This window comes from Ranitomeya variabilis, chromosome 1, assembly GCF_051348905.1.
Source record: "Ranitomeya variabilis isolate aRanVar5 chromosome 1, aRanVar5.hap1, whole genome shotgun sequence".
NCBI lineage: Eukaryota > Metazoa > Chordata > Amphibia > Anura > Dendrobatidae > Ranitomeya > Ranitomeya variabilis.
Genome location: NC_135232.1, coordinates 751,744,434 through 751,866,329, shown reverse-complemented (window position 1 = coordinate 751,866,329; position 121,896 = coordinate 751,744,434). Strand labels below are relative to the sequence as shown.

At 43.7% G+C, this 121,896-nt stretch overlaps 2 protein-coding genes across 3 annotated transcripts; one reads left to right on the top strand and one right to left on the bottom strand.

Annotated features, from left to right (window-relative positions):
• Nucleotides 1–208: 208 nt before the first annotated feature.
• Nucleotides 209–86,080, bottom strand: HSD11B1L (hydroxysteroid 11-beta dehydrogenase 1 like). Of its 2 annotated transcripts, none has more exons than XM_077270634.1 (7): nt 85,965–86,080; nt 77,346–77,476; nt 73,626–73,737; nt 64,900–64,991; nt 36,487–36,580; nt 29,465–29,630; nt 209–447 (listed from the first exon to the last, which is right to left on the bottom strand). In XM_077270634.1, the coding sequence occupies exons 1-7, from the start codon at nt 86,038–86,040 to the stop codon at nt 243–245; spliced, it is 876 nt and encodes a 291-aa protein (XP_077126749.1). In that variant the 5' UTR covers nt 86,041–86,080; the 3' UTR covers nt 209–242. The 2 variants fall into 2 exon arrangements, with proteins under 2 accessions (XP_077126749.1, XP_077126740.1); XM_077270625.1 differs by lacking the exon at nt 85,965–86,080 and adding an exon at nt 85,623–85,775.
• MICOS13 (mitochondrial contact site and cristae organizing system subunit 13) lies at nt 85,936–91,698 on the top strand. Its single transcript, XM_077270647.1, has 4 exons — nt 85,936–86,067; nt 86,252–86,408; nt 89,049–89,100; nt 91,563–91,698. The coding sequence occupies exons 1-4, from the start codon at nt 86,039–86,041 to the stop codon at nt 91,658–91,660; spliced, it is 336 nt and encodes a 111-aa protein (XP_077126762.1). The 5' UTR covers nt 85,936–86,038; the 3' UTR covers nt 91,661–91,698.
• The last annotated feature ends 30,198 nt before the right edge of the window (nt 91,699–121,896 follow it).

The window sequence follows — 121,896 nt, the reverse complement described above, 5'->3', positions numbered from 1 at the left end:
GTTCCTGAATTGGAGCAGGAATGAGAGTGTTGGGTCATTTTAGTACAAGTGCTGGAAACTCTCTGTACAACTCATTATAGGCACTGTTGTGAAACCACGGTCATTATTTCCGCAGGACTTCAATTATTCCAAGCAAGCTAATCTATCAAAGCTCTACACACCATGCAATATATGTGTATATGCATTGCAGAAAAATTCACAAATTAGACCAGATCCAAACATTCTTTATTAAAGTGCTGCTATCAGGAAGGTACCAATGTCTCTTCTGGGGTGTACTGATATGTCTTCTGCATTAACCAGGCTCTACTTTGTGGGAACCAATCTCTGATGAAGCAGAGTGGTCTGACGTACCAGGGATAGTACATCTCCTCGACTCGACTTGTTCCAGCGGACACCACAGCCAGAGCTGCGTCATGGGCAGGATAGGCAGGCATGGCAATCTTATCTCTGGAGAAAAACAAAACAGGAATAAGTAAAGTGTCCAGAGGCACTCTGCTCATGACGTGTGAAAGACAGGCATAATATAGCATTTTTTACAAGGTTGGTCCAGGAGAGCCATTTGTTATCCTACCATTAGGATACCTATGTTACACAAGCCACATGAAGCTGACACCTACGAAGACTGGACATAAATGTGATTGACAAAAATAATAAGAAACTGGTATATGTCATAAAAAAGGCCATGTGTGTACTGTATGGCAAAAAGGTGGCATGCTATTTATTTGGGGACTTTATGACACTAAATTTTGATGCTGTATGGTATTATATGGGCACTATGGCAATTTTAGATATAATATGTACTATTTTTCATAGTATAGCACTGTATTTGTGAACACTGTATGGCACTATTTATGTAGATCCAGCACTATATGTATTATTATTTTTTTTGTATCCATAAAATGAGGGAGAGAGGGAAAAAGGAAAGTCAGGTCACCAGTATGCTGTGCACCTTGTTAGTGGAACTCCTTCGCACGGCTCCGCCCCAGTCCAGAGCATAATCAGAATAGCAAAGACGAATAGGGGATGTCTCAATCAATGAATGACTCCACTTGTCAGATAAAAACGTAACTTTTAATCGAATCCACTAAAACATGTAATCAGTGTAGGTAATCCCAGATATTCCACGCATACGCAAAAAAACCAACGCGTTTCAGCATCTAGCCTTAATCATGGTGTGATTAAGGCTAGATGCTGAAACGCGCTGGTTTTTTTTACACATTTGTGGAATATCTGGCATTACCTACACTGATTACATGTTTTAGTGGATTCGATTAAAAGTTACGTTTTTATCAGACAAGAGGAGTCATTCATTGCTTGAGACATTCCCTATTATTCTTTCCTAATTTTTTTGTATGGGACAATAATCAGGAACAAGCATTATTCCAAAATCGACTCATGTAAATGAGCTTAAAATGTTAATGGCTTAAAGCACCACTCCAGTGGTTTTTTTTTTCAGTGCTGGAGTTGTGTTAGGCTGGGGTCACACATGCGTGTTTTACGTACGTAAGAGCGCAAAAACTACGTACGTAAAACTCGCATTACATACGGCACAATGCTTCTCAATGGGGCTGCTCCTATTAGCCGTATATTACGGTTCAGTATTATACGGCGTTCTACGGCCGTACAAAATCGCAGCATGCTGCGTTTGTCAGCGTATTGCGCAAATAATACGCCAATGAAAGTCTATGGGGGCGAGAAAAATACGGATTCCACACGGACCAGCAGTGTGACTTGCGAGAAATACGCAGCGCTGTTAGTGAAAAGTCGGTAATTCAATTGCCGGCTTTTCATTTCTCCTGCACAAACCCGACAGGATATGAGACATGGTTTACATACAGTAAACCATCTCATATCCCCTTTTTTTTTGCATATTCCACACTACTAATGTTAGTAGTGTGTATGTGCAAAATTTGAGCGCTGTAGCTGCTGAAATAAAGGGTTAAATGGCGGAAAAAATTGGCGTGGGCTCCCGCGCAATTTTCTCCGCCAGAGCGGTAAAGCCAGTGACTGAGGGCAGATATTAATAGCCAGGAGAGGGTCCATGGTTATTGGCCCCCCCGTGGCTAAAAACATCTGCCCCCAGCCACCCCAGAAAAGGCACATCTGGAAGATGCGCCTATTCTGGCACTTGGCCACTCTCTTCCCACTCCCTGTACCTTGCTATTGGAAGGTGACATTAAGCCAGATTAATGATGGAGAGGCGTCAATTATGACACCTATCCATTATTAATCCAATTGTAGGAAAGGGTTAAAAAACACACACACACATGATTGAAAAGTATTTTAATGAAATAAACACAGCGGTTGTTGTAATAATTTATTGTTCTCTCAAATCCATTTGCAGTCCCTCGCTTGGCAACATAATAAACGCACAAGATACATACCTTCTGATGTACTGTCAGGTCCAACGATGTAATCCATCTGAAGGGGTTAACTAATATTACAGGCAGGAGCCCTGCTAATGCAGCTGTGCTCCGTGCCTGTAATCCCCGGCGAATGAATGAAATGTAGGTCATTGACCTACATTTCATTCATTCGCGGTGATGCGCCCCCTGGTGGATGTCCTCATATGACCTGGAGCGTGGGAAAAAGTTCCCAGGCTGCAGTTCATGAGAACATCCACCAGAGGGCGCCTCACCGCGAATGAATGAAATGTAGGTCAATGACCTACATTTCATTCATTCGCCGGGGATTACAGGCACGGAGCACAGCTGCATTAGCAGGGCTCCTGCCTGTAATATTAGTTAACCCCTTCAGATGGATTACATCGTTGGACCTGACAGTACATCAGAAGGTATGTATCTTGTGCGTTTATTATGTTGCCAAGCGAGGGACTGCAAATGGATTTGAGAGAACAATAAATTATTACAACAACCGCTGTGTTTATTTCATTAAAATACTTTTCAATCATGTGTGTGTGTTTTTTAACCCTTTCCTACAATTGGATTAATAATGGAGAGGTGTCATAATTGACGCCTCTCCATTATTAATCTGGCTTAATGTCACCTTTCAATAGCAAGGTGGCATTAACCCTTCATTACCCCATATCCCACCGCTACAGGGAGTGGGAAGAGAGTGGCCAAGTGCCAGAATAGGCGCATCTTCCAGATGTGCCTTTTCTGGGGTGGCTGGGGGCAGATGTTTTTAGCCACGGGGGGGCCAATAACCATGGACCCTCTCCTGGCTATTAATATCTGCCCTCAGTCACTGGCTTTACCGCTCTGGCGGAGAAAATTGCGCGGGAGCCCACGCCAATTTTTTCCGCCATTTAACCCTTTATTTTAGCAGCTACAGCGCAGAAATTTTGCACATACACACTACTAACATTAGTAGTGTGGAATATGCAAAAAAAAGGGGGATATGAGATGGTTTACTGTATGTAAACCATGTGTCATATCATGTCGGGTTTGTGCAGGAGAAATGAAAAGCCGGCAATTGAATTACCAGCTGTTCATAGATATCGCGCTGATTGAAATCTAAATACAGAATATATATATATGTGTCACAATGACATATATATATATATATACTGTATATATGTTTTCCCCGAACATTTGAGCACATAAATCCATTAGATGTCGGTTTTGCAAGCCTGCGCGAAAATCTCGCAGTACGGATGCCATACGGATTACATACGGAGGATGCCATGCGCAAAATACGCTGACACACCCTGACTACGGATCACTATTTTGGGAACATTTCTCCGTATTACGGCCGTAGTACGGACGTATAATACGTGGCGTATTGTCTTACGCCATGTGTGACCCCAGCCTTACTAAACTAAGTTCCCTGATGATAGTCTTATACTCTGCAGCCACCATCTTCAGCTATTCCTAATGCCGCTCCAGTCACGGCAGCCATCTTGTGACTGGAACTTCTGAACAACCAGAAGTCAGAGGTAATGGTCACAAGCTCTCAGTGTAAGTCTATGAGAATCTTGTTCTGTCTCTCACAGACTTACATTGAGCAGTGACTTCTGGATTGCAATGCAAATACTGGAGTTATTCGGCAGGTCACAACCTGCTGGAGATCGACCGGAATGTTGCCGATAACAGATGAAGAAGGCGTCTGGTAAGTACATTTCTAGGGGCAGGGAACTTAGATTAGTAGCACCACTCCAATGCAAAAATAATAATAATTAAAAAAAAAACAACAAAAAACACTAGAGTGGTGCTTCAACCCGGTCCCGAAATATATTTTACTATTAGGTAATTTGTCCTGAAGCAAGCTCAGAAGACGATCTTGCATTATTATCGGCAGATAATGACTGTGTTATTCAGCCATCATCTAGCTCTAACAGCAGCGGGTGGAGCTAAGGTCTGCCTGCTTCTGTTAACTCCTTAAATTCCGCTGTCAATCTCTGACTCAGCAGTATCAAAGGCCTGCCATACCACATCATCCCCCCTTCACTCTGTGACACAAACGAGTGGTGCCGATGGGTAGCTATGGGCAGCTGGGTGTCTACTGAAGACCTCAATGCCTGCCATGTCCGTGCTCCTATGAAAACCAGCCTGTGGCTAGCATTCCTAGGAAACTACAAAAGAAAAAAAAAAAAGCTTTAAAAAATATTACCAAAAAATCTAAAAAAAAAAAAACTTGAAATCACTGCCTATTTTCCTCATTAAAAATAAAGACATACAAAAAGAAATATAAATGCATCCATAAAAGTCTGATTTATGAACTCTGAAAAGGAAGCGATTAACATGTATCTACCTCAATATATTATCCATAAAAATTTCAAGTCAGTCTTTAAACAACAGACCCTCACAAAGCTTCATCAACAGAGAAATGAAAACTTTATGAGTTAAGATGGGCAGACCCCTTGACGTTCAGACCCAAACCTGGACCCCATTCACTCGAATGGGGTTCCCGAACATCCAGTGTTTGCCATTGTGTCATGTGCATGACAGCGCGGCAAACACTGCTTTTGATTGGCAGTAAGATCATTACCGCAGGTCAGAGAGCCGGGTTCCTACTCTGTGATCGGAAGTATAAAAGTTTACCTCCGGTCGCTGGCATTGGCTGATGAGACTACTGCTTCCATCAGCCGACACCTGCTGCTGCTATTAACAGTGAGAGCAGGCGGCGGCCGATGGAAGTACTCATCAACCAACACCTGCACTTTAAATAAATAATAAAAAAAAAACGCACTGTGGGTTCCGTGTATTTTTGATAACCAGTCAAGCAAAACTGACAACTAGTGTGTTAGGGGTCGAGTTCCCACCTCTGCACAGGGGGAATCTCGGGCCATCTCCGCTGCGGTCCCCCATTCTTGTCCTGCCGCAGTGGAGCCTGCTCAGCGGAGACGTCGGTCCCAGCGTCTCGCTCAGTCTGACTCTGTACAAAGAGTTACTGCTGCCTTTCCTGCTTCTGCCATTGAAGTCAGTGCTGGGCAGCAGCGAGCAGACGCTTCTGGGACTAAGTCCTGCTTTTCTCGTTCTGAGCATGCCCAGAGTAGGATCTCTCAGTGGAGATCGAGGGTCACATGATCAGATACTGCAGCTAAGGCCATTGGTCCTTCAGAAAAGTCCTGTAGGTGCTCACGCTCTGTGGCAGCCTCTCATTGGTCCTTCTAGGAAGGTCCTGTACGTGCTGCAACTATTTAAGGTTCGCATGGCCCCACGGCCATGCGCTAGCATTGTTCTTTGTTATGTGCTTTGCGCCAGTGTGGTCACGTGAGAGTGTGTTCAGGGACCCTGCTGAAATAAGCCCCTAGAATGCTGGCACCTCCGGCGAGGAGTTTGTGTTTGTATGTATTCAGGGACCTGGCTGAAATAAGCCCCTAGAATGCTGGCACCTCCGGCGAGGAGTTTTGTGTGCATGCGTGACCACTGACTGCTCTCTGTTTGGGCAGTTAGCCTGTGCCTCTGTGAAGTCTAACAGGGCACAGTGCTTTGCTTTCACGGCTACTCGGTGAATTAACTAAGTTAGTCCATACCGCCATATAGTGCCGCCGTTTGCTAGCAGCAGGTACTCCTGCACGGTGGACCCCGGGCTGCGAACGCACCAATATCAATAAAAACATCTCTATTTACTCGGTGCGTTCCGCTAGCCCTAACAGAATACTAGCGCCAGGGTCTGGCTAGTAAATGGCGGACATTCAGCAATCCTTGCAGTATATCCAGAAGCTGGAGGGTAGGTTGGCGGCTCTCGAGAGCTCAACCTCAGCTGTGGATGTTACCGCAGTTGCTGTACAGGCTGCTAGCGTGGCTGCAGCAACCTTGTCCACTGCCACCCCTGTTCCGACATTATCTCGCCTCCCGCTGCCAGAAAAATTTTCTGGAGATAGCAAATCTTGTAGGGGATTCGTGAGTCAGTGCTCTATTCACCTCGAGCTCCTGGCTGCATGTTTTCCCACTGAGCGGGCTAAGATGGGATTTATTCTGTCTCTCTTGTCGGACAGGGCGTTGGAATGGGCTACGCCGCTGTGGGAGCGTGGCGATCATGTGGTGCAGAGTGCTCCACTGTTCCTGAGCACTCTGAAACAGGTCTTTTTAGGACCTCAAGTCACCCATGACACGGCGCTCCAACTGCTGGCATTAACTCAGGGTGAGTCCTTGGTCAGCCATTTTGCCGTCCGCTTTCGTACTTTAGCTTCTGAGCTGGAGTGGTCGGATAAAGCCCTTATCCCCATATTTTGGAGGGGCCTGGCTGATCACGTTAAGGACGCTCTGGCCACTAGGGAGATTCCTGCCACACTGGAGGAGTTAATAACTGTCTCTACTCGAATTGACCTCCGTCTTAACGAGCGGAGGTTAGAGCGAGCCCAGTGTAGGCAGAGGTTTCAGCTGGCTCCCACCTTCGCCAAACCTCTGGAATCTCCGGTCCTGGTTCCTGAGTCACATGAGGCCATGGAAGTGTCACGAGTGGGATCTAAGTCCCGGACCGCTTGTGCACTCAAGGTCTGTCATGTTTGCCAGCAGTCAGGACATCTTGCCACCAGATGTCCCCAGCGGTCGACCTTTAAGGGGACAATTATTATAGGCTCATCCTCCCACTTGGTAGAGCTCTGGGTGGATTCTGGGGCGGAGGGCAATTTTATGTCTTCTGCCTTCGCCCAACGTCACGCAATACCCCTGGTTATGCTAGCTCAACCAGTAACGGTATGAGTGGTGAATGGGTCGACACTGCCCTCACAGATAACACACCAGACCATCCCTCTTACTCTGTCCATGTCGCCATCCCATCAGGAGATTATATCTCTGCTCGTCATTCCTGAGGGAATTGATGAGGTCCTGTTGGGGATACCTTGGCTACGGTACCACTCTCCTCATATCGAGTGGTCCTCAGGCAGAATTCTGGGATGGGGTGAATCTTGTGGGGGTAGGTGTCAGAGGGAGTGCGTTCAGGTTGCGACTACAGAGGTACCTGCAGATCTATCCTCTCTCCCCAAGCAATATTGGTCTTATGCAGACATGTTCTCCAAAAAGGCGGTGGAGACCCTTCCGCCCCATCGCCCCTATGACTGTCCTATTGATCTCTTGCCTGGTGCTGAGCCTCCCCGGGGTCGAGTTTATCCGTTATCTCTCCCGGAGACGGAGGCAATGTCTCAGTACATTCAAGAATATCTGGCAAGAGGGTTCATCAGGAAGTCAGTGTCACCTGCTGGGGCTGGGTTCTTCTTCGTGCAGAAGAAGAATGGGGAACTGCGTCCATGTATAGACTACAGGGGTCTTAACGCCATAACCGTTAAGAATAAGTATCCTTTGCCCTTGATATCTGAGCTCTTCGATAGGCTTCGGGGAGCAAGGGTGTTTACTAAACTAGATCTGCGGGGTGCTTACAACCTGATTCGCATCCGTGAGGGGGACGAATGGAAGACGGCTTTTAACACCAGGGATGAGCACTATGAATATCTGGTGATACCCTTCGGGCTCTGTAATGCCCCAGCCGTCTTCCAAGACTTTGTGAACGACATCTTCCGGGATATGCTCACCACCTCGGTCGTAGTCTATCTGGATGATATTCTCATCTACTCTCCAGATATTGACTCCCACCAGAGAGATGTTTGCAAAGTCTTCGACCTCCTACGGGCAAACTCCCTCTATGCCAAGTTGGAGAAGTGTATGTTCGAGCAGGAGTCTTTACCTTTCCTAGGCTATATCATCTCCGCCCAGGGATTGGCTATGGATCCTGCCAAACTACAGGCTGTGATGGAGTGGCAGGAACCCCATTCTCTTAAAGCGGTGCAGCGCTTTATGGGGTTCATTAATTATTATCGCCAGTTCACTCCGCACTTCTCAACTTTGGTAGCTCCCTTGGTTGCCCTCACCAAGAAGGGGGCAAATCCCAATTTGTGGTCTGAGGAGGTCTCCAAGGTCTTTAACTCCATAAAGTCACACTTCGCTAGCGCTCCCATCCTACATCGCCCCGATGTAGATAAGCCATTTATCATGGAGGTGGATGTCTCATCTGTTGGTGCTGGAGCAGTCCTCTTCCAAAAGGATGCTCAAGGTCGGAAGCATCCTTGCTTTTTCTTTTCTAAGACCTTCTCACCAGCAGAGAGGAATTATTCCATCGGGGACAGGGAGTTGCTAGCCATGAAGTTGGCGTTCTCGGAGTGGAGACATCTCTTGGAAGGAGCTCATTTTCCCTTCCAAGTCTTTACAGATCATAAAAATTTGGTGTACCTGCAGACAGCCCAGCGGTTAAATTCTCGCCAGGCCAGATGGTCCTTGCTCTTCTCCCAGTTTCAAGAGGAAGAGGAGCCTCGGCTTATTGTCCCCACCGAGAGTCTGAGAACTGTGGCCCCGGTTTCGCTAGAGTCTGTGCCTCCGGGCAAGACTTTTGTACCATCCAGTTTGCGACCGGAGGTTCTCTCTTGGGCACACTCGTCCAGGGTGGGTGGACATTTTGGTTCCAAAAGGACATCTGAGTTACTGGCGAGGACATACTGGTGGCCGCATATGGCTCGTGATGTCGCAGACTATGTTCGGGCATGTGTCTCTTGCGCCAAGAACAAGTCCCCTCGGCAACGGCCAGCTGGGTTGCTTTACCCTCTGCCGGTGGCGGACAGGCCCTGGGAGATGGTCGGGATGGACTTTGTGGTGGGCTTACCCAAGTCTCGTAGTTGCACCATTATCTGGGTGATCACCGACCATTTTTCCAAAATGGTTCATTTGGTGCCTCTTCCACGGCTACCTTCTGCACGGGCTCTGGCAGCCTTGTTCATCAAGCATATCTTTTGCTTACATGGTATGCCGGACAAGATTGTCAGTGACCGGGGTCCCCAGTTTGTGTCTCGATTCTGGAGGGAGCTTTGTCGTCTACTCAGTATTGAGTTAAATCTCTCCTCGGCTTATCATCCCGAGACGAATGGGTTGGTTGAGAGAGCCAATCAGACTCTGGTTACTTATTTACGAAATTTTGTTTCTGCCAGGCAGGATGACTGGGCATCCTTGTTACCGTGGGCAGAGTTTGCCCTTAACAACGCTGAATCCGACTCCACCGGTCAGACTCCTTTCCTCCTTAATTACGGCCAGCATCTGCGGGTTCCTGTGCCTATGTGTTGTGAATTCCGCTCTTGGGCTCCCTCCGGTGGCTGTAAGTGGCACTTTTGTGAGTTCTGCTCTTGGGCTCCCTCCGGTGGTTTTGAGTGGTATGGCTGCTTCTTGGATTTAGCATCAGCAGCTGCTTCCACTGATCGTCTTTCTGGCTCGGCTATTTTAGTCTGGCCTTATCCCTCAATCAATGCCAGTTGTCAATTGTTCCTGCTTGGAGTCACGGCTCTTTTGGATTTCCTTGACACTCTGACCTGTTCAGCAAAGATAAGTCCTTGCTTGTCCTTTTGCAGTCCACTTGTTGTGGACTTTATTGTTCAGCACATTCTATGTTTTTCTCATTTGTCCAGCTTATCAGTATGGATCTATTCAGCTAAGCTGGAAGCTCTGGGCAGCAGATTTTGCCCTCCACACCTTTAGTCAGGTGTGGAGATTTTTGCATTCTCTGCGGTGGACTTTTTCTAGTTTTTATTACTGACCGCACAGTGTTCTGTCCTATCTATCTAGCTAGAAGTGGCCTCCTTTGCTACATCTTGTTTCATTCTACGTATGTCATTTCCCTCTCCACTCACAGTCATTATTTGTAGGGGGCTGTCCTATCCTTTGGGGATTTTCTCTGAGGCAAGATAGCTTTCCTGTTTCTACCTTTAGGGGTAGTTAGCTCTTAGGCTGTGACGAGGTGTCTAGGGAGAGACAGGAACATCCTACGGCTACTTCTAGTGTTGTGTTAAGATCAGGAACTGCGGTCAGTATAGTTACCACCTGCTCAGAGCTAGTCGCATGTCGCTCCTAAATCACCAGTCCATAACACCTATGCCCGTGTCCTTTGCTGACTCCAGGGTGGCAGACTGGGCAGTGGAGGCACGAGACATTTGGGACCGCACTCAGGATGCCATATGCGGCCTCCAAGGAGAGAATGAGGTCCTCCACCGATGCACATCGGCGCCCTGCCCCGACCTTTGCTCCTGGGGACTTAGTGTGGCTCTCCGCTCATAACATCAGGCTGCGTGTTGAGTCCACTAAGTTTGCTCCTCGCTACTTGGGTCCCTTCAAGGTCCTCGAACAGGTTAATCCTGTGGTCTAACGTATAGCCCTTCCTCCACGCCTAGGTATCACCGACACCTTTCATGTGTCCCTCCTTAAGCCCGTATACATGTCCCGGTTTTCTGAGTCATCTGCCAGGACATCGGGTTTGTCTACGGACGATTACGAGGTGAACGCTATTTTGGGGTGCAAGGTGGTTCGTGGCAAAAAATTTTATTTGGTGGACTGGAAGGGTTACGGTCCTGAGGATAGGTCCTGGGAGCCTGCTGAGCACATTCGGGCTCCGCAGCTCATTGCTGCCTTCGAACGTAGCGAGGCCCAAGGAGGGGGGGTAATGTTAGGGGTCGGGTTCCCACCTCTGCACAGGGGGAATCTCGGGCCATCTCCGCTGCGGTCCCCCATTCTTCTCCTGCCGCAGTGGATCCTGCTCAGCGGAGACGTCGGTCCCAGCGTCTCGCTCAGTCTGACTCTGTACAAAGAGTTACTGCTGCCTTTCCTGCTTCTGCCATTGAAGTCAGTGCTGGGCAGCAGCGAGCAGACACTTCTGGGACTAAGTCCTGCTTTTCTCGTTCTGAGCATGCCCAGAGTAGGATTTCTCAGTGGAGATCGATGGTCACATGATCAGATACTGCAGCAAAGGCCATTGGTCCTTCAGGAAGGTCCTGTAGGTGCTCACGCTCTGTGGCAGCCTCTCATTGGTCCTTCTAGGAAGGTCCTGTACGTGCTGCAACTATTTAAGGTTCGCATGGCCGCACGGCCATGCGCTAGTATTGTTCTTTGTTATATGCTTTGTGCCAGTGTGGTCACGTGAGAGTGTGTTCAGGGACCCGGCTGAAATAAGCCCCTAGAATGCTGGCACCTCATGTGAGGAGTTTGTGTTTGTATGTATTCAGGGACCTGGCTGAAATAAGCCCCTAGAATGCTGGCACCTCCGGCGAGGAGTTTTGTGTGCATGCGTGACCACTGACTGCTCTCTGTTTGGGCAGTCAGCCTGTGCCTCTGTGAAGTCTAATAGGGCACAGTGCTTTGCTTTCACGGCTACTCGGTGAATTAACTGAGTTAGTCCATACCGCCATATAGTGCCGCCGTTTGCTAGCAGCAGGTACTCCTGCACGGTGGACCCCGGGCTGCGAACGCACCAATATCAATAAAAACATCTCTATTTACTCGGTGCGTTCCACTAGCCCTAACAGCTAGGGGCTGCAAACCTCAGCTGGCAGCGTTAGAAAGGCTGATTATCAAGAATAGAGGGGCCCCACACTTTTTAAGTGTGGGAACCGTGGCTCTCTGACCAACAGTAATGATTTTACCGCTGATCAGAAGCAGTGTTTGTTGCACTGTTATGCACATGACAGCACGACAAACACCCGATGTTCGAGGGGCCGAACCCAAACAGTAACGTGAACTTCCCGAACAGTAGGTATTGGGTACGGATACTGAACTTTACTGTTTGGGTTCGCCCATCTCTAGTTATGAGTCTCAGAATTTGCGACACAGTTGAATTTTTTTTTAGTAATTTTTTTTCACAATTAGAATAATAAAAAAGAAAATACAGTATACAAGTTTGGTATCACCATGTTCCTTCCGACCTAAAGAATCATGTTGACAGGTCATGTTACCACACACTGAACATTTGTAAAAATAAAATACAAAATACAATTGCAGATTTGTGTTTTCTTGCGCAATTTCGCTTGGATTTTTTTCCCCTGGTTTGTATTATATTGAATGGTAAAATTACTAGTATTACGGTAATCAAAACTACAACTTGTTCCAGCTCTCAAACAGCATGTGGAAAAAAGAGGGTTATAGGTCTTGGAATAAGGGTGGGAAAAATGATGCAAAAACAGAAAAATCTATTGTCCAGTTGGGAAGGGCTTACAGACAAGGGAGCTTATCAATTCTACTAAAATGACTTTCCTAGTACCCACTTGTTATTAGTTATACCTGTACACTTGTCTGCTAATGCACATCGCTAAGCAGCTAATTAAATAGAAGAAGATAGATGAAAAAAAGTACGATATCAAGTCAAGAAGGTCATGTTTATTGTTTAAATACTGCAAGGTAAAAAAGGAATCTGAAGGAAAAATATTGTGCATGCATAGGCTGCATTCACACACCACACGGATCAAAGAATGAGAGCAGCGAAGCTCGTAGCAGGTCATATTCTGATTCGATTTTGAGGTTCAGGATAGGACATACTGAATGAGTTTGTGCGCAGTCTGCTAAAAAAACAAAATTGCATTGCACCAAGGACATTTCACATGGATGTGTGATTGCAACCTTAGATGGAAAATGGAAAAGCACTGTGTAGAGTAGCTACATCTCATGTAGTAGTAAATGACTTTTCAAATTAGATACTAATGCTCGTATTATCGCTGGATCTGTGCTTAAACTGTACAATTTAGAAAAGATATTGCTATTTGAGTATCAGGATTGTTACAGCTAATGTTTTATTAGTATTGTATGTTCCCTTCAACAACAGAGCAAAATCATTGCTGGTCATGTCTGCATATATTTGGGACTGTAGAAACGTGCGTTGGGGCAGAGGGATGCTACAACCTGCACTTTCCTTAAAGTGATTGTTACTGTCCAGTAAAAGCTTTCATTTTACTTACAATGCTTGCTGTGGCAAATTAATTATTTGACAACTGTATATCCATCTTGTATATTCATTGTGTTTCGGTATACAGTTGTGGCCAAAAGTATTGACACCCCTGCTATTCTGTCAGATAATACTCAGTTTCTTCCTGAAAATGATTGCAAACACAAATTCTTTGGTATTATTATCTTCATTTAATTTGTCTTAAATGAAAAAACACAAAAGAGAATGAAGCAAAACATTGATCATTTCACACAAAACTCCAAAAATGGGCCAGACAAAAGTATTGGCACCCTCAGCCTAATACTTGGTTGCACAACCTTTAGCCAAAATAACTGCGACCAACCGCTTCCGGTAACCATCAATGAGTTTCTTACAATGCTCTGCTGGAATTTTAGACCATTCTTCTTTGGCAAACTGCTCCAGGTCCCTGATATTTGAAGGGTGCCTTCTCCAAACTGCCATATTTAGATCTCTCCACAGGTGTTCTATGGGATTCAGGTCTGGACTCATTGCTGGCCACCTTAGAAGTCTCCAGTGCTTTCTCTCAAACCATTTTCTAGTGCTTTTTGAAGTGTGTTTTGGGTCATTGTCCTGCTGGAAGACCCATGACCTCTGAGGGAGACCCAGCTTTCTCACACTGGGCCCTACATTATGCTGCAAAATTTGTTGGTAGTCTTCAGACTTCATAATGCCATGCACACGGTCAATCAGTCCAGTGCCAGAGGCAGCAAAGCAACCCCAAAACATCAGGGAACCTCCGCCATGTTTGACTGTAGGGACCGTGTTCTTTTCTTTGACTGCCTCTTTTTTTCTCCTGTAAACTCTATGTTGATGCCTTTGCCCAAAAAGCTCTACTTTTGTCTCATCTGACCAGAGAACATTCTTCCAAAACGTTTTAGGCTTTTTCAGGTAAGTTTTGGCAAACTCCAGCCTGGCTTTTTTATGCCTCTGGGTAAGAAGTGGGGTCTTCCTGGGTCTCCTACCATACAGTCCCTTTTCATTCAGAAGCCGACGGATAGTACGGGTTGACACTGTTGTACCCTCGGACTGCAGGGCAGCTTGAACTTGTTTGGATGTTAGTCGAGGTTCTTTATCCAATATCCGCACAATCTTGTGTTGAAATCTCTTGTCAATTTTTCTTTTCCGTCCACATCTAGGGAGGTTAGCCACAGTGCCATGGGCTTTAAACTTCTTGATAACACTGGGCACGGTAGACACAGGAACATTCAGGTCTTTGGAGATGGACTTGTAGCCTTGAGATTGCCAATGCTTCCTCACAATTTGGTTTCTCAAGTCCTCAGACAGTTCTTTGGTCTTCTTTCTTTTCTCCATGCTCAATGTGGTACACACAAGGACACAGGACATAGGTTGAGTCAACTTTAATCCATGTCAACTGGCTGCAAGTGTGATTTAGTTATTGCCAACACCTGTTAGGTGCCACAGGTAAGGTACAGGTGCTGTTAATTACACAAATTAGAGAAGCATCACATGATTTTTCGAACAGTGCCAATACTTTTGTCCACCCCCTTTTTTATGTTTGTCGTGGAATTATATCCAATTTGGCTTTAGGACAATTCTATTTGTGTTTTTTCATTTAAGACAAATTAAATGAAGATAATAATACCAAAGAATTTGTGTTTGCAATCATTTTCAGGAAGAAACTGAGTATTATCTGACAGAATTGCAGGGGTGTCAATACTTTTGGCCACAACTGTAGGAGATTTATTAAAGTTAATTCTGCCAGCAAATAGGCTTCAATAGCACCAAGCTCCAGTTACCATTTATTTACTCCCTCCCTCCCATGTTAGGCTGAAATTCCAGGATATTCCAAAGTAGACTAGGCATCTCCTAGTATGGAATAATAAGAAGCCAAAGGTGCGAAACGCACGTTGGGGTCTTTCATTCCACATCCAGGAGCAGGTTGGTCTAGCTTACCAGAACGGTTCCCTTCTACCATTGGGTCTCCTTCCTCGTATAGTGGGTCTAAATATTGACTGCTGTGGTCTCCTCCAAGTTTACAACTTTGTATGTTATATCACCATCATAATCTCTTTATTATATATCTTGCATTCTGCCATTTGGCAGCGCATATATATCTTAAAGAGGATTACCACAGCAGTGGGATTTTCTCTCTCTATATATATATATATTTGGTAATCATACCTTACTATACTTGGACTGAGTGCAGTGCATATGTTTATTACAGTTGCTAATGCGGTACCTACTTAGGTTTATTTAGTGCACTATTGGCACTTTAATATGGCATTTATTCCACCCATTGCACTATTGGCACTTTTTATTCTCCTTATATTTATTTGCATCAGTGGATATTAAAGGATCCGGTTGGCTATATTTTACCATCTAATTATATGTATTTTTTATCATGTACTCATACACCCTTAATTAGTATTGTCTTGAGATAATTTATCTATTTATTTATATATGAGATTTATAAGGTGTATTTAGTAATTTGCAATCCTGCTACCTCCTTGTTTCCTGCATGTGGTACTAGGTCGTTGTCCCTCTCTTTCTTTTTGCGTCATCACTATCTAGTTATTATTGTTGTCTTGTAACTATTACCGTATATACTCGAGTATAAGCCGACCCGAGAATAAGCCGACCCCCCTAATTTTGCCACAAAAAACTGGGAAAACTTATTGACTCGAGTATAAGCCTAGGGTGGAAAATGCAGCAGTTACCGGTGAATTTCAAAATTAAAAATAGATGCTCCATACTGTTCATTATAGCCCCATAGATGCTCCACATAAAGCTGTGCCACATATAATGCTCTGCACTGTTCATTATGGCCCCATAGATGCTCCATAGAAAGCTGTGCCATATACAATGCTCTGCACCTTTGATTATGGCCCCATAGATGCTCCATAGAAAGCTGTGCCATATACAATGCTCTGCACCTTTGATTATGGCCCCATAGATAGCTGTGCCATATACAATGCCCTGCACCTTTGATTATGGCCCCATAGATAGCTGTGCCATATACAATGCTCTGCACCTTTGATTATGGCCCCATAGATAGCTGTGCCATATACAATGCTCTGCACCTTTGATTATGGCCCCATAGATGCTCCATAGAAAGCTGTGCCATATAAAATGCTCTGCACCTTTGATTATGGCCCCATAGAAAGCTGTGCCATATACAATGCTCTGCACCTTTGATTATGGCCCCATAGATAGCTGTGCCATATACAATGCTCTGCACCTTTGATTATGGCCCCATAGATAGCTGTGCCATATACAATGCCCTGCACCTTTGATTATGGCCCCATAGATAGCTGTGCCATATACAATGCTCTGCACCTTTGATTATGGCCCCATAGAAAGCTGTGCCATATACAATGCTCTGCACCTTTGATTATGGCCCCATAGATAGCTGTGCCATATACAATGCTCTGCACCTTTGATTATGGCCCCATAGATAGCTGTGCCATATACAATGCCCTGCACCTTTGATTATGGCCCCATAGATAGCTGTGCCATATACAATGCTCTGCACCTTTGATTATGGCCCCATAGAAAGCTGTGCCATATACAATGCTCTGCACCTTTGATTATGGCCCCATAGATAGCTGTGCCATATACAATGCTCTGCACCTTTGATTATGGCCCCATAGATAGCTGTGCCATATACAATGCTCTGCACCTTTGATTATGGCCCCATAGATAGCTGTGCCATATACAATGCTCTGCACCTTTGATTATGGCCCCATAGATAGCTGTGCCATATACAATGCTCTGCACCTTTGATTATGGCCCCATAGATAGCTGTGCCATATACAATGCTCTGCACCTTTGATTATGGCCCCATAGATAGCTGTGCCATATACAATGCTCTGCACCTTTGACTATGGCCCCATAGATAGCTGTGCCATATACAATGCTCTGCACCTTTGATTATGGCCCCATAGATAGCTGTGCCATATACAATGCTCTGCACCTTTGACTATGGCCCCATAGATAGCTGTGCCATATACAATGCTCTGCACCTTTGATTATGGCCCCATAGATAGCTGTGCCATATACAATGCTCTGCACCTTTGATTATGGCCCCATAGATAGCTGTGCCATATACAATGCTCTGCACCTTTGATTATGGCCCCATAGATAGCTGTGCCATATACAATGCTCTGCACCTTTGATTATGGCCCCATAGATAGCTGTGCCATATACAATGCCCTGCACCTTTGATTATGGCCCCATAGATAGCTGTGCCATATACAATGCTCTGCACCTTTGATTATGGCCCCATAGAAAGCTGTGCCATATACAATGCTCTGCACCTTTGATTATGGCCCCATAGATAGCTGTGCCATATATAATGCTCTGCAGCTTTGATTATGGCCCCATAGATAGCTGTGCCATATACAATGCTCTGCACCTTTGATTATGGCCCCATAGATAGCTGTGCCATATACAATGCTCTGCAGCTTTGATTATGGCCCCATAGATAGCTGTGCCATATACAATGCCCTGCACCTTTGATTATGGCCCCATAGATAGCTGTGCCATATACAATGCCCTGCACCTTTGATTATGGCCCCATAGATAGCTGTGCCATATACAATGCTCTGCACCTTTGATTATGGCCCCATAGAAAGCTGTGCCATATACAATGCTCTGCACCTTTGATTATGGCCCCATAGATAGCTGTGCCATATATAATGCTCTGCAGCTTTGATTATGGCCCCATAGATAGCTGTGCCATATACAATGCTCTGCACCTTTGATTATGGCCCCATAGATAGCTGTGCCATATACAATGCTCTGCAGCTTTGATTATGGCCCCATAGATAGCTGTGCCATATACAATGCCCTGCACCTTTGATTATGGCCCCATAGATAGCTGTGCCATATACAATGCTCTGCACCTTTGATTATGGCTCCATAGATGCTCCACATAAAGCTGTGCCATATATATAATGCTCTGCACCGTTGCCCCATAGATACTCCACATAAATCTGTGCTATATACAATGCTGCTGCTGCTGCAATAAAAAAAAAAAACACATACTCTTCTCTTGCTTGCAGCTCCTCAGCGTCCCATCTCGGCGTCTCTCTGCACTGACTGTTCAGGCAGAGGGCGGCGCGCACACTATATGCGTCATCGCGCTCTCTGACCTGAACAGTCAGAACAAGAGGACGCGAAGACAGAGCGGCGCCCGGCGTGTGGAACGTGGACAGGTGAATATGTAATACTTACCTGCTCCCGGCGTCCCTGGCTCCTTCTCCCGGACAGCTGGTCTCCGGGTGCCGCAGCCTCTTCCTCTGTCAGCGGTCACCGTTACCGCTGATTAGAGGAATGAATTTGCGGCTCCACCCCTATGGGAGTGGAGTCCATATTCATTTCTCTAATGAGCGGTACCATGTGACCGCTGAACAGGGGACGAGCTGCGGCACCGAAGACCGTTGGGACGGGCAGGGGGAGCGCCGGGACTAGGTGAGTATGCGACACGCTCTCTCCCCCTCACCCGCCGACCGTGACTCGAGTATAAGCCGAGAGGGGCACTTTCAGCCCAACAATTTGGGCTGAAAATCTCGGCTTATACTCGAGTATATACGGTAATTATTTTAGAGTATTTCAATAAAATAATTTTTTTTATCTATTCTATCAGCTCTGGTGTCCATTCTCCTTTTGGGTTTTAGTGGTTTTTGTATGGCGGAGCTCATACAGTAATTGCCCTGTCTTTCGGTTCATCTCCTATTATGGGTTGTTATATACCCACTGAAAACTGCTCGTTTGCAAACTTTGGAAGATTTACATCTATAGTGAATGAAAACTTGTCTTTCTGGTATTAAATATTGAAATATAATATATATATATATAGTATATATATATATATATATATATATATATATATATATATATATATATATATATATATAGTGAAGGAAATAATTTTTGATCCCTTGCTGATTTTGTAAGTTTGCCCACTGACAAAGATCCGCAAAAAGGAGTGGACCAAAATTCCTCCTGACATGTGCGCAAACCCCATCATCAACTACAAAAAAGTCTTATTGCTGTGCTTGCCAACAAGGGTTTTGACACCAAGTATTAAGTCTTGCTTGCTAGAGGGATCAAATACTTATTTCTCACTAAAAAACACAAATAAATTTATATAATTTATACAATGTGATTTTCTGGATTTTATTTTTGATATTCTATCTCTCAATGTTAAAATTAACCTACCCTTAAAATTATAGACTGTTCATGTCCTTGTCAGTGGGCAAACTTACAAAATCAGCAAGGGATCAAATATTTATTTCCTTCACTATATATATATATATATATATATATATATATATATATATAAAGAAAAAATTTGAACAGCATCCAGTACTACCTCAATAGCGTGCAGAGCTTTCCCAACCAGCAGTGCAGTAGCCTCCAGTTATAGTATCAAAAAAAGAAAAGCAGCACAAAATAATAGAAAAAAAGTGGACTTTATTGCCTGAACGGCGTGGCAACGTTTCGGATACAAAAGCTTGAAAAAGGATTTTGTATCTGAAACTTTGCCACGCCATTCAGGCAATAAAGTCCACTTTTTTCTATTATTTTGTGCTGCTTTTCTTTTTTTGATTATATATATATATATATATATATATATATATATATATATATATATATATATATATATATATATACACACACACACATATACACAGTACAGGCCAAAGGTTTGGGCACATCCTCCCATTTAAAGATTTTTCTGTATTTTCATGACTGTGAAAATTGTACATTCACACTGACGGCATCAAAACTATGAATTAACACATGTGGAATAATATACTTAACAAAAAAGTGTGAAAAAACTGAAATTATGTCTTATATTCTAGGTTCTTCAAAGTAGCCACCTTTTGCTTTGATGACTGCTTTGCAAAGTCTTGGTATTCTCTTGATGAGCTTCAAGAGGTAGTCACCAGGAATGGTTTTCACTTCACGGGTGTGCCCTGCCAGGTTTAATAAGTGGGATTTCTTGCCTTATAAATGGGGTTGGGACCATCAGTTGTGTTGTGCAGAAGTCTGGTGGATACAAAGCTGATAGTCCTACTGAATAGACTGTTAGAATTTGTATTATGGCAAGAAAAAAGCAGCTAAGTAAAGAAAAACGAGTGGCCATCATTTCCTCAGTCAGTCCGAAAAATTGGGAAAACTTTGAAAGTGTCCCCAAGTGCAGTGGCAAAAACCATCAAGTGCTACAAAGAAACTGGATCACATGAGGACCGCCCCAGGAAAGGAAGACCAAGAGTCACCTCTGCTTCTGAGGATAAGTTTATCCGAGTCACCAGCCTCAGAAATCGCAGGTTAACAGCAGCTCAGATTAGAGACCAGGTCAATACCACACAGAGTTCTAGCAGTAGACAACAACTACAACAACTCTACAACAACTGTTAAGAGGAGACTTTGTGCAGCAGGTCTTCATGGTAAAATAGCTGCTAGGAAACCACTACTAAGGACAGGCAACAAGCAGAAGAGACTTGTTTGGGCTAAAGAACACAAGGAATGGACATTAGACCAGTGGAAATCTGTGCTTTGGTCTGATGAGTCCAAATTTGAGATCTTTGGTTCCAACCACGTCTTTGTGCGACGCAGAAAAGGTGAACGGATGGACTCTACATGCCTGCTTCCCACCGTGACGCATGGAGGAGGTGTGATGGTGTGGGGGTGCTTTGCTGGTGACACTGTTGGGCATTTATTCAAAATTGAAGGCATACTGAACCAGCATGGCTACCACAGCTTCTCGCAGCGGCATGCTATTCCATCCGGTTTGCGTTAAGTTGGACCATAATTTATTTTTCAACAGGACAATGACCCCAAACACACCTCCAGGCTGTGTAAGGGCTATTTGACCAAGAAGGAGAGTGATGGGGTGCTATGCCAGATGACCTGGCCTCAGGTATGGACTGGGGCTGAAATTCAGTCCTGGCATTTGAAATCACACAGGCCTATGTTGTCCTTGTCCCCATGAACCAGATGGAATATATTACTAATGGTGGAGGAAAGGAAGATTTTCTACAAGACCAATAATTCTAATGATACCCGTGGCCTGCTGGGGTAAGTGACGGAGTCAGCAACTTTGTGCTCCATCACAACTCTTAACAGTATGGGTATTGTGAGAACACCTATTCTGTTAACAACATAGCACACAAGGTTGCTACGCCAGATGACCTGGCCTCCACAGTCACCAGACCTGAACCCAATCGAGATGGTTTGGGTTGAGCTGGACCACAGAGTGAAGGAAAAAGGGCCAACAAGTGCTAAGCATCTCTGGGAACTCCTTCAAGATTGTTGGAAGACCATCCCCGGTGACTACCTCTTGAAGCTCATCAAGAGAATGCCAAGAGTGTGCAAAGCAGTCATCAAAGCAAAAGGTGGCTACTTTGAAGAACCTAGAATATAAGAGATAATTTCAGTTGTTTCACACTTGTTTGTTATGTATATAATTCCACATGTGTTAATTCATAGTTTTGATGCCTTCAGTGTGAATGTACAATTCTCAGTCATGAAAATACAGAAAAATCTTTAAATGAGAAGGTGTATCCAAACTTTTGGTCTGTACTGTATATATATACACTCACCGGCCACTTTATTAGGTACACCATGCTAGTAACGGGTTGGACCCCCTTTTGCCTTCAGAACTGCCTCAATTCTTCGTGGCATAGATTCAACAAGGTGCTGGAAGCATTCCTCAGAGATTTTGGTCCATATTGACATGATGGCATCACACAGTTGCCGCAGATTTGTCGGCTGCACATCCCAAAGATGCTCCATACAAGGCAGGATGGATCCATGCTTTCATGTTGTTTACGCCAAATTCTGACCCTACCATCCGAATGTCGCAGCAGAAATCGAGACTCATCAGACCAAGCAACGTTTTTCCAATCTTCTACTGTCCAATTTCGATGAGCTTGTACAAATTGTAGCCTCAGTTTCCTGTTCTTAGCTGAAAGGAGTGCTACCCGGTGTGGTCTTCTGCTGCTGTAGCCCATCTGCCTCAAAGTTCGACGCACTGTGCGTTCAGAGATGCTCTTAGGCCTACCTTGGTTGTAACGGGTGGCGATTTGAGTCACTGTTGCCTTTCTATCAGCTCGAACCAGTCTGCCCATTCTCCTCTGACCTCTGGCATCAACAAGGCATTTCCGCCCACAGAACTGCCGCTCACTGAATTTTTTTTCTTTTTCGGACCATTCTCTGTAAACCCTAGAGATGGTTGTGTGTGAAAATCCCAGTAGATCAGCAGTTTCTGAAATACTCAGACCAGCCCTTCTGGCACCAACAACCATGCCACGTTCAAAGGCACTCAAATCACCTTTCTTCCCCATACTGATGCTCGGTTTGAACTGCAGGAGATTGTCTTGACCATGTCTACATGCCTAAATGCACTGAGTTGCCGCCATGTGATTGGCTGATTAGAAATTAAGTGTTAACAAGAAGTTGGACAGGTGTACCTAATAAAGTGGCCAGTGAGTGTATATTATATATATATATATATATATATATACATACGTACACACACATACATACACACACACACACACACACACACACACACACACACAAGCCTTGCCTTAACAAGATCACAGTCTGATTGCCGTATGTGGGGTCGGGAAGGAATTTTTTTCCCCATGGTGGAGCTTACTCTTACCACATGGGTTTTTTTTGCCTTCCCCTGGATCAACATGTTAGGGCATGCTAGGCTATGGGTTGAACTAGATGGACTTAAAGTCTTCCTTCAACCTTAATAATAACTATAACTAATAACATGCACACTATTGGTTTGTGCCACTCCCTTTTCTTTTTTAGCACCCTACTCTTTTTAAATGTTTTTATAAGATTTAAAATAAAATGTAACATTTTATACTACATCACTTCTTTATTGCCATCATTGAATTTTCAAAAAAAAAAGGTAAACTTTTTATAAAAAAATATATTGGGGACTGTAGAAAGAGTCCAGAGCCAATATACCATATCCCCCCCCCAAAAAATAAGCCCTAACCTGATTTTAAGTATGCTTTGCCCAACTACGGGCAAAGCCGAAAAACAGAAGTGTCATGTGCCGACACACGTATTTCCGGCTCATGTATCGGGACTACGTTTGCTAGCACACGCGCACTTCTGTTTACCGGCTTTGCCTGCAGATGGGCAAAGCATACTGCACAGGTGCGAAACGCAATATTTCTGAGCAGGCGCGATGTGGATCGTTATCCATGTCAGGGGGACGGCGAGCAAAAGCCGGGAGGAGGGAGGGCAGAGGCCCGAAACCATGCCCATCGGACCGGAATGAGAAGATTACCATACCTCACAGAAAAAATGTAAAAGGTTTTTCGGGAGCATACAAGGAGAGTCAGGGGTTTATATAAGGATTTAGGGAATGCATAGCAGACGTTGAATAAGGTGATATTTTTAGCTGCTATGTCACAAAACTGGTGACAGGTTCCCTTTAACATAGAAACCTTACTCCAAAAATAAGCCCTATGTATTGATCCAGGTCGGGGTTTGCTTTTGGCTTTCCGACCTGGTCAGGCGGGGGTTAATCTTCTGTGCTTGACTTCTGACCTGCTCATCCATCTTCCGTTCCTGTTTTGGATTGATCTGTCTGGCTCTGACCTTTAGTGTGTTTCTGGCTGTGCTTTCATCTCGTCCTCTTGTTACCGTGCTACCGACCCGGCTTCTTGACCCTTGGCTTGCTGCAGACCTTGCTCCTGCCTACCCCTCTGTCACTGCGTTCCTGGCTGTTGCTGACTTAACTTGTCCGACCTCTTTCTACTGCCCCCTAGCGGTGTTTGCTCAGCTCTGCGGTTATTCACTTGAGGTGAGCTCCTGTTACCTCCCTTCCTCACCCTCTGGTGGTTGTCCCTGTATTGGGCGACACCCTAGTTGCGATTCAATAATAAAGTGTCCAGGCAGCTAAAAAAGTTAGAATACAGCAGGAAGTTTCATTAAAGGGAACGTGTCACCCCCAAAATAGAAGGTGAGCTAAGCCCACCAGCATCAGGGGCTTATCTACAGCATTCTGGAATGCTGTAGATAAGCCCCCGATGTATCCTAAAAGATGAGAAAAAGAGGTTAGATTATACTTACCCAGGGACGGTCCTGGTCCGGTCCGATGGGTGTCGCGGTCCGGTCCGGCGCCTCCTATCTTCATCAGATGACGTCCTCTTCTTGACGTCATGCTGTGGCTCCGGCGCACTTTGTCTGCCCTGTTGAGGGCAGAGCAAAGTACTGCAGTGTGCAGGCGCCGGGCCTCTCTGACCTTTCCTGGCGCAGACAACAGGGCAAAGTACGCCTGCGCCAGAGCCGCAGTGTGAAGACAAGAAGAGGACGTCATCGTAAGAAAATAGGAGGCCCCGGACCGGACCGCGACGCCCATCGTACTGGGACCGCCCCTGGGTGAGTATAATATAACCTCTTTTTCTCATCTTTCAGGATACATCGGGGCTTATCTACAGCATTCCAGAATGCTATAGATAAGCCCCTGATGCTGGTGGGCTTAGCTCACCTTTGATTTTGGGGGTGACAGGTTCCCTTTAAAGAAAGCACGCACCCCCGAAAGAATTGCATTCACCAGACCCCAAACAATTAGAGGTGTAAAGTGCTGATGGTGGATGGGCTCTCACAGAGAAGTCGGCATCGCTGTCAGGTCCCTCGCTGTTCCAGCTGCATTACACTGCAGCTCTCACACAGATTGGGTACCAGTATCACTCTGCTCCCCATCACCAGAGATACTCCTTCTGGTCATCAGGAGGAACCAACCGCTGTCAGAGGGACCTGACAATGACAGATTTCGGTGTGAGAGCTCATTCCCTTGCCAAATCTAATTGTTTGTGGTCTGGTGAGTGTAATTCTTTTGGGGGTGCCTGCTTTATTTTTGGGTAAACCCATATTAGCGATCAGTCCAAGTACATAGAAAATTATAATTGTAAATTTAAGTAGGTAATTTAAACCATTCTAAATACGGTATGTACCCACCACTATAGGACTGGTATATATGGTTTCTGCATGATGAGTAAAGCAGATCAGGTAAGAAAATGTGCATTTGAAGCAGTAATAAGATTAACACAAAATGTATTAACAAAATTTACATAAAATATTTCTTGAAATAATTTCTTGAAAAATGCAAATTAAAATACAAATATATCAATTAGACAGTAGATGGCACCACATAACTACGAAAAAAATAGGGAAAGCTATGAACATATAAATTACCATAGCAACCCTGAGTAGAGTATTCATTAAATGATAACACCTACAATTTCCAAAAGGAATTTTACTCAACATGTACTGTATATGACAAATAAATGCATACATTCCTTTTGGAAATTGTCTTGCCATTTGATGAATTATTTGATATGTGGTGCCAGCTACTGACTAACTGATATATTTACAGTGACATGAAAAAGTTTGGGCACCCCTGGTCAAAATTACTTTAAAATTACTGTTATTGTGAACAGTTAAGCAAGATGAACATGAAATGATCCATAAAGGACCTAAGGTTAAATATGACACATTTCCTTTGTATTTTAGGCAAAAAAAAAAAAAATCTTTTACATTTTAAAAATTACAAAAAGGAAAATGGGCCAATGTCAAAGTTTGGGCACCCTGCATGGTTAGTACTTAGTAACACTCCCTTTGAAAGTATCATAGCTTGTAAATGCTTTTTCTAGCCAGCCAATAGTCTTTCACTTCTTATTTGAGGCATTTTCATCCATTCTTCCTTAGAAAAGTCTTCCAATTCTGTGAGATTCTTGGGTCATCTTGCATACACCGCTATTTTGAGGTCTAACAACAGATTTTCAATGATGTTCAGATCAGGGGACTGTGAGGGCTATTGTAAAACCTTCAGCTTGAGCCTTTTGAGGTAGTCTATTGGGGATTTTGACTTGTGTTTAGGATCATTATCCATTTGTAGAAGCCATCTTCTTATCAGCTTCAAGAATTTGTTGAAATTTTATTGAATCAATTTTTTCCTCCACCTGTGAAATGTTCACCATGTCACTGACTGCAACACAACCACAAAGCATGATTGATCCACCCCCATGCTTAATGGTTAGCAAGATGTTCTTTACCTGAATTCTGTGCCCTTTTTTTCTCAACACATAGCTTTAATCATTGTGGCTGAAGAGTCCTATTTTAACCTCATCGGTCCACAGGATTTGTTTCCAAAATGCATCAGGCTTCTTTAGATGTTCTTTTGCATACTTCTGATGCTGAATTTTATGGTGAGGACGCAGGAGAGGTTTTCTTCTGATGACTCTTCCATGAAGGCCATATTTGTACAGGTGTCTCTGAACAGTAGAATATACCACAACTACAGACTCTGCTAAATCTTTCTGAAGGTCTTTTGAAGTCAAAAGGGGGTTCTAATTTGTCTCTCTAGCAATCCTACGAGCAGCCCCCACTGAAATTTTACTTGGTATTCCAGACCTTATCTTGATTTCTTGCCTTATAAATGGGGTTGGGACCATCAGTTGTGTTGTGCAGAAGTCTGGTGAACACACAGCTGATAGTCCTACTGAATAGACTGTTAGAATTTGTATTACGGCAAGAAAAAAGCAGCTAAGTAAAGAAAAACGAGTGGCCATCATTACTTCAGTCAGTTCGAAAAATTGGGAAAACTTTGAAAGTGTCCCCAAGTGCAGTGGCAAAAACCATCAAGCGCTACAAAGAAACTGGCTCACATGAGGACCGCCCCAGGAAAGGAAGACCAAGAGTCACCTCTGCTTCTGAGGATAAGTTTATCCGAGTCACCAGCCTCAGAAATCGCAGGTTAACAGCAGCTCAGATTAGAGACCAGGTCAATGTCACACAGAGTTCTAGCAGTAGACAACAACTACAACAACTCTACAACAACTGTTAGGCCGGGGACACACACAACGTATAAAAAAACGGTCCGTTTTTCACGGACGAGAATCGCACAAATGTTTCCAAAACAGTTATCCGTGTGCAGAGCGAGGATGCGATTTCCTCGCATCAAATGATCCCTTTGACATCCTTGTGACATCCGTATGGCATCCGTATGCCGAGATTTTCTCGCAGGCTTGCAAAACCGACATCTAATGGATTTATGTGCTCAAATGTTCGTTAAAACATATGTACATATATATATATATGTCATTGAGACACATATATATATATATTCTGTATTTATATTTAATTCAGCAGGAGATATGTTAAAAGCCGGTAATTCAATTGCCGGCTTTTCATTACTCCTGCCTAAACCCGACAGGATATGAGACATGGTTTACATACAGTAAACCATCTCATATCCCTTTTTTTTGCATATTCCACACTACTAATGTTAGTAGTGTGTATGTGCAAAATGTGGGCGCTGTAGCGTGTAAAATAAAGGGTTAAATCGCGGAAAAAATTGTTGTGGGCTCCCGCGCAATTTTCTCCGCCAGAGTGGTAAAGCCAGTGACTGAGGGCAGATATTAATAGCCAGGAGAGGGTCCATGGTTATTGGCCCCCCTGGCTACAAACATCTGCCCCCAGCCACCCCAGAAAAGGCACATCTGGAAGATGCGCCTATTCTGGCACTTGGCCACTCTCTTCCCACTCCCGTGTAGCGGTGGGATATGGGGTAATGAAGGGTTAATGCCACCTTGCTATTGTAAGGTGACATTAAGCCAGATTAATAATGGAGAGGCGTCAATTATGTCACCTATCCATTATTAATCCAATTGTCTGAATGGGTTAATAAACACACACACACACATTATTAAAAAGTATTTTAATGAAATAAACAAACAGGTTGTTTTAGTATTTTATTGTTCTCTCAATCCATCCGGAACACCCTCGCTTGGCAAAATAATAAACCCACAATATACATACCCTCTCTGATGAACTGTCAGGTCCCACGAGGTAATCCATCTGAAGGGGTTAATTATTTTACAGGCAGGAGCTGTGCTAAAGCACTCGCTCGTGCCTGTAACCCCCGGGGAATGAATGAAAGCTGAATGATCTTTACTTACATTGAGTTGCGGTGAGGCGCCCTCTGGTGGATGAACTCATATGAACTCGAGCGTGGGAACTTTTCCAAGGCTCCAGTTCATGAGAACATCCACCAGAGGGCGCATCACCGCAACTCAATGTGAGTACAGATCACCCAGCTTTCATTCATTCATACCACATACAAGGGACAAATATGGCCACACCATGGCCGTACCACATATTACAACCACATAGTGACCAAATAAACCAAAAGCACCATTATACACAGGAACTCTGTATATAATGTCAGTGTACAGAAAATACAGGGATCACCAGTGACATTATATATAGGAGCTCTGTATATAGTGTCACTGTACAGGTAATATACAGTGATCAGCAGTGACATTATACACAGGAAGCTCTGTATATAGTATCCGTGTACAGGTTATGCAGTGATCACCAGTGACATTATACACAGGAGCTCAGTATATAGTGTCAGTGTACAGGTAATATACAGTGATCACCAGTGACATTATGCACAGGAGCTCTGTATACAGTGTATAGTGTCAGTGTACAGGTAACACACTGAAGCTTTACAAAAAAAAAATTTTCTCCTTACCTGGCCGAGGTCCAGAGGTGTCCTCCCCTAAGATTCAGCTGAGGCGCGCAGCATCATTCCGGCGTATCACAGTGACGTCATACATCGGCGACATAAAGTCCTTTATTTGAAAAAATGACACAGACTCCTTTAATAATCTTAATTAAACCATACTTACCGAAAGCCTAATCCACCGAAGCCAACGTTTCCTGCAACAAAAATAAAATAATAAACCACAATATTCCTCACTTGTCCGCCAAGAAGGTAATCCATAATGTCCCACGACGATCCTGATCACTTTGAGAGCAGTCACTAATGTCCAGGTCCTGAAAATGTAAGTGCAGTAGCTACATTTCAGGCTGAGGAGGCGACTCTTGAGTTCCCAGCCACCTCTCTCCAGCCCATTAATTTGTACACAATAGGTAACTGCTCACCTCTCATCTCCTCCCTCTCACCTCATGAGCTGCTGTTATCAGGACTGCAAAATTACCACCCCCAGCATCATTAGTTTACAGAAAAGTTCTCCTTTTGGGTTAGGAGATTTACTTGTTCAAAAACACTGTTATCGCTATATGCAAATATAGTGACAACAGTCTAGACTTCAGAATAAGTGCACTGACAGACCATTAATGTGTCACTGTATCATTAACTCAACTCTCCCCAAATACAAGGAAGTAAAAAGACTGTTGAGCTGTTTGCTGCTTTAGACATAACTTGAGGATAACCCTTTAAGTAAATGGCATGCAAAATTGAACCATATAAAACACATCTTACTTCACTTTCTCCATGGCTGACTCAGTATCGATTAATCCCAAGATACACAATGTGATGGACACAGGAGTCCTTTTCATGGCAAGTTCATGTCGCAGTGAACTAAAGAAACCATCCAAGGCAAATTTTGATGCACCATATGAGGTGGTGAATGGGGTTGCAATTTTACCTAGATAGAGACACAGGTGTAAAAAAATGGTGAAGGGGGTTTGAAGGTGCATAAACCATAGAAATTAGTCTACAAGTTAGATTTCTTTTTAATAAACTACGGAGCACGTTTCCTAGTGTACTTTCATAGATGAGTACTACTAAATACATTAAGCACTACGTCACAAATATAAAAAGATATATACATTATTTTAAACAAATTACATGTAGAAGTGGTTTCTTTTGAAATAAAGGTTTTGTCACTGATTTGATATTTATGACCTAAATGAGGGATAGGTCCCCTTTGTCAGATTTCTGGGTATCAAACACATAGCACCACATTCATTTGTTAGAGGCCGGATGTAAAGCGTACGGAGAGGTCCAGCACATTTCTTTCCATGGTCACACTGAAGGCGACAAGAGCTGATCTGCAGTACCCGGCAGCAGAATTCTGCACTTATAAATTGCTCACAGCTGGCTGGAGGGGCTGCCCTAAAAATAGGTTGTCAATACAAAAGTAGTGGACAACTTCCATTTAAAGACTATGTACAGCTTGATGCAAGATGACAAATAAATCAACATTACAAATAGTCAGAATACAATTTATTTTTACAGCTCATGTGCAAACCTGGGTGTATTGATGACAACAGATATCAGATTATGATACTTCAGTCATATGGTTTTCTTCCTGCAGACTTTTTGCAAAATTATAGTTTGAGGCCACAGCTGCAGTATTGATCCTGTTGGCATTGAATGGCACCTACATTTTAATCTCTCGCCCAAGATTTATGCTGGACAGTAGAGTTGCCATGGAAACCCCACCACACCTGGAGAGCACGGATCCAATTAATTAGATTTGAACCCATGCACGACACTCTTCTCTCGGAGTTGCTGCGGCAACTGTATCTTCCCGCATCGCTCATCGCCTTCTGCCAGCAGGAGTGGGAGAATACAATTGTAGGTGAGGACTGCTGAAGCTTTACATGCTGCATGACCATTCCTTACACACTATTTTATGGTACTGCGGGTGCTATTACTACTACAATGGCCTTGGAGACTCTGCAGGCTATAATAACACATTTAGGCCACGAAGGCTGCTTACAGTAGCAGGAGCAACATGCGGCCTGGTGTTGTCGTGTTCAAAAACGGCTCCTGGAACATTTTGGAGAAATGGTTTTACAAATAATCCATTGTGTGCTTATGTAATTTGCCATCACTTACCAAGCTTAAGGCGTCAGTCAAAGTGTTCATCTAAACCATCAAAAAGCATTTGTACAACATTGGGCTGTGAGTCAGATGTTCAGCCACAGGCAAAATGTCATTATAAATAAGTTCCTAAATACAAGGGCGTACATAGAATTCATGGGGTCCCATAGCAGGACTCCTAATTTGGCTCCCCCACCCCTTACAAAAAAAAATATATATATTTGGGAAGGACAGAGAAGAGCATACCTCACAACTTTGCAGCCTTTAAAAAGTAATTTTACTTCTACTGAAGCTCCTTAGTGTTCCAATGTATACAGAAACCCCTTTCATAGAGCCCATAAAGTATGATGCCAACAAAAGTGCCCCCAAAACACAGTATGATACCCCCACACTTAGTTCCTCCATATCCAGTATGATGACCCAACAATACCACACGCTAAGTATGATACCCCCACATTGAACCCAACACAGTATCATGCCTCACAATCACCCCAAAACAGTATGATGGCCCCTATAGTGCCCCACAGACTGTAGGATGGCCCTGACACAGTCCTCCCACACAATAGGATGGCCCCCCACAAAGTATATACAGTATAATTACCTTCACATCTCTCGACACAGTATAATGACCCCCAGACAATTCTCCACAGTTTTATGGATCTCACAGCTCTCCACATTGTATAATTGCCCCCACTAGCCCTTCAAACGGTATAATGGCAAAATAGTATAATGTTCCCCAACATAGGCTTCTCAACAGTACAATGGCCTCCACAATGTACCCCAAAAACCAACACACACCTCTCCCCATTCCTTCAGTCTGAATCTCTCACAGCTGCACTGAGAAGTCAGAGTTCAGACTCACTGGAAGAATGATAAAGGAGGGAACTGATAGCTCCTTGATCCATCACTGCATTGCAGGAGGGCCTGATGTCGGCAGTGGGACCGAGCACAGTAATGTATACATACAGTGGGGAAAACAAGTATTTGATACACTGCTGATTTTGCAAGTTTCCCACCAACAAAGAATGGAGAAGTCTGTAATTTTTATCATAGGTACACTTCACCTGTGAGACAGAATCTAAAAATAAAAATCAGAAAATCATATTGTATGATGTTTAAATAATTAAATTGCCCTTTATTGCATGAAATAAGTATGTTTCACCTACCAGACCTGTTAGTTTTTCTTTAAGAAGCCATCCTAATCTGCACTCTTTACCTGTATTATTACACCTGTCCACACAATCAATCACACTCCAAAATCTCCACCATGGCCAAGACCAAAGAGCTGTCTAAGGACACCAGGGACGAAATTGTAGACCTGCACAATGCTGGGATGGGCTACAGGACAATAGACAAGCAGCTTGGTGAGAAGGCAACAACTGTTAGCAGAATTATTAGAAAATGGAAGAAACACAAGATGATTGTCAATCTTCCTTGGTCTGGGTCTCCATGCAAGATCTCGCCTCGTGGGGTACGGATGATTCTGAGAAAGGTCAGGAATCAGCCCAGAACTACAAGTTAGGACCTGGTCAATGATCTGAAGAGAGCTGAGACCACAGTCTTAAACATTACCGTTAGTAACAGACTACGCCGTCATGGATTAAAATCCTGTAGGGCACACAGGGTCCCCCTGCTCATGTCAGCACATGTCTAGGCCCATTTGAAGTTCACCAATGACCATCTGGATGATCCAGAAGAGGCATGGGAGAAGGTCATCTGGTCAGAGGAGACAAAATAAAACTTCTTGTTATCAACTGCACTCTCCGTGTTTGGAGGAAGAAAGAGGATGAGTACAACCCCAAGAACAACGTCTCAACCGTGAAGCATGCTGGGGGGAAAGATCATACTTTGGGAGAGTTTTTCAGCAAAGGGGACAGGACGACTACACCGTATTGAAGGGAGGCTCAATGGGGTCATGTATCGCAAGATTTTGGTCAATAACCTCCTTCACTCAGCAAGAGCAATGAAGATGAGTCATGACTGAGTCTTCCAGTATGACAATGACCCGAAACACACAGCCAGGACAACTAAGGAGTGGCTCCGTAAGAAGCATTTCAAAGTCCTGGAGTGGCCTAGTCAGTCTCAAGACCTGAGCCCAATAGAAAATCTTTGGAGGAAGCTGAAACTCAATGTCGCCCAATGACAGTCCCAAAACCTGAAAGATCTGGAGATCTGTATGGAGGAGGGGGCCAAAATCCATGTCGCAGTGTGTGAAAACTCGGTCAAGAACTACAGGAAACGTCTGACCTCTGTAATTGCAAACAAAGGTTTCTGTACCTAATATTACATTTGGTTTTTCTATTGTATCAAATACTTATTTCACGCAATAAAATGCAAATTCATAATGTAAAAACTATACAAAGTGATTTTCTGGATTTATTTATTTATTTTTAAGATCCTGCCTCTCACAGTTGAAGTGTACCTACGATAAAAATTGCAGACCTCTCCATTTTTTGTAGGTGGGAAAACTTGCAAAATCGGCAGAGTATCAAATACTTATTTTTACCACTGTACATTATATATATATATATATATATACACTCACCGGCCACTTTATTAGGTACACCATGCTAGTAATGGGTTGGACCCCCTATTGCCTTCAGAACTGCCTCAATTCTTCGTGGCATAGATTCAACAAGGTGCTGGAAGCATTCCTCAGAGATTTTGGTCCATATTGACATGATGGCATCACACAGTTGCCGCAGATTTGTCGGCTGCACATCCCAAAGATGCTCCATACAAGGCAGGATGGATCCATGCTTTCATGTTGTTTACGCCAAATTCTGACCCTACCATCCGAATGTCGCAGCAGAAATCGAGACTCATCAGACCAAGCAACGTTTTTCCAATCTTCTACTGTCCAATTTCGATGAGCTTGTACAAATTGTAGCCTCAGTTTCCTGTTCTTAGCTGAAAGGAGTGCTACCCGGTGTGGTCTTCTGCTGCTGTAGCCCATCTGCCTCAAAGTTCGACGCACTGTGCGTTCAGAGATGCTCTTAGGCCTACCTTGGTTGTAACGGGTGGCGATTTGAGTCACTGTTGCCTTTCTATCAGCTCGAACCAGTCTGCCCATTCTCCTCTGACCTCTGGTATCAACAAGGCATTTCCGCCCACAGAACTGCCGCTCACTGGATTTTTTTTCTTTTTCGGACCATTCTCTGTAAACCCTAGAGATGGTTGTGCGTGAAAATCCCAGTAGATCAGCAGTTTCTGAAATACTCAGACCAGCCCTTCTGGCACCAACAACCATGCCACGTTCAAAGGCACTCAAATCACCTTTCTTCCCCATACTGATGCTCGGTTTGAACTGCAGGAGATTGTCTTGACCATGTCTACATGCCTAAATGCACTGAGTTGCCGCCATGTGATTGGCTGATTAGAAATTAAGTGTTAACAAGAAGTTGGACAGGTGTACCTAATAAAGTGGCCAGTGAGTGTATATATATATATAAATGAACAAAATTATATTTCTTTGTAGATATGCATAAATCAGTTATACAAAGCTTAATTTAAAACTTCATTAAAGCACAGATACGTGCGCTCGCTGGATTGTACATACAGTATGTTTTGCGGCTTTATTTGTACAATATAAACACCTACAGATATTGCAAATCAAACGCAGGAAAATGTAAAATAAATATTTTAATACAAATTAAAAAAAGCCACATTAAAAAGAAAAATTTTTATGGTTGCTAGCTAATTTCGTACATATTTTGGGTGCTGCTCACTCCCTGCATTGGTCGTGTTGCATCTCATAGTTTGTATTTACCTTTGTGTACTACTTTCTATGCGTACATACTATTCAGTGTATATTTTGGGCATCTTTACACTGTCTGCTCTTTGCTGGATTTCACGTCACACTGCCCTATACCTATTATTGTCGATTATTTAGTTACTACGTATTACCACTTATCCATGTAGTTTGCAGCTCATTCTTGTGTGCCCTCAATATTATTCTGTTTCTCTAAGGTATGTTTTATACGTATTACAATAAAATTATTTATTTATACTTTTACCATCGTTCGGTGTGCAATATAGCTGTTTATCATTATAATATGGGTCTGAAGGAACAAGAACTGTCAGTTCTTCCTAATCTGTATACATCAGCACTGGCTCAGAGCTGTGTATACAGAGATCGAAAAGGTAAACATGGTAATGGAGCTTTAAAGGGAACCTGTCACCACGTTTTTGGAAGATGGGATAAAAATAGCGTTAAATAGGGGCAGAGGTGGGCATTACATTAGTGTGTTTGTTATGCGTTTATTACCCACCTAAGTTGCCGAAATACCTTTGCAAAGTCTCCGTTTTCGCCTGTCAATCAGGCTGGTCTGGTCAAAAGGGCGTTGTCTTCCCCCAGATTTTGCGTAGTTTTCCGTTGGTGGCGTAGTGGTGTGCGCATGCCCAAGGTCCCGAATCCTCTGCCAGGGGATTTAAAAGAGCGCGCTGTTCGTTTTCATTGGTGATCGGTGGGCGCGGCCATCTTCCTTTGGCCGCGCGTGCGCAGAAGCGGCGCTCTGCTGGCCGCGGCTTCAGGAAAATGGCCGCCGCGATATCCATCTGCGCACGCGCGGCATCCCGCGGCCATTTTCCTGAAGCCGCGGCCAGCAGAGCGCCGCTTCTGCGCACGCGCGGCCAAAGGAAGATGGCCGCGCCCACCGATCACCAATGAAAACGAACAGCGCGCTCTTTTAAATCCCATGGCAGAGGATTCAGGACTTTGGGCATGCGCACACCACTACGCCACCAACGGAAAACTACGCAAAATCTGGGGGAAGACAAGACGCCCTTTTGACCAGACCAGCCTGATTGACAGGCGAAAACGGAGACTTTGCAAAGGTATTTCGGCAACTTAGGTGGGTAATAAACGCATAACAAACACACTAATGTAATGCCCACCTCTGCCCCTATTTAACGCTATTTTTATCCCATCTTCCAAAAACGTGGTGACAGGTTCCCTTTAACAAAAAAGCAAAAGGAGTACTTTTAGACTAAAAACAGACACATTTTTATTAAAGATACACATGTAAACAATTTACATACCAGAGATAAATATTCAGAGTACATAGGATGAAAACCAGAGCACTTGCAACCTAGCAACTTATGGAAGCAAGATTATAGCAAGCAAAAGGCACATTGGGCCTCTTGCGCATCTCTGGTGCATGTAACTGCTGGATTTTTTTGTTGCTTATGGTAATAAATCTAGTATATCTTCTTTCTGGGAAGTCTGGCTGTGTCTGACCGCTGGTTCCTCACCCCTACAGCTTTACAACCATGTGCTAGTTGCTTACACAGCATTGACATTATAAAACGTCAGTGCAGGGTAAAGTGTGGACTGCCCCAGGAGTATAAAGTCTGTGAGCAGTAAATAAATAGTTAAACAAATCTGGACCCATCAGGTCATGGTTTCACTATTTAATACATACTAGGCATTGGTATATACATTGCCAGACAACACCATGCTTACTAATAAGCCTGATGGCATGATGTTAAGACTTTTCTCACAAAACTATATATCAATCTGCTCAGCTTCCCCTGCTCTATAACATGCAGGCTGCAGATTGCACCACATTTTCATGGTGGCAGGTTCCCTTTAAGATTACTCAGGTTGTCCTTATGTTACATGAAAAAATAATATTGTGATACATTTGCAGAATAGAAGAAATTAGGATTACCTGTGAGAGAAGACAACACAATAATAGAACCTCTTGATTCCGCAAGGTGAGGGAGAGCCTTGGCAGCAAGATGGATATAGCTGAGGAAGTTCACCTGAATGACATTTAAGACGTTTTGACTAAAGGCAATAAAATAGGTGCAAATCAAGCAAGTCACTGTGGGAATCAGAAGACTGGCTGTTATCGCTGACAGATGCTGCTATTGCACACATATTTCCCAGCAGGGGATATCCCTATCATACTGAAGAGCCACAATGTTGAGTTCTGAGTTAAAAAGTAACAAAATGAACCCCCTGCCTATCTATGGGATATGACGTGAAATGCCTTATATGTGATATATAAATACAGGGTCTAAAAATGATCAACGGCTCTATAGGGATGGAAGTACAGACGGGAGGGGATGATGAACATTCAATGTACAGGACACAACAGCTGTATAAAATAAATTGTTAGACACGTCCTGTATTCCAAAAGTTGCATACACTGTATTATTCCAATTCAGATAATGTAACCAAAGACACATTAATATGCTCTGCCACATATCTTTGATTGATAACACAAATGTCCGTAAACGTTAAAGTGCTTCAAAGCTTTACAGACCCTAACGGGTTGTGCAAATAAACTTACCGTACTTATCTTCCGAGAGTGATAAGCAATGAAACAAAGTCCATCAATAGTGAAGGAAATCGATTTGTGGAGAAAGCTCAAGCTGCATGCACAGGTGGGATTATGGGTTTATGGAAACAACGTTATAGCAGAGGATCATGTGTATGAACACACCTGCAATCTTTCGGGGACAAATCAGAGACTGAGCATGCCGAAGGGAAAACTGATGAAAATGCATGTTACAATACATATACCGGAATTATCAGATATACCGTAGTCTTATTTCTCAAGTACACACGGCACCACTTATTCTGTAAAACTACTTGAAAATAAAGTTACCGTTTAAATTGTCCTGATTTTGCAGTATGTTGTCCTTACTATGGTTATATGCAAGGAGACACGGGATGTCTACGGCTACGTTCACATTTGCGTTGCGTCGGGCGCAGGTTTGGCGACGCATAGCGACGCATGCGTCATGCGCCCCTATATTTAACATGGGGGCGCATGGACATGCGTTGTCTTGCGTTTTGTGACGCATGCGTCATTTTTGGCGCAAGCGTCAGGGTGCACAGGACGCTGCATGTTGCAGTTTTTTTGCCCCAAAAATCATGCCAAAAATGGACATATGCGTCACAAAACAATGCGTTTTGCATGCATTGTGCGTTGTGTCGCCGACGCAACACCCAACAACGCAAATGTGAACGTAGCCTAAGCTCAAATGTCTGCTGGTGTATCTGTAGAGAGAAAGGAAGGCTCCCATGCCTAGAACCCTCCAAGATTAGTTCATCAGCAATGTTAGCTGCCTACGCTTGGGTATGTTCACACAGAGTTTTCGATGATGATTTAGGGGCAGATCTACTTCAAAATGCACATCAATAACCGCTTCAAATACTTTTCCTATGCAAGTCAATGGGGAATTCATATTGGTGTTCATATGGCCTGTTTTTTTAGTGAATATTTCCAAACAAGATTTTGAAAGCCTCACCAAAGGAAATAATGTGATACATTAGTGATCCAGCAAATTTTCACCTTCCTGACCAGGACAATTTTTACAATTCTGACAAGTGTTACTTTATGAGGTAATAACTCTGGAACACTTCAATGGATCTCATGATTCTGAGATTGTTTTTTTCATGACATATTGTACTTAACGATAATGGTAAAATGTCTTCGATATGACTTGCGTTTATTTATGAAAAAGGTGGAAATTAGGCAAAAAATTTGAAAATTTAACCATTTTCAAACTTTTCAAGTACCCAAAAGTGACACCATTCTAAAAACTACACCCCACAAGAAGCTCAAAACCACATTCAAGAGATTTATTAACCCTTCAGGTGCTTCAGGAGAACTGAAGCAATGTGGAAAGAAAAAATTAACATTTAACTTTTTTCACAAAAAAATTTACTATAGACCCACAACTTTTTTTATTTTCACAAGGTGAACAAGAGAAAATGGACCATAAAATTTGTTGCACAATTTCTCCAGAGTATGCAGATACCCCATATGTGGGGAATACTACTATTTGGGCGAATGGCAGGGCTCAGAAGGGAAGGAGTCCCATTTGACTTTTTGAACGCAAAATTTGATGGCATTGAGAGCAGACGCCATGTTGCGTTTGGAGAGCCCCTGATGTGCCTTATGGGAAATCCCCCATAAGTTACCCCATTTTGGAAACCACACCCCTCAAGGATTTTATCCAGGGGTATAGTGAGCATTTTGAACCCACAGGTACGACACAGAATTTGATAACATTACGTCGTCATATTGAATATGTCGTTATTACTGTAAACATATAAACATAAGGATGAATGACCTCGGGGAGATCAAAACATCCAACACCGTGGAGACACCATCACGTGTTTCTCAATGCAGTGATCCAGAACACTGCCCCCATCCCTTAAGGGAAATATGCAAATGCATGTAGAAAAGCCGCAGAGACACCATCACGTGTTTCTCAACACAAGCAATGAATTGAATAGCCAGGTCTTTCACCGGGAAGGAACAACCAGGGGAAGGGCAGCATCCAATAAAGGAAAACCACCTATGCCAAACATGGTATCCATCCACAGACAGCTGTTTCGGGGTATTTGCCCCTCATCAGTGTGGTGTAGGAAACTGGCTATTAGGAGCAGTGCCTAGTGAAAGTGTCATTACTGTAGTGTTGAGCGCAAGTGCTCGCTACTCTAGTTTGCATCGGGCGCTCGGTTATGCACCTAATATCGCGAGTGCTCGAGTGACATGCTCGAATCCCTACCCCATATCTTTTGTGGCTGTTAGACACTCCAAAAAAACATGCTGGTATAATAATAATAATAATAATCTTTATTTTTAAAAAGCGCTAACATATTCCGCAGCACCCAATGCAAACTCGAGTAGTGAGATCTTGCGCTCAACACTAGCTGTCATATTGTCATCACATTTATTTTTTGCTTTTGAAAAAACTCAATACTTATTCCGACCCTAACACAACCCTAACCCTATCCTAACCCCAACCCTAACACAACCTTAACCTCAACCCTAACACAACCCTAACTCCAACCCTAACACAACCTTAACCCTAACACAACTGTAACCTCAACACAACCGTAAACCCAACACAATTGTAACCCCAACACAACCGTAACCTCAACACAACCATAACTCCAACACAATACTAACCCTAACACAACCAACCCCAACACAACCCTAATCCTAACACTAACCCCAACCCTAACCCCAAAACAACCCCAACTTTACCAAAACCCTAACCCCAAACACAACCCTAACCACAGCCCTAATCCAATCCCTAACCACAAAGTATAGAAAAAAAAAAAAATTATAATTTTTATCTAAGGGGCTGACAAAGGGGGGTTTGATTTAGTATTTTTTTTATTTTGATCAGTGTGCTCGACCCTATTTCAGTGATCAAAATGAATGAATAAGAAATACAAAACCCTAACACAACCCTAAACGTAAACTCAACCCTAACCACAGCCCTAACCATAACTGCAAAGTATGGATTTTTTTTTTTTAAATGTATTTTATAATTTTTATCTAACTAAGGGGCTGACAAATGGGGGTTTGATTTACAATTTTTTTATGTTGATCAGTGTAATATGGTCTATCACAGTGATCAAAAATTTCCTATTGTTTACCGGCTGGCAGATCTTGGTGGGCGCACTGCGCATGCGCCCGCTATTTTCTTACAGGAAAAGGACGCGGAAGGCTGGGGGCCGGGGCAGAGGAGTTTGCGGATGGCGAAGGTTCCGTACGGCTCCCCATTTCTCTTTTCTTTGATATGCTAGAAGCTAGATCATAGAGGAGAGATAAATTAATTCTAAATCAGACTTTATTTTGTGATCACCGTTATTTGGTGAATAACAGCGATCACATGACAGGGATCTGTAAAAATCAGCCCGGACAATGTTTTCCAGGGTCCCCGGTAGCCGAGACATCAGAGATTTTCCAACGGTGGGGGGCGCTATACCTTATTTCTCAGCGCCATTAAAAAGCTGTGCTGAGCTGTAAGGCCTCTTAATTGGCTGTGCTGAGCTATAAGGCCTCTTAATTGTTAAAAGGCATATTGGTGGTCGTTAAGGGGTTAAATCCTCATGGCATCTGCTTGATACTGTCCAGTTAAAAAGCTTCAAAAATGGGGGAAAAAATGCTTAAAACATCATGAGGATTAACGATTTGCATAAGTCTTGAAAACTATGTCAAATTTAGACACCTCAAAAACAAATACTGTGTACATACCCTTAGGGTGCTTTCACACTGCGTTGAGAACACCCGCAGAAAGAGAACATATGCACAGACAGGGTCATAGACTATAATGGTGCAAACAGAGCGAATCTGTGCTCTGACATGTGTCATTTTCTGGTGTATATGCCTACTAGAGGCAGACACTCAGACGTCGTGGTTGTCCTTCTCCAGTAGGCACACACACCAGAAAATGATGCATATCAGAGCACACCATTACAGTCTATGGCCCCGACGGTGCATATGTCCGAATCCCGTTTTGTGAGGGGGTTTTGACATAAGCCCCGACGGGGCCATCAAATGGATGCCAGAACGCAAAGAGAAACCACCCAAAAGAACTCCTTGGGTAAAACAAACTGCAGTTACCTCTGGTGCTGAAATGTAGTCACACCGAGCTACAGATGTGGCCAAGTTTAACTATACAAAAAGCATGCCATCTTGATAACTTTCAATGCCAAGTTATCTCATTTAAGTGGATTAAGATAAATTATTATTTGAAAAATCATTGACCGGTCTCAAGTGTCAAGTTACACTTTTCTGATCTGTGTTCTTTTAACCATGGCTACATCTAAAGCAAACATTTTTTTCCAGAATAGTTTAGAATCTTATAAAATTTCCAACTCCTCACTGTCCTAATTCACCAGCAATACTATTTTTAACCCCTTCACTGCTGTAGACAACCAAAGATGCAGACATTTCCTCCCTCAGACAATAACCTATTTATGTCACTAAATGTGGCTGTGTTTGGAAACTATGTGAATGTGTACATAGAATCATAGAACGGTAGAACTCCTGGGTCATCTGGTCCAACCCCCCGTTAAATACAGGATTCACTAAATCATCCCAGACAGATGTCTGTCCAGCTTAAGAATGAAGGCTTCCATTGTAGGAGAACTCGCCACCTCTCGTGGCAGCCTGTTCCACTTATTGATCACCCTCTGTTATGATCCGGTGGTAGGATCTCAAAACTGACCTGACACATATGACCAGAATATAGGACAAGTTCTGGGGATGTGGAAGCTATACTGACCGCAATCCTGATCCTATCCACAAACACTAAAGGTAGCTGTGGAGCGTTCCTAACATCCTAGACGCCTCATTCACAGCCTGAGAAAATGACTACCCCTAGAGGGAAAGCAAAGACCTCAGTTGCCTCAGAGAAATAACCCCAAAGTTATAGTCAGCCCCCCACAAATAATAACGGTGAGTTAAGGGGAAAAGACAAACGTAGAAATGAAACAGGTTCAGCAAATGAGGCCCGCTAACACTAGATAGACTGAAAATAGATAGGAGTCTGTGCGGTCAGTACAAAAAACTATCAAAAATAAACCACGCAGAGAATACAAGAACCCCCACACCGACTCACGATGTGAGGGGCGCACTCTGCACCCCAGAACTAACCAGCAAGCGAAAAATCACATATAAGCAAGCTGGACTGAACTCATCATATACAGAGAAACGTTTTCAAGGAAATAATGAGCAAAATGAACAAACAAACTTAACTTCTCCAGCAGGAGACTGGTCACAAGGAATATTCAGGAGCTCTCAGAAACAGGACTGAATACACCGACAGCAGGCAACAAATGAAGGGCCAGGTGAATTAAATAGGCCCAGCATAGCAGGAAATGAATCAGCAGAGCCCAGCCAAGACCAGCCATATCGCTAAAGGCCACCAGAGGGAGCCCTAGAACAAACTCACACAGTACCGCTCATGACCACAGGAGGGAGCCCGAGAACAGAATTCACAACAGTACCCCCCCCCCTTGAGAAGGGGTCACCGAACCCTCACCAGAGCTCCCAGGCCGATCAGGACGAGCCGAATGAAAGGCACGAACCAAATCGGCCGCATGGACATCGGAGGCAACAACCCAGGAATTATCCTCCTGACCATAGCCCTTCCATTTAACCAAGTACTGAAGCTTCCGTCTCGAAACACGAGAATCCAAGATCTTCTCCACCACGTACTCCAACTCCCCCTCAACCAAGACCGGAGCAGGAGGATCAACAGAAGGGACCACAGGCACCACGTATCTCCGCAACAATGACCTATGGAACACATTATGAATGGCAAACGATGTAGGGAGGTCCAACCGAAATGACACAGGGTTGAGGATTTCCAAAATCTTATAAGGACCGATGAAACGAGGCTTGAACTTAGGAGAGGAAACCTTCATAGGAACAAAACGAGAAGACAACCATACCAAATCCCCCACGCGAAGTCGGGGACCCACACAGCGACGGCGGTTAGCAAAGCGCTGAGCCTTCTCCTGTGATAACGTCAAATTGTCCACTACGTGGTTCCAAATCTGCTGCAACCTATCCACCACAGAATCCACCCCAGGACAGTCAGAGGGCTCAACCTGACCCGAGGAAAACCGAGGATGAAAACCAGAATTGCAAAAGAACGGAGAAACCAAAGTAGCAGAACTAGCCCGATTATTGAGGGCGAACTCAGCCAATGGCAAAAAAGTCACCCAATCATCCTGATCAGCAGAAACAAAACATCTCAAATAAGTTTCCAAGGTCTGATTAGTTCGTTCGGTTTGGCCATTCGTCTGAGGATGGAAGGCCGACGAAAAAGACAATTCAATGCCCATCTTAGCACAAAAAAACCGCCAAAATCTGGACACAAACTGGGATCCTCTGTCAGACACAATGTTCTCCAGAATACCATGTAAACGAACCACATTCTGAAAAAACAGTGGCACCAAATCGGAAGAGGAAGGCAGCTTAGGCAAGGGTACCAAATGGACCATTTTAGAAAAACGATCACAAACCACCCAGATGACAGACATCCTCTGAGAGACAGGGAGATCCGAAATAAAATCCATGGAAATATGCGTCCAAGGCCTCTTAGGGACAGGCAAGGGCAAAAGCAATCCACTAGCACGAGAACAGCAAGGCTTGGCCCGAGCACAAATCCCACAGGATTGCACAAAGGAACGCACATCCCGCGACAAGGAAGGCCACCAAAAGGACCTCGCCACCAAATCCCTGGTACCAAAAATCCCAGGATGACCTGCCAACACCGAAGAATGAACCTCGGAAATAACTCTACTGGTCCATCTGTCCGGGACAAACAATCTCTCCGGTGGACAACGGTCAGGTCTATTGGCCTGAAACTCCTGCAACACCCGTCGAAGATCAGGAGAGATGGCAGACAAAATCACCCCCTCTTTGAGGACACCAGTAGGTTCAGAAACTTCCGGGGAGTCAGGCACAAAACTCCTAGAAAGGGCATCAGCCTTCACGTTTTTCGAACCCGGAAGATAAGAAACCACGAAATCGAAACGAGAGAAAAACAGCGACCATCGAGCCTGTCTCGGATTCAACCGTTTGGCAGACTCGAGATAAGTCAAATTCTTGTGATCCGTCAAGACCACCACACGATGCTTGGCTCCTTCAAGCCAATGTCGCCACTCCTCAAATGCCCACTTCATTGCCAACAACTCACGATTACCAACATCATAATTCCGCTCGGCAGGCGAAAACTTTCTTGAAAAGAAAGCACATGGTCTCATCACAGAGCCATCAGAACTTCTCTGCGACAAGACAGCCCCTGCTCCAATCTCAGAAGCATCAACCTCGACCTGAAAGGGAAGAGAGACATCGGGCTGGCGCAAGACAGGAGCCGAAGAAAACCGACGTTTCAGCTCCTGAAAGGCCTCCACGGCCACAGGAGACCAATTCGTCACATCAGAACCCTTCTTGGTCAAATCCGTCAAAGGCTTAACCACGCTAGAAGAATTAGTGATGAAGCGACGGTAAAAATTAGCAAAACCCAAGAACTTCTGAAGACTCTTCACAGATGTAGGCTGAGTCCAGTCATGAATAGCCTGGACCTTGACTGGATCCATCTCAATAGTAGAAGGAGAAAAAATAAAGCCCAAAAAGGAAATCTTCTGGACTCCGAAGAGACATTTAGAGCCCTTCACAAACAAGGCATTGGCACGCAGGACCTGAAATACCATCCTGCCCTGCTTCACATGAGACTCCCAATCATCAGAAAAGACCAAAATATCATCCAGGTACACAATCATAAATCTATCCAGATACTTTCGGAAGATGTCGTGCATGAAGGACTGAAACACAGAGGGGGCATTAGAAAGCCCAAAAGGCATCACCAGGTACTCAAAATGGCCTTCAGGCGTATTAAATGCGGTTTTCCATTCATCGCCCTGCTTTATGCGCACAAGATTATACGCTCCATGAAGATCTATCTTGGTGAACCAACTGGCCCCCCTAATCCGGGCAAACAGATCGGACAACAGTGGCAAGGGGTACTGAAATTTGACCGTGATGTTATTTAGAAGGCGATAATCTATACAGGGTCTCAGAGAACCATCCTTCTTGGCTACAAAAAAGAACCCCGCACCCAAAGGGGATGAGGACGGGCGAATGTGCCCCTTCTCCAAGGACTCCTTTATATAACTCCGCATAGCGGCATGTTCAGGTACAGATAAATTAAAAAGTCGTCCCTTAGGGAACTTACTACCAGGAATCAGATTTATGGCACAATCACAATCCCTATGAGGAGGTAGGGCACTGGATTTGGGCTCATCAAATACATCCTGGTAGTCCGACAAAAAATCAGGGATTTCAGAAGGAGTAGAAGAAGCAATTGACACCAAAGGGGCATCGCCATGAATTCCCTGGCAACCCCAACTTGACACAGACATTGCTTTCCAATCCAGGACTGGATTATGAGCCTGCAGCCATGGCAGACCCAACACGACAACATCATGCAAATTATGTAGCACAAGAAAGCGAATCACCTCCTGATGTGCAGGAGCCATGCACATGGTCATTTGAGTCCAGTACTGAGGTTTATTCTTGGCCAATGGCGTAGCATCAATTCCCTTTAGTGGAATAGGAAATTGTAAAGGCTCCAAGATAAAACCACAGCGCCTGGCAAATGACAAATCCATCAAATTCAGGGCGGCACCTGAATCCACAAAAGCCATAACTGAGTAGGATGACAGAGAGCAAATCAAAGTAACAGACAAAATGAATTTAGGTTGTACAGTACCAATGGTGACAGACTTGGTGAACCTTTTTGTGCGCTTAGAACACTCTGAGATAACATGAGCAGAATCACCACAGTAAAAGCACAACCCATTCTGACGTCTGTGGTTTTGCCGTTCCACTCTGGTCAGAATCCTGTCGCATTGCATAGGCTCAGGTTTCTGCTCAGAAAATTCCGCCAGATGGTGCACAGGTTTGCATTCCCGCAAACGCCGATAAATCTGAATGGCCAAAGACATTGACTCATTCAGACCCGCAGGCGTGGGGAACCCCACCATAACATCTTTAAGGGCTTCAGACAGACCCTTTCTAAAAATCGCCTCCAGGGCGCACTCATTCCATTGAGTGAGCACAGACCACTTCCTAAACTTCTGACAGTAAACCTCTGCTTCATCTTGACCCTGAGAGAGAGCCAGCAAAACCTTCTCTGCTTGGTCTACCAGGTTTGGTTCCTCATAAAGCACTCCAAGCGCCAGAAAAAACGCATCCACATTTAGCAATGCAGGATCTCCTGGCGCCAGAGAGAATGCCCAATCTTGAGGGTCGCCACGTAACAAAGAGATAATAATTTTAACTTGCTGAACAGAATCACCAGAGGAGCGAGGTCTCAGAGAAAGGAATAACTTACAATTATTCTTAAAGTTCAAAAACCTAGATCTGTCTCCGGAGAACAGTTCAGGAATTGGTATTTTAGGCTCTGACATAGGACTGCGGACTACATAATCCTGAATGCCCTGCACCCTTGCAGTGAGATGATCCACACTAGAAGACAGACTCTGAATGTCCATATCTGCAGCTGAGTTCAGAACCACCCAGAGATTAAGGGGAGGAGAGAAACTAAACACAGTGCAGAGGAGAAAAAAAAAAAAAAATGACTTCAGGATTTCTCTTCTCCCTCTTCTGCTGCATTAACACTTTATGGCCTGCTGTACTGTTATGATCCGGTGGTAGGATCTCAAAACTGACCTGACACATATGACCAGAATATAGGACAAGTTCTGGGGATGTGGAAGCTATACTGACCGCAATCCTGATCCTATCCACAAACACTAAAGGTAGCTGTGGAGCGTTCCTAAAATCCTAGACGCCTCGTTCACAGCCTGAGAAACTGACTACCCCTAGAGAGAAAGCAAAGACCTCACTTGCCTCAGAGAAATAACCCCAAAGTTATAGTCAGCCCCCCACAAATAATAACGGTGAGTTAAGGGGAAAAGACAAACGTAGAAATGAAACAGGTTCAGCAAATGAGGCCCGCTAACACTAGATAGACTGAAAATAGATAGGAGTCTGTGCGGTCAGTACAAAAAACTATCAAAAATAAACCACGCAGAGAATACAAGAACCCCCACACCGACTCACGATGTGAGGGGCACACTCTGCACCCCAGAACTAACCAGCAAGCGAAAAATCACATATAAGCAAGCTGGACTGAACTCATCATATACAGAGAAACGTTTTCAAGGAAATAATGAGCAAAATGAACAAACAAACTTAACTTCTCCAGCAGGAGACTGGTCACAAGGAATATTCAGGAGCTCTCAGAAACAGGACTGAATACACCGACAGCAGGCAACAAATGAAGGGCCAGGTGAATTAAATAGGCCCAGCATAGCAGGAAATGAATCAGCAGAGCCCAGCCAAGACCAGCCATATCGCTAAAGGCCACCAGAGGGAGCCCTAGAACAAACTCACACAGTACCGCTCATGACCACAGGAGGGAGCCCGAGAACGGAATTCACAACAACCGTCACTGTCAAAAAGTTTTTATTAATATCTAATATGTTTCTTCTCTCATTCAGTTTCATCCCATTGCTTCTAGTCTTTCCGTGTGCAAATGATAATAAAGCTGATACCTCTACACTGTGACAGCCCTTCAGATATTTGTAGACAGCTATTAAGTCTTCTCTCAGTCTTCTTTTTTGCAAGCTAAACATTCCCAAATCCTCTATACGTTCCTCATAGGACATGGTTTGCAGACCGGTCACCATTCTGGTCACTCTTCTCTGAACTTGCTCCAGTTTGTTCATGTTTTTTTTTAAATGTGGTGAGGAGTGGAGGGGGATAATTACTTCATGTGATCTAGACTGTGTGCTTCCGTTAAGGCAACCCAGAATTGTGCTTGCCTTTATTGCTGCTGCATCACACTGTTGACTCATGTGCATTTTGTGATATATTAGTATACCCAAGTCTTTTTAAAGGGAACCTGTCAGCAGGATTGTGCACAGTAACCTACAGTGTCAGGTTGGCCCATTATACTGATTAACCCCATTCTGATGTTGGGCGTAATAGTACGCACACGTTGGAATCCCTACCTTTGATGTGGGCTCCGGCGCTGAGCGCACATCTTTCCCGGCACATGTTAGCTGCTTTGAACAGCTGACATGTGCCTCTAACAGCCGTACGTGGAAAAGCGATCCACGCAAGGCTATTATCCTGTTTCAGATTGACAGAGGTATTTAACTTGCGCCTCCAGTAAGTGCACGAGAAATCCCACCCAGTGGTGACCCCGTCAAGTGAGCGCGGGACATTGATGGGTTGGCATGATAATCAGAGGTCTCGAGCAGACCTCTATGGTTGTCATAGCCGGATTGCTATGAGAGCCGCCCAGTTGTCGTGCTCATAGCAAGTGAGCATTTCTGCTACATACAGGTGTTTTGATCATTGCCTGTGTGTAGCAGAGCCGGTCAGAAAACTGCAGCTTCTATTCTCCCACAGAGACTATCGAAGCATGAAAAAAGTAAAAAAAAGCTTTTAAAAATATTTAAAAAAATATAAAAGTTCAAATCACCCTTACTCGCTCAATTTAAAATAAAACAATAAAAAAATCAAATATACACATATGTAGAATCGCCACGTTTAGAATCGCCCGATCTATCAATATAAAAAAGAATTAACCCAATCGCTAAACGGTGTAACAAGACAACAATTAAAAACATCAGAATTACTTTTTTTGGTTGCCGCTACATTGCAATAAAATGCAATGTTGGGTGATCAAAATATCTTATCTACACCAAAATGGTATCAGTAAAAACGTTAGCTCGGCACACAAAAAATAAGCCCTCACCCAACCCCAGATCACGAAAAATGGAGACGTTACGGGTCTTGGAAAATAGAGCTTTTTTTTTGTTTTGTTTTTAACCAAAGTTTGGATTTTTTTTCACCACTTAAATAAGTCTACGTTCACATTTGCGGTCTGCGCCGCAGCGTCGGGCGCCGCAGCGTCGCCGCATGCGTCATGCGCCCCTATATTTAACATGGGGGCGCATAGACATGCGTCGCACTTGCGTTTTGCGCCGCATGCGTCACTGCGGCGCACGCGTCCGGGCGCAGAGGATGCAGCAAGTTGCATTTTTGCTGCGTCCAAAATCAATCAAAAAAAGGACGCATGCGGCGCAAAACGCAGCGTTGTGCATGCGTTTTGCTGCGTTTTTGTTTGCGTTGTGCGTTGCGTCGCCGACGCTGCGGCGCACAACGCAAATGTGAACGTAGCCTAAGAAAGAACCTAGACATGTTCGGTGTCTATGTATCGTAATGACCTGGAGAATCATAATGGCAGATCAGTTTTTGCATTTAGTGAACATGGTAAAAAAAAAAACCCTCAAAAAACAACTATAGAATTGCACTTTTTTTGCAATTTCACCACACTTGGAATTTATTTCCTGTTTTCCAGTACATGATATGTTACAACTTGTCCTACAAAAAAACAAGCATGGCCATTTTGACTGAAAAATACAAAAGTTACGGCTCTGGGAAGAAAGGGAGCAAAAAACGAAAACGCAAAACTGAAAATACCTCCGGTCATAAAGGAGTCAAAATGATACCTTGGTTGGTGAAGTCCATCTTGTGGTTTTTGTTTAATCTTTATTTTCAATTTTGAGTTAATGATATGCTCGTGCTCTGGGGCTGCCTGTGGGGGGTCTTCATGTGGTGCTCTGCTTTCATAATCTTCAGTATGGCTTCTGAAAGGTCACTGATCTCTAATCCCTCAGTGACCTGCCCCCTAGTATGCATAATGAATATACTGTATGTACACACTGCAAAAAAAAACCCTTCTGCAGGCAGGTGCCAACCGTGGCTCCTGCACTGCAGCATAATCACATGTTTTCTGTGCTGTTAATAAATGTGCTTGAGATTATCCTAAGGGGTACAAAAAAAAAATCAATTTAAAATTTTTTGTCTTCTTCGCTAGCAAGATCGCCGATAAGTGCTACTGAGCAGGCGCCCAGCAGCTGGCAGCAGCTATCAGATCACAAATTAATTATATACACAGTACATATGCAATCAGACTGCAGCGCCAGCCTGCAGAAGGGTCCCCCTTCCCCCCACCCCAAGATAAATATAATATTCATTATATAAACCAGGGGGCAGGTCACAAAGGGATCAGTGACCGGTCAGAAGAAGAGCACCACATGAAACCCCCTCCACAGGCCGCCCCGAAGAATGAGCATATCATTCATTGAAAACTTAAAATAAAGATTAAACAACCACAAGACAGATTTTATCAACCAGGGTATCACTTTAATCAGTATAACGGCGCTGACCTGACGCTGTCTGTAGGTTACTGATCACAAATCCTGCTGACAGGATCCCTTTAAAAAACATTCTGCTAGTTGCTGCCCACAGTTCCAGTTTTTTAGATCTTTTTAAAACCTCTCTCTCCTCTAGTTTTAGCGATCCCTCCTAGCTTTGTGTCATCAGTAATCAGATTACCCTCAATTCCTTCAATTAAATCATTGATAAAGATGTTGAACAACATAGGGCCAAGGACAGAGATCTCCCAACTGGATGTGCAGCCATTTATGACCACTCTTTGGGTCTGATCACTAAACCAGTTATGAATTCACCTAATTGCCCTGTCCATTCCATACTGGGTCATTTTTTCAATAAGGATAGTATGAGATACTCTTGTCAAATGCTTTTCTGAAGTCAAGATATACTATATCTACTGGATTTCCCTGATCCACCCAGTCAGTGATTCTGTTATAAAAGGAAATTAAGTTAGTTAGTGCACTGTGGCATCTAACAGAACTGATAGCCTGCAGCAATAAAGCTACATTAGAATGGATTCAGCAACATTTTTGTCCAGCTAAAAAAGAAATATGATTTCAACTGGTTCTATTTTTTTAACATTGAAGTCTGTGGAAAATGGATCCGTAAATTCATCATCCAAAACTGAAACTGATCCAGTAAGCAAAAATAGATCTTTTTTCAGATGAAAGAAAAACCAAGAGCAGAGGATACGGTGCTCAGTGAGGAGCAGGTCCAAGAGGTAAGTATGCTTTTTCTTGTTTTATTCAGCACACTGGGGGCATTCAAAAGGGGTTGTCCAGTTGTGGAAGAATAACCTAATTGGTGAACTACATGTGAATATGCATAGATTTCTTATTGTTAAAAAAAATAAAGATATCAAATGTTTTAAAATAGAATAAAACTAGTTAATCCTCTGCTTCTCATATACACTGCTCAAAAAAATAAAGGGAACACTAAAATCCCACAACCTAGAGATCACTGAATTAAATATTCCAGTTGCAAATCTTTATTCATTACATAATGGAAAGCGTTGAAAAGAATAAAACATAAAAATTATCAATGTAAATCAAAATTAATATCCCATGGAGGTCTGAATTTGGAATGATACTCAAAATCAAAGTGAAAAATCAAATTACAGGCTGATCCAACTTCAGTGGAAATGCCTCAAGACAAGGAAATGATGCTCAGTAGTGTGTGGCTGTATGACCTCCCTACAATGCCTGGGCATGCTCCTGATGAGGCGGTGGATGGTCTCCTGAGGGATCTCCTCCCAGACCTGGACTAAAGCATTCGCCAACTCCTGGACAGTCTGTGGTGCAATGTGACGTTGGTGGATGGTGCGAGACATGATGTCCCAGATGTGTTCAATCGGATTCAGGTCTGGGGAACGGGCGGGCCAGTCCATAGCTTCAATGCCTTCATCTTGCAGGAACTGCTGACACACTTCAGCCACATGAGGTCTGGCGTTGTCCTGCATTAGAAGGAACCCAGGGCCAACCGCACTAGCACATGGTCTCACAAGGGGTCTGAGGATCTCATCTCGGTACCTAATGGCAGTCAGGCTACCTCTGGCGAGCACATGGAGGGCTGTGCGGCCCGCCATAGAAATGCCACCCCACACCATTACTGACCCACTGCCAAGCCGGTCATGCTGAAGGATGTTGCAGGCAGCAGATCGCTCCACAGTGTCTCCAGACTCTGTCACGTCTGTCACAAGTGCTCAGTGTGAACCTGCTCTCATTTGTGAAGAGCACAGGGTGCCAGTGGCGAATTTGCCAATCCTGGTGTTCTGTGGCAAATGCCAAGCATCCTGCACGGTGTTGGGCTGTGAGCACAACCCCCATCTGTGGACGTCGGGCTCTCAGGCCATCCTCATGGAGTCGGTTTCTAACCGTTTTTGCAGACACATGCACATTTGTGGCCTGCTGGAGGTGATTTTGCAGGGCTCTGGCAGTGCTCCTCCTGTTCCTCCTTGCTGAGGTAGCGTCCTGCTGCTGGGTTGTTGCCCTCCTATGGCCCCCTCCACATCTCCTGGTGTACTGGCCTGTCTCCTGGTAGCGCCTTCAGCCTCTGGACACTACGCTGACAGACACAGAAAACCTTCTTGCCACAGCTGGCATTGATGTGCCATCCTGGACGAGCTGCACTACCTGAGCCACTTGTGTGGGTTGTAGAGTCCGTCTCATGCTAAAACGAGTGTGAAAGCACAACCAACATTCAAAAGTCACCAAAACAGAAAGCATTGGTACTGAGATGTGGTCTGTGGTCACCACCTGCAGAACCACTCCTTTATTGAGTGTGTCTTGATAATTGACAATAATTTCCATCTGTTGTCTATTCCATTTGCACAACAGCATGTGAAATTGATTGTCAAACAGTGTTGCTTCCTAAGTGGACAGTTTGATTTCACAGAAGTTTGATTTACTTCGAGTTACATTCTGTTGTTTAAGTGTTCCCTTTATTTTTTTTGAGCAGTATATATATATGTGTGTGTTTGGCAGTGCTTTGGTGTGAGATGATGCATTTACAGCTCTTCAGCCTCAAGCTATATTTCCTGCTTAATGGCTCTCTCCTCTGGCCATTGAATTTGAGACATGGCAGGGAATATAGCGGGAGGTTGAGTAGCTGTAAGTGCATTGTCACACCCCAAAGCACTACCAAACACATATATACAGAATTTCAAAATGTGATTTCTCACTACTACATCAGAGAGCAGGGCATGGTTTGTGTTCTTGCTGCTTATACAGGCTAGCCCCAGGACCAAGGCTTATGACTGTCTGTGTGCAGCTTTGATGTCCCACCTTCCCACCTTAAATTGCCCTGCCTGAACCTTGACCACCATCTCCTACTCTCTAGGCTCCAGTCACTAGGCATTAAGGATACTGCCCTCTCCTGGTTCTAGTCCTATCTTTCTGACCGCTCCTTCAGTGTTTCGTTCGTTGGCTCCACTTCGTCCCATCTTCCTCTCACTGTCGGGGTACCTCAGGGCTCAGTCCTTGGCCCACTTCTCTTCTCTCTCTACACGGCCCCAATTGGACAGACCATCAGCAGATTTGGCTTTCAGTACCATCTTTATGCTGATGACACACAACTATATACGTCATCCCCGGACCTTACTCCCGCTGTACTACAGAATGCCAGTGACTGTCTGTCCGCAGTCTCTGACATCATGTCCGCCCTCTATCTGAAACTCAACCTCTCCAAAACTGAACTTCTTCTGCTCCCACTGTCTACTAACCTCCCTAAATCTGACATTTCCCTCTCCGTGGGTGGCACCATAATAACAGCCTGGCAGCAGGCGAGCTGGCCTGGGTGTTACGTTTGACACCAATCTCTCCTTCACTTCCCATATACAATCTCTTGCCCGCTCATGCCGCTTACACCTAAAGAACATCTCTAGAATCCGCCCTTTTATCACCATGGAAACAACAAAAACCCTCACTGTCGCCCTGATCCACTCCCGCCTGGACTACTGCAATGCTTTATTAATTGGCCTCCCCCTCACTCGACTTTCCCCTCTCCAGTCTATCCTTAATGCAGCAGCCAGGGTCATCTACCTGGCTAATTAGTATTCAGATGCAGCCGCTCTTTGTCAGTCGTTACACTAGCTGCCCATTCATTATAGGGTCCAGTTCAAAGTACTTGTTCTTACCCACAAAGCTCTTCACAGTGCAGCACCCCCTTTAACCTTGTCCCTTATTTCTGTCTATTGGCCTAACCAACTGCTGTGCTCTGCAAATGACTTTCTACTAACCTCTGCACTATTCCGTACCTCCCACTCCCGTCTCCAAGACTTCTCCCACGCTGCACAAATCCTCTGGAATGCTCTACCTCAAGAAATTAGGACCATCCAGAATTTGCAGAGTTTTAGGCACGCCCTCAAAATATATTTGTTCAAAGCGGTCTATCACGTTCCCTAATCAAAGTCATTTTATGTGTAAGGGTGCATGTGTAGCCCTTTCACTATCTCCATCTATCCCCCACTCCCTCAAGATGGCTGAACCATCATTGTAAATACATAATTGTAAATAAGCTCCTGTACTTTGTATCTCCCCCACCTCATTGTAGATTGTAAGCTCTCACGAGCAGGGTCATCTTATTTTGCTTTAATTATTGTATTGTTAACGTTGTTACTTATGACTTACGTTTGAAACTGTTAAACTGTAAAGCGCTACGGAATATGTTGGCACTATATAAAGATTATTATTATTATTCACAGCTTGTATATGACCGGTCATTTCCCTCTCCCCGCTTCTCTATCCCTCATTCCACACTTCTTGACAAGTCATATATAAGCTTTGAAGGTGCAGGAAGTCAGTACAGATCGAAAGTGAGGGGGGACATCAAACCAGCACATAGACTGTGATTAGCTTTAGCCATGGAGCTAGCTTGCATAAGCAGTAAGAATGCAAGCCATGTCTCCTGATCTGATATAGTGTTGTAAGAGCTGCGGGGGGCCAATTTAATGCCCTGCACTCCTTGCATATGTCCCTGGTATATTTCATAGGTCATGTAATGTTTATATATTGTGTAACTTCATGGAAACAACCCTTAACGTCCGAGACCTACGGCCTAGTAAGGAATGGAAGAGCTATTCTTTGACTTCACCTTCGGAGAGGGAAGCAGGCGGGGAACTCCTGAAGCGGGTTTGTCTGACCAGTAAGGAAGCTGCGGTGCCGGCGGATCCGGTGGATATTCAGGACAGTACAGGGAACGGAATGGTGATATTGTTCGAAGAATCTTTTGCTGTTTCGGTGACTAAACAGGACGAGCTGAGTAAAATTATTATGTTGAAGATGACCCTGGGCTCTGACTGTCATTGTGTGGTGTTGAAAGAAAAGGAACCCCGGCAGTGTGGAATAAACCCTGACTTACAAGTGAGTGGACGGCAATGTGTTAATGTGACGGAGGGCCAGGGTGTGCTAATACTGCCACTCTCAGCCACGACTACCCTGGCCTCTGTTTCAATGTCTCAGAAGGGAGTCAAAGAACTCAAGAGCAGAAGCAGCACTAACAAAATCACATGAAGTTGGGAGCAAATAACTTTGCAGGAAATTTAGACTGCAGAGAACTGGGGTAAAGTTATTTTTTCTGCTGAAGCAATGTCCAGGGTTGAACCCAGTGTAGCAGCCCCAAAGGGTCCCCAGGTGGTGAATATGGGTAAGGGTATTATTTGCCGATTTTTAAATGGTTTTCGTTCCCTTAAAGTGACATACACATTTTTTACAGGTCTTCCATGACTCCCTGGTTTTTTGGTTCTGTGCACACACCACTTTAAATTTTCTTATATATTCCACATGTTAATTCTGTGGTGTTTATTTAATACTAGATGGTAGCCCAATTCTAATGCATTGGGTATTCTAGAATATGTATGAGGTTTATTTATGAAGATTTTAGAATAATACATTGAATATACAGGATTCGGCCGGCCGCGACCAATTAGCAAAGCGTGGTTCAAATCCCGCGCCAATTCCCAGCCCACGTAGTATATAGCACAGCCCACGTAGTATATAGCACAGCCCACGTAGTATATAGCACAGCCCACGTAGTATATAGCACAGCCCACAGAGTATATAGCACAGCCCACGCAGTATATTGCACAGCCCATGCAGTATATTGCAGCCCCCGTAGCATATTGCACAGCCCACGTAGTATATAGCACAGCCCACGTAGTATCTAGCACAGCCCACGCAGTATATTGCACAGCCCACGCAGTATATTGCACAGCCCACGTAGTATATTGCACAGCCACGTAGTATATTGCACAGCCCACTTAGTATATTGCACAGCCACATAGTATATTTCCCAGCCCACGCAGTATGTAGCATAGCCACGTAGTGTATTGCACAGCCCACGTAGTATATTGCCCAGCCCACGTAGTATATTGCACAGCTACGTAGTATATTGCACAGCCCACGTAGTATATTGCACAGCCCACGTAGTACATTGCACAGCCCATGTAGTATATTGCACAGCCCAAAGAATTAAAATAAAAAATAGTTACTCACCTTCGGTTTGCCCCCGGATCCAGGCGCAGCGGATACCGACGCTCCTCGCACGCTCCGGTCTCAATAATGCATTGCGGTTTCGCGAGATGATGACGTAGTGGTCTCGCGAGACCGCTACATCATCATCGCGCGAGATCGCAATGCATGGAGCGGTCACCGGAGCGTCGCGAGGAGCGGGGAAGGCCTGTTCCTGATCCGGGGGCCGACTGACGGTGAGTGTATAACGATTTTTTATTTTTTTTATTATTTTTAACATTAGATCTTTTTACTATTGATGCTTCATAGGCAGCATCAATAGTAAAAAGTTGGTCACACAGGGTTAATAGCAGCGTTAACAGAGTGCGTTACACCGCAGCATAACGCGGTCCATTAGCGCTGCCATTAACCCTGTGTGAGCGCTGACTGGAGGGGATTATGGAGCGGGCACTGACTGCGGGGAGTGAGGAGCGGCCTTTTGCCGCCGGACTGTGTCCGTCGCTGATTGATCGTGGCTGTTTTGCCGCGACCAATCAGCGACTTGGATTTCCATGAAAGACAGAGGCCTCGACCAATGAATATCCGTGACAGACAGACAGAAGGACAGACAGACAGAAAGAAGGAAGTGACCCTTAGACAATTATATAGTAGATTAGGTGAGCTTTAGACGGTGTGTGCTTTCAAACTTTATTTAGACTTATAATAAAGATATCTTGCTTTATCTTCTATTGATTATTACTGCTTATCTATTTGTATTGTATTTTAATTGAATAAATTTGGTTTGATTTTATTGGGACTTTTTGTGCTCTTTTTTCATGTTGCAAGAATTGACATTATGCAGATTTTAATCTGCTGCAAATCTGCAAGGAAAAAATAAGCAGCGTGGGCATGAGACTTCAGGGATCTCATTCACTTTTCCTGTACTGTAAACTTTGCATACTTTCCGTGTGCATATAGCCTTACAGGTAATTGGGGAGAGTCACAGACTGAATAGTTTATATTATTGGGAGTAAGAGATTATAGTTAATGGGGGGCACAGTGCTGCTTATCACTTTATATTTTTAATGGTGCATGGCTAATAGTATATTAATGGTGGGGTACATATCTGTATTCGGAGGGAGACACATGTACGTATATAATGTTTGTCAATAACAGTGTAAAAACTTCTGAAATGCTTATAATTTCACATCAGTAACCAAAGAAGCAACTGACTCAAAGTTCTAAAAACATTGAAGCAGCAAACTCTGTGCCAACTAAAATTTGTTTCAGTCTCAAAACGTTTGGTCACAATTGTTTACTACTAATACCATCTCCTATGAAGCCCAGCCACAGGAGTACCAAAATGGCAGCGACAAGGGCCTTCAGTGGGCCCCTAGCCCATGGCAGACTTTCAGCCCCTCATAATTGCGTCGGTGGTGGGCAATGGGTACCCAGAACAGATGCCCGGGGAAGATCATGCAGCTTAAATGCCAAGATGAGTGATTGACAGTGGCATTTTAGGTGTTACCAGCGCAGATCAGTGGTAGCTCTGGTCCGTGCTGTTAGAAGCAAGTGATGGCTGTGTAGCAAAGCCTACATCTGACTTGTGTGGAGTGGGCTTAGGAGCATCGGCTCTCCTTAATGACATAATGGCATAAAGGGAGTCAAGTGAATAGGTCTTTACAAAAAAAAATGCATACCGCTGTGATTGAAAATGTAAGTCGTTCATAATTATCCATATTTCTGAACAAATTTGACCTAAAACTATTATAATTTTCTCACAAGTCCTAAAAGTAGAAAAAAAGAACCAAATCAAACAAATGAGACAAATATATTAGACGTTGTCATTTTTTGAGGCAAATGATCTAATATCACATTTGTGAGTGGTACAAGTGTGTGAACCCTTGTTTTCAGTATCTGGTGTGACCTCATTGTCTATCTAAAGGTTTCCCGTAATTGTTGATTAATCTTGACTATCGGCTTGGAGGATTTTTTGTCAATTCCCCTCTAAAAAGGGCTTCAACTCTGTTATGTTGGTCTGTTTTCTGTGACAACTTGCTTCTTGTCCTTCCACAAAATTTCTGCAGTATAAGTGGTCAGGACTTTACCTGACAAACCTCTAACTTTATTCTTCTTTAATCACAATGACTTGAGTGTTTTGGGTTTATGTCTTGGTGCATGACACTTTATTGTAGAATTTTCTGGTATTAATTCAGAATTAATTGTTCTATCAACGATGACAAGCCAAAACCAGGACTGGGTAAAAAAAAATACAAGTGTTTACGGGTTTCTATTATACTTGTCATCGGATTGTTCCACTCCTGGTTTTGGCTTACACATACTGAGGTAAAAAAAACTCACCAATTACTCAATGTGTGCACGTGCCCTTAGAGGTAGCAAAACAGGCGCAAACAATGATCCCACCACCATCTTGCTTCATAGATGGTATGAGGCTTTTAGCTTGTGATGCAGTGGTTTTCTTTCTTCAAACATAGCCAAAAGATTCTATTATGGTCTCATTGTCCACAAAATATTGTTCCAGTATCCTTCTAGCTTGTCCAGGTGTTGTTAACAGACGGGCATTAATGTCCTTTTTAAAGATCAGTTACTTTCTCCATGCAATCTTGCCATGCACAACATTGTTGTTCCGTGTCCTCCTGATGGTGGACTCATAAAAATTAACACTAACTAATGTAAAAGAGGCTTTTAGTTGCTTACAGGTTACCTTGGTTTCCTTTGGGACCTCACAGACTATTATATGCCCTGCTCTTGGAGTGATCATTCTAAGACCGGGGTCACACTTGCGAGTGCAATGCGAGAAACTCGCACAAGTCTCTTGCATCAATACCCGGCACAGCCGCCGGCATTCGGGACCGGAGCATACAGCTGCATGTATTTCTATGCAGGTCCCGAGTGTCGGCGGCAGTGCCGGGTATTGATGTGAGAGACTCGTGCGAGTTTCTTGCATTGCACTCGCAAGTGTGACCCCAGCCTAAGTTTACTACTTCTGGAGGAGAGAAATAAAGGGCTTAAATTTTCTACACTTGTACACAATCAGTCTAAGGCCAGAGACACTCTAGCGTTTAAAAATTCGGTCCGATTTTAATCCAGAAAAGTTGGCCAAGTGTCATGCGATTTTCATCACCTGGCATGCGATTTCCATGCGAATACAATGCAATTTTAACATGAGCTTTTACACAGAGCAATTCTCAATATCATTTACACATAGTTTTCCAAGGAAATATTCTTCAAGAGATATATAAATAGATAGGAGAGAGAGGATCGAGAGAGAGAGGATCGAGCGACAAAGAGAGATTGAGAGAGATAGAGAGATTCGAGAGACAGAATCAAGAGCGAGATTGAGAGACAGAGATAGAGAGATTAGATAGTGTAGTGCAACGGTGTTCACACAGAGCGACAGATTGAGAGAGAGAGAGACTGAAAGAGAGAGACTGAAAGAGAGAGAGACTGAAAGAGAGAGAGCATAAAAAGGAGGACATAGAGTTTGCTAAATATACAAAATTTATTACATTAATTTTGTATATTTAGCAAACTCTATGTCCTCCTTTTTATGCAATTCATGCATGAGTGGTTCTAAATAATTGGATATCTTTATCCCACTGGTACTTTTCTAATGAAAGAGAGAGAGATTGAGAGATTAAATAGATAGTGTAGTGCAATGGTGTTCACACAGTGCAATAGATAGGCAGGGACCCAAGAAAGTTCAACATAAAATGTGTTTACTCCAGAAACTCACAAAACAAGGTAAGTGATATCCTCCGGTTCGCAGCCAGGTCAGCCAAACAGTCCTTGTCTAAACCAGTTGCTGTGGGTGACTGGACCACAACATACCTCTTGGGAACATCAGCAGCTTTGTTGTCCCGGAATCTGTATTAACTTCACACAGGCCTGGGTTGTATAGAGCCTCCTGCTCTGCAGCTTACAAACAAAACACTGACACACCCAAGACAAAGCTGAAAGTTTAAATGGATTTCGTGAACATGTGCCACTCTCAAAATCTAGAAGGGAGGGTGAGATTTGCATCAATACCAAACCTGCAAAATCTCTAAAATAAATAAAAGCCCATGTCCGGTTTTCCTAAAACCTGACTGTGAGGGACGAGGGAGATATCAATTTGATTTATTAATTTAGGCCGAATATATTACCCAGACTTCTCCCTCTCCCCTGCTCCTGAACTGTAGCCCTCACCAATGAGATAAATACACAATGCCTCAAAAGAACAGGACCTTGCCATATGTCCAGAGAATTAGAGGCCCTGTGTTAAATAATGGGAGGAAAAAAGCTGGGACCCCCTGCTTTCCTTTGTGCAGGACGGCCAGCTATCAATGGAAGCCCTAGACGGAGCGGCATCTCAGGGTTAAGTCAAATATACCACCAGAATCCTGGAAACCCGCCGTGCACACACCTGTGTCTCATTGTTCTCTAGCTGTCTCAGATACTGAACTATCAAGACTGGCTCTCCGGAACCACTTAACTGACCCAAGTTTGGATTCTCTATATCAGTCAAGCCCCAACGGACCCGTTGAGATGTCAGTTGTCCCGTTTGGACCTCCCTCTAGGAAATTATGACCCATTCTAGATATTGGGAATTATATCAGATAGGAGGGCAGGGGAAGAAATTTCAGTTCGGCCCAGAGGGGCGGTGGGAAATATGGGAGGGGGCGAGCTAAGGGATAAAAACTAGCTACACACATTTAGCCGGTGTTATTGTTTTGCCACGGAAGCCATGTCATGTCACGCGTGGAGAAGGACCAGAAACTAAGAAAGTACCTGTGGATTTGAGTGCTTCGCCGGATTCACATGCTACAAGGACAGGTAATGTGACACATACAGCTGTACCCTACTTTTATATGTACTTTTGGCTGTAATAGCTGTATATTACTCTGTATATATTTGTATTATCTAGTGCGCCTTTCGGCAATTAAAATATCAACTCATTTTGGCCTGCTCTTTTACCTCAAATCCCGATTTCTCACGTGAGTCCGGCTAGTACTTATATGCTACTTGGGGTTGGTTTCTGACCCGATATAAGCTTGTTAACAGACCGGGCTTATATCTGACGAGGAACTGGTGGCAGCATACTGTTCTGGCGTTATTGGGGGATCCCGGCAGTGACGGACGGGAGGTCTAACTATCTATCTATATATATATTCCCGGCCTGGGACTGGTAATATATATGTATATATATATATATATATATATATATATATATATATATTGCCCTCACTGCAGTGCGCCCCAATAACCAGTACATAACAAGGCAGCCACTCCAGTGACTACTTATCCTAGGTGAAGGGGGGGCGCCAGAGAGCTGTGACTGTGTAAGCTCTGTCACACATTGGTGACGGCTGGAGGATATCCGTGTCCCCCTGGCTCTCGTTCGGCACACTGACTTGGTCAACTACTTTGACCAAATCCACACTCACTTTTAGGCCTGTTTCACATGTCCTGATATTTCCGCTACCGGAAAAAACGGTACCAGAGATATCAGTGTCCATTTGCGTAATAACTGTGGCAAATGTGTGGCAACCGTGTGCCTCATCAGTACCACAGATACCGGCGCCAGAGAAGGAGCGGTACAGATAGCAATGTTCCCCGATGCTGGATGCTGAAGATGGCATTCAACATTTTCCCCTGCTCTGCTGGTGATCAGTGCGAGCAGGGGAGAATGATGAGTTATATTCAAGCGATAACAATGACAGCAGGCGGCAGCTGATGGTACTTTTACACCCATCAGCCTACACCTGCTGCCGCTAATAACAGTGAGAGCAGGCAGCAGCTGATGGGAGTATTCATCAGCCGCACCTGCGCTATAAATAAATTTAAAAAACGTCGTGGTTTCCCCTGTATTTTTGATAACCAACCAGGTAAAATGCACAGCTGGGGGCTGCAACCCTCAGCTGTCAGTGTTTAAATAATAATAATTTAAATAATTTGTTAAAAAACGGCGTTGGTTTCCCCCATGGATGTTGACTCCTCCAGGCTAAATATAGCAACCCGCAGCCACCCAGAAAAGGCACATCTATTAGAGTATTTTTTTTTCTCATTACACCTCTTACTCCTGGTAGCCGAGACCCCAGAGAAATTACAACTCTGGGAGGTGTTATACCCTTATTCCTCAACGCCGTTAAAAAACGGCGCTGAGGCATAAGTACCCTTAACTGCCACCGTTAAAAGGCATATCAGCGGTCGTTAAGGGGTTAAAACTTTTTTTTTTTTAAACTTTTTACTGTATTTAACCTCTTCACCCCAAAGCCGGTTTTCACCTTCCTGAGCAGGCCAATTTTCACAATTCTGACCACTGTCACTTTATGAGGTTATAACTCTGGAACGCGTCAACGGATCCCGGTTAATCTTTGGAATGTTTTCTTGTGACATATTGTACTTTATGACACTTTATGACACTGGTAAAATGTATTTGATATGACTTGCATTTATTTGTGAAAAAGATGGCGAACATTTTGAAAATTTCACAATTGTGAAGAATTGGTTTTATTTTTTACGACGTTCCTCAAGCGGTATAAGTGATTATGCAACTTTATTCTTCAGGTCAGAGTGATTACAGCAATACCAGATTTATATTGGGCTTTTAGTTTTGGCTGCTGTTACTATTTTTTGCATCACCATATTTTGAGAGCTATAATTTTTTCATATTTCAGCTGACAGAGTCAGAGTCATGTGATGGCTTGTTTTTTTGCGGGACAAGCTGAAGTTTTTATTGGTACCATTTCCGGGCACATGACACTTTTTCTATTCTGATTTTTGGGAGACAAAATGAACAAAAAACTGCAATTCAGGAATTGCTTTTTGTTTTGTTTTTTATACCGTTCCACCTGTTGTGAATTTGGTAATACCGCTTTATTCTTTGGGTGAGTACGATTACAATTACACCTCATTTATATCATCTTTTTATGTTTTGGCACTTTTACACAATAAAAACTTTTATTAAAAAAATTGTTTTTGCATCGCTTTATTGTGAGCGCTATAACTTTTTTACTTTTCTGCTAATTGAGCTGTTTTGTGGCTTGTTTTTTTGTGGGACAAGATGACGTGTTCAGCGGTACCATTTTTATTGAAATCCGCCTTTTTGATCGTGTTTTAATGCACATTTTGTTCGGCGGTATGATGATAAAGCATTTTTTTGCTTCGTGTTTTTTAATGGTGTTCACTGAAGGGGTTAAATAGTGGGACAGTTTTATAGAGCGAGTCGTTACGGACACGGCGATACCAAATATGTGTACTTCCATTGTTGTTTTTATATATACATAAATGTATTTATTGGAAAAATATTTATTTTCCTTTATTTAGTGATTTTTAAAAAACTATTTTTACACTTTGTAAATTTTTTTTATTACGTTTGAGACATTACTATATTACATCAGATCGCTGATCTGACACTCTGCACTGCAGAGTGTCAGATCAGCGATCGGACAGGCAGGGAAGGAGGCATGTCAGGGTCTGCTCCCAGCAGGCGCTCAGAAGCCACCTTCCCTGCAGGACCTGGAAGGACCAAGTGGCCATCTTGGAGTCGAGGGTCTTCATGGAGACCATCAGGACAACACGATTGCATCACGTTGTCCTGATGGAAGCACGCAGGCAGCCCCCTCCCTGAGCGATGCCCCTCTAAGTCGCTGTCACCAGTGACAGTGGCATCAGAGGGGTTAAATGCCAGCGATCGGTGCTAGCACCGATCGTGGGTGTTGCTTCGGGGTGTCAGCTGTCACATACAGCTGACACCCACACGCGATCGCCGCAACGCTCAGCGTGAGGCTGCGTGATCATGCCGCCATAGTACTGCTCTTTGCGGGAACGCACCTCCCGCAGGGCAGTACTAGTACGGCGCATGTCGGGAAGGGGTTAAAACTGCAATAGTCAGAATGCCTGTGCTAAACACAGCAGTGCTTCATCTCCTATGAACGCCGGCCCAGGAGGATCGTGATGACAGGCACTGGGGGTCTTCAGCAGACCCCTTGCTGCCATGACAACCCATCGGCACCCAGCAATCATGTGAAGGGCATGCTGATGAGCAGGATCAATGACATTCTTTCTGTCTGTGTGTGTGTTAAATGCCGCTGTCAGTGATTGACAGGGACAATTAAATAAAACAGGTTGCCCACTCACACCAGACTGTCATCCCATTGATTAAAAGCACAAGGCTCGACAAGGTTCGTCACTCACAGACATGTAATATTGGATAATTTTTCTCATTTACAAAATTTACAAAATTATAATACATATAATATTTTGACCATTTGGTTCTCCTTATCTACTTTGTGAACCTATGTAAAAATCTGGCATCAATTTCAGTCAAAATTATGCAGAAACATGGAAAATGCTGAAGGGTACCAATACTTTCAAGCACCACTATTCTAAAATGTTAATATGGATATGCCCCTCCTATGCTTAAAAACATATGTTGTACATTACATATTTATGACAATTGTGCTTTTTATTTTCTACACAGGCTTTGGATCGCTCCCATTGATTAAAGAGTAAATGCATTTTGATATATGTAGGCAGGCAAACAAACCTCCATAAGCCATCTTGTGTGATTTACATCTCCATCCCACATCTGAAACGGGGTATAGCCAATGTGATTTAACACCAGATAATCCAAACCTCCTGCAGGGTATGTGAAATGAGTAGTTAATATTTGTTATGAGAAATCTGGCAGCTACATTGTACTTCTGAAACTTATGGTATATCTGTCTAGGTAAAACAAAAAAATGCTAAGCATTTCCTATGTACCAAAATTGAGAAATCATATGCAAATTAACCAGAAGTGCATTGGGGCATGGTAAGTGAACGAATATCTGTACTGTAACTATACCGTGGTGTCTACATGACCTGAACTATTCTTATCCACAGAGTGTAAATGACAAAAATAAAGGTTCCTCTTGAAAGACTGCTAGTGGAAAAATACAGGAAAACTGTATATAACATCTCATTAAGTAAACAGTAACCTTTATATGCTAAATAACTACATACACATATCGACAAAAGTTTTGATACCCTTATGTTAAAGTAATGAAAACCCACAATGGTCATTGAAATAACTTTAAACTGAAAAAAGTTGTGTTTTCAATTTGAAATTTACTTAATATCAACTAATGAAGATCAGACATTGCTTTTGAATTGTTTTTCAAAAGAAAAATTAAAACAAACAAAAAAAAAACAAACTAATGAAAATAACCTGGACAAAAATGATGGTACCTCTATAAAAGATTAAAAGTAATTTGACCATAGGGACATAAGAAACTAATGCATGTTGTCAGGGATACAATATTTGTCAGGACTTTCTTAAAGGGAACCTGTCATCCCCAAAATCGAAGGTGAGCTAAGCCCACCGGCAAAAGGGGCTTATCTACAGCATTCTGGAATGCTGTAGATAAGCCCCCGATGTATCCTAAAAGATGAGAAAAAGAGGTTAGATTATACTCACCCAGGGGCGGTCCCGGTACGATGGGCGTCGCGGTCCGGGGTCTCCCATCTTCTTACAATGACGTCCTCTTCTTGTCTTCACGCTGCGGCTCCGGCTCAGGCATACTTTGTCTGCCCTGTTGAGGGAAAGGTCAGAGAGGCCCGGCGCCTGGACACTGCAGTACTTTGCTCTGCCCTCAACAGGGGACGTCATCTGATGAAGATAGGAGGAACTTTTAGGATACATCGGGGGCTTATCTACAGCATTCCAGAATGCTGTAGATAAGCCCCTGATGCTGGTGGGCTTAGCTCACCTTCGATTTTGGGTGTGACAGGTTCCCTTTAATCCCACAAATCCCTGATATCACAGGCCGGGAAGGTCAAGCGTACAACCTGCTGTGATCTTTGGAGCAAACTGCTCTCAGCTGCCCCCTATCGTCCGGACAATTACACGACTGGCCGACGATCAACGGAGATGACCGCAGCCTGTTCGCACCACTAGGCCGGCTATCGGAAAATTAACTGTGAGCGCAAGGTATATACGACTCCGGATTCCAGCACATGGAATATGTGTACACAAAACAATACAGCACTAACCGTTACATAAAACAAAGGGATTAACAGCAGAACTTACAACACCGATCGCAGAGACGATTCAAGGAAGAAAACAAATCATAAAAATGCAAGACTACAATTTGCCAAAATGCTGATTGACAAGCCACAAAGCTTCTAGGAGAATGTCTTTTGGAGAGATGAGACAAAACTGGAGCTTTTTAGCAATAAATACCAACTCTGTTAACAGATGCAAAAACTAAGCATACAAAGAGCATTGTACCTATGGGCAACGCGGTGGCTTAGTGATTAGCACTGTTGTGCTGGAGTCCTGGGTTCAAATCCCACTAAGTACAACATCTACAAAGAGTTTGTATGTTCTGCCTGTGTTTATATGGGTTTCCTCTGGGTACTCCGGTTCCCTCCCACACTCCAAGCACATACTAATAAGGAATTTAGATTGTTAGACCAAATGGTGACAGTGACGATAATGTCTGTGAAGCGTTGTGTAATATGATGGTGCTATATAAGCAAAACATAGTAGTAAGCAGGGGCGTAACTACCGCGGTCGCAGCGGTCGCCATTGCGACCGGGCCCCGCAGGTCAGGGGCCCCGGGTTGGCAGGTCAGTGCAGGGCCGGACTGGCCATCGGGCACTTCTGGCAAATGCCAGAAGAGCCGGTGCCAGTAGTGGGCCGCTGCACTGTTCCCCCCCGCCCCCCGCCAGTGCCGCATTTAACTATACCGGCGTCTATGACACCGGTATAGTTCAATGCAATGACGGAGGAGAGAGACGCCCCCTCTCCCATCATTCCCCGCTCTGCCTCTGACAGTACACTGCGGGTGCGCGATGACGTCATATCATCGTGTACCTGCAGTGTCCTGGGCAGACTGCAGCCGCCGGGAGCAGCGCGGGCAAAAGGAAAGGTGAGGAGAGTTTTTGGTTTTTTTTTCTTTTTAACTGGACTGTGGGGCCATTATCGGGGGGGGGGGGGGGGGGGGAGATGAGATGTGCGGGCTCTGCTGTATATATCCCTGTGCGGGCTGTGCTCTATATATCCCTGTGCGGGCTGTGCTCTATATACCCCTGTGCGGGCTCTGCTGTATATATCCCTGTGCGGGCTCTGCTGTATATATCCCTGTGCGGGCTGTGCTCTATATACCCCTGTGCGGGCTCTGCTGTATATATCCCTGTGCGGGCTCTGCTCTATATATCCCTGTGCGGGCTGTGCTCTATATACCCCTGTGCGGGCTCTGCTGTATATATCCCTGTGCGGGCTCTGCTGTATATATCCCTGTGCGGGCTGTGCTCTATATACCCCTGTGCGGGCTCTGCTGTATATATCCCTGTGCGGGCTCTGCTGTATATATCCCTGTGCGGGCTGTGCTCTATATACCCCTGTGCGGGCTCTGCTGTATATATCCCTGTGCGGGCTCTGCTGTATATATCCCTGTGCGGGCTGTGCTGTATATATCCCTGTGCGGGCTCTGCTGTATATATCCCTGTGCGGGCTCTGCTGTATATATCCCTGTGCGGGCTCTGCTGTATATATCCCTGTGCGGGCTCTGCTGTATATATCCCTGTGCGGGCTCTGCTCTATATACCCCTGTGCGGGCTCTGCTGTATATATCCCTGTGCGGGCTGTGCTCTATATATCCCTGTGCGGGCTGTGCTCTATATACCCCTGTGCGGGCTCTGCTGTATATATCCCTGTGCGGGCTCTGCTGTATATATCCCTGTGCGGGCTGTGCTCTATATACCCCTGTGCGGGCTCTGCTGTATATATCCCTGTGCGGGCTGTGCTGTATATATCCCTGTGCGGGCTCTGCTGTATATATCCCTGTGCGGGCTCTGCTGTATATATCCCTGTGCGGGCTCTGCTGTATATATCCCTGTGCGGGCTCTGCTGTATATATCCCTGTGCGGGCTGTGCTCTATATACCCCTGTGTGGGCTGTGCTGTATATACCCCTGTGCGGGCTGTGCTCTATATACCCCTGTGCAGGCTGTGCTCTATATACCCCTGTGCGGGCTCTGCTGTATATATCCCTGTGCGGGCTGTGCTCTATATACCCCTGTGCGGGCTGTGCTCTATATACCCCTGTGCGGGCTCTGCTGTATATATCCCTGTGCGGGCTGTGCTCTATATACCCCTGTGCGGGCTCTGCTGTATATATCCCTGTGGGGGCTGTGCTCTATATACCCCTGTGCGGGCTGTGCTGTATATACCCCTGTGCGGGCTCTGCTGTATATATCCCTGTGGGGGCTGTGCTGTATATATCCCTGTGCGGGCTGTGCTGTATATACCCCTGTGCGGGCTGTGCTGTATATACCCCTGTGCGGGCTGTGCTGTATATACCCCTGTGCGGGCTGTGCTGTATATATCCCTGTGCGGGCTGTGCTGTATATATCTCTGTGCGGGCTGTGCTCTATATACCCCTGTGCGGGCTGTGCTCTATATACAGCTGTGCGGGCTCTGCTGTATGTATCCCTGTGCGGGCTCTGCTGTATATATCCCTGTGCGGGCTCTGCTGTATATATCCCTGTGCTGGATATACCACTGTGCGGGCTGTGCTGGATATACCACTGTGCGGGCTGTGCTGGATATACCACTGTGCGGGCTGTGCTGGATATACCACTGTGCTGGCTGTGCTGGATATACCACTGTGCTGGCTGTGCTGGATATACCACTGTGCGGGCTGTGCTGGATATACCACTGTGTGGGCTGTGCTGGATATACCACTGTGCGGGCTGTGCTGGATATACCACTGTGCTGGATATACCACTGTGCGGGCTGTGCTGGCACCCAACACCATGTTGCAGTGCAGGAGATTCCTGCGACAGTCCAAGGCGTATCTAGGGGAAGGTGGGGGGGGTTTGAGGCGGGGGGACCCGGGGTGGGGGGGTGGCCCCATTTGGAAGTTCGCACCGGGGCCCATAACTTTGTAGTTACGCCACTGGTAGTAAGAATAATAACTGGTGTGAAACATGGGGGAGATTGGGGTATGTTTTGGGGCTGCTTTGCTGCATCTGGCATAAAGTGTCTTCAATCTGCAGCGTGTAATGAGGTCCCAAGACTATCAAGACATTTTGGAGTAAAATGTGCTGCCCAGTGTTGGAAATCTTGGACTGATTCACAGGTCATGGGTAATCTGACAGGATAATAACCCAAAATTCACGCGTAAAAACATTGGAGAGTGGCTAAGAGCAAAGACAGACTATTCAGAACGGGCTTTCTAAGGCTACTTTCACACTAGCGTTTACCTGATCTGCGGCAGGCTGCGGACTTCCTCCGTGATGCCCCGCCCTCGGCCGCACCTCCGCCGCTAGCTCCACCTACTTCTGCATGCGGCCCGCATGCGAGCCCCATACCTATCTTTAAAATTAGGTACGCAGGTCGTGCGGCTGTATGCGGATGCTGCCGCATGCGTCGTTTTGACGATGTGGAAAAAAAAAATGCTACAGGCTGCGTCCTACGCTGGTCCCCGCATCGTCAAAACGACGCATGCGGCAGCATCCGCATACAGCCGCACGACCTGCATACCTAATGCTAAAGATAGGTATGGAGGTCGCATGCGGGCCACATGCAGAAGTAGGCGGAGCTAGCGGCGGAGGTGCGGCCGAGGGCGGGGCTTCACGGAGGAAGTCCGCAGCCTGCCGCAGATCAGGTAAACGCTAGTGTGAAAGTAGCCTAAGAGGCCTGATCTAGATCCTATTGGACATCTGTGGATGCAGCTGAAACTTGCATGGAGAGGGCAGCCTTCACACCTGGAGCAGAAGTCTCATTGAGAGTTAGGCCAGGGTCACACCATCAGTATTTGGTCAATATTTTCCAACTGTTTCAGTATTTTTCTGGAACATTCAGAGGAAAAGTATAACAGAAACATATGCACCACTTCTGTATTTATCACCCACTCCTGGTCTTGGCTTACAAATACTGATGTAAAATACTGACCATATACTGATAGTGTGATCGCAGCTTTACAAAAATCATTTATTGGCAGTGATTGCCTCAAAAGGTTGTGCAACAAAGTTAACTTAAAAGTCACTTTTGTCAGGTGTTTGTTTTTTGTAATATTCTGTTGAACCAAAATTCAAAAGCCATGTCTGATTTTCATTAGTTTCTATTCCATCAATTTCAATTTAAAAATACTTCTGTCAGTTTAAAATTATTTCAGTGACCATTGTGGTTTTTTTTCTTGCGTTAATAGAAGGTTACCAACAATTTTGCCAACGTGTGTAGTTGTACCTCTGCAGAAATCTCGGCTGAATGTGTGACCATTGCATGAGAGTGTGAATGGTGGGAATGAAGGTTATTAAATGTGAAACACTACAGCTCTACGCTACACTATGATTTACACAAGCTGTGACATCACGCCCTTGTTCCGCTCCAGCTCTGCCCATTTTGGAGGAACTTGGAAAAACTGGTGTGAAAACGGCAAATGTCACAAATTCTTTGCACAACTTCCAAGTTGTGTGACATCAAATTTGAGCCAGACTTTTGGGGTTTTCAGCCAACTTCACCAAAATAGATGGAGCTGGGAGAAGACCTGCTGTGGAAAAGTCCACCTAATTCATGACAAGCAATGGCGTACCTTATGCCACAAATCTTACTACAGTCAGCAGCATTTCTCGCAAGGTGCATCCCACTACTCAGGTGCACCAAATTCATTAGGTGGTTTGTATAAATATAAAAAATACCATGGATTTCTCTGGAACAAAACATCAGACCACAGATATCAAGGTATCATTTTATTCAGCTTCCTATGACCTACATATAGACGGTTTAGGAGGGTTGATCCTACTGACAGATTCCCTTTGACCTCTTATCGACCGCCGATACGCCTTTTAATGGAGGCAGTTAAGGGTACTTATTCCTCAGCGCCGCTTTTTCCAGCGCTGAGAAATAAGGTTATAGCGCCCCCTCAGCGTAAGAAAATCTCTGGGGTCTTGGCTACGGGAGAACATGATTTGGGTCCGTTTTTACAGACCCCAGTGTTGCGATCACCATTATTCACGGAATAACAGCGACTGCAAAAAAAAGTCTGATTTCCTATATGATCTAGCACATCAGAAAAGAGAGAAATGGGGTCCCCCGAGCCCTCCGGTACCTGCGGTGTCCCCGGTCCCTCCAGCTGTGTCCCCCAGCCCTCTGCGTCTTCTTCCAGGAAGAAAATGGCGGGTGCATGCATTTTTCCTATTGGTTCATTTCTATCACTATGATAGACCCTATCACAGTGATCAAAATAAAAAAAAAGTAAATCTAGTAAATCAAACCCCCCTTTATCACCCCCTTAGTTAGGTAAAAATAATAATAAAAAAAAAAATGTATTTATTTCCATTTTTCCATTAGGGCTAGGGTTAGGGTTAGAGCTAGGGTTAGGGTTGAGGCTAGAGCTAGGGTTGGGTTAGGATTGGAGCTAAGGTTAGAGCTAAAGTTAGGGCTAGGGTTGGGGTTAGGGTTCTTTTGGGGTAAGAGTTGTGGTGTTGGCGTTAGGGTTGTGGTGTTGGGGATAGGGTTGTGGTTAGGGTTGGATTTGGGTTAGGAGTGTGTTGGGGTTAGGGTTGGGGTCAGGGCTGTAATAGGGTTGGAGTTACAATTAGGTGGTTTGTATAAATATAAAAAATACCATGGATTTCTCTGGAACAAAACATCAGACCACAGATATCAAGGTATCATTTTATTCAGCTTCCTATGACCTACATATAGGCGGTTTAGGAGGGTTGATCCTACTGACAGATTCCCTTTGACCTCTTATCGACCGCCGATACGCCTTTTAATGGAGGCAGTTAAGGGTACTTATTCCTCAGCGCCGCTTTTTCCAGCGCTGAGAAATAAGGTTATAGCGCCCCCTCAGCGTCAGAAAATCTCTGGGGTCTTGGCTACGGGAGAACATGATTTGGGTCAGTTTTTACCGACCCCAGTTTTGCGATCACCATTATTGACAGAATAACAGCGACTGCAAAAAAAAGTCTGATTTCCTATTTGAGCTAGCACATCAGAAAAGAGAGAAATGGGGTCCCCCGAGCCCTCCGGTACCTGCGGTGTCCCCGGTCCCTCCAGCTGTGTCCCCCAGCCCTCTGCGTCTTCTTCCAGGAAGAAAATGGCGGGTGCATGCATTTTTCCTATTGGTTCATTTTTATCACTGTGATAGACCCTATCACAGTGATCAAAGTAAAAAAAATAGTAAATCTAGTAAATCAAACCCCCCCTTTATCACCCCCTTAGTTAGGTAAAAATAATAAAATAAAATAAAAATGTATTTATTTCCATTTTTCCATTAGGGCTAGGGTTAGGGTTAGAGCTAGGGTTAGGGTTGAGGCTAGAGCTAGGGTTGGGTTAGGATTGGAGCTAAGGTTAGAGCTAAAGTTAGGGCTAGGGTTCTTTTGGGGTAAGGGTTGTGGTGTTGGGGTTAGGGTTGTGGTGTTGGGGATAGGGTTGTGGTTAGGGTTGGATTTGGGTTAGGAGTGTGTTGGGGTTAGGGTTGGGGTCAGGGCTGTAATAGGGTTGGAGTTACAATTAGGGGGTCGCTGTTATACTGCGGTCGGTAAAAACCAACCTGAATCACGTTCTCTGGAGTCTCAGCTACTGCCCGGTAGCGAAGACGCCAGAGAAATTCCGACGCTGGGGCGCTATACACTTATTTCTCAGCGCCGTTAAAAAGCGGATTTGAGACATAAGTACCCTTAACTGCTGCCGTTAAAAGGCGTCCGGCGTTCGTTAAGGGGTTAAATACTGCATAAACTAAGGGTTAAGCACAAAAAAAACATGGTTCTCTGGGCAAAACAGCAGTGCAAAACAAAACGGTAGCTCTAGGTACAGTCCTTGTAGTAACAGGGTCAGCCTGCTCAGGGTTAGCACAACCCACATCTCTGGAGTATTCCACTCCAGATACTCAACAACACCCAGACTGCTTGTGGAGTCCAACCATTTAAGCCCAGACCATGTGACTCCTCACCCATGTGACCTGATCACATGCCTGTGACATCACACAGGTCCTGTCAGCACATCGGCTCTGCAGGTGGAGATAAGGTGGACAGCCTCCCAACCACTCTATGGATGTCCACATAAAACCAGCACATTTATGCAACTTTAGCTTAAACCTCACAACACTTTAGTGCACTGGAGGAAAATACTCTGGCTTTATATCACTGACACCTTTAAGCATAGTACTCCCCTCCAGCACTTTACCAGTGACTTTGTCACACCACTAAAACATGGTACAAACTGAATTTATCATGTGATGGACTGATACTACATTTTGCTTGCTATTGCTTTTCTTACCCATATCAGCTATAGCTTTTTCCACAACTTGTTCTCGAGCCTCTGATAATCCCATGTCAGCAAGAACCAGAGACACACTTTTTGCACCAAATTCAAGACACTTACTTCTCACCTATAATTAAGCAGAAGTTGCTATCAGATATATTCAGGTCATTACTTGAAAGAGGCTATAAAGCATAGGGGCAAACACAATTTATTTACAATTCCTATATTATTTCAGAAATTACCGTAACTACAATCCAGATAGAGCCAAGGCGAACGAATCATAATATAGGGCAAGAGAGCCCGATTCCAATGATGCATCACTTTCAGATCTTCAGATTCCCTTTAAGAGTATGTGCTCAAGTTGAGTATTTTATGTGCACCATTTCAGCATCACTTGGGATGAAAACATAGCCTCAAAAACAAGCGTTTTTGGTGCGGTTTTGGTATGTTTTTGCCTGCATTTTTTGACACAAATTAAGCTAGTTGAAAAAAGCTTTTTCCACTCATTGAAAGCAAGCAAGTACAGTGGTAGGCGAATGTAATCTCTCAGTCAAAAACGCAAGCAAAAAAACAGCAAATCCGCAATCATTTTTAAGACCGTTACTCTAGCGTTTATGACTGACTTCATTGAAGTCAATGGGTGAAAAATTCTAGCAAAAACACAGAGAATTGACATGCTGTAGATTATTTTCTGCATCAAATCCGCAAGTCAAAAAAACGCAATGTGTGCATGAGACTTCAGGTTTCTCATTTACTTTTTTGACAACAGGGTTACTTTATTATTATTATTATTATTATTATTTATTGTTATAGCGCCATTTATTCCATGGCGCTTTTACAAGTGAGGAAGGGTATACATAATAAAAACAAGTACAATAATCTTAAACAATACAAGTCATAACTGGTACAGGAGGAGAGAGGACCCTGCCCGCGATGGTTCACAATCTACAAGGGATGGGTGAGAATACAGTAGGCGAAGATAGAGCTGGTCATGCAGCGGTTGGTTGATCGGTGGTTACTGCAGGTTGTAGGCTTGTCGGAAGAGGTGGGTCTTCAGATTCTTTTTGAAGGTTTCGATGGTGGGCGAGAGTCTGATGTCTTGTGGTAGAGGGTTCCAGAGTAGGGGTGATACGCGAGAGAAATCTTGTATACGATTGTGGGAAGAGGAGATAAGAGGGGAGTAGAGAAGGAGATCTTGTGAGGATCGGAGGTTGCGTGTAGGAAAGTACCGGGAGATGAGGTCACAGATGTAAGGAGGAGACAGGTTGTGGATGGCTTTGTACGTCATGGTTAGGGTTTTGTACTGGAGTCTCTGGGCAATGGGGAGCCAGTGAAGGGATTGACAGAGGGGAGAGGCCGGAGAATAGCGGGGGGACAGGTGCATTAGTCGGGCAGCAGAGTTTAGAATAGATTGGAGGGGTGCGAGAGTGTTTGAGGGGAGGCCACAGAGCAGGAGGTTGCAGTAGTCAAGGCGAGAGATGATGAGGGCATGGACTAGGGTTTTTGCAGATTCTTGGTTGAGGAATGAACGGATTCGTGCAATATTTTTGAGTTGAAGTCGGCAGGAAGTTTAAAGGGCTTGGATATGTGGTTTGAAGGAGAGATCAGCGTCAAGGATAACCCCAAGGCAGCGAGCTTGTGGGACTGGGGAGAGTGGGCAGCCATTTACTGTAATGGATAGGTTCGTTGGGGGGGTCACGTGAGATGGGGGAAAGATGATGAATTCTGTTTTGTCCATGTTAAGTTTCAGAAATCTAGCAGAGAAGAAGGATGAAATAGTGGACAGACATTGAGGGATTCTGGTTAGTAGGGAGGTGATATCTGGTCCAGAGATGTAGATCTGTGTGTCATCAGCATAGAGGTGATACTGAAAGCCATGAGATTCTATGAGCTGTCCCAGGCCAAAGGTGTAAATGGAGAAGAGCAGGGGCCCAAGGACTGAACCTTGAGGAACTCCGACAGATAGGGGGCGAGGTGAGGAGGTGGTGTGTGAGTGGGAGACGCTGAATGTCCGGTCTGTTAGGTATGATGAGATCCAGGATAGGGCCAAGTCTGTGATGCCAAGGGATGAGAGGGTCTGTAATAATAGGGAATGGTCCACTGTGTCAAAGGCAGCCGACAGGTCGAGGAGGAGGAGAACAGAGTAGTGTCGCTTGCTCTTGGCGGTTAAGAGGTCATTGGTGACCTTAGTTAGGGCAGTTTCAATGGAATGGTGTGACCGGAAGCCAGATTGTAAGCGGTCAAAGAGGGAGCAAGAAGAGAGATAGGAGGACAGTTCAAGGTAGACGTGTTGTTCCAGTAGTTTTGAGGCATAGGGGAGAAGTGATATAGGGCGATAGCTAGATACAGAGGATGGGTCAAGAGAGGGCTTTTTGAGGATAGGTGTGATGGAGGCATGTTTAAAGCTTGAGGGGAAAACACCAGTTGTTAGTGATAGGTTGAAGAGATGGGTTAGGGTTGGGATGAAGATTGTGGTGAGGTTTGGGATGAGGTGGGATGGGAGCGGGTCAAGTGCACAGGTGGTGAGATGCGATTTTGAGAGTAGAGTGGCGAGTTGATCTTCTGTAATGGTGGAGAAGTTGGTTTTGGAGGTGGAGGGTAGGGAAGTTGGGAGGAAGGGCTCTGGGGCTTGTTGACCAAAACTGTCTCTGATGTTATCAATCTTCTGCTTGAAGAATGAGGCAAAGTCTTCAGCAGAGATAAGTGGGGAGGGAGGAGGTGCTGGGGGACGGAGGAGAGGTTCTGTTAACAAATCCATGTGGAAAAAATGCGGCAACTTGTCCTAAGAGTTGTGTCCTTAACTGGCTCATCGCTTACATTGCTGAGAACCGATGGCACCAAGATACAGTATAGAAATATGGCACTATGGTAGGTGCAATGCTTAGGGCACCTTCTAGTGGACAAACTTTGGGTCGAGGCTACAATTGGTGCAAATCGATTTGTGAGACATCATCCAGGGCCATGTCACTAATCTCTGGACCCTGAGAACTGCCTTTTACCTAACGGCGCTGTCAATTTGAAAAAAGAACATCTTGCCTTCAATAGTTTAACAGATTATCTTGAGGTTTTGTCCCAGTGGAACTATTTCTGAAAAATATATTGCAAACTTAATGAAGAAAAGAGAAAAAAATTTTTTTTCAGGTTTAAGCCTAAGTTTTTTTTCTTCAAATTAGAAGTTACAATGCCATTCTAGAAACAATGATCCACATGGTTCCTGTGAAAGTAGAGAAGGAAGACATCTGGCACAGTCGTCACCCATTCTTATCCATAAAACTCCAAAATGTCGGTGGCGGTCTTAAAAAACGGAGGAATAATTTTATCCAGCAATGAAAAGTATTACATGAGATACCAGCTTCATTCTGTTCTCTTTTCTATAATTTACAGACGCTAAGCTCTGTTGGTTCAGTTTCTCATCTCATGTTCTCTCTAGCCTGTGCTGTAAAGGTAAAAATCTCATAGTCCAGCTAAACTGGAGGTGCTGCAGCAAATGCTTAGCTGAGGACACCTCTAGAAACACTGAGAGGAGACCAGGAGGCCATCTAGGCTTGTTCACATGAAGCACTTTCCCCATTGGGCTACACTGGCTTATTCTCTGCCACCGACAAGGCTTATCTGCTGCTTCGATTACCAACCACAGCACACAACTTACACTATAATGTAGGTAATATAAATCACAGCAATAACCCCGTTTAGGCAAATGTAGTTCTAGCCTTAAAATATATTTCTATTGCTTACCGTAATCAGAACATTTTCCCGTCTTGCAGTCAGTACAAGATGTGCTCCAGCCCTGGCATAGTGGTATGCCATCTCTTCCCCAATGCCGCTGCTCGCACCAGTAACTATAACCCTAGCCTTCGCAAGATTTGCTGTAAAAAAGAGGGAAGAGATGGAGAAATACACGGTAAAAAAAAAATGTTTTTGTAATCCTCCGGGTTAACTTAACTGTTTCAGCCTCTGCACCTGCTTCTGAGAAGTAACCAAGGCCCTGTGCTCCACAGATAATTCCTGGATGCGAGAGTCCATAATGCGTTCTACCTCATATTCATTTTGGCAATCCACCGAAATGGATGGAGTAGGAGAAGGAGATTCCCCAGAGGAAGACCCCAACGGTTTCAAAAGAGCCTTATGGAACACATTGGGAATCCGTAAAGACGGGGGAAGACGCAAACGGAAGGCCACAGGATTGACCTCCTCCACAATCTCATAAGGGCCAATGAACTTGGGCCCCAATTTAGCAGAAGGAACCAACCAAACCTTATCCCCAACCCGGAATACTGGCCCGCCACACAGATCGCCTTTTGTCAGCAAAGAATTTATACCTCCCCTGAGCCTCCCCAATATTCCTCTGAACCTCCTGCCACTCCTCCCCCAAACGTTTCACAGCTAGATCAGCCCCAGGGCACCCAGAATCCAGCAGGGAAAACACCCCAAAATGAGGGAGAAACCCATAATTGCAGAAGAAAGGGTAGGTACCCATGTACTGATTAATGCGATTGTTAAAAGCAAATTCAGCCACAGGCAAAAAGGAACACCAATCGTCCTGCCGGGTAGTGGTCAAACAACGCAAGATTTGTTCCAAGGACCGATTGGTTGTCTCTGTCTGACCATTAGACTCAGGATGATACGCTGAAGAAAAGGTCAAACAGATACCCAACATTTTACAAAAGGCCTTCCAGAACTTGGACACAAACTGCACTCCCGTCAGAAAAGACACACAAAGGCACACCATGCAACCGTACCACATGTTCAACAAACAATTTAGCTAACGTCTCTGCAATAGGTAGACCTGTCAAAGGTACAAAATGTGCCTGCTTAATAAATCTGTCCACCACAACCAAATGACCGTTTTACCACTAGAAGCAGGAAGATCAGTGATAAAATCCATGGACAGATGAGTTCATGGTCTATCAGGAATTGGCAAAGGCACCAATTCCCCGGCCCGCCATCTATGGGAACTTTTAGCACGAGCACATACATCACAGGACAACACGAACTTAACCACATCCGAAGCCAACGAGGACCACCAAAACAACCTGGAAACAGCCTTACAGGTAGACGAGATTCCAGGATGTCCACTCAGGGCAGAATCATGAAACTCCTGAAGTATCCTGAGACAAAATTGAATGCGCACAAAGAGCTTATTAACCGGCAATGATGGAGGAGCAAGAGACTGAGCCTCACAAATCTCTGGCTCCAACACCGAGGACACCCCAGCCACAACCACACCATGCTGAAGAATGGAGGAAGGAGGCTCAGGAGGTGATATCTGGTCCAGACTATGGGATAAGGCACCAGCTTTGACGTTTTTAGAACCGGGCCGAAAGGTAATAGAGAATTGAAACAGTGAGAAAAAAAGTGACCATCTCGCCTGTCTCAGTGTCAACCTCTTTGGCAGACTCGATGTAAGCCAGATTCTTATGATCTGTAATCACATTGATTCGATGGACCACCCCTTCCAAAATATGCCTCCATTCTTCAAATGCTAGTTTAAAGGCCAATAACTGTCTGTTACCTACATCATAATTTTTTTCCGCAGAAGAGAATTTCTTCGAGAAGAAGGCACAAGGTCTTAAGTTAGTTAAAATGGCAGGTCCCTGGGACAATACTGCCCCCACCCCCACATCTGAGGCATCCACCTCTACAATAAACGGTTCAGATGGATCCGGTTGAATCAATACGGGGGCAGACATGAAACACCTCTTTAACGCCGAAAATGCCGCTGCAGCAGGAGCAAGCCAATTCTTGATATCAGACCCCTTTCGGGTCAAATCAGTGAGGGCTTAACAATTTGAGAAAATCCTCTTATAAATTTCCTATAAAAATTAGCGAACCCCAAGAAACACTGAAGACCTTTAAGATCCTTGGGTGGGACCCAGTCCACAATGGCCTGAACATTTCAAGGGTCCATACGAAATCCATCAGCAGACAAGAAGAACCCCAGAAAGGACAACTCCTGGACCAAAAGCAAACATTTCTCTGGTTTAGCAAAAAAAAAAACAGTTCTCCCGGAGTGTCTGGAGAACTGCACCAGAATATCATCAAGATACACAACCAAAAAGCGCCCAATAAAGTCAGAAAACACATGGTTTTGAAAAACAGCCGGCGCATTAGTCAACCCAAAAGGTATAACCAAATTTTCGAACAACCCCTCAGAGGTGAGAAATGCAGTTTTACACTCATCCCCTTCTTGTGTACGGATGAGATTGTATGCCTCCCGAAGATCCAATTTAGAAAACCACTTAGCCCCAGACGGTTGTATAAATCAGGGATAAGTGGGAGAGGGTAAGTATTTCTCACAGTAATATTATTCAACTCTCGGAAATCGAGGCATGGGCGCAAACCACCATCTTTCTTCTTCACGAAAAAGAACCCAGCCGCCACAGGGGACATGGAGGGGTGAATGTGCCCTTTGCGAAGACTCTCAGAGATGTATTCATTCCTTCACGGCCGTACGCTCGGGACCGGAAAAATTATACAAACGGGCCTTGGGCAATTTAGCATCAGGAATTAGGATCAATGATAGAATCAAATGGGCGGTGTGGTGGCAAAACCTCAGCCTCCTTTTCAGAGAATACATCCGTAAAGTCGGTCAGGTACTCCGGAATATCTCCTAAACTGATGGATGACATAGTAGTAAGACAAGCTTCAGAACAATTAGGTCCCCACTTCACAATATCCCAGGACCCCCAGTCAATCACCGGGTCATGAAGTTGCAACCAAGGAAACCCCAACACCAGGCCAGCAGGGAGATTATCCAAGACAAAACATGAAATATGCTCCTGGTGTAGGGCCCCCACCTTGAGGGTGAACTCTTTAGATATGAAATGAACTCCGCCCTTGGTGAGAGGTGTAGAGTCAATGGCCACAATTTTAATAGGAGTCTCTAACCTAACTGTTCCCAACTTACAGCAGGGGAAACAGAGGCAGAAGAATCACTAGGGTATACGGATCAGCTGCTCTAGCCAAGGACCAGAACTATCACAGACAAAGGCTACCAAAAATAGCACCAATAAATAGCCACCCAAGAACCAAAGAGAGGCAGGAAAGGTTAACCCCTCCATGGCCAGGCCGGGGAAAGAGAAGCAAGAAGCAAACCCTGACCTGGATCATGACAGTTTTATTAAAATCGCTTTGCTGTGTGAAGGAATAAATTTACTTTTAAAGGATACAGGAAAGATATATATCTTGGTACCGTGTTAGGGCTGTCCCACACGTCCAGATAATTCCGGTACCGGAATAAATCGGTACCGGAGTTATCCGTGTCCGTGTGCCTGTGAACTCACGTAGGCCATAAGTGCGGCACACATGTGCCGCCCGTATGGCGAGTGGGTACCACACGGAGCGTGTGGTACCCTGCATCGTGCTGAAGCCGCGATTCATATGTTCCCTGCAGCAGCGTTTGCTGCAGAGAAAATATGAATAATAGTGTTTAAAATAAAGATCTATGTGTCCGCCGCCCTCCCACCCCCTGTGCGCCCCCCCGCTGTTCAGAAAATACTCACCCGCTCCCACGTTGGCTGTCGCGGCTTCCTGGTCTGGCCCCATCTTCTCCTGTATGCGGTCACGTGGGGCCGATCATTTACAGTCGTGAATATGTGGCTCCACCTCCACAGTAGAAGGCGCGGGGCAGAGAGGAAGGAGTGACAGCCAACGTGGGAGCGGGTGAGTATTTTCTGAACAGCGGGGGGGCACACAGGGGGTGGGAGGGCGGCGGACACATAGATCTTTATTTTAAACACTATTATTCATATTTTCTCTGCAGCAAACGCTGCTGCAGGGAACATATGAATCGCGGCTTCAGCACCAGTGGGGGGGACAGCGCTTACTGTAGCGCTGTCCCCTGCACGGCACACGGACTGCAAACGGAGACCGTCTGTTTGTGGTCCGTGTTTTACACGGACCCATTGACTTTAATGGGTCCGTGTAATACGTGCGCTCCCACGAACACTGACATGTCTCCGTGTTTGGCACACTGAGACACGGTCCGCAAAAAATCAATGACATCTGCACAGATGCATTGATTTTTATGGGTCTACGTGTGTCAGTGGCTCCGGTACGTGAGGAAACTGTCACCTCACGTACCGGAGCCACTGACGTGTGAAACTGGCCTTAGCCAGTAGATAGAAAAATATTTAGAATTGAGAGTCCTCAGTGGTTAATACATTTTAATGGCTAACTGAAAAGATGGTAACAAATTGCAAGCTTTCAAGACTACACAGGTCTCTTCATCAGGCAAAGACTAAAAGAAATTCTGAAGAATCACATATTTATGCACAACATAGCACAGAAAATTTTTTTTTCCCTTTCTATGTCTTTTAAAGGAGAAATTAATATTGTCACATTGGTGAAATTGGTATTCAGTGACTAAGATTGATATGGGCCTTTAGCTATATAAGCCAGTGGTTGAAGGTTATAGGTCGCTATAACTTGACATATAAGTTTAGCATATAAAAAGACCATTTACCTATAGCCTTCTGCACAATGCTATTGGCTGGCTATTCACATGTAATGAACTAGTCAATATGCGCAGTAAAATATGGAGCAAAAAATGTCAGGATCATTTTATGTGGGCCATGGCTGGTGACACTGTCATTGCCTAGTCAGTCTTATGATTGTGGCTACCACTGCTAATGGAATTCTAGCTGTTGTACTGGGGCACTACAGATGACATTATTTGGCTAGGGACTTAATTGATTTAGGTACTATAGCTGTTATTAAATGGCCATTATTATTGCAATCATGTAAAGGTTTTGGCTTAGGGCATATTTTGGTCACTATACCTACGTGCACTATGTAGATATTAGATACCGTAGATATTAGGCATTATTGATGTGGGCATTATGTCTCATATTATGTAGGATGCTTACCTCATATTAAAAGTTCACTAAAGTTCAAAAACAATTGTGTTGGATTTTTTGCAACTTGCTAGTCACAGTATCCTCGGGTTCACAATGTGAACTCATTCACTTGCATTACACTGCGATGTAGCAGCAACATCTAGCGAACTTTGGTCGCTCGACAGATATCGTGGACAAGGTCGCTGTGTAGCCCTAGCCTATGGGTGACAGATGTCATGGCCAAAGTCGCTGTGTAGCCCTTTGGACAAAGTCACTGGTAATGTAATAGAGGGGAGATATGTGTCACTGCGCTTAATGGCGTCAGTGATATGAAACCAGCGTTTTCCTCCAGCACACTACGTGTTGTTAGGGTTAAGTTAACGTTTCATACATGGTCTGTTTTTTTTGTGGACATCTACAGTGGGGCAAAAAAGTATTTAGTCAGTCAGCAATAGTGCAAGTTCCACCACTTAAAAAGATGAGAGGCGTCTGTAATTTACATCATAGGTAGACCTCAACTATGGGAGACAAACTGAGAAAAAAAAATCCAGAAAATCACATTGTCTGTTTTTTTATCATTTTATTTGCATATTATGGTGGAAAATAAGTACCGTATGTGGTCAGAAACAAAATTTCATCTCAATACTTTGTAATATATCCTTTGTTGGCAATGACAGAGGTCAAACGTTTTCTGTAAGTCTTCACAAGGTTGCCACACACTGTTGTTGGTATGTTGGCCCATTCCTCCATGCAGATCTCCTCTAGAGCAGTGATGTTTTTGGCTTTTCGCTTGGCAACACAAACTTTCAACTCCTTCCAAAGGTTTTCTATAGGGTTGAGATCTGGAGACTGGCTAGGGCACTCCAGGGCCTTGAAATGCTTCTTACGAAGCCACTCCTCTTCGTTGCCCTGGCGGTGTGCTTTGGATCATTGTCATGTTGAAAGACCCAGCCACGTTTCATCTTCAATGCCCTTGCTGATGGAAGGAGGTTTGCACTCAAAATCTCACGATACATGGCCCCATTCATTCTTTCATGTACCCGGATCAGTCGTCCTGGCCCCTTTGCAGAGAAACAGCCCCAAAGCATGATGTTTCCACCACCATGCTTTACAGTAGGTATGGTGTTTGATGGATGCAACTCAGTATTCTTTTTCCTCCAAACACGACAAGTTGTGTTTCTACCAAACAGTTCCAGTTTGGTTTCATCAGACCATAGGACATTCTCCCAAAACTCCTCTGGATCATCCAAATGCTCTCTAGCAAACTTCAGACGGGCCCGGACATGTACTGGCTTAAGCAGTGGGACACGTCTGGCACTGCAGGATCTGAGTCCATGGTGGCGTAGTGTGTTACTTATGGTAGGCCTTGTTACATTGGTCCCAGCTCTCTGCAGTTGATTCACTAGGTCCCCCCGCGTGGTTCTGGGATTTTTGCTCACCGTTCTTGTGATCATTCTGACCCCACGGGGTGGGATTTTGCGTGGAGCCCCAGATCGAGGGAGATTATCAGTGGTCTTGAATGTCTTCCATTTTCTAATTATTGCTCCCACTGTTGATTTCTTCACTCCAAGCTGGTTGGCTATTGCAGATTCAATCTTCCCAGCCTGGTGCAGGGCTACAATTTTGTTTCTGGTGTCCTTTGACAGCTCTTTGGTCTTCACCATAGTGGAGTTTGGAGTCAGACTGTTTGAGGGTGTGCACAGGTGTCTTTTTATACTGATAACAAGTTTAAACAGGTGCCATTACTACAGGTAATGAGTGGAGGAAAGAGGAGACTCTTAAAGAAGAAGTTACAGGTCTGTGAGAGCCAGAAATCTTGATTGTTTGTTTCTGACCAAATACTTATTTTCCACCATAATATGCAAATAAAATGATAAAAAAACAGACAATGTGATTTTCTGGATTTTTATTTCTCAGTTTGTCTCCCATAGTTGAGGTCTACCTATGATGTAAATTACAGACGCCTCTCATCTTTTTAAGTGGTGGAACTTGCACTATTGCTGAATGACTAAATACTTTTTTGCCCCACTGTATAGAGTGGGTGGGGAGATGTCCACCTTATCTCCATCTGCACCACTATGTACAGACAGGACCTGGGTGAGGTCACAATCATGTGGTCAGTCACATGATGGAAAGAGTCACGTGGTCTAGGGTTTAAATAACTAGGCTCTAGAGTCAGTCTTTGGTCAGCAAGACTGGAGAGAGGATTCTCCAGTGGTTTGTACCTTGTGGAAGGAAGACTGAACCTGTGTTGCTCCAGAGCGGGATATTACCCGCAATGCATGGATTCTGTTACAGCATTGTTTTCTTTCTTGCTTTCCTGTTTTTGCACAAAGGGCTGTGCTTACTTTCCACTTCTAGTTGGTTTATGCTGCCATATAATAAACCAACTGAAGACTTAAAGAGACAGTGTTCCTGTTTTTCTACCTCCGTGTACCGCTGAGTTGACTTACTACAACCTGAGTGACAGATGTAATGGCCAAAGTGGCTGTGTATCCCTATAACCTATGAGTGACAGATGTCACGGCCCAAGTCGCTTTGCTATGTAGCCCTAGCCTATGGGTGACAGATGTCACGACTGAAGTTGCTGTTTAGCCCTAGTCTATGGGTGACAGATGTCACAGACAATGTCACTGTGCAGCCCTGGCCTATGGGTTACCAATATCAAGCCTGAAGTCACTGTATAGCCCTAGTCTATGGGTGACAGATGTCACAGACAATGTCGCTGTGCAGCCCTGGCCTATGGGTTACCAATATCAAGCCTGAAGTCACTGTATAGCCATGGCCTATGGTGACAGATGTCACAGACAATGTCGCTGTGCAGCCCTGGCCTATGGGTGACAGATATATCACGGACCAAGTCGCTGTGCAGCCCTAGTCTTATCATTTACGCTTTGTGCTTTGCTGCTTGTGGTAGAGCTGCAATTGCATCATTTACTGATCCGTGAGATAATGCAAATGCACAATATTTACACAATAAAACATTTGCTGACTTTTTAAGGGGGAGAGGGTTCCAGTTTGTGTCCCAATTTTTGTTATTGAATTATTATTAGGGCTGCGGACAGCCGTAGATTCCCTTGGATGTAAGTTACATAGAGAGAGTGAGAATGCAGGGAAAGGCTGCTACACATGCAAGCTGGCCGGACACTGCAGGAGTCAGAAGGAAACCATTTACCTGGGTCATACGTGTCCCTGCACAGGTAGCCCAGCACGGCCACAAGGGCCACCAAGCACAAGCCTTGCTTCTTGAAGCCCATAGTGGAGCTCCTTCAGCACGGAAGGTCTGTCAGTCAGCAGCACTTTTACAGAGTCACAAGCTCCAAACTACCCTCCCATAAACTGGTTTAACCCCCGCCCGCCTCCCAGTGTAATAAGTTGTATTGTAGCTACCCCACCCACATGTAGCATGTAATGACAGCATAGCCCAGCCTGCAGAGATACAAGGAGTGTCATGAGCTGCTTCACCCGTCGCCTAGTGAGTCACACAGCGAAAACAAACCAAAAAAACTACAAGTACCGGCGTGCACTGCGGCCGCTGCACACGTGACCGGAAGCGCTGAGGTCGCTGGGTGTCCTTGTTGAACAAGAGACATGGCTCCTGCCGTTTTGAGAGCGCTGAAGTGAGTGCTACAGTTCATGTGGCCGTTAGATTGTGCAGGCCTCTTCACGTTGCCGGAAAGCGCGTTGTGTTCCCATTGCGCATGTCGCTGTCTCCTGCCCTTCTCATTTACTATGTCTCCATACAGGTTATTAGGAACCCCTTCATTTATTGGCATGTGTATTAATCTGAGGACACTATTGCAGGTTTACCACCAAGGTGCTGGTGGCAGGAGGGGCGGTCTACGTGGCCTATGACTATGGCCTCATGGGACGTGGGGCTGAAGGCCAGCAGATCCTGAAGAAGACCTCTGCTGCTGTGCCGCCTGCGCTGCATGAGTGGGCAGACTACTTTGGCGTACAGGTAGGCAATGCTGATATCCTTGGCACCTCCGCAGTGACGGCCATGTACGCTTCTCCTGTGGCAGCCTTCGTTTTCTTACAAGCACGTATGTAACCGCTGGAAGACCGGTGTTGGGCACCCGTGGGCTTGTCATCTCATTCCACTTATCACAGGTGGTGGACCCACCTGCTCTTCCAGCACTGCCCTGGTCTTCCTGGGGTTTGTGCCTTCTCTGCCAGCTGGACCACACAGCTGTGACTACATGTGATTGGCTGCAGCGGTCACATTCCTTTTTAACCAGAAAAGGAAGAACAGAGCCTGGTGGGCTGGAAGCTACAAGAGGAGCGGTCTTGTACTATCTAATTGGCTTTGATCTATGTCACACCAGAGGTCACTTTAGACCCCTAGATGCCTTAGTAACATTCCGCTCTGCAGGGAGCCAATGGGGTGACAGAGGGAGTGATCTCCTTCTGTCACTCCTTACATGCAGCGATCAATGGCAGGGGGGTAGCACGGTGGCTCAGTGGTTAGCACAGCAGCCTTGCAGCGCTGGAGTCCTGGGTTCAAGCCCCACACTGGACAACATCTGCAAGGAGTTTGTATGTTCTCCCCGTGTTTGCGTGGGTTTCCTCCGGGTTCTCCGGATTCCTCCCACACTCCAAAGACATACTGATAGGGAATTTAGATTGTGAGCCCCATCGGGGACAGTGCCGATAATGTGTGCAAAACTGTAAAGCGCTGCGTGATATGTTAGCGCTATATAAAAATAATGATTATTTATATTTATTTATTGTAAGGAGTTAATGGAGCCAGCAAGCAGTGACCATGCACAATCGTGGCAGGATTGAATGTAAGCTTCCATGATCCCAGGGTGGAAATTCGCTACCCATGCCCATCCTAGTGGAAAGTGGCTTGTCCATTGGGATGTAATGTGGTTAAGTAATTCAGAAAATGATATTACACTTTTTTATTTTTGTAATCTCTAGCATTGAAAATCTGGTGCAACATAAAGGTGTGGGGGCATTACTATTATTGTGGCCTCATGCAGCAGCCATCTTCTCTTTTTCCCTGATGTTATGTAATGGAATAAGTACGGCTTGGTCCAGTCTATGCTGACTATGCACTGTCAGGGGGGATGTCATGGCAGCCATCCATCATAGGGAGCCATTGTAACGATATGCATACTGATGCTATACGTTTCTATGCTGTGGTTCTCTGTCTCGGGAATGGTCGTCTTCTTGCTGTTTATTATAATAATCTTTATTTTTATATAGCGCTAACATATTCCGCAGCTCTTTGCACACATTATCATCACTGTCCCCAATGGGGCTCACAATCTACATTCCCTACCAGTATGTCTTTGGAGGGTGGGAGGAAACCCACGCAAACACGGGGAGAACATACAAACTCCTTGCAGATGTTGTCCTGGGTGGGATTTGAACCCAAGACCCCAGCGCTGCAAGGCTGCAGTTAGATAAATGGCATGTAGCTGCATACCGGCCAAAGGACGAAAGAACACACTTTTTGCCTCCATCTGGGAGCGGCTCCTTTTTGCAGAAAATGTCAGGAAATTTTTTTTAAAGGTTGTTTTTTGTTTTTTTTTTAAATGCCCAAATTCATCAAAATGCTGCACATGGATCATAATCCAAAATGCTCTTTATTTTATGCCCTTAATCGGTGTTGTGACTTTTTAGCCAAAAATAATCGAATGTTCTGATATGACTTTTCACAAATATTGTGCCAAAGTTTTAGGCACCCGTAAAAGCATTCCTAGAATAGATGACATTAGAATACATTCCTAGAATATGTTCGCGTCAGTTTGTGAATTTTTAAAAGTTGCAAATTATGAATCCTAGGGAAAACATCTAGTAACTCCATATCCCACTGACAGTGGAGAATACCAAAAAAAAAAAAGACACGTATCCTGTTTTATCAAATCTGAAAATTTGCATATCTTTGACGCTACTCGAGGCTGTGCTAAAATTTTGCAACTTCTGGCTCTCTGTTCCAACAAGGAGGGCAGGAAACGGCGTGATGTTCACTGTTGAATTCATGACGAGCGGCACAAATCTTACTTCAAGGACTAAAGTAGGATTTGGTGAAGCACACGCCACTCGTTGGATGCACCCGACTCATGAAGAAATGCCTCAGACTCCAGCACATCTCCTCATCAAGTTGTTCACACTGGTCTTGACACATCGGGCCCATTGTGACTTTAAAAAAGGCACAACTGGAAAGATGTACTGGAAAAAAGCACAAAACACTAAAAGCTTGACAAAAAAGTGACATAAATGCAATAATGAATTGGGCCCAATACCTTTGGGCTATGCTGATAAGTCACAGGACTGAACACCATGTCTCCACAGCCCAGCCCAAGGAAAGCGAATGCGGTACTGAGCGAGGAAGAACGGAATGTCACGTAGGTTAGAACAGTGCACCTCTGCAGCAATAAGGGCACTAGGACAGGGTTGGGGGCCAAGGGAACTGACAAAAAGACCCACAGAGAATATGCTGTAATGGAATACAAAGTACGAATAATCCATTCCTTAGTTGTGTTGCTTTGGCTAATATCTGTGTTTCAGTTATTCATGTAAAATAGTTTTAGGCAAGGACGACAGACAATCCTAGCAGATACTAATATCCAGATGTTTTCCCTCGCAGCTTCCTTCCACACCAAACTTGGACTTCTCAGTCTGTGAGTCTTGGAACTGGGGTGAGTACTTTTCAAGTTGTGCGGTGTGCGTACATGAATTTTCAGCAAACTGTGGGACCGAAATAACACTTAAAGGGAACAAGCCAAAGCCCTCATTAGCATAGGAATTGGGGACATTATACTGAATAACCTTATACAGGGCTGGATAGGGAGGGAGTTTACTATTACATGGGTGAGTGCTGCTGGGTTGGAGGGCAGGGGGGACCTGACTGGTTCCATTTAAGACAAGGTGCGGTAAAGGGAACCAGTCAGGTTCGATTTATGCTGCTTAAACCAGCATGAATAGCAGCCTGCGTGCATGATTGCAGCCAGGTATATTTTTCCCTGACATGCTCCCACGTTTCAGAGAAGATATACTTTGATAAGCAGGCGAGGGATCATAAGAATAGGCGTGACAAATCTGGCCTCCCTTTCCCTGGACCACTCGAGGTCATTGACAGGTCTCTCGTGTAGGGAGACATCTGTCAATCACCTGAAGCAGAGCGAGCAGAAGTCGGGGATGAAGGTGCTAGACTGGTCTCTTCTCTCCCTATGGTCTCCGGCAAGCTCTACAAACTATACCATCTCTGAAATGCCAGAGCATTTCAGAAAAAAAAAATCTACTAATTATGCAACCAGTCTGACTCATGCTGCCTGTGGTTGGGGCAGCATGAATTAACGTTCCACTTCTGCACAGAACTTAGGCACCAATATACCACCTAACTTGGCTAAAACAAGGCTAGACATAGCTAGATGCTGTAGTCAGAGTATACCCTACAAGGAGAAGTCAGACGAGGTAAACAAGAAAATGTCCATGTTAGACTCTGCTCACACCTGCGTCAGAGGCTCTGTTTCCTGCCTCTGATGGCAGTTCATCCACTTAGGACAGCATGAACGATGCATTCTTTCTATAACAAAGCCTACGGGTCTCTTGACTTGTAAAGTTCTGTTATTTGGTGGTAAGAATCATTCAGGGGATCCACAGCTTTGCAGTGACTTTTAGCTTTAGGCCGGAGTCACACTACCGTAGAATACGGGTGAGTGCAATGCGAGAAAATATTGCATAGCACTCAGCCTAGTGTTAATCTATGGGGCAGCTCCCATCACCGTTTATTTTCTCGGGTGTATTCAGTGTGCGTGTAAAATCGCAGCATATCGCGACCCAATGTAAGCCTATGGGTGTCAGAAATAAATCTCACAGCACTCGTGCCATGTGAGTGCTGTCCGATTTTTGCGCATCGGTGTCCTTTGAAAAGCTATCTATTACATATATAGATAGATAGAATAAAAGCCGGCAATTCATGTGCCACGTACAGTAAAATCACAGCAGGAGCCGACAGGATAGAAGAGGTGGATTACATGCAGTAAATACAAATCGAATATGTAGATATATACAGTGGGTACGGAAAGTAGTCAGACACCTTTAAATTTTTCACTCTTTGTTTCATTGCAGCCATTTGGTAAATTTAAAAAAAAAGTTCTTTTTTTCTCATTAACGTACACTCTGCACCCCATCTTGACTGAAAAAAACAGAAATGTAGACCTTTTTGCAAATTTGTTAAAGAAAAACTGAAATATCACATGGTCATAAGTATTCGGACCCTTTGCTCAGTATTGAGTAGAAGCATCCTTTTGAGCTAGTACAGCCATGAGTCTTCTTGGGAATGATGCAACAAGTTTTTCACGCCTGGATTTGGAGATCTTCTGCCATTCTTCCTTCCAGATCCTCTCCAGTTCCGTCAGGTTGGATGATGAACGTCGGTGGACAGCCATTTTCAGGTCTCTCCAGAGATGCTCAGTTTGGTTTAAGTCAGGGCTCTGGCTGGGCCAGTCAAGAATGGTCACAGAGTTGTTCTGAAGCCACTCCTTTGTTATTTTAGCTGTGTGCTTAGGGTCATTGTCCTATCGGATGATGGGGGTAAGAGTCCCACAAGCCCCCACCTGCTGTCATCGTTCGCACATCATTCTCTGCTCACCGACAGAGCAGGAGAGAATGATGAGAGCCGGCTTCAGCACCAGCTGCCGTAGAACAGCGCTCACTGTAGCGCTTCTTCCCCGGCGGCCGTCCGTGTGATACTGATGCATCACACGGATGGCATCAGCGTGCGGTATGTGTTTACACGTGTGATCCTTGCAGCTGCGCAAAAACGGACACATCTACGTGTGGGTCACTCAGACACAAGGTCCGTGAAAAAACACTGACATGTGCACAGACCCATTCATTTGAATGAGTGTACGTGTGTCAGTGTCTCCAGTACGTGTAAAAACTGTCACCACATGTACCGGAGACACTGACGTGTGAAAGAGGCCTTATACTTTGATTGTTCCACTCGTGGTTTTGGCTTACAGATACTGATGTAAAATACTGACCAAATACTGATAGTGTGAACGTGGCCTAATGTTTTATCATTTCATTGGATGTTTGTTGATGCACCCTATTTTACTGATGAGTGACTTCTATCATTCTCTGCTTTTCCTTGTAGGTGTACAGAAATCTGTTTCTGCTCTTTCTGTCGCCCCAACCAAACTTTGTGATTACACTGCTGAGGGCTGGAAATATGTAAAAGATTTGGTGAAGTGAATGATGTGTACATCAATAAATCTTTATTTATCATTCTATTTTTCCTATAATGTTTCAAGTGATGTTCTTTTAAAGTTCAAACACCTTTGATGTTGGCCATGACATTCATACCTATACAAAGAATGTGCAAGGCTCAACACTCAATAATATGTATTTGAGTTTAATAATTAATAGTTAAACTGTGAAATGAACATACAAATAGTTGGACAAATCCTTCACACTCCCATGCACAGTGGCCCCAGAAAGACCTAACCTATCAAGAAAACGCACACGATGTCAGTTTCACGTCAAGCTTCATCAGGAGTGTTTGAGAAATGTTATAATGTGAAATGCAATATTCAGCTACTGAAACTCCAGTAAGGGCATACATCACAAATGTGCGAACACATATAATGAAATACTCAGTGGCAGGTGGCGTGGCCTAGCACAGCATAAAGTAGGAAGAAGCGCAGATAACTCCTGCTGAGATTTATAACTTTTATCCTGATCTCTGCTCTGAAACGCTTAACACACCAGGACGAAGGGGGAGAGATCCTGGAGGCCAAGGATCAGTCATCTGTGTGTGCTGGTAGGCAGAATGACCCGAAAAAGGCAGAAGAATCCTGGGGCCACGGTAAGCACTCAAAATCAAGATGGCGCCAAGGCAAAGGCTGTACAAGCTAATGCAGCCCTTGCAAAGAGGCATGAAGTGGCTGCTAAATTGGAGCGATTTGATCTCTTGGAGAATGAGGCTGCTAATATGCTACAAGCTGCCAGCATGCTAAGTAACCCTGCTGCTGATGATGATGAACTTTCAGAGGATGAGAGAGTGTGCAGGTAGCAGGACAGCAGACATTTACACAGGTAAACTTCCTGCCATTAAATCGATCTCTGCATATGTTTCAGTATATGGTACCACACCAACCCAAGTCAAGTAGTAAGGAAGGAAAAGAAAAAACATTATAATAACGTCAAGTCTGATAGCTACCCCATCAGGAATATCTACTGTATAAGTATTCTCGCCTTCTCTCTGGGCAAGAGAGGAAAACAATACTCCACTGCTTGGGGGAGAGGGAAGGTTACTTATGTATGGGGGGGCAATCACAGAATATGTCCTTGAAGTACTGGCATATAGTAAAGGCATAATGTAATGGCATTCACAACAAGATCCTAAGTACAATATATGATCCTAGCCATAATGTCTGGAACAATTGAGATTATAAGCTGGAATGTCAGGGGTCTTTCAAATGGGACAAAACGAGCAGCGATCCTTCAATATATTCAATAACAATCCCTCTATAGTATGTTTGCAAGAAATACACTATGAGGAAGAGATGGATGCAGGCGAGTTACCATTCCATCTTCTCTTCATATTTTAGGGGAATGTCTATAATGGTTCACGCTTCTTTACCATTTAACCTAATTATTAGTATAGCGCCATTTATTCCATGGCGCTTTACATGTGCGTTAAAGTAGATATAGATGCAGAAGGACGATTTGTATATTTAACCAGTAAGATATTTGATCTCCCATCGTTTCCGTCTACGTCCCGCCTCCATATTCTGGTAAGGTTATGCAAAAAATATTAGCTTTATCTGCATCTAATCAGGGGACTCTGCTCTTGATTATTGGGGATGTTAACAACATTATGGACTCCCATTGGGATAAAGGGAAACATGACCCCATTAGGAAAGAAGGGAAAATAACACCTTTTGGTTCCTTCATTAAAGAGGTTGCGCTGGTAGATTTATGGAGAAATAGATTTTCTGATGCCTATCAATACTTGTGTTATTCAACAACACGTAACTCCTTGTCACGTATAGATTTGGCGCTGGGGAATATGGCTATAAATCGCCTGGTGGGAGATATTCAATATTTACCTAGTTTTCTCAGATCACAGTCCTCATTGGGTTTCACTCAAACTGGGCACAAACTCCCCTAGGCTCTGGAGAGAAAATCAGTTCTGGCTACAAATCATAAATGTAGAAAAAGTGGCTGTAGACCTCAAACAGTTTTTCCAAATTAATAATGGAACAGCATCTATTCCAACAGTCTGGGAGTCTATGAAGGCCTACCTGAGAGGGATATTTATTAGAAAAATAGCTAGGAGCAAAATGAAAGCTAAAACCGCAGATTAGGCAGTAATTCAAGAACTCAGGCAGGCTGAAGTTAATGTGATAGATGGTCCTACATCTGAGGCTCAAAGTGGGCTTAAAACATCCCAGTCCCTGTCTACACGGATGTTATTGCAAAAAGCTTAAGAGGAAAAGAGCCTTTCAGGGAATCACCTTTTTTGAAGAAGGTAATAGAGTAGGGCACTTACTATCTCTTTTTATTGCAGTGCAGAGGGACTTGTCCCATATTTATAAGCTTCGCTCTCAAAAGGGGGATTGAGCAGAGTCTACGGGAGAGATTCTTGAGGTTCTGCTTTCATTTTATGAGACACTATACCCTAAAAAGGTTAGATCTCCGGAAGGAGAAATTTCGAATTTATTAGAAATGGCCAGGTTGCCCACATTGTCTGAAGATGACAGGAGGCCTCTGGATTGTCCCCTATCACTGGAGGAGGTAGAAAATTCTCTATGTTCTATGCCGGGTGGTAAGGCTCCATGCGTAGATGGCCTCCCTGCAGAGGTGTATAAACATTTAAAAAACGTTTTAACAAGGTATTACTCCCAAACTTGTTACAGCTATACAACCACTCTCTTGTAGTGAGTTCATTACAACCATCGCAATTATTACTATTATCCCTAAAAAAGGGAAAGATCCTCAGCTTCCTGAGTCATATAGACCTATTTATTGACTGTAGATATAAAAATATTGGCTAAAATATTAGCTAATAGGTTGTCTGAAATTATGTCTAAATTGATACGTCCAGACCAAACTGGCTTTATGGCCAACAAATCAACAGCAATTACTTTGCGCTGCCTCTTTTTGAATATTACCGAAAAAGGGCAAAGGGCCAAAAATATTTTAGCTCCGCCACAAAGTCATGCAATATAACCGAAAAAAGAAATGGGCCTTAGAGCAATTAATTAATAACTCACCTAAGTGCCACGTCCGATGAGACTGGTATACAATGCAAAAAACAGTATCATGATTTTTATTGGGACAACTCATGATTCTGTTTTTTGCATTGTATACCAGCCTCATCGGACGTGGCACTTAGGTGTCGCTATTCCTGATAACTGTACTTATTTTAGTGACTATCTTCTGTATAATGATTACAATAAAGTGATTATTTATTCTTAATTGCTCTAAGGCCCATTTCTTTTTTCAGTTATACTCTCTTTAAATATGCAGCTCCCAGCAGATAACATTGGGCATAGAGAGGTGCTGTCGTTGGATGCAGCAAAGACCTTCGATAGCATAGAGTGGAGCTTTCTCTGGGAGGTGTTGAAGAAAATGGGGTTCGGACCCACGTTGATATCATGGGTGCAGTTGCTATACTCCTCCCCTACAGCTAAAATCAAAGCAAACGGTGAGGTGTCTCAAAGCTTCAGATTATATAGAGGCACAAGACAAGGGTGTCCTCTGTCCCCGTTATTGTTTGCCATTGCTATAGAACCCCTAACAGCAGTAGTGAGGAATTCTTTTGAAGTTAGAGGAATTTAATATGGGAATATAGAAGGGAAGATCCCAGTATATGCAGATAACCTTCTGCTATTTCCCTGAATAGTGTACTGGATATACTTAAGGTACCTTCACACGAAGCGACGCTGCAGCGATAGCGACAACGATGCCGATCGCTGCAGCGTCGCTGGAGAGCTGTCACACAGACCGCTCTCCAGCGACCAACGATGCCGAGGTCCCCGGGTAACCAGGGTAAACATCGGGTTGATAAGCGCAGGGCCGCGCTTAGTAACCCGATGTTTACCCTGGTTACCAGCGTAAAAGTAAAAATAACAAACTACATGCTCACCTGCGCGTCCCCCAGCGTCTGCTTCCTGTACTGTGTGAGCGCCGGCCCTAACAGCAGAGCGTCACCGCTGTGCTTTTACTTTCACTTTAGGGCCGGCGCTCAGTCAGAGCAGGAAGCGGACGGCAGGGGACGCGCAGGTGAGTATGTACTGTTTGTTTTTTTTACTTTTACGCTGGTAACCAGGGTAAACATCGGGTTACTAAGCGCGGCCCTGTGCTTAGTAACCCGATATTTACCCTGGTTACCAGCGTAAAACATCGCTGGTATCGTTGCTTTTGGTGTCAAACCTGACGATACACGCCGGTCTGACGACCAAATAAAGTTCTGAACTTTATTCAACGACCAGCGATATCACAGCAGGATCCAGATCGCTGCTGCGTGTCAAACACAACGATATCGCTATCGAGGACGCTGCAACGTCACGGATCGTTGTCGTTCTCGTTGTAAAGTCGTTTCGTGTGAAGGTACCTTTAAACAGGTCGGTTGTTGGGTCTGACTATTAACTGGGATAAATCTGTACTATTCCCATTATGGTCTGGTAGACCGTTCAGACATTCAGCATACCCAAATAGAGGTGGTATCCCAGTTCAAATACTTGGGGTTGTAATATCGTCCCCTCTTACAGATTATGAAAAACCGAATCTACCACCTCTTCTAGACAAAATTAAGTTTAAAATAACGGCATGGTGTAAACTCCAATTCTCTGTGGTGGGCAGGTTAAATCTTACTAACATGCTGTTAATGCCTCAGATTTTATATATTCTACATAAAGCTCCCGTTTGGCTCTCGCTATCTAGATTCCATAAGATAAACACTCTTTTCAGAGAGTTGATCTGGCGTAAAGAGCAGTCCAGAATAAGAATAGAAACTTAGAGACCAAAAAACGACGGTGGTCTTGCACTCCCCAATGCATGGTTATATTTTCTGGCGGCTCAATGCCAACATATGAAGGGATAGAAGGAAAGTGAAACGGGCAGTTCGGTCTGTAAAATTATTCAAACTACTGTGGGACAGGGGCCCCTTGTGGAAAGTTTAGAGGAAGGCAGGTTTGGGGGTCTCTCAGTATACCCTACATTGGACTTCATTTCCAAGGTTTGGCTTAACCCCTTTCTGACATTAGACGTACTATCCCGTCGAGGTGGTATGGGCCCATATGACCACCGACGGGATAGTATGTCTAACGCGGTCAGCCGTGCTCACGGGGGGAGCGCTGTCGATCGCGGCCGGTGTCAGCTGACTACCGCAGCTGACATCTGGCAATATGTGCCAGGAGCGGTCACGGACCGCTCCTGGCACATTAACCCCCGGAACACTGCGATCAAACATGATCGCAGCCTTCCAGCGGCATAGGGAAGCATCGCGCAGGCAGGGGGCTCCCTGCGTGCTTCCCTGAGACCCTCGGTACATCGCGATGTGATCGTCTCCTCCCTGCAGGCCCCGGATCCAAAATTGCCGCGGGGCTCCTTCCGGATCCTGCAGAGAGGTAGCTTGCAAGTGCCTGCTCAGAGCAGGCACCAGCAAGCCTCCCTGTAGTGCCTGTTGGATCGCTGATCTGACACAGTGCATTGCAAAGTGTCAGATCAGCGATCTGTCACTATACTGTGATGTCCCACACTGGGACAAAGTAAAAAAAATATTTACATGTGTAAAAAAAATATATATATATATTGTTCCAATAAATACATTTCTTTATCTAAATAAAAAAAACAATAAAAGTACACATATTTAGTATCGCCGCGTCCGTAACGACCCGACCTATAAAACTGTCCCACTAGTTAACCCCTTCAGTGAACACCGTAAAAAAAGCGAGGCAAAAAAACGGTGCTTTATTATCATACCGCCGAACAAAAAGTGGAATAACATGCAATCAAAAGGACAGATATAAATAACCATGGTACCGCTGAAAACGTCTTGTCCCGCAAAAAATGAGCCGCCATACAGCATCATCAAAAAAATAAAAAAGTTATAGCCCTCAGAATAAAGCGATGCAAAAATAATTATTTTTTATATAAAATAGTTTTTATCATATAAAAGCGCCAAAACATAAAAAAATGGGGTATCGCTGTAATCGTACTGACCCGAAGAATAAAACTGCTTTATCAATTTTACCAAACGTGGAACAGTATAAACGCCCCCCAAAAGAAATTCATGAATAGCTGTTTTTTGGTCATTCTGCCTCACAAAAATCGTAATAAAAAGTGATCAAGAAATGTCACGTGCCCGAATGTGGTACCAATAAAAACATCAACTCGTCCCGCAAAAAACAAGACCCACATGACTCTGAACCAAAATATAGAAAAATTATAGCTCTCAAAATGTGGAGATGCAAAAACTATTTTTTGCAATAAAAAGCGTCTTTTAGTGTGACAGCTGCCAATAAAAAAAAAAAACCCACTATAGAAGTAGATCAAACCCCCCTTCATCACCCCCTTAGTTAGGGAAAAATAATAAAATAAAAAAAAAATTATTTAGATTTCCATTTTCCCGTTAGGGTTGGGGCTAAAGTTAGGGTTAGGGATACAGTTAGGGTTGGGGCTACAGTTAGTTTTGGGGCTACAGTTAGGGTTGGGGCTAAAGTTAGGGTTGGGGCTAAAGTTAAGGTTGGGGCTGCAGTTAGGGTTGGGGCTACAGTTAGGGTTGGGGCTAAGGTTAGGGTTGGGGCTAAAGTTAGAGTTTGGATTACATTTACAGTTGGGATTAAGGTTGGGATTAAGGTTAGGGGTGTGGTTAGGGTTATGGTTGGGATTAGGGCTAGGGGTGTGTTGAAGTTAGGGGTGTGGTTAGGGTTGGGATTATGGTTAGGGGTGTGTTGGGGTTAGGGGTGTGGTTGGAATTAGGGTGAGGGGCATGTACGGGTTAGGGGTATGGTTAGGGTTGGGATTAGGGTTAGGGATGTGTTTGGATTAGGTTTTCAGTTATAATTGGGGGGTTTCCACTGTTTAGGCACATCAGGGGCTCTCCAAACGCGACATGGCTTTCGATCTCAATTCCAGCCAATTCTGCGTTGAAAAAGTAAAACAGTGCTCCTTCCCTTCTGAGCTCTCCTGTGCGCCCAAACAGGGGTTTACCCCAACATATGAGGTATCAGCGTACTCAGGACAAATTGCTCAACAACTTTTGGGGTCCAATTTCTCCTGTTACCCTTGGGAAAATACAAAACTGGGGGCTAAAATATAATTTTAGTGAAAAAAAAGATTTTTATTTTCATGGCTGTGCGTTATAAACTGTACTGAAACACTTGGGGGTTCAAAGTTCTCACAACACATCTAGATAAGTTCCTTGGGGGGTCTAGTGTCCAATATGGGGTCATTTGTGGGGTGTTTCTACTGCTTAGGTACATCAGGGGCTCTGCAAATGCAACGTGACGCCTGCAGACCAATCCATCTAAGTCTGCATTCCAAATGGCGCTCCTTCCCTTCTGAGCTCTGCCATGCGGCCAAACGGTGGTTCCCCCTCACATATCGGGTATCAGCGTACTCAGGACAAATTGCATAACAACTTTTGGGGTCCAATTTCTCCTGTTACCCTTAGAAAAATAAAAAATTGGGGCGAAAAGATCATTTTTGTGAAAAAAAAATGATTTTTTATTTTTATGGCTCTACATTATAAACTTCTGTGAAGCACTTGGTGGGTAAAAGTGCTCACTATACATCTAGATAAGTTCCTTAGGGGTCTACTTTCCAAAATAGTGTAATTTGTGGGGGGTTTCAATGTTTAGGCACATCAGGGGCTCTCCAAACGCAACATGGTGTCCTATCTCAATTCCAGTCAATTTTGCATTGAAAAGTAAAATGGCGCTCCTTTCCTTCCCAGCTCTGCCATGCGCCCAAACAGTGGTTTACCCCCACATATGGGGTATCAGCGTACTTAGAACAAATTGTACAACAACCTTTGGGGTCCAATTTCTCCTGTTACACTTAGTAAAATAAAACAAATTGGAGCTGAAGTAAATTTTTTGTGAAAAAAAGTTGAATGTTCATTTTTTTTTAAACATTCCAAAAATTCCTGTGAAACTCCTGCAGGGTTAATAAACTTCTTGAATGTGGTTTTGAGCACCTTGAGATGTGCAGTTTTTAGAATGGTGTCACACTTGGGTATTTTCTATCATATAGACCCCTCAGTGTCTTCAAATGTGATGTGGTCCCTAAAAAAAAAAAAGGTGTTGTAAAAATGAGAAATTGCTGGTCAACTTTTAACTCTTATAACTCCCTAACAAAAAAACATTTTGGTTCCAAAATTGTGCTGATGTAAAGTAGACATGTGGGAAATCTTACTTATTAAGTATTTTGTGTGACTTATCTCTGTGATTTAAGGGCATAAAAATTCAAAGTTGGAAAATTGCGAAAGTTTCAAATTTTTTTTGCAAAATTTCCATTTTTTTCACAAATAAACGCAGGTAATATCAACGAAATGTTATCACTATCATGAAGTACAATATGTAATGAGAAACAATTGTCAGAATTATCAGGATCCGTTGAAGCGTTCCAGAGTTATAACCTCATAAAGGGACAGTGGTCACAATTGTAAAAATTTGCCTGGTCATTAACGTGCAAACCACCCTTGGGGGTAAAGGGGTTAAAACCAAACAAGAGAGGTTGAACGCTTATCAATGTACACACCTATTTGGAGTAATGACTTACTCTCAGAATTTGCCAAACTAACTGAGTTTGGGAACTGGAAGAGTATGGGTATACAGTAGGTTCACCAGGTGGTCGGCAGTGAGGGGCTTAAATCCTTTGACTGTCTGCAAAGAGTTCTATCTACCTGCTAGTTGCTTCTTTCAATACTTTCAACTCAAACACACCTATAGAGCCCAATGTAAAGTGAACGATGTTAAAACTCAGAGAGATGTGGTATTGGACACTACTTGCTCAGCGGGATCCACGAAGGGGTAATATCCAGTGTCTATAATGACCTTCTCTTTGTCGTCATTAAGAAATTCCCTCTGTTGGTTAGACAGAAATGGGAGACAGAGATTGGTGTTATCACAAATGAGTGGGCTTCGGCTCTGGAATACATACCCAATCTCTCGCTTAGTGAGCCCAAATGACTCTCGCAGCTCTACGTCATTCAGAGAGTATACAGATCACCTAAAATGATGTTTAAAATACACTGTGTGCAGAATTATTAGGCAAGTTGTATTTTAGAGGATTATTTTTATTATTGATCAACAACTATGTTCTCAATCTACCCAAAAGACTCATAAATATTAAAGCTTAATATTTTTGGAAGTTGGAGTGGGTTTTTTTTAGATTTGGCTATCTTAGGAGGATATCTGTTTGTGCAGGTAATTATTACTGTGCAGAATTATTAGGCAACTTAATAAAAACCAAATATATTCCCATCTCACTTGTTTATTTTCACCAGGTAAACCAATATAACTGCACAAAATTTAGAAATAAACATTTCTGACATGCAAAAACAAAACCCCCCAAAATTAGTGATCAATATAGCCACCTTTCTTTGATGACACTCAACAGCCTTCCATCCATAGATTCTGTCAGTTGCTTGATCTGTTTACTATCCACATTGCGTGCAGCAGCCACCACAGCCTCCCAGACGCTGTTCCGAGAGGTGTACTGTTTTCCCTCCCTGTAGATCCCACATTTTATGAGGGACCACAGGTTCTCTATGGGGTTCAGATCAGGTGAACAAGGAGGCCATGTCATTATTTTTTATTCTTTGAGACCTTTACTGGCCAGCCACGCAGTGGAGTAGTTGGAGGCATGTGATGGAGCATTGTCCTGCATGAAAATCATGTTTTTCTTGAACGATACCAACTTCTTCCTGTACCACTGCTTGAAGAAGTTGTCTTCCAGAAACAGGCAGTAGGTCTGGGAGTTGAGCTTCACTCCATCCTCAACCCGAAAAGGTCCCACAAGTTAATCTTTGATGATACCAGCCCATACCAGTACTCCATCTCCACTTTGCTGGCGTCTGAGTCGGAGTAGAGCTCTCTGCCCTTTACTGATCCAGCCTCTGGCCATCCATCTGGCCCGTCAAGAGTCACTCTCATTTCATCGGTCCATAAAACCTTTGAAAAGTCAGTCTTAAGATTTCTTGGCCCAGTCTTGACATTTTATCTTGTTTCTTGTTCAAAGGTGGTCGTTTTTCAGCCTTCCTTACCTTGGCCATGTCCCTGAGTATCGCACACCTTGTGCTTTTTGTTACTCCAGTAATGTTGCAGCTCTGAAATATGGCAAAACTGGTGGCAAATGGCATCTTGGCAGCTTCACCCTTGATTTTCCTCAATTCATGGGCAGTTATTTTGCGCCTTTTTTGCCCAACACGCTTCTTGCGACCCTGTTGGCTATTTGCCATGAAACGCTTGATTGTTCGGTGATCACGCTTCAAAAGTTTGGCAATTTGAAGATTGCTGCATCCCTCTGCAAGACATCTTACAATTTTGGACTTTTCAGAACCCGTCAAATCTCTTTTCTGAACCATTTTGCCAAAGGAAAGGAAGTTTCCTAATAATTAAGCACACCTTATATAGGGTTTTGATGTCATTAGACAACACCCCTCCTCATTACAGAGATGCACATCACCTGATTTACTTAATTGGTGGTTGGCTGTCAAGCCTGAGCAGCTTGGAGTAGGACAACATGTATAAAAAGTATCATGTGATCAAAATACAACTTGCCTAATAATTCTGCACACAGTGTAGGTCTTAGAAATGATTCTGGGTTCCCGAGGTGCGCCCAACAGGAAGCAGGAATATTACACATGTTATGGTTATGCCCACGTCTGCACTCATTGGGGAGCAGTTTTGGGCCATATACAGACAGCCTATGGGTGCGTGGTCACTAGTCATCCTCTCACTTGCATACTGGTATATGTAGGTTAACTGTGTACTGTTGAGACTGGGGAACTTGCCATAGCTTGATCACTATACATATACTATAAAAACTGGATTTCTGCAACTCCCCCGATAGACAGAGTTAATAATCAAGTTGAGTCCTTCATATCATTGAAAAAAGTGGTATACCTCAAAAGGGATAGAAGTAAATATTTTGATAAATTATGGGGTCTCTGGCTTGGAGGTAACCAGTGATCAGCCTCGATAGGATGTTGTTAGATGTGTATCCGTTGCAATGGAATCACTACACATTGCGTTTACAAATACCAAACTGCTGTGTCCCTTTTGACTTGGCTGGTCTTGACCGGCCAGATGTATGGTCGTATATCTATGATATTGTTTTCTGAATAACAAATGTTGGGGGGTGCTCAGGGTATGGGGGAAGGGGGTAAACACTTTTGGTTCAGAATGTTATTTGTGTATGTGTAACTGTTATAAAATTAATAAGAATTTGCTTGATTGAAAAAAAAATTAAGTCCACAGTGTATATCCTATCAATGACCGGAAACCACGTTAGACGCCAGTACAGGTGCACAGTCATCCGTATCAGGTCAGGGAATCAGTTACGTGACCCAGGGATGTGGGGGGTGTCAAGTGATTTCTTTTTTGACTGGGTGGTATAACGGCATGTGATCGAGAGGTTATGTGATCACAAATATCACATGCGGACCATGACCATCATGACACCATGTCTTCTGACATGTGGTCTGCTGACCCGGCAGGACCACGTACAGTGGGGCAAAAAAGTATTTAGTCAGTCAGCAATAGTGCAAGTTCCACCACTTAAAAAGATGAGAGGCGTCTGTAATTTACATCATAGGTAGACCTCAACTATGGGAGACAAACTGAGAAACAAAAATCCAGAAAATCACATTGTCTGTTTTTTTATCATTTTATTTGCATATTATGGTGGAAAATAAGTATTTGGTCAGAAACAAACAATCACGATTTCTGGCTCTCACAGACCTGTAACTTCTTCTTTAAGAGTCTCCTCTTTCCTCCACTCATTACCTGTAGTAATGGCACCTGTTTAAACTTGTTATCAGTATAAAAAGACACCTGTGCACACCCTCAAACAGTCTGACTCCTAACTCCACTATGGTGAAGACCAAAGAGCTGCCAAATGACACCAGAAACAAAATTGTAGCCCTGCACCAGGCTGGGAAGACTGAATCTGCAAAAGCCAACCAGCTTGGAGTGAAGAAATCAACAGTGGGAGCAATAATTAGAAAATGGAAGACATTCAAGACCACTGATAATCTCCCTCGATCTGGGGCTCCACGCAAAATCCCACCCCGTGGGGTCAGAATGATCACAAGAACGGTGAGCAAAAATCCCAGAACCACGCGGGGGGACCTAGTGAATGAACTGCAGAGAGCTGGGACCAATGTAACAAGGCCTACCATAAGTAACACACTACGCCACCATGGACTCAGATCCTGCAGTGCCAGACGTGTCCCACTGCTTAAGCCAGTACATGTCCGGGCCCGTCTGAAGTTTGCTAGAGAGCATTTGGATGATCCAGAGGAGTTTTGGGAGAATGTCCTATGGTCTGATGAAACCAAACTGGAACTGTTTGGTAGAAACACAACTTGTCGTGTTTGGAGGAAAAAGCATACTGAGTTGCATCCATCCAACACCATACCTACTGTAAAGCATGGTGGTGGAAACATCATGCTTTGGGGCTGTTTCTCTGCAAAGGGGCCAGGACGACTGATCCGGGTACATGAAAGAATGAATGGGGCCATGTATCGTGAGATTTTGAGTGCAAACCTCCTTCCATCAGCAAGGGCATTGAAGATGAAACGTGGATGGGTCTTTCAACATGACAATGATCCAAAGCACACCGCCAGGGCAACGAAGGAGTGGCTTCGTAAGAAGCATTTCAAGGTCCTTGAGTGGCCTAGCCAGTCTCCAGATCTCAACCATATAGAAAACTTTTGGAGGGAGTTGAAAGTCCGTGTTGCCAAGCGAAAAGCCAAAAACATCACTGCTCTAGAGGAGATCTGCATGGAGGAATGGGCCAACATACCAACAACAGTGTGTGGCAACCTTGTGAAGACTTACAGAAAACATTTGACCTCTGTCATTGCCAACAAAGGATATATTACAAAGTATTGAGATGAAATTTTGTTTCTGACCAAATACTTATTTTCCACCATAATATGCAAATAAAATGATAAAAAAACAGACAATGTGATTTTCTGGATTTTTTTTTCTCAGTTTGTCTCCCGTAGTTGAGGTCTACCTATGATGTAAATTACAGATGCCTCTCATCTTTTTAAGTGGCGGAACTTGCACTATTGCTGACTGACTAAATACTTTTTTGCCCCACTGTATATCTCTTGGCTGCAATAGGTCGCATGTGCCGTAAGGAAGGTAAACACCTACAGAATAACAGTCAGTGATGTCAGAACTGACATCTCTGCATTGACCATCCCAAAGGAAGGGGGCAGGCTGGCTAGCTAAAGGGGACGCATATCTCTGACATGGCTTAAAAGGATACAGCATTATTAAAAGGCAAATACATATCAAAAACAAATATACACATACTAGAGCTGTGAAACAAACTAAGATGGAAACAAAATGAACATACACCCTGCTATAAGTAAAAAGCGATAATGCATATAAATAACTTGGGGTACTTGGTAAACACTTTTTGATTTATAAAAACAAACAAAACAAAAGCCATCCCAACTATGCTTTTCAATTATAGCAGGGTATAGGTTCACTTTGTTTCTATCTTAGGTTGTATCTGTTTAATGGGGAGTGTGAACATGCTACTACACATTGTATATATATCAACTTATATTCCAGTTGATTTCTTTCGGAATAGTGGAAAAAAAAAAAAAACAAAAATAGCTAGCCAACTATGTACAGACTCTACGTTAAAAATTTCCTAGCTCTGAAATGCAAACTGTTTAGGTCTCATTCAGATGTCCCTGAATTTTATTACATGTAACAACATAAATCCCCTACATAGTGAGTGGTGGCTGTAACTGCACCCTCAGCACTAACTGACAGCCGGCTCAGCAGTGCATCAGTACAGAGCCGGCTGTCAGTCAAAGCCAGAAAACCCTGAAAACCCCATTTAGCATTTTTCACATGACAGATTCCCTTTAAGGAGCAAACAAGAACAAAAATCGGTGCTAATGTGTTTAGCTTTTAGTGGGGAAAAAAGTTTCAAATCTAAAATGCCTTTCATTATTTTGCACTAGGATGGCCATAACACAGCTGGGTGGTAGTGCTGTATTTAGTGCTCTCCCATTCTGTGTAAAGTATACATTTGTCTATCCGCCTCGGGCGGTGTTGCAGTTGAGTGATTTTGCGGCTTAATGGCACAATACAGTGTAGCCATTAATAAACTGCTTTTAGCTGCAATCAATTTGAAAACTAATTTGCATGTCAATGTAGTTTTGGTAAACTCAGTATTTTGTCTATATTTTGCTTGCTGTGTAAAGAATCCATTTTGATAGCTGAGCAGTGAATGTGCCACACAGATGCTTGATATTTTTACAGCTTTAATGTAGAGAGCACAGGTACAAATAGGACACATGCAGTTTGATATGCCAAGAATCCACATTTACACTGTATCCAATATGCATGAGATTTTATCAAAAACGCTACGATAACTTGACCCTTTAGAAGAAGGACGATAACTCTCACTTTCACTGACAGGGGACATGTAAATAATGTGCTTTTCAGGGTTTGTCAGCAAATACAAGAGCCACAGCTTAGAGACGACTGTTTCAGAATATGCTTCAGACCAGGACCACCAGTATAGTGAAAGATATACTATTGAAGCACTAACCTGCTAGCATGGCATGATAATGGAAAATAGACTTTTTTTGTGGTGAGTCATCAGAGAGAAACAGACTGTTTTTTTTTTTTTTTTGCTCAGGTGTCATCCTAGTTGCATCATTTTTTTTTCTCATCCCTTTTTTCACTGAAGCAGGTAGACTGAATTTTCTATTGACTACAGGGCAGTATGGTGGCTCAGTGGTTAGCACTGCAGCCTTGCAGTGCTGGGTTCCTGGGTTCAAATGCCACCAAGGACAACAAATGTAAGGCGTTTCTGTGGGTTTCCTCTGGGTTCTACAGTTTCCCTCCACACTCCAAAGACATACTGATAGGGAATGTAGATTGTGAGCCCCATTCGGGACAGTGGTGAAGCGCTGTGGAATAAGATAATGCTATATAAGTGAGTAAATATTATTAATGTACCAGTTAACCCGTTCACCCCAGAGTCTGTGTTCACCTTCCTAACCAGGCCAAACTTTACAATTCTGACCACTGTCACTTTATGTGGTAATGACTCCGGAACGCTCAAACAGATCCCACTGATTCAGAGACTGTTTTTTCGTGACATATTGTACTTCATGATAGTGGTAAAATTTTGTCGATATGACTTGCGTTCGTGGAAAAAAAAGCGGAAATTTGGCTAACATTTTTAACATTTTGCAATTTTCAAACTTTTAATTTTTATCCCATTAAATCAGAAAGTTGTCACACAGAATAGTTAATAAATAACATTTCCCACATGTCTGTTTGGGTTGCAGTTGCAGCCACACCCCTTCTCCTATCCCGTAGCCGGCGCTACGTACTAAACAGGGCAGTGCGCATGCGCGGTATACTTACCCGGTAAGATTTACTTCACTTCCGGGGTTAGGGACGCTGTCTCTTCGCTACCATCAGATGTCTGATCGCCGAGTGCTTTCACAGGTGACAGGGAATCTTCTATTAAGCTTTGGTCTCTATCATTGGTTACTCTATGCATATATACCCCAACTGGCCAGTACTCAACCACCCCTGGACGAAGCATTTCTTGCGAAACGCGCGTCGGGTGTGGTGGGTCCTCCTGAACGCTCCTCTATTGGTAACTATGCCTTAGGTCCTTTTACATGTGCGGGATCAGTACCTGTTATTGTGACAGTGTTGCATGCCTATGTATATTGTACAACCCCTATTGGGGCATATATATGTTACTATTTTTGGTTTATATTTATTGATGCACTGTTTGCACTTTATGGCGCTGTCTCTTTTCATGTTTTGGACTGAGATTTTTCTCATAAACGAATCATTGAGTTATATGTCATATGCAAGCTATATGCTGCATGAATTAAATAGGACCTGGGGATGTTGTTTGGCGGTACCCCACCATCTTTTTTTCCTGTAGTTTTGGGAATTTCTGTGCTTGTTATATGATTAGTGTACAATAAAGATATATAATTATTTTTTCTATCACGTTGCCTTGTGTGAAGCTTTTTTCTTTGGTATTTCTATATGTTTTGCTTCATGGCCCCTTAGGGGCTTTACTAGGTGTTTTCTGTATTTCTTCAGTTTTAGATTGGAATTTATACGCCAGTCCAGTATGGACTTTAGAAGCAGAGATGCTTCTTGTACAGCTCAAGCATGTTTTTGGCAGCACTATTCCCATCACGCAGGAACCAGTACAGAAAACAGCGTTGAAAAAAACTTTCAAAAATCTCCTGAACCGTCGTACCAGACTCTGGTGGAATAAAACCTCATTGGAAAACTATATTTCTAAAAATCTAGTCCCTAGGGGACTGAGAATTCAGATTTTTCCCTCTTTTCCTGTTAATGATCCAGTGATGCGGACAAGATGGGAGACAGCCTGTCATACATGTTCTACTACTTTTATGACAATCCTGGTTGACATTAATGGTAAGTCAATCAGTGACCTAGGCTTGGAGATTGATGAAATTTATAAAAAACTGCAAAAGGAGTGCACATCAGAAGAGTTTGAGTCTTTTAGGGAAGAAATGGAGGATTACTGTGATGAGTGGGAGAAGGATATTGCCCATAAGAAAAATAAAAAATATCAACGTGATGTACAAGATAAGAATGACAATAGAATGTATAGGTGGATGCATACTGAGACTACAAACAAGGGAGAATCAGCACCAGGATCTATTGGTACTTCAAGTGTGGCGTCATCTGTTCCATCAACCAGTAAAGAGGCAGAGTATCATTCAAGATTTAACTAAAAACAGAAAGATGATCGCTCTAGGCGTTACAATACAAGAAGACGTTTGAAGAACGTGGACCCCGACTATGATGAGGACGCCCAAAACAACACAATGAAGGTAATCAATTTATCTGATTTCACACTATCGCCAGCTCAGATTTCTGTACTTCAGAAGGGTTTGACTTTTTGCCCATCCTCTGCTCCTGATGAATTTAACATCTTTAAAGACATGCAACTGTTTGCTAGAAAATTTTGTTTTTTAAAAAAATGTACCACCGGGATATACATGATAATACTTCTTTTTCAATAGAAACAGAGGAGGAAACTGTCCAGATTCTAGAGGAAATGACACTGGAGGCTGAAGGACAAACATCAGGTCTTTTTCCCAAACATCTCTTTCCGAAATCCCAAGAAATTCCCACAAACCAACAGTATACCCGTAATTGACCTGTTCGTGCAATCAGTCATGAAGGATATCAGAGAGATCCCTAAAACTATAAAAGGTGACAATTTACACCGGGATGAAAGACGGGCACTTAAAGAACTAGAAAGACTGAGGGGTCATTATTAAACCATCTGATAAGGGTGGCAATGTGGTGGTATGATCTGTGGTGGCCTACGAAAAGGAAATGTTGAGACAACTTAGAAACACCTTATGTTTATAAAAAACTAACATTTAACCCTTTATCCAAATATAGGAACAAACTTTATGATCTTTTATAGGAGGCAGAAACAAATGGAGTTCTTACGTCTAAACAGATGGAGGGCCTGTGAATCGAGAATCCAACGATAGCAAGCATTTATATGCTACCAAAGATACACAAGGATCCGAAAACACCTCCAGATAGGCCCATAGTATCAGGGATTAACAACATCCCTGATTCAATTTCTAAATTCATAGATTACCATCTGAAACCGTTAGTAGAGACCCTACCATCTTTCCTCAAGGATACTATGGATACCTTGAGGAAGATCGATGGCATCTCATTGGAGGACAATATGACTCTCGTCACTTGTGACATTGAGTCACTCTACACCTCTATCCGACATGAGGACGGGATAGAGGCTGTTACTTTCTTTTTGGCTAACAGCGATTTAGATGAAGAACTGTGTGTCTTCCTTATTAGGGCCTTGAGATTCATCCTAACCCACAATTTCTTCATGTACCGCGAGTCATTCTATCTTCAACTACAGGGTACTGCGGTGGGGGCGTCATGTGCGCCCCCTTACACTAACCTGTTTTTGGGGTTTTGGGAGCGGGAGATATTTCAGACGTCACCCCACCAGTTGAGCAATAATGTTGTCTCCTGTTGGAGGTACATCGATGATGTCTTAATGATTTGGCAGGGCACACAAAGTGAACTTGACACTTTTTTTGGTATCTTGAACAATAGTGCACTCCACTGCTATGTGAGAGTGAATAAAGACTACATGTATGCTATAATAGACCAATACCAGAAGAATTGACACAAATAAAGAGAAATATATATATATCTAAATGTAAATATATCTATACAATAAAATACGAATATCCATTGTTATGATATTATACACACAAATTAGAAAAAAGATAGCAATATGCCCTCAATAAAATTGTAAATATAAAAATATATATATAGTGCATACAGTGAATAATAAGTGACAATGTTGCATGCCTAGAGTCGATATTAACCCCTTAATCCCATATGACGTACTATCCTGTCGAGGTGGGGTGGGCCTTAATTCCCATCGACGGGATAGTACGTCATATGCGATCGGCCACGCTCACGGGGGGAGCGCGGCCGATCGCGGCCAGGTGTCAGCTAACTATCGCAGCTGACATCCGGCACTATATGTCAAGAGCGGTCACGGACCGCCCCCGGCACATTAACCCCTGGCACACTGCGATCAAACATGATTGCAGTGTTCCGGCGGTATAGGGAAGCATCGCGCAGGGAGGGGGCTCCCTGCAGGCTTCGCTGAGACCCCCGGAGCAACGCGATGTGATCGCATTGCTCCGAGCGTCTCATACCTCCTATCCCTGCAGGCCCCGGATCCAAAATGGCCGCAGGGCTGCATCCGGGTCCTGCAGGGACTACTTCCGGGTCCAGGGCAGGCGCTGGTAAGCCTGCAGCGCTGTAAGTCAGATTGCTGATCTGACAGAGTGCTGTGCAAGCTGTCAGATCAGCGATCTGTGATGTCCCCCCTGGGACAAAGTAAAAAAGTAAAAAAAAAAAAAATTCCACATGTGTAAAAAAAAAATAATAAAAATTCCTAAATAAATAAAAAAAAAAAATATTCCCATAAATACATTTCTTCTAAATAAAAAAAAAAACAATAAAAGTACACATATTTAGTATCGCCACATCCGTAACGACCCAACCTATAAGACTGTCCCACTAGTTAACCCCTTCAGTGAACACCGTAAGAAGAAAAAGAAAAACGAGGCAAAAAACAACGCTTTCTTATCATACTGCCAAACAAAAAGTGGAATAACATGCAATCAAAAAGACGGATATAAATAACCATGGTACCGCTGAAAATGTCATCTTGTCCCGCAAAAAACAAGCTGCCATACAGCATCATAAGCAAAAAAATAAAAAAGTTATAGTCCTCAGAATAAAGCGATGCCAAAATAATTATTTTTTCTATAAAATAGCTTTTATCGTATAAAAGCACCAAAACATAAGAAAATGATATAAATGAGATATCGCTGTAATCGTACTGACCCGACGAATAAAACTGCTTTATCAATTTTACCAAACGTGGAACGGTATAAACGCCTCCCCCAAAAGAAATTCATGAATAGCTGGTTTTTGGTCATTCTGCCTCACAAAAATCAGAATAAAAAACGATCAAAAACTGTCACGTGTCCGAAAATGTTACCAATAAAAACGTCAACTCGTCCTGCAAAAAACAAGACCTCACATGACTCTGTAGACCAAAATATGGAAAAATTATAGGTCTCAAAATGTGGAGACGCAAAAACTTTTTTGCTATAAAAAGCGTCTTTTAGTGTGTGACAGCTGCCAATCATAAAAATCCACTATAAAAAAACGCTATAAAAGTAAATCAAACCCCCCTTCATCACCCCCTTAGTTAGGGAAAAATAAAATTAAAAAAAATGTATTTATTTCCATTTTCCCATTAGGGTTAGGGTTAGGGTTGGGGCTAAAGTTAAGGTTGGGGCTAAAGTTAGGGTTGGGGCTAAAGTTAGGGTTGGGGCTAAAGTTAGGGTTAGGGTTTGGATTACATTTACGGTTGGGATTAGGGTTGGGATTAGAGTCAGGGGTGTGTCAGGGTTAGGGTGTGGTTAGGGTTACCATTGGGATTAGGGTTAGGGGTGTGTTTGGATTAGGGTTTCAGTTAGAATTGGGGAGTTTTCACTGTTCAGGCACATCAGGGGCTCTCCAAACGCGACATGGCGTCCGATCTCAATTCCAGCCAATTCTGCGTTGAAAAAGTAAAACAGTGCTCCTTCCCTTCCGAGCTCTCCCGTGCGCCCAAACAGGGGTTTACCCCAACATATAGGGTATCAGCGTACTCGGGACAAATTGGACAACAACTTTTGGGGTCCAAGTTCTCTTGTTATCCTTGGGAAAATAAAAATTTGGGGGGCTAAAAATCATTTTTGTGGGAAAAAAAAGAGATTTTTTTATTTTCACGGCTCTGCGTTGTAAACTGTAGTGAAACACTTGGGGGTTCAAAGTTCTCACAACACATCTAGATAAGTTCCTTGGGAGGTCTAGTTTCCAATATGGGGTCACTTGTGGGGGGTTTCTACTGTTTGGGTACATCAGGGGCTCAGCAAATGCAACGTGACGCCTGCAGACCAATCCATCTAAGTCTGCATTCCAAATGGCGCTCCTTCCCTTCCGAGCCCTGCCATGCGCTTAAACAGTGGTTCCTCTCAACATATGGGGTATCAGCGTACTCAGGACAAATTGGACAACAACTTTTGGGGTCCAATTTATCCTGTTACCATTGTGAAAATACAAACCTGGGGGCTAAAAAATCATTTTCGTGAAAAAAAAATTAATTTTTATTTTCACGGCTCTGCATTATAAACTGTAGTGAAACACTTGGGGGTTCAAAGTTCTCACAACACATCTAGATAAGTTCCTTGGGAGGTCTAGTTTCCAATATGGGGTCACTTGTAGGGGGTTTCTACTGTTTGGGTACATCAGGGGCTCTGCAAATGCAACGTGACGCCTGCAGACCAATCCATCTGTAATAATTATAGGGGATAACTCAGGAGACTCTTTGCGTGGAACAAGACAACTACAGGACACAGTTTTATAAGTGGTAAAGTCTATATTATCACACGGTCATTCAAACAGATGCAGAGAGAAACTCAAGTCCACAACACTTGGTGCAAATATCAAATGCAGCTCAGCAGTCTATAGGAAACTTCAGAGGAAAATGCAATCACGCAGAAAGTCTATGAAGCACAATTATTCTTGAGGATACTTGACACGAATAAATCCTTGTCTTAGTCCAAACACAGATGGATAAGCTTATAAGGCAGTTCAAATAATATCTTAGCTCAACCAGGGAGGCCTGGTTAATAGTCTCAGGTTTTTGCAGAGCAGCAAACAGCTTACATGTCCAGCAAATGTAGATGGAAGTAAATTCGAGCAGCAGATGAAGGAGGATTACTGGAACTGGTGTATGCAGCAGGAACTCAGAGCAGAGTAGCAGGATCACCACACAGGTTCACAGGAGCAGGTATATAGCCAGGGAGTAATCAGAGATCAGGAGCTGGATGCAAGGCAGAATACTCTAGCACAGACTGAAGGCTGAGGTGGAGTTTTATAGCAGGAAGACACAGTGCACATGAGACCAAAGATGCCTTCTTGGAAAAGGGCAGTAATGCACAAAAGGTAAAAAAATGTCCTGACACCATCTAAGTCTGCATTCCAAACGGCGCTCCTTCCCTTCCGAGCTCTGCCATGCGCCCAAACAGTGGTTCCCCCCCACATATGGGATATCAGCGTACTCAGGACAAATTGGACAACAACTATAGGGGGGTCCAATTTATCCTGTTACCCTTGTGAAAATACAGAACTGGGGGCTAAAAAATCATTTTTGTGAAAAAAAAAAAAAAGAATTTTTATTTTCACGGCTCTGCGTTATAAACTGTAGTGAAACACTTGGGGGTTCAAAGCTCTCAAAACACATCTAGATAAGTTCCTTAGGGGGTCTACTTTCCAAAATGGTTTCACTTGTGGGGGGTTTCAATGTTTAGGCACATCAGGGGCTCTCCAAACGCAACATGGCGTCCCATCTCAATTCCAGTCAATTTTGCATTGAAAAGTAAAATGGCGCTCCTTTCCTTCCGAGCTCTGCCATGCGCCCAAACAGTGGTTTACCCCCACAAATTGTACAACAACTTTTGGGGTCCATTTTCTCCTGTTACCCTTGGTAAAATAAAACAATTGGAGCTGAAATAAATTTTGTGTGAAAAAAAGTTAAATGTTCATTTTTATTTAAACATTCCAAAAATTCCTGTGAAACACCTGAAGGGTTAATAAACTTCTTGAATGTGGTTTTGAGCACCTTGAGGGGTGGAGTTTTTAGAATGGTGTCACACTTGGGTATTTTCTATCATATAGACCCCTCAAAATGACTTCAAATGAGATGTGGTCCCTAAAAAAAAAAATGGTGTTGTAAAAATGAGAAATTTCTGGTCAACTTTTAACCCTTATAACTCCCTAGCGGAAAAATAATTTTGGTTCCAAAATTGTGCTGATGTAAAGTAGACATGTGGGAAATGTTACTTATTAAGTATTTTGCATGACATATCTCTGTGATTTAAGGGCATAAAAATTCAAAGTTGGAAAAATGCGAAATTGTCTAAATTTTCGCCAAATTTCCGTTTTTTTCACAAATAAACGCAAGTTATATCGAAGAAATTTTACCACTATCATGAAGTACAATATGTCACGAGAAAACATTGTCGGAGTCGCTAAGATCTGTTGAAGCGTTCCAGAGTTATAACCTCATAAAGGGACAGTGGTCAGAATTGTAAAAATTGGCCCTGTCATTAACGTGCAAACCACCCTCGGGGCTTAAGGGGTTAAAATAACAAAATGCAAAAGTCGGCACATACAAGTCAGAAATCAGTAACTCCATAAAAAGATGACTGAAGATAGTGCATAAAATATAAAACAACACACTGATGATAGTGGTAACATTTCGTCGATATGACTTGCGTTCGTGGAAAAAAAAGCGGAAATTTGGCTAACATTTTTTACATTTTGCAATTTTCAAACTTTTAATTTTTATCCCCTTAAATCAGGAAGTTGTGTCACACAGAATAGTTAATAAATAACATTTCCCACATGTCTACTTTACATCAGCACAATTTTTGAAGCATCATTTTTTTTAGTTAGGAAGTTATAAAGGTTAAAAGTTGACCAGCGATTTCTCATTTTTTCAACAAAATTTACAAAACCATTTTTTTAGGGACCACATTATATTTGAAGTGACTTTGAGAGGTCTATATGAAAAACATATCCAAGTGTGACACCATTCTAAAAACTGCACCCCTCAAGATGCTCAAAACCACATTCAAGAAGTTTATTAACCCTTCAGGTGCTTCACAGGAATTTTTGGAACGTGGAAGGAAAAAAATTAACATTTAACTTTAAAAAGAAAAAAACGACCCCAAAATTTGTTGTGCAATTTCTCCTGAGCATGCCAATATCCCATATCTGGGGGGAGAAACCACTGTTTGGGCGCAGGGCAGAACTTGGAAGGGAAGGAGCGCCAGTTGACTTTTTAAAAGCAAAATTTGCTAGAATAATTAGCGGATACCATGTTGTGTTTGGAGAGCCCTTGATGTGTTTAAAAGGAACCTGTCACCAGGCTTGGCTGATAAGAGATACGGCCATCACCTTTCAGGGCTGATATACAGCATTCTATAATGCTGTATATCTGCCTTTAACCCGACCTGCAAGAAAAGAAAAATAACTTTTATTATGCTCACCTGCAGGGTGGTATGTTGTATGTTGATGATGTTAAGAATGAATGTTGGTTAAATGTGGTCCCCCGATCCCCCCGGTACCTCCAATGTCCCTGCAACCCCCCGTGGAGTCCCCTAGGCCACCGGCATCTTCTTCTGGGAAGAAAATGGCGGGCGCATGCGCAGTTCTCCCGCCGAGATCTGCCGGTTGGCACCCGGCAACAATAGGACATTTTTCCTATTGATTCATTTTGATTACTTTGATAGACCCTATCACAGTGATAAAAATAAAAAAATAGTAAATAAAAACCCCCTTTTTCACCCCCTTAGTTAAGTAAAAATATTGAAATAAAAAATATATATTTATTTCCATTTTTCCATTAGGGTTAGAGTTGGGCTAAAGTGAGTTGAGATAAAGTGGGTTCAGCTCAAGTAAAGGTACCTTCACACGAAACGACATTATAACGATATCGCTAGCAATCCGTGACGTTGCAGCGTCCTCGCTAGCGATATCGTTTCGTTTGACACGCAGCAGCGATCAGGATCCCGCTGTGATGTCGCTGGTCGCTGAATAAAGTCCAGAACTTTATTTGGTCGTCCGATCGCTGTGTATCGTTGTGTTTGAAAGCAAAAGCAACGATACCAGCGATGTTTTACACTGGTAACCAGGGTAAACATCGGGTTACTAAGCGCAGGGCCGCGCTTAGTTACCCGATGTTTACCCTGGTTACTAGCGTAAAATGTAAAAAAAACAAACAGCACATACTCACATTGCGTCCCCTGCAGTCTGCTTCCTCCTCTGACTCAGCGCCGCAAAGTGAAAGTGAAAGCAGCACAGCGGTGACGTCACCGCTCTGCTCTCACTGTACGGCGCTCAGTCAGTCAGGAAGTGGACGCAGGGGGACGTGAATGTAAGTATGTGCTGTTTGTTTTTTTTAGATTTTACGCTGGTAACCAGGGTAAACATCGGGTTACTAAGCGCGGCCCTGCGCTTAGTTACCCGATGTTTACCCTGGTTACCAGGGGACCTCGGCATAGTTGATCGCTGGAGAGCGGTCTGTGTGACAGCTCTCCAGCGACCAAACAGCGACGCTGCAGCGATCGACATCGTTGTCGCTATCGCTGCAGCGTCGCTTCGTGTGAAGGTACCTTTAGGGTTAGGGTGGGTATAAAGCTAGGATTTAGGGATGGACTAAAGTTAGGGTTATGGTTGGGCTAGGGTTAGGATTGAGGCTAGGGTTAGTGTTGGAGCTAGGGTTAGGGTTGGGCTAAAGTTAGGATTGGGCTAGGGTTAGGGCTGTGTTGGGGTTCGGGTTGGAGTTAGAATTGGGGGGGTTCCAAACGCAACATGGCGGCACCATTGATTCTAGCCAATTTTGCGTTCAAAAAGTCAAACGGTGCTCCCTCCCTTCTAAGCCCTGCCATGCTCCCAAACAGTGGCTTTCCCACACATACAGGATGTCGCCGTACTCGTGAGAAATTGCACAACACATTTTGTGGTCCATTTTCTCCTGATACCCTTGTGAAAATAAAAAAATAATGTTTCCAAATTAAATTTTTTGTGGAAAAAGTAAAATATTCATTTTTTCCTTCCACGTTGCTTTGGTTCTCGTGAAGCACCTGAAGGGTTAATAAACTTCTTCAATGTGGTTTTACGCACCTAAGGGGTGCAGGTTTTAGAATGGGGTCACTTTTGGGTATTTTCTGTTATATTGACCCCCCAAGCTCACTTCAAATGTGATGTGGTCCCTAAAAAAAATGGTTTTGTAAATTTTGTTGGAAAAATGAAAAATTGCTGGTCAAATTTTAACCCTCATAACGTCCTAACAAAAAATTTCGTTTTTGAAAAATTGTGCAGATGTAAAGTAGACATGTGGGAAATGTTATGTATTAACTATTTTGTGTGACATAACTCTCTGATTTAAGGGTACAAAAATTAAGTTTGAACATTTTTTTTTTAATTTTTGCCAAATTTCCGTTTTTTTTCATAAATAAATGCCAAGTTATATCGAAGAAATTTTACCACTAGCATGAAGAACAATATGTCATGAAAAAACAATCTCAGAATCAGTGGGATCCGTTGAAGCGTTCCAGAGCTATAACTTCATACAGTGACAGTGGTCAGAATTGTAAAAATTGGCTTGGTCATTAAGTACCAAATTGGCTCTGTCATTAAGGGGTTAAGAATGATTAATTGGGGTGTTAAAAAGAATGATATTTCTATCTAACATTCCTAACGGGAAGGCCCCAGGCCCTGATGGCCTCCCAATCATCTACTATAAAAAGAATTAATAAAATCACTTTTGCCCCATTTGGTTACACTATTCAATTCTTATCTGGCAGGGCAATCCCTCCAGAAACAAGCCTAAAGGTACCGTTACACTAAGCGATGCTCTAGCGCTATAGACAACGATCCGACCTAAACTAGATCGCTGGAGCGTCGCTGTTAGGTCGCTGCAGAGACGTCAAACACAGCAGCTCCAGAACGATGCAGGAGCGATCCAGTGACGTAATGGCGACTCACTTATCGTTCACACTCCATGTAAAAACATTGCTGACATCGTTGCTTTTGCTGTCAAACATGACGATACACGCCGATCTAGCGACCAAATAAAGTTCCAGACTTCTAGCTCCGACCAGTGATATAACAGCGGGATCCAGATCGCTGCTGCGTGTCAAACTCAACGAGATCGCTATCCAGGACGCTGCAACGTCACGGATCGTTGACGTTCTCGTTGGAAAGTTGTTTAGTGTGAAGGTACCTTTAGAAGCCTTTATCACAGTGCTGCCAAAGGAGGGTGAAGATCCCAATCTTTGTTCTAGCTACAGACCGATATCCCTCCTCAACACAGATACGAAGCTTTGGGCAAAACTCCTAGCTACCAGATTAGGTAACATCCTCCCTAGATTGATTCACTCGGACCAGGCGGGTTTTGTGCGAGGAAGGGAGGGCAAGGATAATTCAACTAAAGTTCTCCAATCCATAATGTATGCTAGAAAGCGGAATTTGCCACTGACTCTCCTATCTACTGATGCCGAGAAGGCTTTTGATAGAGTGAGTTGGAGATATATGGAGAAGGTCTTATATCGGTTTGGCTTTCCCCCTCAGTTTATTTCAGCAGTTTTTTCCTTGTATTCCTTCCCCACCGCCAGGGTCCGGGTGAACGGTATCTTATCAGACGTTTTCAATATTAGTAACGGTACCAGGCAGGGGTGGCCCTTGTCCCCTTCTTTGTTTATACTGGTTATCGAAACGCTGATTCAGAGAATTAGACAGGAGGATCAGGTCAGGGGATTACAGATAGGTAGTATGGAAATAAAAACTTTAGCATTCGCAGATGATCTGCTTTTCGTCATCACTAATCCTTTTAAAGCATTCCCCATTATCCTCAATATACTTAATGATTTTGGTAAACTATCAAATTTTAAAATTAACAACTCTAAATCGGAGGCTCTCAATATTACCTTATCAGACTTCCAGCTATCCAAATTGCGTAAACTAACCCCCTTCTCTTGGTCTGTATCCTCCATAAAATATTTGGGAGTCTGGGTTACCAGGGATCCCATGGACTTATTTAGTTCTAACTTTTCACCCTTACTAAAGAAATTGGACACGTTGATGAAATCGTATAACTTACCCACTTTATCGTGGATAGGACGTATCAACGTATTTAAATCATACCTGATGCTTATACTACTATATTGCATGAGTATGGTCCCCATTCGTCTTCCCCTTACTTTCTTCAAAAAAATAAGGTCCTTAATATCTAAATTCATATGGAGAAATAAACCAGCTAGGCTTCCCTTTAAATTGTTAACATATCCCACCACATGCGGTGGTTTGGGAGTCCCTGACCCTTATATCTATTACAAAGCTATACACTTAAGTAGATGGCTGGGAATCGCACTCGGCTTCGAGAGGGGTACACTAGACATGATAGATATGGCTCTACTGGGCAATGGGGGAATTCCATTCTTATGGTCGCGTTCAAAACCGTGGGCTTCGCTTGGTCTGGACGATATAACCTTAGCAACCCTGCATATCAGACACTCCATTTTGAATGAATTGCCACTGGAGTCATTCCCTTCATCACTAACTCCTATTGCAGTCATCCCTTATCTAGTCAACCCTAACTTTAAGGATTCATATAACTTATGGTCGAAACTTCCTATGGACTCTCTTACTAATTTTTATGATGAAAAAACCCTTAAAAATGATATTTGGCCTGATAACGCTCTAACTTCTCCAAAAAATTTCCTTCAAAAACACCATACTATACGTATTCTAACGCAATTCAGAAAACAATTCCCACACAAGTCCAACTGGTCATGGTTAGATCTCATGCTTAAAACAGGATCAGCTAGATATAAAGTAATATCTCGCATATATTCCCGACTTATTACCCCTCCTCAATACTCTAAATCCTCTTTTATTTTCTCCTGGGAATCTGAATTTAATGTTATTTTTACAGACGATCAGATCTCCAAGATGTTGATGTATGCCCGTGGTTTTTCCCGTTGTATCCTGCTACAGGAAAATTCATATAAGGTGCTAACCAGATGGCATATGACTCTGGTCAAGCTTCACCATCTAGGTCTATCGGACTCAGACTTATGTTGGCGATGCCAAGCCACCCAAGGAAACCATGCACATATATTTTGGGAATGTTCTCAGATTAGAAATTTCTGGGGGGGAATAAACTCCACGCTTAAAAAACTAAAACTAATTAAAACCAATTTGTTGGCCTCTGAGGCCATTCTCTCGTGCCCGTCGAATAACTTCAGACCATCGAGGCATGGCCTTCTCCCCTTGTTGCTTAGTGCTGCAAAGCACTTGATAACTATTCATTGGAAGAGTGAGACCCCTCCAACGCTAGGTGAGTGGTTTAACAAAATTGACCATATCCACAGATTAGAGGAACTTTCAAGTTGGGAAACGCATTCCCATGAACGTTTTGTATCTAGTTGGCTCCCCTGGAAAACATTTAGATCCAATGCGTTTTAATATTGTTCTTTACTTGTCTTTGCTCTTTCGCAAATTTAATGCTACCGGACAGTTTGCTTTGGAGTGATATCCTCACGTGTACTTGAAATGTTATGTTTATTGTCCCCCCCCCCCCTTTTTCCCTATTTTCCCTCCTTGATTTTACCCCTCAGCCCCCTTTCCCTTTCTCTGCCCTTCCTACCCCTCCCCCCTTCCCACCCCCCCTCCTATCCTTTCCAAATGATGTTAGTTTTGGTTTGCTTAATGCCATTAATGTAATGGACATGGTTTATTTACGTTACCATAAAATGCGTGTAATGTTTCTAGTCTTTACCTTAAAGAATTTACAAAAAAAAAAAAGAATGATATTTTCAGAGCTTTCTCTATATGTTTAAGCATAGCTAACCAAAAAGATGTGATTTTAGAGCAATTAGACCAAATATGGGAGGGTGTTCCAGATATCAGATTGCATCCCCAGCAGTTAGGTGAGTAGGAATTATTGATTTTGTTGAGAATATCTGGGGATTTATACCATCTCAATATGATTTTGTATTTTAACTCTTGATGTTTGAGGGAGAAATGAAGTGTCTATCTTTTAGTAGTTTTGAAACTTCTTCTAATTTCAGGTTATATTTAATTCTTTCTCACATTTGCTGATAAATTGGGGAATTTCTCTTGAATCACAAAGGATTTTGTATATTTTAGAGATTATTCCTTTGTTTTCGCTTATTTAAAAAAAAAACTTCTTTGTATTAGGTTATCCACTAGTTTATTAAAGGTATCTGGCAGATGTATTCTAGCTGTTTCTTTTAGAATTTCAAATTCAGGGTCCGCTAATTTGATGTTATTAAATAAAATATTAAGTTTGCTCGTGGAAAGAATATTATTTTTTTGAACTGGTTGGCTAAATTGAATAGTAGAAAAACTTTCTGAGGATTTAATTTTGTTTTTAACAGATTTATATCTATTTGGGATCAAATATAATAACGGAGTACGAGTACAGATATTGCGGACCAAATTGTGTTTTTTATTGATCTTGTTCCAGAGAGCGGGTTTATTACTTCTCAGTATTTGAATTTATTATGCAGTGTTGGCCAAAGATACTGATTAATATTTCCATTAAGGAAGCTTAGTTCCCGGTCAACCCATTGACCGGTAGGATCCTGCTGCAATTAAAACCACCACAGGCTGGAGGGTGGAGTGCTCGGTTAGAGAGCTAATATACAAATAACAAAAGACTGACTGGCACTTCCAAATCAGGAAACTGGTGTGTACAGGTGCGAACTAGGAGTCTCTATATACAGTTGTGCTCAAAAGTTTACATACCCCAGCAGAATTTTTGCTTTCTTGGCCTTTTTTCAGGGAATAGGAATGATAACACCAAAACTTTCTCCACTCATGGTTAGTGGTTGGGTGAAGCCATTTATTGTCAAACTACTGTGTTTTCTCTTTTTAAATCATAGTGACAACCTGTGAGATTGCGCAACCTGAGTGTGTTGGGAGACACTCGCTTGGCAACGGGATTGAAGCTCTCAGGCACTGTTTCTCACAAAAACA

Coding starts and splice junctions, on each gene's coding strand:
- MICOS13 (XM_077270647.1), top strand. CDS start 86,039: ATGGCTCCTGCCGTTTTGAGAGCGCTGAA. Junction 86,409..89,048: donor CAGACTACTTTGGCGTACAG/GTAGGCAATGCT, acceptor TTTCCCTCGCAG/CTTCCTTCCACACCAAACTT. Junction 89,101..91,562: donor CTGTGAGTCTTGGAACTGGG/GTGAGTACTTTT, acceptor TTTTCCTTGTAG/GTGTACAGAAATCTGTTTCT.
- HSD11B1L (XM_077270625.1), bottom strand. CDS start 85,704: ATGGGCTTCAAGAAGCAAGGCTTGTGCTTGGTGGCCCTTGTGGCCGTG. Junction 77,477..85,622: donor CAGGGACACGTATGACCCAG/GTAAATGGTTTC, acceptor TCTTTTTTACAG/CAAATCTTGCGAAGGCTAGG. Junction 448..29,464: donor TCAGCCATGGAGAAAGTGAA/GTAAGATGTGTT, acceptor GTTTTTCTCCAG/AGATAAGATTGCCATGCCTG.